The sequence below is a fragment of the Saccostrea echinata genome, unplaced genomic scaffold (assembly GCF_033153115.1).
Source record: "Saccostrea echinata isolate AGI-Se365-2 ecotype Australia unplaced genomic scaffold, CSIRO_AGI_Sech_v1 ptg000008l, whole genome shotgun sequence".
Lineage (NCBI taxonomy): Eukaryota > Metazoa > Mollusca > Bivalvia > Ostreida > Ostreidae > Saccostrea > Saccostrea echinata.
In genome coordinates, this window is record NW_026889757.1 from 73,994 (window position 1) to 218,172 (window position 144,179).

General features: G+C 32.6%; 7 protein-coding genes and 2 non-coding genes across 10 annotated transcripts; 4 read left to right on the plus strand and 5 right to left on the minus strand.

The window, feature by feature from the left end:
* Window positions 1–5,075: 5,075 nt before the first annotated feature.
* Window positions 5,076–9,346, minus strand: LOC133181184 (exosome complex component CSL4-like). Its single transcript, XM_061315722.1, has 8 exons — window positions 9,318–9,346; window positions 6,524–6,645; window positions 6,166–6,237; window positions 5,935–6,023; window positions 5,794–5,827; window positions 5,635–5,685; window positions 5,449–5,530; window positions 5,076–5,212 (listed from the first exon to the last, which is right to left on the minus strand). The coding sequence occupies exons 1-8, from the start codon at window positions 9,343–9,345 to the stop codon at window positions 5,097–5,099; spliced, it is 594 nt and encodes a 197-aa protein (XP_061171706.1). The 5' UTR covers window position 9,346; the 3' UTR covers window positions 5,076–5,096.
* A 1,257-nt stretch (window positions 9,347–10,603) lies between these two features.
* On the plus strand, window positions 10,604–20,979 carry LOC133181117 (protein FRA10AC1 homolog). Its single transcript, XM_061315658.1, has 12 exons — window positions 10,604–10,623; window positions 10,730–10,816; window positions 10,896–10,941; window positions 11,684–11,760; window positions 12,001–12,078; window positions 12,461–12,545; window positions 16,300–16,345; window positions 17,112–17,225; window positions 17,598–17,640; window positions 17,795–17,892; window positions 20,416–20,524; window positions 20,905–20,979. The coding sequence occupies exons 1-12, from the start codon at window positions 10,604–10,606 to the stop codon at window positions 20,945–20,947; spliced, it is 846 nt and encodes a 281-aa protein (XP_061171642.1). The 3' UTR covers window positions 20,948–20,979.
* A 10,282-nt stretch (window positions 20,980–31,261) lies between these two features.
* Window positions 31,262–42,462, minus strand: LOC133180890 (T-complex protein 1 subunit eta-like). The gene is made up of 12 exons (XM_061315334.1): window positions 42,414–42,462; window positions 40,536–40,689; window positions 40,293–40,399; window positions 40,072–40,197; window positions 36,521–36,573; window positions 36,236–36,407; window positions 35,485–35,649; window positions 34,696–34,829; window positions 33,257–33,409; window positions 32,931–33,082; window positions 32,035–32,223; window positions 31,262–31,825 (listed from the first exon to the last, which is right to left on the minus strand). The coding sequence occupies exons 1-12, from the start codon at window positions 42,417–42,419 to the stop codon at window positions 31,599–31,601; spliced, it is 1,638 nt and encodes a 545-aa protein (XP_061171318.1). The 5' UTR covers window positions 42,420–42,462; the 3' UTR covers window positions 31,262–31,598.
* On the minus strand, window positions 33,758–33,837 carry LOC133181455 (small nucleolar RNA SNORD35). The gene has a single exon (XR_009720475.1). It is a non-coding gene; the product is annotated as a small nucleolar RNA SNORD35 (small nucleolar RNA).
* LOC133181456 (small nucleolar RNA SNORD35) lies at window positions 34,522–34,601 on the minus strand. The gene has a single exon (XR_009720476.1). It is a non-coding gene; the product is annotated as a small nucleolar RNA SNORD35 (small nucleolar RNA).
* Window positions 42,463–42,746: 284 nt separating the features above from the next.
* On the plus strand, window positions 42,747–70,526 carry LOC133180893 (protein RFT1 homolog). Of its 2 annotated transcripts, none has more exons than XM_061315337.1 (14): window positions 42,747–43,071; window positions 44,174–44,259; window positions 47,293–47,409; window positions 50,085–50,274; window positions 51,930–52,031; window positions 56,320–56,451; window positions 56,759–56,837; window positions 57,000–57,050; window positions 58,309–58,424; window positions 64,560–64,704; window positions 66,177–66,282; window positions 67,091–67,219; window positions 69,161–69,281; window positions 70,178–70,526. In XM_061315337.1, exons 1-14 carry the CDS (start codon window positions 43,009–43,011, stop codon window positions 70,343–70,345), a joined length of 1,605 nt encoding a protein of 534 aa, XP_061171321.1. In that variant the 5' UTR covers window positions 42,747–43,008; the 3' UTR covers window positions 70,346–70,526. The 2 variants fall into 2 exon arrangements, with proteins under 2 accessions (XP_061171321.1, XP_061171320.1); XM_061315336.1 differs by lacking the exon at window positions 58,309–58,424 and adding an exon at window positions 62,625–62,755 and having other exon boundaries at window positions 42,750–43,071.
* Window positions 70,527–75,055: 4,529 nt separating this feature from the next.
* On the minus strand, window positions 75,056–92,273 carry LOC133180892 (armadillo-like helical domain-containing protein 3). Its single transcript, XM_061315335.1, has 27 exons — window positions 92,192–92,273; window positions 90,940–91,066; window positions 89,589–89,645; window positions 89,137–89,202; window positions 88,949–89,029; window positions 88,113–88,220; window positions 87,866–87,958; window positions 87,448–87,522; window positions 87,087–87,173; window positions 86,904–86,960; window positions 86,574–86,617; window positions 86,312–86,372; window positions 85,620–85,666; window positions 85,272–85,347; window positions 83,533–83,614; window positions 83,270–83,374; window positions 82,117–82,175; window positions 81,944–82,009; window positions 79,843–79,912; window positions 79,003–79,063; window positions 78,810–78,898; window positions 78,018–78,103; window positions 77,730–77,856; window positions 77,543–77,618; window positions 77,295–77,373; window positions 77,086–77,202; window positions 75,056–76,874 (listed from the first exon to the last, which is right to left on the minus strand). Exons 2-27 carry the CDS (start codon window positions 91,063–91,065, stop codon window positions 76,785–76,787), a joined length of 2,085 nt encoding a protein of 694 aa, XP_061171319.1. The 5' UTR covers window position 91,066; window positions 92,192–92,273; the 3' UTR covers window positions 75,056–76,784.
* A 690-nt stretch (window positions 92,274–92,963) lies between these two features.
* Window positions 92,964–96,610, plus strand: LOC133180894 (swi5-dependent recombination DNA repair protein 1 homolog). Its single transcript, XM_061315339.1, has 4 exons — window positions 92,964–93,039; window positions 94,423–94,478; window positions 95,472–95,990; window positions 96,090–96,610. Exons 2-4 carry the CDS (start codon window positions 94,434–94,436, stop codon window positions 96,285–96,287), a joined length of 762 nt encoding a protein of 253 aa, XP_061171323.1. The 5' UTR covers window positions 92,964–93,039; window positions 94,423–94,433; the 3' UTR covers window positions 96,288–96,610.
* Window positions 96,611–117,509: 20,899 nt separating this feature from the next.
* Window positions 117,510–121,204, plus strand: LOC133181186 (homeobox protein bagpipe-like). The gene is made up of 3 exons (XM_061315724.1): window positions 117,510–117,981; window positions 118,782–118,945; window positions 121,031–121,204. Exons 1-3 carry the CDS (start codon window positions 117,555–117,557, stop codon window positions 121,202–121,204), a joined length of 765 nt encoding a protein of 254 aa, XP_061171708.1. The 5' UTR covers window positions 117,510–117,554.
* Window positions 121,205–144,179: the final 22,975 nt, after the last annotated feature.

Here is a 144,179-nt window from a genome sequence, read left to right on the forward strand (position 1 = left end):
ACCGAAGGAAAAACGTTGCACGTGCCGTAACATTCTGTACGTTTTTTTTTTATTTTACATTCTACTTGGATAATATATGCACATGTACATGTACATATATATTAAACAGAAACATAAATACCAAGCTCGTCGGCATTTAAAAAAAAGTTATAAAACATAATTTGATTTGATCTATTTTATTTCATTTAAACTCTATTAATTTGTTTTAAAAGTATGATTGATCTTTTTCCTTTTAACATACACTCAGGGTAAAAAAAAGTATATATTGACCCGCGTAACTTTCATGGTTATAGTTACATTTGAAAATGAAGAAATAATGAAATAATGAAACGTTGAAGGGACTGGTGTGTTGTATGGCTAGACAACGCCTTGCACATGCAGAGAAATTTACCACAGGTACTCTAGGACAGGTGTGGAACCCCTAGGGCATGCCGTTTCCTGCTCTTGCTCTGCTAATCCCTATACACAGGAAATGATCGCGACTAATACTTAATACACAAAGAAACAGAATATATTCAAGTAAACTTGGCATTGATTTTTTTTCTTGAGTATTATTGAGAATAATAAGTTTTAGTGATATACCCCCCCCCCCCCCCCCCCCCCCCCCCGTTTTAATTGTTTTGTGAAGTTCATCACCATGCACATTCCATCTTCTGTAATTGGAGAAATGTTTAAATTAAAAACCACTGTTTACAAAAGAAGTAAATATCGAGGGAAAAAATTGTTATATTTTATTGATATCTTTTATAACGTTCACGCGCCTACTCAATGCAAACGCTCAACATCGAATATTACAGCTTTCCGGTCATTCAACAATTTCAGGGAAATGCTTGCACATTAATACAGTAAAGTGAAATTATTTAAATGAATTATATTGTTCTAAATTTGGTAAAAAAAAAAACAACATGAACAGTATATAGATATATTTTCTTCCTCATAGGAATGCTGAAAACTGTTAATCGGAACTCGCACTGACTATTGTTTAGCACGTGTATGTAACATTGCAGTTCGCATATAATTTGAAAAGAGAAGTTATTAGAACTTATATTTCCGACATTAAAGTTTGTCACGTTAAACTCTCAAATGACTCAGCTTATAAATAGTTTTCTTGATACTATTTTAAAAAAGATGTCGCTTTAGTATTGATATATAACTTAACAAAATTAATAATAATAAATAAAATTTTAAAAAAAACGATTAAATATATTCTGCTTTACATTTTTTTTTTGTTCATTCATTATTTTCACCTTTTTCGAAATACAAGAAAATACTTTCATAAATATACATACACTGCGGGATTTTAATTTGTTTTTTTTTAAAGAGGGAATTATTCCTGTTCGGGGAGATAACTCCCGTTTGTTTACGATACTAGTTGATCGATGATTTAACCGCGGCGGGGACAGGTAAGTGATGAATTTCCCGCGGAGGGAACGCGGTTTACCAGTCTCACCTGGCCAAATCCAGCGTTGTGTTTATACCGCGACGGGGCGCGGGAAATACGGGATCCGCGTTGCATGTACTGTACATGTATAGTCAATCAGATTAGAAATACAGCGACTATCAGAATTTCGGGTCGTAAAAAAGATCTGATTTTGATTAGATTTCAGGTGTAGGCGAATGTGTGTGTACTGAGGGGTTAGTTAATTCATTCAAGATTTATGATATTGTTCGTTTGGACGAAGGCTTCATAAAAATATACACACTGCTTGTACAGGTACACATCAATGAATGTTCAGATTAATTCAAAAATCGGCGGACATTAATTTATTTTAGTTATCTAAAGGCAATGTTATTTCCAGAGACATATATATTTTCTGTTTTTTGTCTCGGATTTTTCTTTTTTGTGATTTACCGGTTTACAAAGGCCTGTGATTTAACAGCTGTTCATAAACGCTGTCAATTAATATATGATCAGAGAAAACGAGACATCTCCCGGTAATTCATTTCTTATGGAACATCTTAGTATTTACCTGTGTAATTACGATGTTACAAACCGTGACGATGACTGGCCAGAAGGACTACCCGTTATGAAAACAACTCATGATCAACTCAGCTGACCTATAATTGACTTTAATATATGCTGTAAATCAATAAAATCATTTCAGTTTAACTGATATTTTATTGCAAAGATAATGGGAAAAAAAGACTTGGGATTTAGAATTTTTCTGAATTTCAAACGCTCGATATGCATATATTTGGGGCGCTCTTGCATTATGCACTTATAAAACGTGCATGTTCTGTACTTGCATGCGTGTACATTGTATGTATCCGTAAAACCTTAAGAGAGCTGATAAATGTGTTCTGATTTTCAGAAAAAATAATGGGAACCTATAAATAATTACATGTTTTTCATTTTGTTCGCATACAATAACAAGTTTAGTAGAAAAAAATAATTTGTTCAAGGTTAGGTGTCTAATAAATTTGTAATATTCAAATACAGTTACACATGTATGTCTCATTCTACATATTTTGGAGGCGCGTGTGAATGTGGGATTTTGTATTTCCATACGCTCGATATGCATATATTTGGGGCGCTTTGTATATATACAGTTGTACATTTTAAGGGCGTCGACAAAAGAACGTATATTAGATTACATACATGTACATTTAAGTTTCAAAAGTTCCATTACTAGTAGGAATTAATTAAGGTTACATATTTTGAATTTTATTATGAATAAAACAGACAATTAACTCGATATCGAGAAATAAATTGTTTATAAAAATAACTATGCAACTTTCCTGTAATTCAGCGAAAAAATTATTAAATAAAATACATTAGCGATTTTATGAAAGATATTATGAAATAATCTGAAAAATTCAACATATTTATCCACTCATGACTTAGTTTACAAAATGAATTTGGAATGGCCATTCTATGATTTGTTTTTTGTATGACTAGGTCGCTGGATCACACACGCCGATCGATCCCCGGTGACCTCCTTTGCTACGCGCTATCGAGGGAGGTGTTACATAATTGCAAACACACAAGGTGAATGTAAAAGGCGCACACTTAATGGCTGTAAATAGTCTATGCTTCAAAGTTATGTTTTATTTTCTCAGTATATTGTTTGTTTTTATCTGATAAGAATAAAAGGTTATCTTTTTTCCCTTTTTTTTAGTAGACTGGTTTATTCGACTTTAAAAAAAATGAAATAAAACGAAAAGTTGTCAAAAAATAACTTGGAAATAAAGCACAAAACACTTCAAGAACCTTATTCTAAAGAATATTAGCATCTAATGTAGCCAGATTTATTATTTATAGTAAGTTTATTTTAGTTACACGCATGAAGAGCTCTCGTTTACTTGCTGAATGAAAACAGTTACCTGTAAATGGGTCAAGCTTCTGGCGCATTTAAAACACAAGACTCGAACAAAATAACATTTTCATGAAATCAATAAGATGTTAAAGAACAACTTTTTTAACGACAGCCATTTCGAAATATTTACCGTTTTTGAGTTATAAAGCAAAAACTTTAAAGGGCTCCAGATCCCTAATTTGAGGGGCCAGCCCCATTTTAGTGGTGTCAAATGAAAGGCCTTGAAATTGTGCACAACTTTTATTCTACATGTCTTATCAAAATATTTTTAGTTTTAAAGATACAAAGGAAAATATGTCTAAATTTTCGCTCTTTTAGGCGTTCTAAATTTTGACCCCTAATTAGCGCCATTTTGAATACAGAAATCGAAAAACAAAAACCGATGTGCACAACTTCAATCCTTCTATTATCTAAATTCGGTAGAATTTCTGCTCCAGCTTTTGTAGTCTCGGAGCCTTTGTCTGGAAATGAAGCCTAATAAATTTTCATTTAAAGGGCAATAACTCAAAAGCGGAAGTGACTTTTTGAACTGTTTGACAGCATTCTGATAGAGTTTTGTAACGTCTATAAACTCTGCAAATTTGAGCAAAATCCGTTGAGAAATGAGCGAGATATGAGGTCTCAAAGTTGGCGTCTAGGAAAAAGAAGAAAAAAAAAAAGAATAATAATCTTAACCATCAGAATCAGTAGAAGGTCTTCCGTTGGAAACGGAAGACCTTAATAATAATCTTAACCATCAGAATCAGTAGAAGGTCTTCCGTTGGAAACGGAAGACCTTAATAACGTTTAGAGAAAGACAGAATAGAGAAAGCAAAATTACATTAATGCAAATTAATGCCCCCGGTTATACTAAGTTACTTTTACCATGTATGCCACCAGTAAGTTTTCATAGATCATGCTGTTCAAAAAAGCTTAGGCATTAGTAGGATGTCGGCTTTCGTTTGTTTGTGTGTCTGTTAACTTTTTTTTTAAGTACTACCAATTCATCAGTTTTTGTCATATTTAAATAAAACTTTTTATATAACAGGCAACATCAATTCTGTATATCAGTTTTTGAAAACTGTTGCCATGGTTACTCTATCAAAACATTATTTTGAAATTCCTTCAAAATGTTCCTACAGTTTTGGACCAATTTTGGTACATTTGTAGAGTAATTAAGATACATAATCCTTTTTAATTTTTTAGCTTAAAAAATTATTGGTTATTTCAACTTTTTGTGCTGCAGTGGTTAAGTTTTGGGAATTAACCAATTGATTAATGAAGGTTAGGAAGTCTAACATGCATTCGTGTTTTTGGTCGCATTGCGCCTTCGCGCAGCTTCCTCCATGGTTAAATTTTCAAATGTGGAGAACCCTGCATGTACATGTTATACCTATCCCATATCATCAGTCCTTGTCAAAATAATTGCAAAATAGATCACATGTAGATTAGAGCCCCTGCTACACTCATTTTAACATCTAAAGTTGGATTCACATGTATATTATAATGCGCCATCCAAACGTATCTATTGTAAATGGTGGGACTGAATTAGATGGTGGCAGGAAAAAAAGTCTTCAATTTTGTCCTCAAGATGAATATGTTAATTCACCATTAAACTATTAACTGATCAAACAGGATTCATTCATTTTGTCCATTCAACAATGCAATTGTTAAGAAAAATTGATTTGATCAAAGAATTCCCACAATAAATTTATACAGCATCTATATCATTCTACTTTGACTTCTTTTATACATGCTGGATAAACTGAGATAGACAACTTCATGTTTTGTTTGTTTTTATTAAGTTCCAGCATACTGTACATATTTAGGTTGAACTTTGGCGACCTTCCTGAACTCCTCTGCCAATGTTTTTGGACATTTCATCTTGCACCAACTGATTGGTTCCAAGGTGGCCCCTGTTTGTAATTACAAAAAATATAAAAATTACTTCAACTGAACAAATTACTTCAAAACTTAAATTACGTACAACACTATTGATAACAATTTTGCAGATATACAATCAATCTAATTAAAATCAGACTTTTTAGATCTGCACCTTATACACTCTGCGTAATGTCAGATCTTCTTATGCAGAGTGTATACGGCACGGATCTAAGAAGTCTGATTTTAATTAGATTGATATACAACGTACCTGCTTCGCTTGTTGCCATAACAACCCCTAATTCATTTTCTGCTGTGCTGAGTAGGTAAGAATGGGCATCTCCTAATGAAAGCTACTACACATTAAGAAATTATTTCTTAGAAAGTAACAGATATCCTTACTTTATACATGTAAAATGTTTATTGATAAAATTCAAATTGTGATTCAAAGGGATACAACTCTTGCAACAACTATATCTCCAGGTCTGAAACATTTGTACATTTCCACCTACAATGTAAATATTCTGCATTATTGACATATCATATAATAATTTTTAGAATATCATGACTTAAAATATATAAAAAGTTGAATGTCATCAAAATGATACACATATACCTTATCTTTTCCTGTTGCACGAACATCCTCTTTCCTTAATACATGCAACAAAAAAGAAGTTTGATTATATTTACTGTGTACAGAGATTCTTCTGACTCAAAGTTTGATATTTTAGGTCATTTAAAATTCCCTTCTTCCTACCTAATTTGTCCCCTGAATGGCTCCTTTAATGGAATTTTTCCCACACTGAGAATCATACACTTACAGAATCTAGGGTTGACATTTGTTATCTGAAATAGTCAAAAGAAGCTACATACATCTATATGTGTGCTACACTAGACGGATAAAAGCAGTATCCTGCAACAGACACAGTTTGATGCATAATGCTGCACACTTTGTTTTATTTGAAATATAAAGATTTAAAATGCATACCCTTGTTGTAACAATGGCATCTAATGAGGGAACAATATTCTGTTCTTCTTGTGTTTTCACTTGAATAAGTGACTGAAATTCATGACAAGAATTAACACATACTGTCCTTGCCAATATTTATATAAAAATACTGGAAATTCCCATCTCATTTCTTTTATTTGTTAGATAATAATTTGTTTTACTTAAAATACTACATTTCAAAAAATGCTGCAGCATATAATACACGTGACTGTGAATGAAAAGTGAACGTAAGTTAGTGATTTCCTTAGGAATGCCAATAGAGGAGTGGATTTCTAAGGCCATTAACCATGCAGTTTGTGCGTACAACCCTATTATATCATTTCAAAGTAGAATATACCTTTCCATCCTCATTTTGAGAAGTCTGTAGATAGCCAGCTAGACTAGAGTAGATATAGCCATTCCTGGAGTAAGTACCACTGCCTCCCTCACAAGTCTCCTCTAAACGACAAATCCTCTGACCTTGAAAATCATCAATGGAAAATACTCATTACAATAATCTAATAAGGTCAATGTAGTAAGACACCTTAATCAGATTATCCAAATTTGAGAGATTGCTAACATAGCATAACTGTATTTTGCATAATAGGACATTATATTAAATTATCAAAAGTCTTGAAATAGTTTATATTTTTTAATATACATCACATACATTTTAACTACTGTAAACATACTTTATTCCACGGGGTCATAATTCCACAGAATCACAATTTCAGATATATCCGCGAGTAGAAAATTAGGTGGATTTTTTGGATTGTTGTCGTATGTCCTTAATTGATTAATAAATCATAAGCAGGGTTATCCCTAAGAATTGAAATTGAATGGGACATTTAAAAAGTAGAAGGGGATCTGGGGTTCCTCCCCTGATGGGGAGTTAAGGAGGAATACCAAAATAAGTGGGGAATTACATCATTATAGGTGGGGAAATTCCCTGGCCCCAGGGTCTTAGGGACAACCCTACTTAAGTATGCTGTGACAAACTGAATTGAAAAATGTGAAGCATACTTAGCAGAAATTAATCCCAAGAGGAAAAAAGTATGTCTACAGTATTCTAATGAATTTCAGTGGCCAAGTTTACCAGTGAATGAAGACAAAAATTTCACAAATGATTTTTTATGCCCCCGTAATCGAAGATTCGGGGGCATATAGTTTTTGCCCTGAACGTCCGTCTGTCTGTCTGTTTGTCCGCAAACGCTTTAACCTTGCCCATAACTTTTGATTGGTTGGAGCTATGGCTTTTATATTTCACATGTGTATTCCTTGTGACAAGAACTTTCTTTGGGAACCATAAAAATTGACCTTTTGACCTTGACCTTGGAGTTTGACCCACTTTTGCATTTTTTTTTCAGACTTTAACCTTGGCCATAACTTTTGAATAGTGGGTGCTAGGGCTTTCAATCTTCACATGTGTATACCTTGTGACAAGACCTTCCTTCAGATACCAACAACTTTGACCCTTTGACCTTGACCTTGGAGTTTGACCTACTTTTTAAAAAACGCTAACCTTGGCCATAACTTTTGAGCCGTTGGTGGTAGGGCTTTCATACTTCAGGTGTGTATACCTTGTGATGAGACTTTCCTTTGGATACCATAAAACTTTGACTCTTTGACCTTGACCTTGGAGTGTGATCCTGTTTTGAAAAACTTTAACCTTGGCCATAACTTTTGAACACTTAGTGCTAGGGCTTTCATCCTTCAAACATGTAATCCTTGTGACAAGGTCTTTCGTTGGATACCAACAACTTTGATCATTTGACCTTGACCTTGGAGTTTGACCTACCTTTGCAAAACTTAAACCTTGGCCATAACTTTTAAATGGTTGGTGCTAGGGCTTTGATACCTCACATATGTAATCTTTGTAACAAGACCTTTCTTTGGATACCAACAACTTTGACCCTTTCACCTTGGAGTTTGGTCATAACTTTTGAATGGTTGGTGCCAGGGCTGTCATATTTTACATGTATATTTCTTGTTAGAACACCTTTCATTGGGCACCACTAATTTTGACCATTTGAACTTGACCTTGATGTTTGACTTACTTTTGAAAAACTTTAACCTTTTTCCATATCTATTCAATGGTTTCTGCTAGGGTTTTCATATTTCAAAGGTATACTCCTCGAGACAAGACCTTACTTTCGGTACCAACATATTTGATTTGCATTTGAGAAAGTTTAACCTTTGATATGAGTTGCCATACGGGGGCATCAGTGTTTCACAGACACATCTTGTTTATAATTGCAAATACATGACTCTCTCATCCTCATGCTTCATTTTTTGGGTTCTAGCATTAGCGACCTGCAATAGATTGTTGTGTCAAATTAAGAATTGGGCAAAATTTTGCCTCACTTCATTTTAATATCTTCAAAAGAATGTTTCAGCTAGACAACCTGTTCAGTGAGTGGTCTGATTTACATGCGTTCACAAGATCTTAAATGGGGTAGTCTAAACATTTTTGATATTGCATGAAACTTTTCAAGCAAGCAGATACATATAGAGATCTACCCGTCTATACTACAGTATAGGGGTGGACTTATATAAATACAGTAAAATTTGTTTAGTATGAACACTGATATTGTGAATTCATGGATATAGCGAAGTTTTCTTGGATCCCCAGCTAAATAAATTTTACGAATTCCTTATACAGATATAGCAAATTACAGATATAGCAAAGTAATTTCACATATCCCAGTAACTTCGTTATAATTGAGTTTTACTGTACTTATCTTGTCATTTACAGAAATTTACTAATAATACATAGGGAGTGCCTTTGGAGGTGACAACATAAAGATCATCAATTGGCAAATATTTTAACTGTGACAAGCCTCTTTGCCAGTAGCAGACAAATGAGAAGTGAGATATTTTAAAAATAGTATGAAAGAAGTGATAATATATTCATTTAGACAAAAGTACTGAGATGACATACCTGTCAATTTTAATCGGGCACGAAAAACAATAAACACGACAGTCTTGAACAGAACCGTGAGAATGTCAATATACATGTAAAAAATAACCTCTTTCATACTTATGGGATTAAAAATCGGTGAGTAAACCTTTGTGAAATGATTTGTACTTCCTGAATTTTTCGTGTTTATGAAAGACTTCTAAAATCAACGAGATCAAAAAATTGTCAGTACCTGGAACACAGATTGTGGGCGCAGCCATCTTTTTTGTTATAAATGAACTCGTCCGCTCAAAGGGGGTCGTTTACATAACACCAAATTCATTTATGGAATGATGCTTCGAACTTTTCAGAGGAAATGATGAATTTAATGCAAGCATATTGCTAAATTAAAAAATATTAAAGAAGTTCAATTCTATATGGGGTTTTCCCCTAATTATTGAATTTTTTTAAGTGTATAGAAATTCTACCCCTTTTTCTTTAATGGGTAAATCCATTTCACTTCCGTTTAATTTGTAAACAACATGTCAGAGGAGAGCATAGACTTCTCTCGGGTAGGCATCAGACATGTTTCATGAATAGACTTTAAATAGACTGAACTGGCGTCTTTTATAATATACTTTTTTCACCCCACAGATTCATACTGGAGGTGGTTACACCTCAGATTTCGATTCTGATGCAGAGAAGGAAAGAAGGCAAGTATATTTTGGCATAAACAGGCCTGGTACAATCACTAGATTTAGCTACATGTACGTAGCTTGAATTACCTACATAGCTTTATTTACCTACCTGAAGTAGCTTTATTTAGCTACTAAATCAAACTTATTTCTTAAATTAGCATTTTTCCCAGAAAGTGCAGAAAATTGCACTTTGATGCAGTGATAATTTTCAACTTTGAACTCATCTGAAAACAATTAATGAAAAAAATCACTCTTGGAGATGTGTCTTTTTCATCGCAATTGCAATCAAAGTTCTAAAGGTTTTGGGGCTATAAACACAATTAATTTGTGATCTAACAGTTTCTTCTTGAGTGAAATAACAAAGAAGACCAGTTGGTTAACATGAGCACAGTGTGAAGTAATCATACTTATCCACACCTCATCACACACAAGGTGGTGTACAGTTACTCAACAATGGAAATACATATTTTCCTTAAAAGTGTTCAAACACAGCAATGTTAAAACTATCTCTGCTTTACATTGCTTTTTAAATAATATAAGTAGACATTTACTTGCGACTTTTTGTCTTTTTAAAATAAGAAGCAAAATTGTGAAAAATTGCCTTGAAATAGCTAAATAAAGCTATCTGAGGTAGGTAAATAAAGCTACGGTAGGTAATTTTAGCTATGTAGCTAAATGTACTGATTGTACTGGACCTGATAAACCGTAATCCAACTTAACTTTCATTTAGGCCTAGGATGTTTTTTATTCTTTTTTTCAGCTTAATAGCTTTGGTCATGAGTCAGATATATTTTATATACCTATTTGATTTCACTAAAGTGAAGAGATTTTGCTATATATTATGCACACATTCATTCAATTGCAATCAGAGAATATTAAATATGATAATCAAAGTGATATGTGATTCAGTAGAGGTATACTATGAATATTTGCTCTGATTTCTGTTGTACCTTTCACATTAACAAAGGTCCAGAAGACATGATCTTGTACCTGAGCGTCAGAAGACAACAGAAAAGGTCGCCAACAAACGAGAACTGGAAGACGAGTATGGGAGGTATGATGGCTATAGTTTCTTTGTGAATGAATAATGCTCACCCTAAGACATGAATTACCTTTTTCAAGTTCTTTTTCAGGGAGGAAGGCAAGATTCACAGAATGCAAATCCTCAGTATGGATGCAGTATCCTTATTATTACTATGACTAATGTAAAATCTGAAACATTTATAATTCATAATCTGTGAAAAATTTACTTTAGTGCAAGGCAAATTTCTTTAACTAAGATACATAAATTCTTTTCCCTTTCCTTTTAACTTGTAAACTCTGGTAATTTATTGGTGTTTTACAACTGTCTCAACAATTGACCAAATGAACATTTATTTTTATGCTTTTATTGGGCACAATTGTCAATTTTTTTATTAGACCATTTCTACGAGTTCAAAGAATCTTGAGTCATATTGAGATACATGAAGTGAAAATTATTGCACTAAAAGATTTCAGTTTAAAGCTTCATTTTGAGATTTTTTAAATAAATAATAAATTTAAGAGTTAGAATTCATGTCTGAGGAGCAGATATCCTTAGGGTTACTCCAACAAGTAAGAGCCTTGATTAACATCCCTATGCTCCTTATATACTGCGGTGTCGAGCCAAAAGTATCTTGCCGTGAACCTCTAGCATGCTGGAGTATCCTTTATGTCAGCTCACAGAAAAAAAACAAAGAAAATCTTTTTGCCTTTGATTTGTTTTCTCCAGGAAATTGACTATTCAAATAAAATTTAGTTGCAAAACTTTTAAATTATTTTTAAAAACTGCCCCTCAAAAATTTCAGATGATTCTTAAAATGACCCATTTGTGACTCTAGCCTTTCAAGTCAAGTCATTAAAAGTGTATGCTGGATATAGTTTATAGTCTTAACAAATCTAGTACACCAGACATAAGAAGTATGTGAATGATTACATTCAGTATTATGGAGGATCAGAAAAATTCTTCAAAAGAGACAAGTAAGTAAAAAATGCTTTAAACAAATTGGGAAAAAAGGAGACTTTTAAGACAAATTAAGAATTTGAGATCAATGTTCAAGATGACAAAGTTCAACTGTGCATATAACTGAATACAAAGTAGAAGTTTAATTTTTACTTTTTTTTAAAAAAAATGTATGTGAAATTGTTTTAGAAGAATATACTCTTATTGATTTAAATACATTCCTATATACATGTAATATGGGCATTCTATTTGTATAGTTCCAAAGACAAGACAGACATGGATGTGATTAAAGAACATCACAAATTTCTGTGGAATGAGGATGAAGCTGATACATGGTGAGTCACTGAAGGAGGTCCTCTCGTGTATTTCTTCTCTCATCATGAGAAGAAAAATGTTGGAAAAAAGATATTGGATCTCCTTCTGAGAGACCTATCATATTTGAAAGCAGAGATAAAAAATCTTACTGTAACAAAGATGGAGATACTGTACCATGAGTAATAGTCATTGGCTGCATTGGGAGTGACATGCTTTTTATTTGAGGGATATATAGAAATGTGGATATTAACAAATTCATCTTGTTTAATGAAACATACATGTCCCAGACACTTAAGTCTGAGGTCCAGTGAAAATTGATTGTAAACACATGTACTGAAAATTCAAAATCTTGTGGAATATATGCATGTAAGTATTTAATGAAAGCTAGATGTACTTTGACAGGGAGAAGAGGCTAGCCAAGAAATACTACGACAAATTGTTCAAAGAATACTGCATAACAGACCTAAGTCGGTACAAGGAAAATAAGGTAGTAAAAAGTTATTTATAGACTCTCTAAAATTAAGATTCAGGAAAATTAGGTAGAAAAGAATTATTTATAGACTATTTGAAATTAAGATTCCGGAAAATATGGTAGAAAAGAATTATTTATAAACTCTCTAAAATTAAGATTCAGGAAAATAAGGTAGAAAGAATTATTTATAGACTCTCTAAAATTAAGATTCAGGAAAATAAGGTAGAAAAGAATTATTTATAGACTATTTGAAATTAAGATTCAGGAAAATAAGGTAGAAAAGAATTATTTATAGACTATTTGAAATTAAGATTCATTAAAATAAGATAGAAAAGAATTATTTATAGACTATTTGAAATTAAGATTCAGGAAAATAAGGTAGAAAAGAATTATTTATAAACTCTCTAAAATTAAGATTCATTAAAATAAGATAGAAAAGAATTATTTATAGACTATTTGAAATTAAGATTCAGGAAAATAAGGTAGAAAAGAATTATTTATTAACTCTCTAAAATTTAGATTCAGAAAAATAAGGTAGAAAAAGTTATTTATAAACTCTCTAAAATTAAGATTCAGGAAAATAAGGTAGAAAAAGTTATTTATAAACTCTCTAAAATTAAGATTCAGGAAAATAAGGTAGAAAGAATGATTTATAGACTATTTGAAATTAAGATTCAGGCAAAATAACGTAGAACAAGAGGCCCAAGGGCCTTAACGGTCACCTGAGTATGATACAACAATTTAAAGGATGCATAGAGTATAATATGAACTGAAAGGTGAAACTTTGTTGCCAAAAAGTAAGAAAAATAGGGTGATCATGATCAACAAAATAATTGGTCTTAATATTCATTAACAGTTTATAAATTATGTTCTATAAATCTGATCCCCATTTATCACTATCACCATACAGTATATTAACAAATTATCAATGCTTCTCTACTATTTTAATCCTTTGTTGAAATTTCTTACATTGGCCTCTCTTGGTCCTTGATGAACATTTAATAAGACAAGTTATTTTTGTCTCATTTTTATTTATCTACTACTTACAAGTCTATCTGATCATTAAAACTATGAAAGTACTTTTTGTATTATACAATAAAAGTTTTTGCATAATTATCTTATTCTATTTACCTTTCAAGTACATTATTTACAGTGATAAATTATCAAAAGTAAATGGCAAAGGGGAATAACTCCTCTCAGTAGAATACAAAATAATAGAGCCCTGGCCAGGACCAGAACGCTTGACCAAATGGTCCAGATGTTCAAAAATTTGGTAAAAATAATCTTCCTTATTAAAACTTTTACTCTTTTTGCCTCTGATATGCCCAGGTGCGGAGAAGATTTTTAAAATAATAATGCATTTTTACTACAGATTCACTATATTATCAATAGAGCCCCCCCCCCCCCCCCACCCCACAACACCAGAGCTTCTGACCCTGGGACCATAAGTTTGCTCATCATAACTAATCACTTTGTTTATCTGCTTAACACCAAGGAGCAAACAGGATTATTTAATAGAATTAATGCATTTTTACTATATTATCAAGAGCCCCACCCTCACACCAGCACATCTGACCCAGGGGTCATGAAATTCACTACTCTGGAAGAAGCACTCTTGCTCATCATAACTATACACTTAGCTTCATTGCTTTTTTAACCAGAAGCAGAAAGGAATATTTTCAAATAAATTTTGCTTTTTCACTTTATAATCAATAGAAGAGAAGATTTTCAAAGAAATAATTCACCTTCACTACAGGATCTATATAGCCCCGCCCTAGCACCAGAACTCCTGTCCCTGGGGCCATGAATTTCACAATTTTGGAAGAGGCATCATTGCTTATCATAACAATGTACTTAGTTTGTTTGAATAATACCCAGGGGCAGAGAAAAAGATTTTTAAAGAATTAAAACATTTTCACATTAAATCAATAGAGCCCCGCTCTAACACCAGAACCCCTGATCCAGGAGCCACGAATTTCACAATTTTGGAAGAGGCATCCTTGCTTATCAAAACTATGTATTTAATTTGTTTCAATAATACCCAGGAGCAGAGAACTAGATTTTCAAAGAATTAAGGCATTTTCACTTAATAGTCAATAGAGCCCTGCCCTAACACCAGAACCCCTGCCCCTGGGGCCATGAAATTCATAATTTTGAAAGAGGCACTCTTGCTCATCATAACTATGTACTTAGTTACTTTATTTGATACCCAGGAGCAGAGAAGAAGATTTTCAAAGAATTAATGCATTTTCACTATATAATCAATAGAGCCCCGCCCTAACACCAGAACCCCTGACCCTGGGGCCATGAAATTTACAATTTTGGAAGAGGCACTCTTGCTCATCCTAACTATGTACTTAGTTACTTTATCTAATACCCAGGAGCAGAGAAGAAGACTTTCAATGAATTAATGCATTTTCACTATATAATCAATAGAGCCCCTCCCTAACACCAGAACCCCTGACCCTGGGGCCATGAAATTCACAATTTTGGAAGAGGCACTTTTGCTTATCATAACTATGTACTTAGTTACTGTAGTTAATACCCAGGAGCAGAGAAGAAGATTTTCAAAGAAGTAATGCATTTTCACTATATAATCAATAGAGCCCCGCCCTTACACCAGAACCCCTGCCCCTGGGGCCATGAAATTCACAATTTTGAAAGAGGCACTCTTGCTCATCATAACTATGTACTTAGGAACTGTATTTAATACCCAGGAGCAGAGAAGAAGATTTTCAAAGAATTTATGCATTTTCATTATATAATCAATAGAGCCCCTCCCTAACACCAGAACCCCTGACCTTGGGGCCATGAATTTCACAATTTTGGAAGAGGCACTCTTACTCATCATAACTATATACTTAGTTAGTTTATTTAATACCCAGGAGCAGAGAAGAAGATTTTCAAAGAAATAATGCACTTTCACTATATTATCTATATAGCCCCTCCCTAGCACCAGAACCCCTGACCCTGGGGCCATGAATTTCACAATTTTGGTAGAGGGGTCTATGCTTATTACAATCATGCCAACAGTTTGACTGCTTGATGTCCAGGAGTAAAGAAGAAGATTTTTAAAGATTGCATTAATTTTGGTGGTTTAAGCCCCACCCCTCGGGCCCCAGGGGGGCAGGGATCATGAAATTCACAATTTTTGTTCCCCTTCACCCATAGATGCTATATGCCAAATTTGGTTGAAATTGGTTGAGCGGTTTCAGAGAAGAAGCTAAAAATGTTCAAATGTTAATGCACATCGCACGTCGCAAGACGCACGACGCACGCCGACGGACAAAAACGGATAGCAATAGGTCACCTGAGTGACTCAGGTGACCTAAAAAGTAATTCATAAACTCTCTAAAGTTAAGATTCAGGAAAATAAGGTAGAAAAGAATTATTTATAGACTCTATAAAATTAAGATTCAGGAAAATAAGGTAGAAAAAGTTATTTATAAACTCTCTACAATTAAGATTCAGGAAAATAAGGTAGAAAAGAATTATTTATAAACTCTCTAAAATTAAGATTCAGGAAAATAAGGAAGAAAGAATGATTTACAGACTATTTGAAATTAAGATTCAGGCAAAATAACGTAGAAAAAGTAATTCATAAACTCTCTAAAGTTAAGATTCAAGAAAATACTTTTGAATACATTTAGAAGTCTTTGTATACAAAGACTGGTTTGTACACAAGATGTAAGGGGAATTTTTAAAAAGAGGCCTGATGTAAGAAGCATTTCAAATGTAGATCTCTTTGAAAAAGAAAGGAATTTTTCAGGTTGCCATGAGATGGAGGACAGAGAAAGAGGTTGTAGAAGGAAAAGGTATCTAAGATATAAGAAATTTTACTCAAATATTCAGTAAGGTAGTCATATCATTATCCTTATTTGTTAATCAGAATAAAAAGATTAATATATCAGGCTTGATTAGATGTTTATTTAAGGAATCACTGTCTAGTTAGTAGAGTATGCCAGCTAGGGCATCAACGATAGTTGGACACGTGAAATAATTTGCATAACGGGCAAAGCCCTTTATGCATAAATTATCCCACGTTTCCAACTATCGTTGATGTCCCTGGCATACTCTACTAACTAGACAGTGATTCTTTATATTTCCATTTCATTGTGAAATAAAATTGTAAATTTAGATTTTTAAAAAAATGTAGACTAATAGATTTAAAATACAAGAGGCCTCACATGTCAATTTCAATAGTCCTCACCCACTGACGTCAAACACAAAGACAGCTGCACGAGATTTACATGCATATTAGGCCTCCTTAGTGTCAGACACAAAGACAACCGCACGAGAGTTACATGCATATTAGGCCTTCTTAGGTCCTGACCTTTTGCTTGGTGAAATTTACATTCCGGTAGAATGATCAAGAAATCAACTCTCCTAACTTTCAAAGAGTTATCACAGAGAAAACAAATAGAAATGGAAATATATATCAGTAATTGACGATTCTTGTATACACATAAACATTTAAGACTTTAGAGATGATGTTTCCTTTCACTTAATGACATTTTGGATACAGCATGCAAAATGTTTATGGGCAAAATAAATACTACATGTATATAATTTTAAATTTAGGTCATTTTAGCTGTGGTAATAGAAAATGCAATGAAAAAAATGGATTGAGAAGCTGGGAAGTTAACTTTGCATATGTTGAGGATCAAGAAAAGAAAAATGCTCTTGTTAAACTAAGTAAGTAAACTAAGTAACTATAATAATAAAATACAGTTCAGTAATAATGTGTTGTACATTATCACAATGCACAGGATAGGGGATCGAGTGAAAAGCTGATGTTCATCTAACAACTTACCTAGATTGATAAAGGTTAAAATGAATATGACTTGAGATTGTGCTGTACTACAATTGAAACATAGATAATAATTTAAAATTTGGCTTTTAATGGAATCAGAGTTGTGTTAAGTTAAACACAAAATTCTGTAAATCCTTCAAGCATGAAAAAAACTTTTTGATTTTGGGATGTGGAAAGTTTCTGAGTAAAGGAAAACTCAAAAGATAGTGAAAGGAAATGGGGCATACATTTGACATTATTTGTATCTATTTTAGGACTCTGCCCAGATTGCTCATACAAATTAAATTACCATCATAAGTAAGTATAGACAAAAATGAATAATTAAAATTTTGTGAATGTTTAAAAACATTTAAATTTGGTTTATTATAAATGTTTTGTTATTGTTATACAAAGAATGTAATTGTATCCAAAATTTGATTATTTTCTTTTAACATCTTTCAAACCTTTTCAGAAAGAAAGAAATACTTCCTAAGAAGAAAAGGAAGGACAAACAAGTTGAATCAAGTTACAAAAAACACAAATCTCATCACAGGAGTTCATCAGAAACAGGTAGAGTATAGTCAACATTATGCACACTACACTTTATTGAGGTACAAGTTACAGTATTAAAACAGAGATATTGGACTGTAATATTGTAATGGACCTTTATAAATGTACAGTATTGTCAACAGAGAAATATTGGACAGTAACCATTAATACATTTGCTGAAACAGAGAATACTGGACAGCAATATCATAATGTTCTGTACAGGAAATAATATTGTCAATATAGAAAATATTGGACAGAAATCTTTAATCAGGCTGTAAAAGTTCCTAAAACAATGACTATTGGACTGAGTAATGAACCTGTGAAAAGGTATAGTATTGTCAACACAGAAAATATTGGACAGTATGCTGTGAACCTTCACATAGGTATAAGCAACAGTTATTAAAGCAGAGAGAATACTGGACCTTATGTTTTGAACTTTTAAATGGGTAATTTAAAAGTATTGTTAGCACATAGAATATTGCGCTGTGATTAAGAAACCTGTTAAGAAGTGATAATAATATTAAGCAGAGTGTAATGATTGTGGATACAGATACAGAATAGCCAAAAACTGGTACAGAATAGTCATAAACATATACAGAATAGCCAGAAACAGGTACAAAATAGTCATAAACATTTACAGAAAGCCAAAAACTGGTACAGAATAGTCATGAACATTAACAGAATAGCCAAAAACAGGTACAAGAAGTGTTTGTAATGAACATGTTCATGAAACCAGGTCTAGCTATGTCAGGACATAGAATATTGCAAATTTGGACAGTTGTAATGCACATTTAATATATAGAGGATATTCAATGTTTTGTAGATGAATATGGAATTTATTTCACGAGTGGGACAGGATTTTTTTATATTTTCATGAGTGCGAAGCACGAGTGAAAATATCAAAAAATCCTGTCTCACGAGTGAAATAAATTCCATATTCATCTACAAAACATTGAATTTTCTGTTTATTACATTTTCTTTGATTTTCCCTTTGCCTCTGTCTTTTCATAACACAGTGTCATAGGCCTGACGTCATAGTTGAGCGGTTGAGACGTCATAGCTTAGAAGTTGTGTGTCAGATTGAAAACAGAATGAATTACATAGCATGGATTTTAGCAACATATTTAGGAAGAAATTTGCAGTTTTAGCTCTATCAAGATGCTTAGTTACTATCTCTATCTTATGACAGGCCAGATATTATTTTTTACTTACTTTGATATCCTTTCACACTGTGAGAGAATATCATTTTTGGTATCCTTTCACACTGTGAGAGAATATCACTTTTATTCAATGAATAAATCACAGTATTTCACTGTTGAAAATGTAATAAAAATAGGTAAAGTATTATCAGCACATAGAATATTGGACAATTTGTAATGTATTATGAATAGTTATAGTATTATCAGCAGAGAAAATATTGGAAAATTTGTAATGCAATCGAATGAGCGAAGTGGCCCATATGCCTTTAGTTTATCTCTCGACCAATCACATTAAGGCTTTCGGTGACAAACAACCTGTAATGTTCATTGAGGTGTCAACTGCTTACTTTCTGTTTATATTTTATGTCAACTTATGAAAGCTTCAATTTGAATGGTGCTTCTCAATGAGAGATTAATAAAATAAATAAAGTCTGTTAGGTGTCCCACAGCAAAGAGTGTACTCAGGATTTCTGATATTTTGAGGATGTTTAGAGACTTCCTTCTGAGACTGCATATTGGAAAACTGGCTTCATGAAATTACAATGTTCTTAAATTTATTGAAAAATGGTGTACTTAGGTAGAAAGAAGAATTAAAATATGAGCATATTCCGTGATCAAAAAATAAAGCCTATAATATGATATAAACATCAGTGAAAGTTTTGTCGTTATGTACTAGCTTGTGCGCTTTGGATCAGAGGTTATTTTAGGAATGACTCAAATTCTTGGCCAAATTATTCGAGTATAACCTGGTTTGGGTCAGTTTACGCTTTATAATCTGCAAAGCGGATTATAAAACAGCGTAAACTGGCTCAAACCAGGTTATATTCGAATAATTTGGCCAAGAATTAGAGTCATTCCTTATAATTTAATTTTAAAATCATTAAATAACTATGGGGGTAAAATTTTGTTGCTTTTTATTAGTTCAAATTTGCCGCTCAATAATACAACCATAGTAAGGGAAGTAACAGAAGTGATGGGAAGCGAGGGGAGGTAAAAAATGATACATAGGCCTAGCAGCCTTGTTGTTTGTTTACATGTGGTAAGATCAAATTATTGTTTGAAGGTACATTTATTAAATCTGGAATTTTCCATGAATCCCGATGACTAGAAATGAGAGGATTGTATGGATATGATTCAGCTGGTTGTCGGGGGGGGGGGGGGGGGGTCCCATACCAAACCAGGTTATACAGAAATAATTTGTGTTCCTTTTTGGATATTAACCAATCAGAGGCTAGAATGCAAACAAAATTAAATTATAAACAGGTACATGTATAATAAGCAGAGAGAATATTGAAAGTTTGTTACGTGTATGTTGTGTAATGAAATGTTACTTGGCATTTTCTAGAAGACACAGAACACCCTGGAGGTTCATCAAATAGGGAGAAGGAAAAGTCTAGTGAAGAAGAGAAATCATTATGGAGTGGTCCAGCAAAAATATCAGAGGAAAAATCTAGGTATTAAATCAGAGAATTCACAACTCCAAAACACAACAAAGCAATGGCTAATTTAAGACTCCACATTTATGTTTTAATAAAAGTATTTTTTCGAATGTTTATGACCCATGATTGTTCATTCTGGCACAGAATTATCTTAAATCTAGGAATAATTCTTTCTATCTAATATTAAGGATGATCATAATATGAAACATAATTAAAACATAAATAAAATCTAAATTTGCAGCAAAATAAAAACTAGCTCCTATTTCATGGATCCTTTGTGAATTTATTTGGGATAGCATGCAAAAAAATTGTCTGATTCCATTCTCTTCAAAATAAAATTTCCGTGATTGCTTAAATCTCAAAACTCTTCATGCGTGTTTGTTTTCTTATTTCAGAGAAGAAGAATTTGAAGATTACTTTGAAGATATGTTTTTATAATAAACTATATAAATAAAAAAGAAAACGTTTGTGTATTTCCAGTCAACCCAAGTATTATTCCTATTTTTTTCTCTCTTGAGCCAAAGGCTCAAAGAGCTAATGCTATAGCCATTTGTGCGGTGTGCGTAAACTTTTTAGAATATGGGCCATAACTCAAGAACCCCATGCCCAATTATTGTCAAATTTGTCACGGGGTATCCTTGGCCCAAGGGCTCCCGTTTTTACTAAAACTAGGGTTGTGACCCTTAAACAAGGGGAGATAATAAGTTAATTAAAACCAAAAGTACTGGTTGCTAAAAAATCTTCTTCTCAAGAACCACTTGGCAGATTATCACCAAACTTATACAAAAGGTTGAGGATATGTTGTAGATTAAAATTTGCACGGGGATTTACCCTGGGGCAAAGGGTGTGGTCTCAAGGTCACTTCAAAATTGACCAAAAATTATATTTCATTAAAATGTTGATATTTTGCTTACTATAAGAACTAGGATCATCAAATCTTGTCAGTTGTGCATCTAAGGACCTCGTATCGTTGACTCAAAAGTAGGTCACAGTGCCCTACTTTTTAAATTTGAAAATTCATGGCTTTAATTAAATATTTTGGGTACTAATTGGCTTAGAATCATCAAACTTTGTCAGTTGATGCATCTTGGGTCCTCAGAGTAGGTTGACTGAAAAGTAGGTCACCATGACCTACTTTTGAAAATTTATGGCTTTAGTTAAATATTTTGTGTACTAATTGGCTTAGAATCATCAAACTTTGTCAGTTGACGCATCATGGGTCCTTGGAGTAGGTCGACTGAAAATTAGGTCACTGTGACCTACTTTGAAATTTTATGGCTGTATTTAATATTTTTGGGTACTATTTGGCTTAGAATCATCAAAATTTGTCAGTTGATACATCTTGGGTCCTCGGAGTAACTGAAAAGTAGGTCACCATGACCTACTTTTCAATTTATATGACTATAATTAATTATTTCGGTTACTAATTGGCTTAGAATCATCAAACTTTGTCAGTTGATGCATCTTGGGTCTTCGGAGTAAGTCGACTGAAAAGTAGGTCACCATGACCTACTTTTGAAAATTTATGGCTTTAATTAAATATTTTGTGTACTAATTGGCTTAGAATCATCAAACTTTGTCAGTTGATGCATCTTGGGTTCTTGGGGTACAACAACTTAAAAGTAGGTCACCATGACCTACCTTTGAAATTTTACAGCTGTATTTAATATTTTCAGGTACTATTTGGCTTAGAATCATCAAACTTTTTCAGTCCATGCATCTTGGGTGCTCGAAGTAGGTCGACTGAAAAGTAGGTCACCATGACCTACCTTTGAAATTTATATGACTATAATTAAATATTTCTGGTACTAATTGGCTTAGAATCATCAAAATTTGTCAGTTGATGCATCTTGGGTCCTCAAAGTATGTCATCTGAAAAGTAGGTCACTGTGACCTACTTTTGAAATTTTATGGATATAATTTTAAAATTATTTTGGGTATTAATTGGCTTAGAATCATCAAACTTAGTTGATGCATCTTGAGTCCTCAGAGATTGACAAGTGATAAGTAGGTCACCATGACCTACTCTCAGGTACTAACTGGCGTAAAATGATCGTGGGTTCTCAGAGTGTTTCATCTAAAATGTAGGTCATGATGACCTACCTTTGGAATTTCAAGGCTTTATCTAAATATACAGGATACTTAGAGGCTTCGAATAGAAGTGATAGGTTGTACAGTTTATCAGAAGAGCGATTCAAGGCCCTTGGGCCTCTTGTTTAATCTTGTCATTATCTGACTTTGACAACCCCATGACAAAATTGATTCTCTTCTCTCTCGAGAGAGGTACATGCCCTAGGGGAAGATGTATCTTTTGAAGTTCAAACATATTATCGTAAAAGTGGATTTTTTAGCGGGACGCAAATTGAGCGATTTGTCCTTAAAAATAAGCATGAGGTTTTTAGCGAGATATAGTTTTAGCGATTTAATGATGCTTAGAAAGACAACGGTACCTTCTAATCAGGTCTTTGTTGCGCTCCGAAATTCTGACAGTCGCTGATCAGATCTCTGTACAGAGACTCGGGATTTCGGAGTGTAGCTTGATTATGAATCGAATGATTACATATTACATATATTGAAACTGTGTATTAACATATTGAGGATGAATACCAACTTATATACCCTACGCATGAGGACTTACAAAAAATTATTATAAGAAGTTATATTGGAGCAACCCTTCGTGTCTAAATTTATACAGCTGAGTTCGATCTAACAGGATCAAAAAGTGTGTATGAGGGGAGGGGGGGGGGGCAAGCAGCCTCTAGAAAATGAATGAATTTTCACTTATCAAAACTTAAGCAAAAAGACTATTCTCAGAAAACAAGTGGAGAAAGTGGGAAAAAATTGGAGGCCCCCCTCCTGACATGTTCCCCCTCGTATAACAGACCTGTTTATTGTCTAACCAATCGGTCGATCAGTATTAGGAAATCTTTGATGAATCGAAGTTGTAAGCTATTAAATTAAAGCAAAATACTAAAATACTTGGTAAAATTACTAATTAAACAACTTCGGTTGATTTTTTTTAATAATGTCATACGTATTTCTGCATGTCAAAAATAAAGGTACCAGTATTATGAGGATTAATCCCCCTGTTCATTTTAAATTTCATATATAATTCTGCATTTTTTCGGCAAGTAACAATAAATATTATACAATGATAGAAAATTATATGTATTTTAATCTTTACCTCGTCATAAACCCTTCAAAGTTCATTCTATGCTGTTTCGGGAAAAAAATTTAAACAAACTATCTTCTAGCTATTTAAAAATAACCCGGTTTTGTTTTATTTAATAGTATATGTAACTTAAAACACATAAAGCATTTTGTTGTTCGTGTTGTTGCATATTTAATAGTTCTTTTTTAATCAGAATATACCTCTAAGCTATTGATTTAAAGGGAAAACGTCAAGATTTTGGCAGAAATTTTAATTATTTATGTCACAAAAAGTTAGTTATAGGACCCCCCCCCCTTTTCGATCCACTTCCCCTCCCCAATGTGAAATACTTGCCGACGCCCCTGCAGCTCCTCGGTGTTGATAATGTCAAAGAACTGAGTAATCTAAGAAAATATGTATCTTAAAGGCATTTGAAATAAGAAACTGTTAAAGCAGTCTACTATGTTAACTTGATACGCATATTGTATTATCTATGTAATAAGATACATGTAGGTACATCATTGTTGTATAATCTCTAGCATACACTATTTTCATCACTTTAAAATATATGCATGATCGTCCATTTCCTATGTATATATAATTGTACAATAAATAAATTAAATTGAAAATAGCTACATAAACGTTTTGTTATATCTTAATCACATAGGTTAATGGGACCAGTACACAATATGATTTATCACTAAAAAAAATCATATAAATTTTTAAATATTAAAATTGAAGTTTGTCATACACTGGACAGTAAAGTACAAAAATGGTTTTCGTTTTAAATAAATACGAATTTACAAACATAGCACATATGTTTTTCTTTAGGGATTATTGGTAAATTTACAATATCTAACTGTTTAGTTTAAACTTCATTTTTTGAATGTCAACACATACATATACAATATATATATATATATATATATATATATATATATATATATATATATATATATATATATATATATATATATATATATATATATATAGTTATAGTAAATAGAGAATGTGCACTATAATTCTTAATTTTTTATTAGCTGTGACCGTTCACACTTTTTAAAGGAAGCTTTAAGTAATCTTATAATTTATATGTAGCATAATTTAAGTTTTACTACAGAAATAGTTTTCCCGAGTTAGATAGTGAGATTTTGCTCAATTGTTCATAGGTCATATCAACAAGTTTTATTTGACTTAAACCTAAACTCCTCATGGGAAATATTTTTCAAGTCAAGTTTTTGTTGAAGATTGAAAATCTTGCTTTGCCATAAGTCATAGCTTTTTTAAAGCTAACTCTTTGTCCTCTGAGAAAATCGTATCATATTATGTAGTACTTGACTCCAGATCTTTTAATCTGATATAGTATTTGAACATTAAGCAATAATTGCAAACTCAAAATGCTGAGTTCAATTTGAAATTGAGTGATAATAATTAGCAATATCCTATTCTGAAAACCCAATAATTGAATAGCACTGCACTTGATACCATGTCTGGGTACTTGATAAAAAGCAATGTTTTAATTGGATTATTATCTGGTTTTACCATGTAAAAATTTCCGGGTGCTTACAGAGTATATAAATGATACAAGCATATCTATTTTGTTTTACCTAATAAATCATTCTTTTTTCTTTATTGACGTGATCTTAAGAATACTTACAAAACATATACATGTATAAAGAGTTGTAAGTATATAATTATTTATAAATTTAAAATATATTAAGAATCTGTTCTGTGATTTTAATCGACCGAAAGATTTTTTTTCTTCTTTTGCACAAATCGTCAAACCAGACGCAGAATTTACTATAATTGTGCGTAACAGAAAGGCCTGGGTTCGATTATAATTTTCGAATTTGGGACGTAAAAACAATATAAATGTACAATCATAATTTAAAAAGAATTACATTTTTCAGCTTTCATTATGATGTGGACTAACAACTTCCTCCTTTTGGCAGTTTTCATGTCTTTCATCGCACTAGGTGAAGGTAATTGCCAAGTCAGCAATTCCTCTCTTCCAAAACACAGGAAAAAATTTCAAAAGTCTGTCTCAGCAGGGAATAAATTAATTTATGTTTATATCAACTCAAGCTTCTTAGAACGAAATAAAATTGACGAATTTCATCGAAACCGAATCATGGAATGGATTTGGGTTACTCAGAACTACAAACATTTTCTTGGTTATCCTCTCGACTTGGATGTACTCACTTTGAATGTAATGAGAAGAAACGTCGGTGTGTTGAAGCTAAGTATCGATTTGGTCAATGAATCCAACTGTGTCAACGTGTCCGATTCTGATTTTATACGCAGCTATTTAACATACGTGATTAATGATTCTCAAAGTGTGTCATCATTGGGTTCTGACGTTAAACGTTGGATTTGTCATCGATTCTTCGAAAATCAAGAGTTCAAACGTGTTCTTTTTAACTTGTCACACATTTCTATTGGATACGACTTTCAGTGTTACTCCACAAATACGAATGATATGAGACATGAGCCAAAGTCCCGGGTTGTGTACCTTGTTGTTGCCCTTACCCTCATTGCCTTCTTATTCGTCCCAACTTTTCTTTCTGTCGCAGTGCCAGACGAGACCAAGTCTCTATTCGAACATTACCGGAAGTCGGACTACCCTTACACACCTCGGCGTTTGGTTCATTACGTTCTTTTTTATAAAAATTGTTGCAAATTTGACAGTCTCATCCGATTCACTTTGATAATTCTTCTGTGCTGTATATTGTTCTTCGTCATAAAAGAAAGTCTGTTTTCGAATTTACCAACTCTGTTGTCTCAGTACCCAGGGGTTTATGATACGACGATTGAACGAAGTTCATGGGAAGTTTATGTCATTAAAACTGTTTTGTTTACCTTATGGTTTTTGATAATGATAATTGGTCTGTTCTATCTCTCCAAAGACCAGGAGGATACTTTCTTACTCTTTGATATTTTGGGTTGTTTTGACAGAAAAGTTACATTGCCTAATACAAAGACGAGGTGTGGTCCTCTTAAAACGGTTTCTGTTCACTCTGTCTTTGCAGTCCTACATTCAGAGGAACGCAGATCCATCTGCAGACAAATGATTAACAAGTTCTATTTACTTATTTCTGTTAGGTTTTGGACAGTTATTTTCCTTGAAAGTTTTCGATTTGCGCAAAATAGAAATTTAAGATGGATTTGTGTTTCTTTTGCAATAATACAATTCCCTATAAATGTTTGCATGACTTTTTTACTTATTTCATGTCCATTACTTAACTACACATTTCAAAGATTATTGTGTTTATTGCACAAGTTCTCAGGAATAAACAGCAATAATTTTTACATTAAAACCTTACAAAAGATAACTGACTGCTTATCGACAGTACTATCTATTGGTTACATGCTTGCTATATATTATTACTTCACAGACAATGTAATAATCATAGGCTTTACATATTTCTTCCAAGGCACAATTTACCTCTTGCTGGTTGCTATTCCTCATCTGTATGCGACAGATTTTCGAAATTTTTTGTTTTGGGGCTCGTCTATTCTTTATTTATTGTTATATGTCTTTGAAAGTTTTGATTTGTATAAAGTGCTTCTGAATAAAATTTTGAAAATCCAAGGTACGTCCGAAATTGACATTAGGATTTTTGAGAAAATATCCGGGCGTTTCTTTCCATTGCGAATGGAACTGTTTTTTGTAATTGGGAAAATATGCGTAACATCGATGATTCTTTTGATCATTTATGATACTCTTAAATTCGTTCATTATTTAGATGAGAAGAGTTCTTTTGATCTGCATCAAATCTTCTCTCTTCTCTTTACTCTAACACCAGGACTTCTTGAAAAGTACTTCATAGAAAGCAACAAAGATAAAGTCAACAGACTTGGAGATGAAATTCGAGATTATTTAATAGAACTAAATGAAAATCCACCCGTCAACGAGCACACTGTGCCATGTTGCTGTAACTGCTGTATTGTGATTGGCCAAATTGTCATGGAAAGGCGGGAAATATACACATGTGACATTTCCTGTTCGACATGTTTAGTTGAAACTCGGAAAAACCCTAACAACTACGATGAAATGCAATAAACCCTTGAATTAAACAACTTGGCTACAAAGTATTTTGACAAATAATACTTAAAAGAAATGATGGAAGGAAAGGGGGATCCGAAGACTGTAGTTTGTGGACTGATGAATGTATATATATAAACGGACCAAACAAACAAATTAAGATAACTTTTATGTACCTAATAATATGCAGTTAAAGTACATAATTATACATGTATCATTGAGGAAGTTATCAAGATTCCAGTTCCCAAATACCAGGACTATATCCCGCGGCGATAACGATATACTTTTTAACTCTTTTACTCTACCGAAGCAGGGATTAGCTCATTTGACTAACGCACGGCAAAACGGGAATTAGTCTATTCACAGTTTCTAAGGAATTATTATTATACCTCTACTGATTTTTTCCCTATATAACATTAGATCGTTAGATATGACTAATTCCCTAGAAATCGTTATGAATGGACTAATCCCCGTGCGTTAGTCAAGTGAGTAAATCCCTTCATCAAAAGCTAATTCCCGGTTATCCGTAATCCTCTAGATTTTACTTTTACATTGGTATGATATGTGAATGGACTAATCCCCGTGTGTTAGTTGAGTTATTCCCTGCTATGAATTCACGTTATCTGAATCCTCTAAGTTTTACGTTTGTATCAGTATAATAAAACAGTTAAAAGTATATCATTGCAGCAGTTAGTAAGATTCCAGTTCCCCTCGACCATGACTATTTCCCTCGGCTTCGCCTCGGGAAATAGACCTGGTCTTGGGGAACTGGAATCTTGCTAACTCCCTCAATGATATACTTTAACTGTATATTATATCACATACAACGATCTAATTTTATGTAGACAAAAAAAGTAGAGGTATAATAACATATTATGTATATAATAAAATATAGTCTCGGATGAGCACTTCTGTTCGCCTTGTAAAGGAAATAAATAGAGCAGTTTATAAATTAAACAAAAATCGAAATTGCTAACATACTATTCAATATTCCAATACGTAATCAGAATATTTGTCTTATTGGCATAAATAAATCTAATATGTCATCTTACCCAATGCAGCTGAATTTTCCGCATGGCCAAAACAAGGCTCTCAAATGGCCTTTTGCCTGCAAGCTAGGGCTGAATAAATATATCGAAATGTACGTATCGATAAGTGTGTATCGTATTGAAACATCAACTTCCCGTACTTATTGGTTAGAGAGTTTGTTTCTTCTAATTTTTTTGTAAAAGATGAGAAATTTCAATCGAAAACGATTTTTTTTGGGGTGTTTTGAAATAAAACTGCCCAATAATGAAATACACATTAAGCAGACTGCATATCTAAAATCAAATTATTACATTACACATTAGACCACTAGCTGTCCTTCAACACATTGCTTTTACAACGGTTACATGTAAGAGTTTGAATTTGAAGTGTATTTTCACTATTTTGTAATGACAGTAATACAAGAACTACAAAATGATTATCAGTTAAAACATTCACTTTTATAAATTTATGCAATTTAAATGATTCATAATTAGACTTTTTGTAATTTATTAAAAAAAACAAAACAAAACAAAAAAAAAAAAAAAAAAAAAAAACTCCAATTTATCGTGGATTGCTTTATTAAATATCGTACCGTATCGATTTTTTTTTGTTTTGTTTAATAGTTTAATACACATCTCTACCGCAAACCAGTTATTCGGAGCTGTTTGCGATCTTTTTATGGCACTGATCTGAAAGTGAAAGTTTCCGATAGTAGTCAGCTAGTGATGCTGTGGCACCCAGGGGGTGGTAACTGTTTCTCAAATGATGAAAAGTGACATATGTCTATCATATCACCTCGAAGTCATATGCACTAACGGTTGCTTCAGACTGAAATGGTCTTATGGTGTATGCCGTGAAAGGCATTTTCATAATTGTCTCACTAGAAGAAACATGAGACCCATGGGCCACAATGCTCACCCGAGTCACACTGGCCCTGCTGTTCTTAAGAAAAAGATCTTTAATAACCCCTTGATCCCCTCTATTCAAATGAAAATCTTTTACCCCAACCTATCTCAAGTGGGTCATGTTATACATGTAATTTGAATGCACAAAACATTGAGATGCTTCTATTTTAATATCACTAACATGGCCTTCTGTTCTGGAGAAACTATTTATAAGCATTCCTTTAAAAGAGGGTCGTGCAAGCAGCTAGACTTAAGTTTTGCCATGCACCATGGAAGGGATGTGCACAGGTATATGGGCCGATTTTAAAAGTTTTCGATTTCTATCAACTTATGACACTGTGTTACGAAAAGACAAAGGCAAAATCTAAGAAAATGTAATAAACAGAAAATTCAATGTTTTGTAAATGAATATGGAATTTATTTCACTTGTGAGACAGGAATTCTCGATATTTTCACTCGTGAAAATATAAAAAAATCCTGTCCCACAGCGCACTCTTGAAAATATAAAAAAATCTTGTCCCACTCGTGAGATCAATTCCATATCCATCTACAAAACATTGAATATCCTCTATATACATAATGAATTTTGATAAAAACATCTTCACAGCAGTGAAATGGGAAATATACTTATTTTCAATTTGACAGTCAGATACGATATTTATATGGATAGTTACGTAGGAACTGAGTTAGACACAAAATAGGGAATAGTGAGGCAAGATCACAGGAAAGGTCCAGTAAGTATGCCACAGCCTAATAGCTTTCATCCATATATGTGTATGAATTTTGGCTAAAATGTCTATGACAGTTTCTTTGAAACCGAGGTAAATGCAAAGTGTGACACATGGATGGAGACGGACGATGGACATGACAAACACTATATATGCTTCATCCACTTTCATGGTGGGGCATAAAAAAATAACACATTATCATCTACCACTGAAGTTTTAATTTGTTTGTTTGCTTGTTTAACCACCCTTCAAAATTAAGACCCACCACTTGCTAGTGTAGGGCTGCACCTACAGCCTTTGAACAGTGAGGGATCATACTACTGTGACACAAGACCTCAGTGTATACGGTCTCATTTATAGGACCAGTCTCCACTTCACACAGTGGATTTGAACCCGTGACTTAAGGATCAACTCTAAGCTTACTCTGCGACTCTATAGCAAACACTGTAACCACTGTGCCATGCGGGTGACACCACACAAGTTTAAACAACCATAAATGGCTGAAATACATGCTTATAAAATTTGGGCAATGTGACAAAATTTACTACTGTCAGACAGGGAATTCACAAAATAGAGTACATGTACATACATGTAAATATTCCGACCTGGACTTTAAAATTGTTCCAAGTTATTACAATCCTTGTAAACAAAGGACCTATATATTGGTGATTCATGAATATTGGGCCATGCAAAAGGATAGAGATGCATCAAACAAGGAATCTACACCATTGTCTGTTTTAACATAGTGTCTCAATCCAAATACTCTGAATTGTAAGGCATAATTAATAATCTGTCAATCAGAAAATGTAGAATGAAGCTCCAAAAAGAAGTCAGTTGGACAGGTGGAAAATAGTTGACTACAAATTGTAGTTCAACCATTAAGAACAAAGAGAATTTAGAGACTTATTTATTCATATGAAATAAATATACAATCAAAGCACAGTCTAAAAATCATACATTTTATAATACAATGTACATCATCACAGCTCTTAGAGAAATGGTCAGTCTCTCACAATGTATAAAAGGATTTCACACTAGGTTAAGTATAACAGCCTCAGAAGCTGTAGTATATAGATGAACACTTGACTTGTTATCTGCTGCTGAATGTTTGAAGATTTTGAAAGGGCACCTCTGATTCAGATTGCCATATTTCCAAATCTGTTGAACTTTTTCAGGTGACAAGACTTAGATCCATTTGTTCATAATTTGTTCCTATTTCTGGTGATACACTTCACATGGGTCTTCCTCGACCACGCCCCATGCCAGGGGGGCCACCCCCAGGGGCATCTCCTCCTGATTTAGGATTTTTTATTGTTTCGTCGACAGAGAGGATCAGACAAGTGGCTTCAGATGCAGCAGTGATGGCATTAATTTTGACAATAGCAGGCTCCCAAACACAGTTCTCAAAATTATCAGAAATATCCTCCTTCATTATATTAACACCATACCATAAACCTCCTGAAACAAGAAACAACATGCATAATTATGTTATTTTATGTTTTCTTGTCTTGTGCATAAAAATATTCTGCATCAAAAGTGAAAGAATGAATTTCTTGTCTGGTACAGATGATAGAATTCTACAATTTCAATCACAGCTTTCTATCAGATAGCTGAAACTTGAATATTTCCCATACACATAAAGGGCATGCAAAATCAGAATCAGTTACCTTCTGCATGGCTCTGTCGGAGTTTGTTGAGAATATTCGTAGCATCAAACCCTGCATTATCACACAGTTGTCTTGGAATGACTTCTAGAGCTTTTGCCATTGCACTGATCATAAGTTGTTCCTTTCCTGCTATTGACCTGGAGTAATCTCTCAGGTATTTACTCAATTCCATTTCAATGGCTCCTCCACCTATAAAATACCACAGCATTATCTAAGCATTTATCAATGATGAATTTTATTGTTAATCATTTTCTTTCTCATTTCTAGTAAGGCAAGAACTCTAATTAATGACCTATACATGTATATTGCAAAATTACATCCAGTGATGATTCTGTAAATTGGCCAAAATATCTGAAAAAGTTCGGGTTGAAGGGCTGACGAAATATGGGCTTTAGCATCCCAAAGTAAGTTTAAATGAGTGACGAAAATTAAAGTGTGACAGTTTATTCAACAACTTTTACACCCTGACCAGCTGAATGGACAGCCGCGCCATTGAAAGGAAGTCTGAATCATTCCTATTAAAGTTTGTGTTTACCTTACTTGCAGATAAAAGCAAATGTCTGTATGATGCAGACTAGATGAAACATGGACGAAACAATTTGAATTTTTTACGTGGACTAAAATGGAAGCGGGTTGCTGCAAAAATAGAAAGTGCTGAAATATCGGAAAACACTTGTTAATATCGGATTCTTGGATTCAAATTAGTGGAACTACGCTAAATATTGGAACAGAATCGTCACTGTACATCATCACTGTACATCCAATCAATTTAACAGACCGATTCATAGTAAACGGAGAACAGCTTACTAAGAATGGAAGCTGACCCCTTCAATACTTAAAGCAAAGTTTGATATCAGTTCAGCAACATACATATAATTCTGGAATATCTCTCTTACCTGCTACAACAGCATCATTCTTCATGGCTCTCCTGACGATCATAATGGCATCATGAAGAGACCTCTCCGTTTCCTCAATGAACTGCTCTGCTCCTCCTCTTAATACAAGTGTGCATGTTTTTGCCTCTGGACATCCAGTAAATAGATTGTACCTAAACAAAGCCAATGTCAGAGTGTAAATTCTGATTAAAATAGGTTACATACTTTTCTTTTTCATAACAAAATGTCATGTACACTTTAATTTCTGAAGTCAAACTGAAACTCAATTATGCATGTATAGAAATGTATGGAATTTAATAATTATTCTTTCCCACATAAATTCCCACCTTTCTCCCCCTATCTGAATTTCCTCGAATTTCTCACAGGATCCAAGAACACTGCCCTGTAGGTTCTGACATGTGGTCTGTATAGATCCCCCGCATGCCTTCATTGTTCTCTTCAGATCCTCCTCAGGGACTCGGCCTGCACAGAACATGTCCCTGAAATTTAATGATAACATGAAATTACGCTTCTTTCTAAAATTATCTGCCAAGTTTAATAATACTGTAAATGTACTTTTTTCCACAGATTCATAATCTGTGGAATCACAATGTCTGTTCAATCTGTGGGTATAAAATTGCCACTATATGCCTTAATGTACTCCATGTATGCTGAGAAAATTTCTGTGGAATATTTTTGATTGCTTACATAATGTAAATTATAATACCACAAGGAAAAAGTACATTGTGGTACTTGTAGTTTTTAAGATATATTGAAGATTTTTCCATTTCAACAATATGACAACTGCCTTCCACAAATCAGATGTACTTAGAAGAATATCAGGATGTGACAGGTGCTCAGCAAAGCCATCTGGCATTGACTTCAGTTTTCATTTTCAGAAGACCATCGTGAGTAAACATCATAGCACCTGTCTTTTTTTTGTTTTTAAATATATATTTTAATGCAATGTTTGCTTTTGGACCTACATTCTCCTTTAAATTAATATGTTCTCTTATTTCCATAGGTCAAAATTTCAATACTATTGAGTTAAGTTTTAACTTAAAATTGTACATATTGAAACCCAATTAGCATGATTAGTATATATATTATTTTAAAACTCTATCAAATTAACCTCTAAATTTAATTCTCTATCATAGTTTACATAATTTGTAGAAAATTGTTGCTTTAATTCGGAATTTCTTAATTTATGTTTGCTCATATTTAGTCGGCTGGAAGTCAGATGTGAAGAGGTTTATAAGGTCCTTAAATACTTAATATTGCTTAATGTGTTCCATAAACCCTTAATGACATCTGATTATCACAATCACAGTCTGTGTGACTTTCCCTACCACCTGCAATAAAGTTAACTTTTTACAAGCCCAACAAACAATTTGTCTGCCTGTGGCATTGAAATGGTGTCTTTTGGCACAGGTTTACACCACGGTTATTTTTTATCTCAAGAATAGTCTCATTAAAATCTCATTTTATATTAAATTTTTCAATGAAATGTACATTTACTTTCAAAACCCTGAGATCTAAGTCAGATGATGCTTATGAAAAACAGTCTTTCATCTCTACTTCTACTTTTCTGCAAGCATAGTGCAATGTTTGACAGATGTGCTCAGCAAAGCCTATTGGCATTGTCTTCAGATAATTATTTCAGAAGACCATCGTGAGAAAACATCATAGCATTTGTCATGTTGCTTCATTGCAAAAACTTTCCATCTTTTTTATCTGAACCCATCATAATTTAATTTTTATCTATTAAAATTTAATGTTCCATTACCTATCTGCAAAATACTGAGTGGCAACATCTCCAATGGGGAGTTTTGACAACACAACCTTGGCTCCACTCTTGTGAATCCAGTCTAATTTTTCATACAGGATTTTCCATTCTGCATCAACAATGGACTGATACTCCTAAAATAACACAAGCAAATCCATGTCAAATCAGAAACTTATTTTATTGGTTTTACAAGCCTCGACATTAACGCTTGTCCGGTACCAGTGAAAAAAAAATACGGACAAGTGAATATTGCTGGGCACTTGTCTGATTGGACAAGTGCATTTTTATGTAAAGAAGTCTCTAAATATTTAAAAGAACGACTGTTGAAAGTTTGCCAGTACTTTAAGATGGAAACAGTACATAAAAACCGAACTTTGATCCCAATATAGATCACTATGTAATTGAGTACACTCGATCGGGATCGAAGTTCACTAATTGCATACTACTGCAAAGGCATGGAACTGACGAAGTTTGGATTCTGTTTTATGTTGACAGCATTTATGTTGTCAGGACAGAAAGTCTAGATAAAATTTTGTTTTATGTGTTTGTTGTATTTGTAAATAACATCATGCACATGTAATGGACTTTATTTTTAGTTTTTCATTAACAGTATTAGATCTTTATTGAAAATTTTTCAGACAAGTGAAGTTAAGTTCGGACAAGTAAATGTCTTGGTCACTTATACGAATGGACAAGTAGGAAAAAAAGTTAATGTCGAGCCCTGTTTATAGAAATGTTCCTGTGGTCTCTTGATGTATAAATTACCACAAAGTGATTATGATAACTCACCTGGACATTATCTACTCTGACTTCAGCATTCTCTTTCTCAGCTTTAAGTTCCAGTTCAACATTAAGTAGTGCAATCTTTGGTTTCTCATATTTCTTAGGTTGCATTTCAAAGCCTGCATAACTAAATGTTTTCTTGAATGCAACTCCCGCCACCAACCTGGAGTCCTACAATCCAAAACATGATAAAGTTAGAAAACTTGAAAGGCACAGAAATTAACTTAAGGTGCCACATTAACCATCATAATCATGAAACTGGATCAAAATCACAAGAGTAACACAACTTTGCTATTTACTGTACCTGTACATAAATTAACGTATTCAAAATTTAGCACAATAGCTTGGTATAGAGTGGTTGGCATTATCATGAATTAGTGCTAGTTATCCCCGCTGTTCATTGTATTCATTTATGATTTATTAATGGGTGTTTTTAAATTAGCTCGTTGTGTGCACCAAAGCCGCTAAAATATGAAGCCCACTTTTACAAGTGCACATTTAGTATATGTACCTTCACAAGCTATGGTCATACTCAAAGAAAAGCACAAAACCAACTCTCAGGAAGAAAGCCACACCCCTACCATGTCTACCCTGACTAAAACAGTCAGTGGCCAACACATGGGGTTGTGGCTCTTTATATACCACTGATGTAACACCAAAAACCTGAGATAGGTCCACAGTTGACTTATCAGTGGAAGTTTGTTACAGTGTACAACTGTATTTTAACTAATCTGCACCAATGAGTATCTTTTCTCACCTCTAGGGCTCCACCTGTAACTTTCTTTACACCAATCATGTTCAATGGAAGTAATTCATCTAGTAGCATGACAGCATCTACCACCATTTTAGCAAAAAAGTCTTTCTGATGAGCCACAAGTTTCGAACTCAGTGTTGTGGCTGCACACTTCTCCAGCAATTGTCTGTGCTCCCTGAAAGTAACAATAACAATATACACTGCTTCTTCTTTTTTTTGACATATACCTCTGACAATTATGTGTATTTCAGTGGCAATTTTTTGAGTGTAAATAAAATAGTCTCTTACTTTTTGTCATCCTTCTTTACTTTTACAGAAATTTCCCTGATTTTTTGAACACTCTGTTGAAAAGAAAATACAGTACATAAAATCATAAAATGAAAATTTCTCATCTTCACAGACAGATTACAATGAAGCAGCATTAAAATTTCATCATTTATACTCAGTAAGTACTGTTCTTCCATAACAAAGTAATATTCCATCATCATAACTTAAAAAAAATACATAATTAAGATATGGCTAGGAAGAACTCTAAGAGGCTGACCTGTATCTTCTGGGAAACAAGAGGCCCATGGGCCACATCGCTCAACTGAGTAACTTTGGCCATGCTGTTCATTACCAGACTTCCCCCTTGTAATACCTATTGTGGCCCCGCCCTACCCCCGGGGTCATGATTTGAACAATTTAGAATCTACATTACCCCAGGATGCTTCCACGTAAGTTTCAGTTTTTCTGGTCCAGTGGTTCTTGAGAAGATTTTTAAAGATTTTTCCTATATATTTCAATGTTTCCCTATTGTGGCCCCGCCCTACCCCCGGGGTCATGATTTGAACAATTTAGAATCTACACTATCCCAGGATGCTTCCACATAAGATTCAGCTTTTCTGGCTCAGTGGTTCTTGAGAAGAAAATTTTTAAAGATTTTTCCTATATATTTCAATGTAAAACTTGGATTCCCTATTGTGGCCCCCGCCCCATTCCCGGGAGTCATGATTTTAACAATTTAGAATCTACACTACCCCAGGATGATTCCACATAAGTTTCAGCTTTTCTGGCTCAGTGGTTCTTGAGAAGAAGATTTTTAAAGATTTTTCCTATATATTTCAATGCAAAACTTGGATTCTCTATTGTGGCCCCGCCCTACCCCCGGGGTCATGATTTGAAAAATTTAGAATCTACATTACCCCAGGATGATTCCACATAAGTTTCAGCTTTTCTGGCCAAGTGGTTCTTGAGAAGAAGAATTTTAAAAGATTTTTCTTATTAATTTCAATGTACAAGTTGGACTCCCTCTTGTGGCCCCGCCCTACCCCCGGGGGTCATGATTTGAACAATTTAAAATCTACACTACCCCAGGATGCTTCCACATAAGTTTCAGCTTTTCTGGCCCAGTGGTTCTTGAGAAGAAGATTTTTAAAGATTTTTCCTATATATTTCTATGTAAAACATTGATTCCACATTGTGGCCCCGCCCTACCCCCGGGGGTCATGATTTGAACAATTTAGAATCTACACTACCCCAGGATGCTTCCACATAAGTTTCAGCTTTACTGGCCCTGTGGTTCTTGAGAAGGAGATTTTTTAATGACCCCACCCTATTTTTGTCTTCTCTTGATTATCTCCCCTTGTGAGGCGACTTGGCCCTTCATTTTAACAATTTAAATTCCCCTTCACCCAAGGATGCTTTGTACCAAGTTTGGTCAAAATTGGCCCAGTTGTTCTTGAGAAGAAGTCAAAAATGTGAAAAGTTTACAGACGGACGGACAGACAGACAGACGGACGACGGACAAAATGTGATCAGAAAAGCTCACTTGAGCCTTCGGCTCAGGTGAGCTAAACAAGAGGCCCATGGGCCACATCACTCACCTGAGCACATTGGCTAGGCAAAAGCACAAATCAGTTCTGTATTGAAAAGACTGGGGGGGGGGGGGGGGGGGGCTTGGATTTTAAACTACCTGATGATGCTTCCATGTCAATGTAACAAATGGCTTTGTTGTACTTGAGAAGATTTTAAAAAATTTCCCATATATTCCTTTGCAAAAATTTGATCCCCCATTGTGGCTCCTCCCTATCCCAGGGGTCATCATTTGAACAAACTTGAATCTACACTACCTGAGGATGCTTCAATATCAATATGACTGAACATAGCTTTACTGTTCTTGAGAAGAAATATTTCTTCTATATGTTCTTATGTAAAACTTTCCATCCCTCATTGGGCCCCACCCTACCCCTGCAGGTCATCATTTGAACAAAATAGAATCTACACTACCTGAGGATGCTTCCATATCAAAATGACTAATAATGGTTTGCAGTTCTTCAGAAGAAGATATTTTCCTTTATATTTCTATGTAAAACTTTGATCCTCCATTGCGGCCCCGCCCTACCCCCGGGGGTCATGGTTTGAACAAACTTGAATCTACACTACCTGAGGATGCTTCCATATAAATATGACTCATCATGGCTTTGCTGTTCTTGAGAAGAAGATTTTTAAAGATTTTTCCGATATATTTCTATGTAAAACTTTGATCCTCCATTGTGGCCCCGCCCTACCCCTGGGGGTCATGGTTTTAACAAACTTGAATCTACACTACCTGAGGATACTTCCATATAAATATGACTCATCATGGCTTTGCTGTTCTTGAGAAGAAGATTTTTCCTATATATTTCTATGTAAAACTTTGATCCTCCATTGTGGCCCCACCCTACCCCCAGGGGTCATGGTTTGAACAAATTTGAATCTACACTACCTGAGGATGCTTCCATATAAATATGACTCATCATGGCTTTGCTGTTCTTGAGAAGAAGATTTTTAAAGATTTTTCCGATATATTTCTATGTAAAACTTTGATCCTCCATTGTGGCCCCGCCCTTCCCCCGGGGGTCATGGATTTAACAAACTTGAATCTACACTACCTGAGGATGCTTCCCTATAAATATGACTCATCATGGCTTTGCTGTTCTTGAGAAGATTTTTCCTATATATTTCTATGAAAAACTTTGATTCTCCATTGTGGCCCCGCCCTACCCCCGGGGGTCATGGTTTTAACAAACTTGAATCTACACTACCTGAGGATGCTTCCACATGAGTTTCATCTTTCCTGGCCCTATGGTTCTTGAGAAGAAGATTTTTAAATGATTCCATTATTTTTTCAGTAATTCCTAATTATCTCCCCTTGAAAGAGGGTGTGGCCCTTCATTTGAACAAACTTGAATCCCCTTTACCCAAGGATACTTTGTGGCAAGTTTGGTTGAAATTGGCCCAGTGGTTCTTGAGAAGAAGTCAAAAATGTGAAAAGTTTACAGACAGACAGACAGACGGACAGACAGACGGACGCCGGACAAAATGTGATCAGAAAAGCTCACTTGAGCTTTCAGCTCAGGTGAGCTAAAAAGGACTCGTATTAACAAACTAAAGATATTTGTTAGAAATTGTGTGGCCAAGATTAGACATCTAAAAAAAAATCACATAATATAATATAAACAGTAAAATCACTATGCCTTCCAGGAAGACAGAACACCTTAAATACATATACTCTGGAAATGGATTTCCTGAAAGTTCTTTCTAACCATGCACTACTGAACATTTACAATGATTAAGTGTTGGAAGGAGTTCGAACTGAGAAAACGATGTTTGTCAACACAGTCTCACGACTTCCATTTCTCTACCCTCTCTGCATCAGGCTCTGAATCAACAATGTGTTTACCTTTAACTGCTGAACCCAACCAAGAAAAACTTGGAGGAATCAACAATTAAAGGAACACTGGACTCCATAAACTGTGATGCAGAACAGGAATGTAAAATTCATGTTTCTTACTTTACACATTTCAGTATTAACTCACTAGGTTTGTAGCTTTTCTGAATGCCCTAATGATGACTTGTGGGTGTACATTTTCTTCCACAAAAGGCTTGGCTTGTTTCAAAAATTCACCAGCTAATAAAACTACTGATGTTGTGCCATCACCCACCTGTAAACATATGGACAAAATTAAATTATCTTTAGTGGAAATTTCAAACATTTGATTTGACAACAATAAGCTTGAACTGATTTCACTTTATTTACCTCCGCATCTTGAGATCTAGCTATATCAACTAATGTTTTAGCTGCAGGGTGCACTATGTCCAAATTCTTCAAAATTGTGGCTCCATCATTCGATATAATAGACTTTCCTGAAAAAGTAGCCCAACAAATCAAATTCAACATTTACTGTAATGATGAATACCGAGATAACAAATAATTTATTATAATGCAAGGTTTTTGAATTCTGAATACATTCAATATCAGCTTGTACAAAATAAGAGTCACCTTGTTCACTTATGATAAGCTTGTCCATGCCCCTTGGACCCAGTGTAGTTCTGACAGCATCAGCTATAGACTGACAGGCATTGATATTGCTAACAATCTGGGGGATTCCCTGTGAGGAATCAGTTCCTTCTTTCAGCAAGATAATCTGTGGTTGCTGAAATGATAGACAAATGATTCCTTTAACATTGTTAAAACACAGAGAAAAAAAACTATGATAGAGAAATTTAGATGCTTGCATCAGATGTTTGGCTTTTAAATAACAGCGTTGTTTCAACATTTATCGATATGTTGGGGAAAGTATCATCACTGCAAGCATTTCAGAAACTGCATAAAATAAAACTATTTTAAATTACAGACATGTTCAAACATCTGTTAAGACAATACACTATTTCTTCAGGTTCTTGGGAATCAGTCTCACAAATTGTAGTCCTTCATTTAAAAGTTGTTGCACTAAACATATGTAATTACATGTATGCAGATTAAAAAAATCATATATGAATGAATTTATATCTTTTCCCCCATCAATTTATTTGTTACTATACAGGTCCGGCACAATCTCTTGATTTAGCTATAAAGCTTTATTAAGCTATTCAGAATAGCTTGATTTAGCTATTTTATCACACTTTTTTCTTAAATGTGTTATTTTCTCAGCATGTACAAAAAGTCGCACCTTGGTGCAGTGATAATATTCAACCTTGAACTCTTCTGAAAATAATGCATGTAAAAATCACTCATCAAATTGCGTCTCCTTAAGAGACTTTGTACTCAAGGTTCTACAGTTTTTGGGCTATGGCTATATAAAGCAATTGATACAGTTACTTCTGCAATGAAATTATAAAGGAGGCTAATTATGGTCAACAAGATAATTGATTGGTAATAATTCAGTACAATGAGAAGCAATCATACTTATTCATGCCTCAACGCACACAAGGTAGTGTACAGTTACTCAAACAATGGAAATACATCTTTTATTCAAATGCTGCAATGTCAAAACTTTCTTCGATTTTGGTTGTTGTTTTGATAGCCCATAGTACATATAAGAATAGTCAAGTACTTGCGCGACTTTTTGTCTATTTCTTACAAAAAACATTTTTCTGAAAAACTGCACATAAATAGCTTTATCAAGCTATTTTGAATAGCTTAATAATGCTATATAGCTATTTCAAGCTATATAGCTAATTCAAGAGATTGTGCTGGACCTGCTATAATCTATTTGGCAATTGAATTTGTCATAACCTGACCAGTGGAAGGACCCTTCATGATTACATAAATTTACTTGTCTTTTGAAAATATTACATTGGGAGAATGGTCTGCAAAACTATACTGCTGTAGGGAGAGATGGCAGAATTTTTCTGTGATTAGCAACAATTTACACAATTTCTCTCATGCCATGGCTGTATCATAAATCTAGGAAGTTTCATGTTATCCCTTTTTCACTTTCAGTGATTGAAGTCTATTGCAATAACTTTTCATAGAAGAAAAGCTATTTCAATCCTTGGTTACGCGAGGTAAAACGTTGACATTATTCGAAGAGTCTACCAATTTCTCATTTTTCCATACACTCTATTTCACCCCCACAACAATCTGTCTCATTAAAAAAAAATACTTGATAAAATACGCATTGATAAAGGGCATAATGACAAGATTCACAATTCGGAATTTGCATTTTTCGAACATTCCAGGGTAACATGTGATTACTTGCAATTTCCAAACAAAACGGTGCAAAAATACAAGCCTACGTGAAATTAGGTTTCGTCATAAATATACATTTCAAATCTATACTGAATCTGTTCTTTATATCTTTTCCAAAATTCACGACAAACTATAAATTTTCTAACGATTGGATTGGATTGTAAATTATAAGCATGATTCACCTACCATCATTTTCGGCTAGTTACCATATTATACAGGAGAGTTCCAATACAAAGAGGAATAACTCTTAAATCCTTTATTATTTGTCAAAAGAGAAAATTTTCGTACTGTGAATTCTGTCTTTGGATAATTTATAATTATTTAGTTAATGAAATAAGCCAAATAAAAAAAATATATAGCGATGTTTCATGTCTAGAAATTATTTTTAAATTATTACTTTGTTTCAAATCGGGTTCACATGTTTAGTTTCACTTTCACTTTTCTTCTCACCAGTCCAATGTGATGTAGACAGACTATAAATCATGACGAGTAATAAGTTAATTGTAGGTTGATAGTGTTGAATGAATTTTTCACGGTAGTGCCGTATTAGCAATAACACTTGGATAATACGTCCTCTAGATCAACATTCAAGGATTGGTGGTGAGCTGTGATAAACTTTGGGACCATGCAGCATGCAGCAAAATTATCTGGACTGATTGGAATGCAAGTTTGTGTGCTGTCACTCGACTGTGGAATTGTGAAACATAAAATGTAATCGATATAATAGATTTTTCAGGTTTTCTTTTGTATCTGAATTTTTGTAACATTTGTAAGTGAGAGCATGGAAGGACGAGATCTTTTAGCTGGAGCAGCAAGAGCTGCAACTTATAACATGGCTCTTCAGGTGAGAATTACACTTGAGATGTTATGATTTAGTCTTTCTTCTGAGTTTTATTTTTTTTTTTGGGGGGGGGGGGGGGTTATATATTATATCTCTATTTTGAATACATATGGTCTTTGTGGTAGAATCACTTTGATAACTGGTGGGGGTAAATTTTCATGTGAAATTAAAATTGTACTGGTACAAAGTTTTATGTGGCTGACCCAGTGAATTTACCAGTATCAGTAATTGCATGGTCATGATGATACCACAGTACATGTATTTCAAAGTATACTTAGATTTATTACCTTTTGCATACCCCCCAGTTAAAATATAAACAAGTTGTCAAAAACCTAGTTTCAGAACTGTAATTCTCTTTGAAATATGGAGAAAAAAAATCTGTTTTACTATTGGATACCATCCCATGGGATACATGTACTTGATTAAGGTGGAGAAATGCATGTACAGTAAAACTTGTCTAATCTGGACACTGGTTCCGAAAAAGTTTGCCGGATTAGACAACATTCCAGATTAGACAACATTGTATACAAAGGCATTTACTGAAAAGGACTTAAAATTTACATCGTATTAGACAAGATTATGGATTATACAACATCCGGATTAGACAAGTTTCACTGTATATATAATGCAAGATATAATATCCAAAGTTTGCGACAAAAAAAATGTTGCTGAAACTGAAGTTTTTTCAATGATGTATGTTTAGCTGACTCTCAGACTGGTAAGTCTGTCCAAATTTTTTTTCCAAGAGAGCTATAGATCTGCAGCTATCAAGAACCTAACTAACTTCAGAAAAAAGACACAATTGCAGGGTTGTACTTGTTTTATTTTTTTGCTCTTACCTTAAGGTTCATTGATACTCTGATAAGAGAGATAACTCTTAATGACATAAATGTCTATTATTCCTTTATAAATTTGTCAAGTTGAATTTCTTTATTGTCCATATTTGCCCCGCAAGCCATGATACGATTGTTTGTATTTTTCTCATAAAGTACATTTCTTTTGGAAAATCATAAGAGTTAAAGCAACATTTTATATGAGTGAGCAGAGGGTTTATGAACCTTAACAATGATCAGTACTTGTATTTGATTTTCTTTTTTCATTTCAGTTATGCATTAGGATTATGACTTTTGTACTAAATGGAGTGGTTCTTAGATACATCTCTAAGGAAATGCTAGGAGTGGTCAATGTCAGGTAAATAGATAACACACACACACTGAAAATAAGTGCTGAGAGAGAGAGAGAGAGAGAGAGAGAGAGAGAGAGGAACATATGTATCAAATCATTATCACACAGAAACAAAAAGAATTCCGTTTCTAAATCATGCTGAGAAAACCTAATCAGAGGAGCCTAAGTTCAGCACTGTGATATACACTGACCACACATCGATGATCTGTTGTGGTATTTTGACCTCCCAGACTTGATGTCTTCATGCAATCAACACAAGTCAGAGGCTGGCTTCAAATCGCTGAGGTGCCATTGATCAAAATGTTGACGGATTGTCTATATTATTAAATTATAAATTTTGCCAAAGATGACCCATAGGCGTAGTGATAAAGTAATAAATCATTGTCTGTCATTAGATTCATATTTCATAGAATTTTGTCTCTTGAACACTGTTATAGAAAAAAATTTTAAAGATGCAGATATTAAGAGCTAGGATTGAAAAATCCTGAACTCTTTATTTGTGAGATAATATCATGTGAAAAAAATGTGCTAGTAAATTATCTATGCAGACAACTTTTACCAGAAAACTTAGAATTATAGGAAATTACATCCAGACAAGAAATTTTAGAGTTCCAAATTGATATTTAAATTTCTAAATGATAAATTGTTGAGATAGAGTTTGAATAGAACAAAGGAATAGACAATGGGATCAGATGTTTCTGTGATGAGAGACATTATGTTCCTTTAAAAAAGCTGCAAACTTGAAACTTGTATGTTTTTAAACTTCATTAGTTTTCCTTCATTTCTTGTACAGATGCAGCATGCTTTCAATAAAAGTAGAGTAATTTTGCAATACACACTCTTATGTTAAACTTATAATTTAAAGCTTTGCTTTTCTTTTCAAACTGCAACCTGATAAAAATCTGATGATTTTTTTTATGAAGTAATCTTATTTACTTGTAAACCTAATATTACATGAGTCTGATCATGATAAGATTTTAAGTGTAGCTTACTTTTCATCAGTTTTTAAACAGCAATGAGTGTTGGAATAATTTGATCAGAGACAGATAAAATTATCTCATGTCAAATTTGAGAAAAAAGCTTGAATTAGGGGAAAAAAAATCCCCAAATGTTGCAGGGATGAGGGATTCAGTGCAGGGGTCTTCCCTCTTCATTCACCATTACTAGAGGAACCCTAGTTAAGTTTGAAATTCCAGTTGGAACTAACAGACAGCAGCTGTTATCAGTAATTGAATTACACTGTTTAGTTTCTGTGTGAATTTGTATTTATTATAAAACTTTCATTATATGTTCATAAATATAAACATTACATTATATGTTTTTTTGTGAATTAAGCAAATTTTGACTAATAGCGTATTTGAGCAACTGAGTCAAATCAGTAAACTTATGAGAAACAGTCAAATCTTATTTCCATATACAGTCAAACCTCTTTATTTCGAACTCAATGGGACCAAGAAAAAAACTTTGAGATATCCAAGGATTCGAGATATCCAGGGTAAAGTACTTAATGACAAAGGGCTAGGGACTTCCAAATCACTTTGACATATCCATGGTATTTGAGATATCAGTGTTCAAGATACCAAAGTTCAACTGAACAGTGTATTTTTTCCTATCAAACTCTTTGTATCCCTGGGAGCTATTACTACATTAGTTTTTTTGTCTAGAGTGCTCATACTTGATTTCATGGTTTTGATTTAAGGGAACTAAGCTGCATTCAAGCATGATTTTTTCAATTGCTACTATTTTTTTTATACCCCTGCCGGCTTGTCTTTTGACAGATTGTATAATGGTATGGGCTTTCCTGTCGGTCAATCTATCTATTGGTCTGTTAGAATTTTCATGCCCTGGTTATATCTTACTGTACAGTGTTATACTCAGTGTAAAGCTGTATAGCCTAGGACCATTATACTTAAACAATATATATGTTACCAGTGTTGATGCAATTAAATACTATATGTCACAGCCTGTGACTATATAAGGAATATACAGTTGAACTTCGGTATCTCAAACACTGATATCTCGAATACTATGGATATGTGCTTATTTCTTAACAATTTTACCGTGGATATCTCGAATCCTCGGATATCTCGAAGAATTTTTTTGTCTCATTGAGTTCGAGATAATAAGGTTTGACTGTATATGCATAAATAGAATATGCATTGTTTTAAAATTATAACATTCAACAAAACATTTTAAATTTAGACATTTTTCTTTGAATTTGATAATACATTGTATATCTGAAGCTACATTGTATTTCTCTCTGGCAAAACCACCCAGTTAAAAAAAAAATCATTAAGTATTTGCACCATATTGCATTTAATTTAAAATTTTATGATGCTAGTTATCTCCCATCATTGCATTTTAGGGCCATGTACACGGTATATGTTCATAAAAATAATTATTTATACAATCTATTCTGGCCTTCAGTTTGTGTATCTTTTGAGAATGACAGATGTGCGTCTGTCTTATATCAAGATTTTGACCTACAGGAAAAAGCAGAGAGATGCTGTAGCTGTCTAGTTTATGGTAAACAACCAGTAATTAGACATCTTAGCTACAGGTCAGGTTCATTTCACTTTTAAACAAGATAAAGTGATTAACAGCGACTTCTTCAATGAATTTTTGTAAATATATTATGAATTCAACAGTAAAAATAACTAGAGCAATCATTTAGTTTGATTATATAACAGATCTGTGTTTCATATATATTAATCTACATGACTATGGAAAATGAAATATGAAAAATTATAACTTCCTTTGCATTTTCAAATAAAAAAAAAAAAGAAAAGGGAGGGGTGTGTGTGCAGTTTTTATGACTAGATTTACAGCTTTTTACTATTTACTGTTAATATTAAATATATGAAAATTAATTTATCCTAATTCAATTCATAATAAGAAGATGAAAACCTATACTGTTCTTCTTTGTTTCGTAACTCCTTGTTGTTATAATTTGGATGGTTGTTTATTACAGACTGACACTGCTATATACCACTACACTCTTCCTATACTTTTCTTCATTGTTATGGTTGTTTATTACAGACTGACACTGCTATATACCACTACACTCTTCCTAGCAACCGAGTCGTTTGACCAAGCCTGTCTCAGCAAAATAGAAGATAAAGACTGGCGACAGGTTGTCAACCAGATGTGGCTAACGTGAGTAAATATATACTGTAAATTTATTACATTTGGCTGTGTATTATTTCCAGCACCTTTGGCAGAAAGCAACTCCCTCTGATTCAAGTACAATTTATCTGATATATCTCTGTTTTGTATTCATCTTTGTTCCCACCTCAGACCTCATTCCTGTCATCTCCAACATGGATACCTTTTTATACCCCGCCATGAATATGGCTGGGGCATATAGAGTTTGTCATGTCCTTCCATCCTTCTTTCTTTCTGTCTGTCCTTCCGTCGCGCTTTGCTTTTAGCTCAGTTCAAATCTCAGTTTCAAAGAAACTATTCAAGATATTTTTATCGAACTTCATATGCTGATAGATATTGATGAGAGCTATTCAACTGCATCAACATTTTTTTACCCTGACCATTTTAAAGAAACCATTCAAGAATGTGTAATCAAATTTCATATGCTGATACATACTGATGTTAGCTTTTCAACTGCATCAACATTTCTTTGACCTTGACCTCACTTTTATTCGATGTCCTCTTTCATCTTTATTTTACCAGACATCCTTTATCATCTTATGCCACCTCAGAGCCCAAGGTCCCTTGTACCCTGTTATAACATCCCAGACCTCCTTTTCTTAAATGTCATATAAGACCTCTCTGTTTTATTTTCTGTTATAAGGAGTTGCTAAAACATATTTTTAAAATGTCTTGTGATCAAACACCAAACCACATACCATATTAAACAAGAGGCCCAAGGGCCTTAACAGTCATCTGAGTATAATATAACCCTGTCCAGGATCCATAGAACAAAATTTTGATAATTACCGGTATGCAATAACTAGCATAAAATAAACTGATAGATGGAAGTTTCTATTCTGAAAACTGTTGGAGATAACAACCCAACAATATCAATGTACCCTATGAACATATCTTGCATTAAAATGATTAAGTTCAACAGCTGGTATTTTTCTCATAAATTATCAAAAATCGAAATCCAAGTACTATGCACAACTCTGGTATATGTACAATTGATCTGTAAAATAAAAAGTTCCTATCTTGAAAACTGTAGGAGGAGTTATCTGGACAAATGATGTACCCTATATGCAATATTTTGCAAAAAAAAAAAAAAAAAAAAAAAAAATGATAACGTCAACAGCTGGTATTTGGTATTTTTCTCATAAATTATAAAAAATCGAAATCCAAGCACTATGCACATCTCTATGATATGTACAATTGATATATAAAATAAAAAGTTTCTATCTTGAAAACTGTAGGAGGAATTATCTGGACAAATGAACCCTTTTGGCAGCTGCTCACCTGCCATTTTCACCATTTGAATAACCAGACTTTTCCTATGGAAAACCTGGTTAACTAAAAAGAACTATAATTCAAAAAGACTTTTTAGCTCACCTGAGCTGAAAGCTCAAGTGAGTTTTTCTTATCACACTTTGTCTGTAGTCCGTCTGTGTAGCCGTCTGTCAACTTTTCACATTTTTGACTTCTCCAGAGCCACTGGGCTAAATTTGATCAAACTTGCCACAAAACAGTCCTTGGTGAAGGGGATTCAAATTTGTTCAAATGAAAGGCCACATCCTCTTTCAAGGGGAGATAATTAAGAATTAGTGAAAATTTGTTGGAATCTTTAAAAATCTTCTTTTCAACAACGACTGGGCCAAAAAAGTTAAAACTTATGTAAAACCTTCATTACGTAGTGTAGATTGAATTTTTTTCAAGTCATGACCCCCCTTGGGTTAAGTGGTGCTACAATGGGGGGATCAAAGTTTTACACAAGAATAAATAGGAAAAATCTTCTTCTCAAGAAAAGCAAACCATCATTAATTGTCATACTGATATGAAAGTATCCTCAGGTAGTGTAGAATCAAGTTTGTATAAATCATCACCACTGGGGGAAAGGTGGGGCCACAATGGGTGATCAAATTTTTACATAGGAATATATAGGAAAAAATCTTTTAACATCTTCTCAAGAACAGCAAAGCCATGATTAGTCACATTGATATGGAGTCATCCTCAGGTAGTGTATATTCAAGTTTGTTGAAATGATGACCCCCCAGGGGAAGGGTTGGGCCACAATTTGGCATCAAAGTTTTACATAGAAAAATATAGAAAAAAATCTTTAAAAATCTTATTCTCAAGAACAGCAAAGCCATGATCAGTAAATCCCTGTGCAGCACCAGAATCCCTGACCCAGTGATGAAAAATTTTACAAATCTGGTGAAAACTTCTTTGCTCATTTACAATTTAAAACCCCATGTTTACCTCCTAAATGCCCAAGAACAGAGGAGATTTTCAAAGAATTAATGCATTTTCACTATATGATCAATACAGCCCTGCCCTAGCACCAGAACCAGTGACCTAGAGGATATGAATTTTACAATTTCGGTAAAATGCTCAATGTCTATTATAATCATGCCCACAGTTTAACTGCTTGATATCCAGGAGTAAAGAGGAAGAATTTTGAAGATTGCATTAATTTTGAGGCATTTAGTCCCATTCCCAGGCCCCAGGGGAACAGAGACTATGGGTGACTCAGGTGACCTAAAATAGGTCTTTTATTTTTCAAGCAGAGAATGAGACACTTGCTAGAACCAGTGAAAGTTATTGAATTCCAGGTGCCTATTGCCATATTTATCATACAATGTATTTCTAGCTAAACACAGATCAAATAACGCATCTCTTTTCAGCTTTCCCATGAGTATTTTGGTGTGCCTTGTTTTTGGATGTGTTTGGATGTTTGTCTTGGAGAGCCCAGATTCAGAAAGCATTCCCTACTATGGTACTGGTGTAGTGTGTTTTTGTTTGACAACCATCATCACTACTCTGGCCAGGCCACACTTTATAATAGGACAGTGTCATCTATTCAACAGACTCAGGGTATTTAAACAAAATTTAATGAAACTTCCAGTATCCCTTAATTTGCAGTGAGGTCTATAAAACATGTACATTGAGCATGCTGATGGGTCAGAGATTTTCTGTTAATTTTATGAATTTTAAAAATGCATTGTAAGGAGGAGTGATGAAGTGATTATAAAATAGTTTCATATCTCATTCAATACTGTAAACCATATTTAATTGGGGTGTGAGAAGTATCCGTATATACATTCTTTCACTTGCGAGTTGCGAATATTACTGTAGCTATGAATCAATTATTTAATTTGTGTAGAATGTTTTCACAGTTGTGAAATTAACAGGCGCAAATGAACTTCACTACTGACAATTTGCAAATAAACTTGTTGCAAATAATGGCATTTTTATTATTTATTTTTTTAATAAAAGGTTATTCTTTTAGTTACAAAAATTATAACCTCACATCTAATGTGAAAAAGAAAACAAAGTCAATTAAAACAAAGATTGTCAATTTTGACAACTCTATATTGATAAGAATTTTTGCATATACAAGTATTCTTGTGTTGTGTAGATTATAAAGTAACATAGATTTGTGGGTCTTAGCTAAGAGTCAGATTTGAATGCTGATGAGATATATAAAACAGGTGAGTATTGTGGCCCATAGGCCTCTTGTTTTCCAACTGTGACTAAACTATATGTGATTTTTCAAACACTTAATGGGAATCTTGAGGTTGTATTTAAATTATTCGTTATCATAGTAATAATATGTTGCATTATGATAGAATTGTACAAACTTGACAGAGGTTATTAAAATTGCTGGCAGAGAATGTTAAATCAAGCTGTATTAAAGATACAAAATATAGGTCATAGGATCCTCAAAACGACTTTCTATAGCTATTTTTTTCAATACCTCCTTAATTCTTTAGGTCAAGTATCTATTTTCTCTTTGATAATATCCTAGATTATTTATTTTTATGGTGTAAAAAAAAAAAGATTTCAGTATCAATGAACAGATAAGCATTTTTTATGTTTTACGTAAATGCTATTAAATTATTCTTAGCTCCATCCCAAAGATTAATATGCAGATAATATTAACTACATAAATAAAGAGGATATGAGGTCATGTCTTTTTTAAAATTGAAAGCCTTCCATGAATTGGCTCAAGTATCAGGACTATCAGTAACAAACTCTCACGGAAAATAAAGTATTTAAGGATAAATAACACAAACAATCTTTTTTTTTCAGAAATCTGCAATATTTCTCATAGATTTATATTCAAATACTTAACCTGAATAATGTTTGCTAGGTAAAGTGGGAGAATTTTGTAATATTTTGTCACAATGTTAAAGATTTGCAGAAAATTTTGCATAGAATAACATAGAAAACGACAAAAAGTCGCAAATTTAAGCACCAAAGAAAACTTACGATTTCTTTGTATTTTAGGGCTTTATTATTTATGACATTTCTATTCAAAAGCAGTCAAAAAATATTTACTATCCATGCATCAAATTTTTGTTTGTGTTATGTATCCTAAATGGTTTAAAGAATGTATCACAACTAGTTCATAGGGAATGAAATACTTGTAAATTAATTATAATATTATTATGATACTTTAATTGAAAGCTTATAACCCAGCAGTAACACTTAGATTGTCTTTATAAGAAATCCTGGTTTTTTTACAGGTGATCTCTGTGGCCCTGTCCGAGTTAGTGAGATGTATTATTGCTGCATTCCTAGTCATTTATTTTCCACATTGGGGTCTTATCAACTTCTCTATAGCTCAGGTAAGTGAAACATACTATAACCGAGGGGGATAGGGGGAGGGGGCAAAAACGGTATAAAGAAAATCACTGTAATAGCAACCAGCTTTATAATTAAGTAATTTTCTGATTGCATTTGATATTTAAAGGTTAAATATATCGTATTTATGATGGGATTTTCAACCACCTGTGAGATAAATAAATTCTGTAATTTTATCAGCTGTACAGGAGCTTCCATTCATGTTCTCAGCACTTAAGAATGGGGGTATAATGATAAAAACAAAAAACAAAAAAAAAAAAACAACAACAACAACAACATGTGAATTTCAGTTTTCTGTTAATTTCAGTTTTGCTTCAGCAAGAGAAATCAATTTGGTGGGTTATAAATCTTAGGTGACTAAAATGAATACAAACTACAGTGCATTAAATTATATTATCAAACTTAATGTTTAAAGAAATTTGAAGTATTTTTTTTTTTTTATTACTTATGTAAAGTTGCGAATGCTCCAATAAAAACACGTGCTCAGTGAATGGGGTGAAATACTAGAGAAATCAAAACATGTTTTCAGCTCTAAGTGATTAAGTTACACTTTGTAAAACATGTTCTAGAGGATACAAAAAAAATAAGTCTCACTCTATCAGGTTGTTATCAGTTCTCAGAAGCCAGGCATCCTCCCTTACAATTAAATGAGTGTAATATTATGTAACACAAATCAATCATCAGATTCTAAAAATATTGAGTTCCTCAAGTGCACCAGCAGCTGCAAGCATTCATTTTTTCACACTTGTATATTAATTTAATTAACTTTTCTTTGTGTATGAATAACCATCATGCACAATTCCATGATGACAGAGAAATCATGGAAGTTTTGTAGGTGTCTTGAAAGACAAGCCAACTTTGATGTCAAAGAAAATCATTGGTATATGTTTGAATTAGGGATGTCAATTTTATTCGGACAGCTTAGTCGAATATTCGGGGGCTTTAGTCGAACGATAGTCAAATATTCGTTGAAATTTAATTAATTAAATTAATTTAATTTTTCATGTCATTTTCACTATTTGTCTTTTATAGACTAGTTGTACAATATTTAACATACGCTATCACCATTTTACAGCGAATTTCTGAATCATAAACATTTATGTAGTACAATAAATACTGTACATCTACATTTATCCAATGCATTTGATTCAAAATTAATGTAATATTTACTGTACATTTTATCTAAATGCAGGATATCAAACGCTCGCATTTGTCCTTTCTTTTCATAATGATAGTACATGTACCCGTTAATTGAAGCCATTTCTACCTGTCGTGTCAGTGACCTTTGACAAGTAAACAATTAAAGCATACCTCTTATAAAAACAGAGAGAGAGAGAGAGTTGCGATAAATTTTAATTATGAGATTTTGTGCAAATAATCAATACAATATTAAAATGACTGCATGATATTAATATCAGAAAGAAACACCATTTAATTACGCTCATAACTATCCCCCAATTTACAATTCTGTAACAACTTTTTAATTACTCTTTATGAATTGTTGCATTACGTCAGATCAAATAATTCTTGAACGTCCTCTCCATTTACAACAACAAGAGGTAGACAATCCTTGATAATCATGTTTGTGATAACAATATTTTTCTCTCTGACTCTGCTTTTTTTTTTTTGGCATTTTTTCGGAGAACTTACTTAAGAAAAGTTTCACTTGAAGAATGTGTTTACTTAATGTATGTTTGACGGATTCGGCATATGATACATCATATTTGATTTTCCACTGCAGAATACAAGTTCAGTTTCATATAAACTTGATAACGTACTTTTAACTGTTTTTCCATCCTGACATCTTTTAAAGTATGACAAAACCGTAGATTTTGGAGGCATATTTGCCGAACATAAACCGACATACAGATAATTTCATTTGAACAGTTAAACCATACCCTGAGTTTTACTTACGAGAATATTGATATGTATATAAATGAAATGGGCGAATCCAAGTTTATTACCTTGAATTTAAAATTACTTTTAGGTAACACATTTTTTACGAATAACCGACTAAAGAAATTTTAGTCGATAATCGATATGATCGAATGATAGTCGAGTACTCGAATATTCGTTGACATCCCTAGTTTGAATGACAAATTGCAAAAAAGGTAGTTAATGTACAGAATAAGATGTGATAACTAAGGTTGCCAACTTGGATTTGGTACCATTACCAAAATTTTTAGCACACCTAAACCTCCAGATGAGCATCTAGGATACACATTACCAGACTTTCTTTGGATGCTGGATCTGACCTACACTCTGGATAAGTAACCAGAATTAATATTTTAGGAGCAGGCCCATTCCCAAGTAACTACATGTATAAGTCCTTTTGTGACCAAACCTGTATGGATGATGAATCCAGGGATGCATAGTACTAGACATGCTTTGGATGCTGGATTTGAAATACATTTTGCAAATGAGTGACTAGATGAAAGTTTTAAGGCAAGTACATTCCCCAAGTAATTATAAGCTCTTTCTGGACCAAACTTGCATTGTAATGCATCTAGGATACACATTACAAGGCTTGCTTTGGATGTTGGATCTGACCTACGTTTTCTGGATGAGTGACAAAATTAAGGTTTTAAGAGCAGGTCCATTCCCAAATAACTAATAAGTCCTTTAGTGACCGATCTTGTATGATGATGCATCTCGGGATGCATAATACTAGACATGCTTCAGTAGCTGGATCTGACCTACATTTTTCAGATGAGTGACCAGGTTAAAGTTTTTGAGGTATGTCCATTTCCAAGTAACTTAATAAGCATTAACTGGAACAAATTTGCATAGATGATGCAAAGAGGTATGAACATTACCACAAGCTTTAGATGCTGGATATGACGCATATTTTCTAGTTGAATGACCGAGTTCAAGTTTTTGTAGTACGTCCCTTCCCGAGTAACTATTAGCCCTATGGTGACCAAAGTTGCATGGATTGCATGGTTGCATTACCAGGGTTGCTTTAGATGCTGGATCTGACTTACATTTTGTAGCAGGTCCATTCCCAAGTAACTATTATAAGCCCTACCTGGACCAAAGTTGCATGGATACATACCACCAGAATTTCTTCAGATGCTGGATCTGACTGCTTTTTGAAGCATGTCCATTCCATAAAAAGTACTGGCTTATCTGGATGATCTGACCAATATTTTCAAGATGACTAAAACAGTTTTTGGAACATTCTCAAGAAACTGTAAATCCTACCAAGGCCAAACTTACTTTGTTATTGCATCTAGATATGCAAACTAGCAGAACATTCATTTGACAAGAGACATTGCCTTAATTTATACATTCATTGAGGAGATAATCTTTATGCTAGTTATAGTTGTCTGTATATAAGGGTAGGCTTAAGTGTATTATTCAAGATAGTTATATATAGAGGCTGCAAAGCCCCTATGACCTTGAAAGAATTAACCAGGCAAACTAAGTGTCAAAGTTAGATCATAAATGTTTTCCTTAATTTTCCACACAAAACCTGATTACCTTATGTATGTTTAAAATTATTGAAGATTGAACTCTAATGCATATACAGTAAACCTTGTTTAGTGAAAACACAGACATAGCGAATTTACGGATATAGCGAAGTTTTTGGAATCCCCAGCAAAATGTTTAACAATTCCGTGTAAAATTTTACGGTTATGACAAAACTCTGATTACAGATATAGCAAACTGATTTTGTGTTCCATAGAGGTTAAAAATAACCATACATGTATTTAATCTTTTATAAGGAATTTTCAAAATGTCTAGTAATCTAAAATATTGAACAGACATTATTTTTCATTTAAGTATTTAAATTTGAAATTCAATTCATCAAAAAACTTTAGTAAAAGTAGTTAATTTTTATATTCAATACTTTGGAGAATATACTCATTAGTCAGACTTGAAGGAAAACAAGTATACTGTTACAGGGTTATTTTCGCCCTTTTACACTTGCAAACCATTTTGCCCCATTTTGAATTTCCCCTGGACACAGCTATGTTTAAGAGTTCATGCTGCTTTCTTTGAATTTGTCCCGTTTTAAATTCACCCAATTGCAACGAGAGCAAAAGAGTCGAAAATAAAACAGGGGCGAATATTTCCCTGTATACAGTATTACAAATTTGCAATATATATACTTTTAACGAATTCATTATAGGAATACAACAAATTACGGATATAGCAAACTAAATTCACACATCCCAAGGACTTCGCAATAACCGAGTTTTAGTGTAATAATATAGGATTAATAAGTATATTTTATTGAAATTTTTTGATACTAAATGTCCATTTTAGGTGGTGTGTGCCATTACCTATTCAGCCATATATTACGTTATATTTTACCTGATGATTAAGACTGAGGACACTGGAGAATCCTTTGTGTTCCAGTCCGTTAGGGACTTCTTCCCTAAAATTTTGCCCAATAAAGTGAGTAATGACCACAGGTAAACAATATATTCAGAAAAAAAAATTATTATAGCAGCAATATAAGCAATTTCAATTAGGAATATAGATTAAAGTAGCAATACTTCAATCACAGATTCTTGGGAAAAATTATATATTGATGAGAAAAGTGTCCTTTGACCTTAAATCAAATACAGTTGAGCAGTCTGTAGTCAAATATGCAAAATTACAAACTATATCACATTTTGGGGGAAAAAAGTTTTTAAATTATAATTTTAAAGTTGAATTTTTCAAGAACTGCATAATTTTATAGAGCTTTCTCCTGTTTCAGTCTTTTGTTGATTGGCGGTTAGTTTCATTAACAAGAAGTTTCTTTAAGCAGTCCATCTTCAAACAGCTACTGACGGAAGGTATCTAAATCATTGTGGTGAAAGGTCATATGAAAATAAACATAACAAATCAAAGGAAACCATACCAACCACTGATACATAAAATTAATTTGACGACATCACTAAGTTTAAGTGTCTTCATTTGTACGATATTAATTAATTTTTTTTTTGGATGTATTGTAGGTGAAAAGTACATTATGACTGTGTTTGGGGTCCTAAGCTTTGGAGACCAAGGTAATGGAGTGTTCATAAGATTTCAGATATCTAAGCCATGAATTTAGACTTATCTGTGTCTGTCTTATAGGCTCTGTTCATTAAAAAAGGTGATTTCCTAGAAATTAAAATGTGAAGTAATACATTTCAAAATGTTACCATCTCCATGTAGCAAAGTTGCAAGTTAAAGTAACCAATATGTTCATTGTGTGTTAGCGTGTGTGTGTGTGTGTGTGTTTATCTCGTATGTCACTTGTGTTGGATATGAGTTGTTGAATTTCAATATGTTAGGCTTTATTCAATTTTTCCAGTTGGAACTACTTCTGACACTGTCAATGACCTGTAGCTAGTTTTCAAGATTTCTGATTTTTTTAAAATGTTAATTCTCCCATTACTGCTTAAGGATCTACTTTGCCCAGATAACTTGGCAATGCATTAAACTTTTCAGTTTCTGCACTTTAATTTGTTGTATACATTATTTGAAATCGTCTGAGATTCTAGGAAATAGAACTTCCCTCTATGTATGATTTTTATTTTCTTTTTTCACCTTCTTGGTTGAAATGGTATATACTGGTAAGTTGGTTTGGGAATCCTGGATAAAGCAAATAAAAAATCACACATTATTATTGCATATTTAATGATGCCCAGAAATTTCATGACCTCCCAGACACTAGCTACTTTATACAAAGATGTCAGTGATGTTTTACTTAATAATATCAGGGTCAGAGATCAAAGGTCAAATGATGAATCTATTTTTCCCAAAAGTCCTACAGAGGCAGGAAGATCAATTTTCAAGATTAGGGTTGGAAATGCATATGACCATGCATACTTTAAATCCTTCTACATATGCAGACAAAAAGGACGAAAGAGGATGTCAAGGTCAAAGTCTTGTAGTAAATTTATAAATAATGCTTATGTAGTAGTACGTGTAATAGGAAAGGACTAGCTGAAAAGGAATATAACCTGGGACCCCTGTATCACATTGCAGGTGTGCTAACTACTGAGCTACCCAGGACAATATCTAAGGTCTATATAGCCCAAACTACAACACTTATAATGTTCCATTTCTTGGGGGCTTTTTTTTTATGAACTTCAAATTGTACTTTAAAGTTATTTAGGTAAGTGGATAGAATAAACAAAATTATATATTAAGTACATATTCATCATAATATGTAGTAGATTGTATATTAAATAAATTATTAGACGATGCACACATTTACCAGTATATAAAGTGTTGATACCTGTATGTTTATACCTGTATTGTTGTGTAACCTTGCAGGTTATTATGATATCATAGATAACACTGGTGTGGTGTTTAGGGAACTTGACGATTCCCTCCAGTATTTCTTCTACCCAGCCCTCCTGCGAGGCTTCCCCCTACACTTACAACCACCTGTAGGTTCATCAGCCTGCTATGCTTTGTTGTATGTTGTGTTTGGAAATCTTGAAGAATGATTGTGCATAAGGATTGTGCATAAAATCAGATATTTTAAAATATGACAGTTATTTTAAAGGGCAGAGCATGGGATAATTGGAGTAAGAATTGGACCAAGTTGAGACTGTCTGTCTGTCTAGAGCAATGAAGTGCAATTAATGAAAGATCTGAAAATATACAAATAACTGATATATTTCCCCCCCCCCCCCCAAGAGGAAATGACATACTGGTATGTTTGTTTGTCTGTCTGTCTAAGCCATCCTTCTGTCTAGCTGCTCATCTGTAGCAAAATTATGTCCAGGCCTTAACTCTTGAACCATTGCTTAGAGTTTATTCAAACTTTAATAATTTTGCTGCCTATGGCAAACAATTGGATCTTTTCTTAAGATTCTGTATAAAATGTTGAGGTTAAAGTTGTTGCTGATGACTTAATTTACTCCAATAAATAAAGTATATGTGGAGATTTGAGAAACATTGCTTACATGTATAAATGAAGTACTATAGATATCCATATATTGATATAATATTTATAATATATATGTGCCACTGTATGTCCCAAATTTTGTTGTGTTGTTTTAGCAAATATATTCTTATATTGCACGAGATTCTTTTGTTATTTTTTAGAACCGTGAGCACCATTATTACTTTTCTAAAACTTGACATTCAATTTACGACAGTGGTTTGAAGAGAAGGGGACATTCTGAAAAAAAATGGGGATGTAGGTGCCTGTGGACAAATTTTTCTAACATTTTTATCTTCCATAAACTATTTGTTCTATGATAACTTAATATTATTTTTTAATTTTTTCCCTTAGGCACGATCTGGCTCATACTTCTCTCAAAGAGTACCCATGCCAGGGTTAAAAGTTCTTTCTTCTATATGCATCATGCTTCAAACATAGAATGCTCAATTCTGCAATGACCTTCAAATAAGTTTCTCAGTCAAAAGTTAAGGTCAAGCAGACTTCTGTGTAATAAACTTTGCTGTTAGCACATTTTCTTTCCTATGTGTCAAATCTGGATCATACTTCAACCAAAGTGTGTGTGTGGGTAAAATGTGTGCTGTGACTTTGAACCAAATTTCTAAGTCAAGGTTAAGGTTAAAGCAGACCTCTATGTAAAAAGGTCAGAATTCAGGATCAACGTAGACCTTCATATAAAATTCTTGTTGAGTGTATACATTTCCTGATCTTGGACCAGTGTGGCTCCTACATGTACATTGTACTTCACCCAAAGAGTGCCCTTTGGTAAAGGGTATGCATTATTTGAACCATATGAGAGGTCAATATTGTTGTATAAACAATCCTTGTAGGGGGTATATTTTAAATTCTCTCTCCTTTGTCAAATTTAGCCCCCACAATTCACCCATATTGTGTCTTCGAAAAAAAATCATAGGTAATGTAAATGTATATTTGATAAAACATTAATTGATTTCATTTTATTAGGTCACCTGAGTCACTCAGGTGACCTATTGCTATCTGTTTTCGTCCGTCGTTGTGCGTCGTCCGTCGGTCATAAACTTTTGAACATTTTCAGCTTCTTCTCTTGAACCACTGAACCAATTTCAACCAATTTTGGCATATAACATCAATGGGTGAAGGGGTACAAAAATTGTGAATTTCATGGTCCCTGCCCCCCTGGGGCCTGAGGGGTGGGGCTAAAACCATCAAAATTAGTGCTATCTTTAAAAATCTTCTTCTTTACTCCTGGACATCAAGCAGTCAAACTGTTGGCATGATTGTAATAAGCATTGAGCCCTCTACCAAAATTGTGAAATTCATAGCCCCAGGGTCAGGGGTTCTGGTGCTAGGGTGGGGCTATATAGATCATATAGTGAAAGTGCATTATTTCTTTGAAAATCTTCTTCTCTACTCCTGGGTATTATTTAAATAAATTAAATACATAGTTATGATAAGCAAGGGTGACTCTACCAAAATTGTGAAATTCATAGCCCCAGGGTCAAGGGTTCTGGTGCTAGGGTGGGGCTATATAGATCATATAGTGAAAGTGCATTATTTCTTTGAAAATCTTCTTCTCTACTCCTGGGTATTATTTAAACAAATTAAATACATAGTTATGGTAAGCAAGGATGGCTCTTCCAAAATTGTGAAATTCATGGCCCAAGGATCAGGGGTTCTGGTGTTGGGTGGGGCTTATATAGATCTTATAGTGAAGGTGAATTATTTCTTTGAAAATCTTCTTCTCTGCCCCTGGGTATTATTTAAACAAATTAAGTACATTGTTATGATACAAGGATGCTTCTTCCAAAATTGTGAATTTCATGGCCCCAGGGTCAAGGGTTCTGGTGAAAAGAGGGGGGGGGGGGGGGCTCTATTGATTATATAGTGAAAAAGCAAAATTTCTCTGAAAATATTCTTTTCTGCTCCTGGTTAAAAAGCAAAGAAGCTAAGTGTATAGTTATGATGAGCAAGAGTGCTTCTTCCAGAGTAGTGAATTGCATGACCCCTGGGTCAGATGTGCTGGTGTAAGGGTGGGGCTCTTGATAATATAGTGAAAATGCATTAATTCTATTAAATAATCCTGTCTACTCTTAGTGTTAAGCAGATAAACAAAGTGATTACTTATGATGAGCAAACTTCTGGTCCCAGGGTGAGAGGATCTGGTGTTTCTCACTGGGGAGGGGGGGGGGGGCTCTATTGATAATATAGTGAATCTGTAATAAAAATGCATCATTTCTTTAAAAATCTTCTCTGCACCTGGGCATATCAGAGGCATAAAGAGTAAAAGTTTTAATAAGGAAGAGTATTTTTACCAGATTTTTGAACATCTGGACCATTTGGTCAAGTGTTCTGGTCCTGGCCAGGGCTCTATTAATTTGTATTCTACTGAGAGGAGTTATTCCCCTTTGCCATTTACTTTTGATAATTAATCACTGTAAATAATGTACTTGAAAGGTTAATAGAATAAGAGAATTATGCAAGAATTTTTATTGTATAATACAAAAAGTACTTTCATAGTTTTAATGATCAGGTGTACTTGTAAGTAATAGATAAATAAAAACGAGACAAAAATAACTTGTCTTTTTAAATGTTCATCAAAGACCAAGAGAAGCCAATGTAAGAGATTTCAACAAGGAATTAAAATAGTACAGAAGCACTGACAGTTTGCTAATATACTGTATGATGATAGTGATAAATGGGGAACAGATTAGAATCTAATTTATGAACTGTTAATGAATACTAGACTAATTATTTTGTTGATCCTGATCACCCTATTTTTCTTGCTTTTGGGCAACAAAGCTTCACCTTTCAGTTCATTTTATACTCTATTGATCCTCTAAATTGTTGTATTATACTCAGGTGACCGTTAAGGCCCTTGGGCCTCTTGTTTATTATATATTAGGTAGATCCTACCATTTCTTTTCTAAAGTTTATTTAGATTTATGATAATTTTTCCACTTACATAATCTTAATGGTCATTAACTCAATAAAATGATGTTTAAAATTCATTTTTCAAAAACTTTTTCCCTTTTACCCCAGTTTTTTTTTTTTATTTTTTTTTTATTTTTTATTTTTTTAAATAAATAAATAATAAATAAATTAATAGATAAATAAATAAATAAAAATAAAAGTAAAGACCAAAAAAAAAAAAAATTCAAGTAGCAATTTTTTCTCCTTGACACCAATTGAGATAAAAACTGAGTTCTGAATGGCCTTCAATCTCCAAATGCAGTTCTTTAAAAGTCCCTTTTGTCCCAATTTGCTTTCCTTTACTAAAAGTGGGACCCTGTCAGAGATGGATATAAGCATCTCAGTAATATCTTAGTTCTGTATTTATTGTGAAATGCTGTGTAAAATGTCTAGAATATGAGATTACCCTGTATGTAATAATCCTCTTTTATAAGTACATAACCACACATTAAACTGCAGGAAAATTGGCATTTTCAAAATCATATTTAGTCAATTACAAACATGTAGAACTGGTCTTAGTGACCATAAATATATAGTTACCTTGAGAGCGGTGAAAATATCCTTGCGTGCATTCCAGCAAATAATTGCTGGTGTCAAAGAATATTCTATTTATAAACAGAACCTTTTCAACTAAGCAAAAGAAGGCATCATTGACTCTCAGCAGTTGCTCCTACTAAATACTAGTTTAATGTAGAGATTGCATGTTGACTACTCATACCTTTGCTTGCAGGAGTGTATGACATCATTAACAATTTGGGTTCCATGGCTCCACGATTTATTTTTCTTCCAATAGAAGAGAGCAGTCGTCTCTTTTTTTCCTGTTCATTTTCCCGTGGCCAAAGCCTTCGACAACAAAGCAAAGTAGGTTCTGACATTGTACAACATTAGGTCAAAGTTCATGTCTCATGTCTTCGTATGTAATACATGTATTGTGCAAGATTTTATTGAAGTACATGTATGTAACAATCCTATATATTAGCCTTACTCTTAGTGTAGAAGCATGCAGATATACATACTATAGTTAAATCAATATGAGCTGCATTTTTGAAAATTTTATTTTGCTGTAAAAATATGCTGTTATGATAAATCTGTCAGTAAATTAAACCTTTATGATCAATTAGACTAAACTAAAGTATCAATTTGATTCAAAAGAATAATTTCTGTACAAGGGAATGTATAAATATATAAGAAATCAATATTGTACAGGACAACAATAATGTATTTTTTTGCTTCAATCAATTTGAAAGCTTAACATTAAACATTGTAGTTTTTCCATCAAAAATATTAACAATAGAAGTTTATAAATGTTCTTTTTTCTGTCATTGAAATAGTTAAAGAGACAAAAAGGGGAAAATTGACAATAGTAGAATTTTTGCATGACACAGGCAAATTTTGTTCAATTCTTGAAGTTATTTGCTTTCAGAAAATTACAAGTTTCTGAACCTAAAAATCTACTTTTATGGAGAAAAATAAATTAAAGTTAAAAATAATTTTTGTTTGCCCCAACACAAAAATATTGCTTCACTTCTTCCTCTTTATTGTACGCATGCGCAGAAAAGTTGAAGAATTTACCATGATGTCAATTCCATAGATATAAATGTCGGATGACAGAGGACTTTGATACAATCTGCAATAAAGATGATCAGAACTTATTTCTCACTTTTGCTTGCCCCAATTCAATGTTGTTTACAAGATTCATGCGAAGAATAAAAGTCGCGTGACCTTGACATTGTTGACATTGACGATAACAACGAAGCGATAGATACAACCTTTGCTTTTCTGGCATTCGTAACATTTTGCAGTTCTTGCTTTACAGTGCAATTGAGTAGTCAAAACTCCTGTTTATTCATACTTCACATAAATCTTTTGTTAATGATACAATTCTCTTAAAAGAAACACATGATTTTGACTCATTATGTAACTTTAATTACAATATTGCTACAAAAATTTCTGACATCAAAGTTGCAGCTTATATTGCTTTAATATTCTAGACTAATTATAACCTTTGACTAAAAAGGAATATCAACATAAAAATCAATCAAATGCAATTGAATCTAATATTTTAATAAAATTTACTTAATTTTACACAATTCGTGTTACATGTAGACACCGTATAGTGGGATTTTTTAGTGGGGTGATAACTTTGGCTTAATTTAGTGGTTTGGTACGTAGTAGCCCACTAAAATTTTAATTGCTAAATTTGTTTTTGTCTATATAAGTACTGAAAACAAGAACTATAAAACTTTCATCAGTCCATTGTTAAACATGAAAACTCATCTGAGAATTACTTACTCTGGTTTTTGATTCTGATCACCAATAACCATGGTAATTCATGACGTGACTTATTTTGATACTAAGTTATATTGTTTCTTGTTTATCTTTTCATACCTATGGTACCTTAATCACTCCTCTGTTAATTGGTACAGAATTAAGCTACTGGTTTGCAATATGTCAAGGAAATCAAGGTCCGCAGACCTTGACTGTTAGCAGACATATGAGCAAGCAAAATGCCAAATTTTACACATGCAATGTTAAAAAAAACCTGCTACAGATTTTCATCATTGAAATACGTGCATATTCAGATATGTTTTTTAATATGCGTGTTTTATATATACTGAAGAACTCAACAACAGCGAAGTAAAATACATGTAAATTCCTGTTTCAGGACTCCGTTGATTTAGTGACCAGTGTCCTAGAGCACCTGCTGAAGACAGTGACTCTCATTGGCTCCATCATCCTAGTATTTGGCCAGTCTTATGCTTTCTTGGCCTTAGATCTGTATGGAGGCTCATTGCTCTCTGCAGGGTCTGGTAAGTTTTCTGTAGACACAAAACATGGTTAAAGAAATGTGGGGCTATCATTTATATATATACTTGACTAGAAGGCTTATTTAGTAGAGCACCTGTCTAGAAAGGGTCTGTCTATAGCAGGGCTTCATTAAATCATATTGAAATGCAAGCATGCCAAAGTCATGCTGGTTCAATTTTTTTTATGCCCCGGGATCGAAAGATCCGGGAGTATATTGTTTTTGTCCTGTCTGTCTGTTTGTCAGTTTATCTGTTTGTCTGTTTGTCTGTCTGTCTGTTGTCAACTTTAACCTTGCCCATAACTTTTGATTGGTTGGAGCTATGACTTTCATATTTCACATGTGTATTCTTTTTGACAAGACCTTTCTTTGGGTACCATCATATTTGACCTTTTAACCTTGGAGTTTGACCCACTTTTGCAAAATTTTATGAGACTTTAACCTTCACCATAACTTCTGAACAGTTGGAGCTTGGGGTTTCAAACTTCACATGTGTATTCCTAGTGACAAGACCTTCCTCTGTATATCAACTTCTTTGACCCTTTGACCTTGACCTTGGAGTTTGTCCTACTTTTGAAAAACTTTAACTTTGGCCGTAACTTTTGGACAGTTAGAGCCAGGGCTTTCATACTTCACATATGTAATCCTTGTGACAAGACCTTTCTTTGGATACCAACCATTTTGACCCTTTTGACCTTGACATAGGAGTTTGACCTATTTTTGAAAAACTTTAACCTTGGCCATAATTTTTGAATGGTTGGTGCTAGGGCTTTCATACTTTACATATGTAATCCTTGTGACAAGACCTTCCTTTGGATACCAACAACTTTGACCTTGACCTTTATGTTTTACTTACTTTTAAAAAACTTTAACCTTCGCCATAACTTTTGAACAGTTGCAGCTAGGGCTTTCAAATTAAACATTTTTTATTTTTGGCCTGGATTTTGACTTGCATTTGAGAAATTTTAACCTTCGCCATAAGCTGCCATACGGGGGCATCAGTGTTTCACAAACACATCTTGTTTATTTCAAAATGATGAACCCTGGAGTACGATGGAAACTGGAAGTCAAATTTTATAAAATACACAATTTATTGTATGTACAGTTGAGCTTTTTTAATCTAGATGTTTGTTTCCCAAGTATTAAGTTGTCAGAATTAAAAATTTTCCAGGTTCCCTGCATCGTCGGATACCCACGGGTGATCTCATCTTTTACTTATCATTGTCGGATAGCCACTGGTGATCTTGTCTTTTACTTATTAGTGATAAGTAAAAGACGATATCACCCATGAGTATCGGACGATGGGTTCCCTGATAATGAGTTGACACTCTCTCTATGTCTTTGTGCTAGCTGTAAATGGTAAAATAGAATACTATATAATTTTTCTAGTCACCTGATATTGTCAGAGGTGATACTACATGTATTTTTATGTTTTGATGCTAGCAGTTTTAAGCAACTAGTGGTTTTATTTTGCAGGTCCCCTGTTATTAAGATGGTACTGCCTCTATGTTTTGGTGCTAGCAGTAAATGGTATAACAGAATGCTTCTATTTTGCAGTTATGAGTAAGAAGGAGATTGACAGGTTTAGTAAATTCTTTTAATATGTTTGAGTGGATAAGATTTCTTTATAAAAAATCTTGTAACGTTAAAGTTTTGTAATATCATCATTTATGCTATTTTTAATCAAACATTGAAAAATGACTTCAGCTCTTCCATCATCAGCTTCCCTTATTTATATAGTAATATTCCAGCTTCACCTACATACAGTGTTTATGTTTTCCAGCTGATTTGGTATGCAAGTGCATGCTCCGAGTACAATTTTTAAACTAACGCAAGCTACTGACAAATAAGTTGTTTCAAGGATTTCAACAACCTCATTTAAAGTCTTTTTGCAAATTCCTACTGTTGTTGAATTGACCTTGTTATTAAATACAGCCTTTCATTGGGTTGTATTTTGTCTGACATGTTTCATAAAATTTGTTAGGTCACTGCTTTTATACAAAATTTGATTATGGAGTACCTTGTCAACCTGATCCTTACATGGGGCTCCTCGCTGGTGTGACTTGTCAACAGGGGATGCTTACTCCTCTTAGGCACCTGATCCCACTTTTGGTGTTTCCAGGTGTCTATGTTTTTGATCTGTTCAACATTCATTTTGTTTACTGGATTTATGAGATTAATCCCTGTATGTTGTTTTTACCTTTTACATTTTGACAGTGAGACTGATGTCACTCTAATTTTGCTTTTTTGGTGTGCCTGGTATTTTGTAATTAATAATTTTAATACTTACAAAATTGTTGGTTATTTATATGATACAGGTAATATAAATGCACTTATTAATAGTGCATGACTCTGTCTTTTGTGTAATACATGGTGATGGTATTTTACAGTTATAATCACAAGATGTTACTGTTCTCGGTTATTCTGCTGGTGTCCTCTCTGTTCCTGACACGCCTGGTAGGAAGTGTGGGATTTGTTCTGGCAAACTGCATCAACATGGCATGTCGGATAATGCAAAGGTATAAATAAAGACTTGAAAAGGATATAAAGTGTAATAGGGGGTTGTGTATAAATAAGTAACCACGCCTCTGTCAGGGTTCAGGTCTAATTTTATTGACACAGTGAGCAGTATGTAAAGATATTAACATAGCCCTAAAATATAATAAAACAACAATATTATATCACATCAAATCAATCCTATTAATGCATCATTTATACATATTGCTTTCATAGGTAACATATCAATAATGATATATTATAAATAAGATGCATATATGTACATTTACTCTCAATTAAGGGAGGTAACTCTTACAACTTATATATAGTAGGTATGTCAACGAAAAGTCGACTATTCGACTATCAGTCGAATGGACCGACGATCGAATAATGAAACGGCATTCGAATAAATAAATTCAATAAAAAAATGATGAAGAGATGGAATTCTCATCTTAAAATTGAAAACCGTCTTTCTCAGACACAGTCGATAAGATAATTTTCCTCATTAAAAACTGTTGACTTTACATGTAGAAAGTACAGTAATTAGAAATGCTTCACTTCCGTGAGAATTATTTGTCAATTAAAGTGTTGTTTTTGTAATAAAATTATCTCTCTATACTGGGCTTTGTTTGTTAAATTATTAATTGGACTTGATCTCATACCATATACCCATTATAGCCCCGTATGTTTGGACACTACGATAATTATTTATAAAATTAATATTCTTTTACAAATTTTAAGACATTTTGATAGCCGGGACAAAAAGTATATTCAATTGTTTAACATTATCAGACACCTGGCGTGTGGATATTGTGTGTTCCCCCCCCCCCCCATTATTTTAATAAGCTTTAAAAAATATATAGTGCTGTCATTTTTTATGCTTACTAAAAAACAGTCTTTACAGACTGATTTATGGACATGATTGACGGGGAAACCATACATTATGGAGAAATTAGCGATCTATATTTAGTTAATTTAAACGCGCTATCTACATTTTAGGTGCATGTGAACATCTATGTGTAACATTTGTTGTTACATTTTAATTTGAGAAAAGGGCTTTTTGGGTTAAATATGTCATGTACCAATGAAGTTTGAAATAAAATTTTTTTTTCCAAAAAAGTCGAATATATTCGACTATCGTTCGAATAATGCAATCGAATATTTGACTAAAGAAAATAAATATTTTGACATCCCTAATATATAGACATTACATATTTTTCTCCTTTATAGAGCATAAAAAATATTACTAATTAAAACAAATAGTTCCTCACCATTCTGTTGGAAAAGGCTATACCACATGAATGTGTGATGCTTACATCTGATCATAAATATATGTATATGGGCTCAGAAAATGGAAAAAATAAGTCTCCATGTCAAGGTCATGAGAGAGTCCATAAAATACGGTCTTTGCCAAAACTCAACAAGACAAAGAATGAACATTTTGGCAGTAAAAACCAATGACCATAAGAATAAAACCAATGAGATTCAACTTCATGAACAAACTACCAATGAAAACCAATAAAACACCAAAACCTTTGACCTGCCATAGGGTAACTAATTATCTATATACATGTACAAGTTTACAGGTAGGGCTATGGATATAAAGGGGTGGATCCAACTTTTTATAAGTTTAACTATTAAGGTTGTTTAATTTATTTACATTTAATTTAAAACATTTATTTATTAATTATAATCCACACTACTAATGTGATTAATTTACCAGCTAGAATTATCCGATCACCAGATCACTTTTGTAACTCCTTTCACATTTCAAAATATGATATTGAGTAAAGTTAACATTTCTTTTCCAGCATTTATTTCATTCATAACTACTACAAGGACAGTGATGATTAATTTACCAGCTAGAATTATCCAATCACCAGATCACTTCAGATCTTTATCACATGTAACTCCTTTCACATTTCAAAATATGATATTGAGTAAAGTTAACATTTCTTTTCCAGCATTTATTTCATTCATAACTACTACAAGGACAGTGGCTTTAAACCTCTGAAGGGTTTTATCCCCTCATATCCAGTCATAGGATCACTGGCTGCTGCATATTGTACAACAGCATTGTCAGAGGTGAGTAATACTGTTAAACCTCATTATCTCTCTCAGTGGGGCAGAGGTAAGTAATACAGTCAAACCTCATTATCTCACTCAGTGGGGCAGAGGTAAGTAATACAGTCAAACCTGGTTATCTCACTCAGTGGGGCAGAGGTAAGTAATACAGTCAAACCTGGTTATCTCACTCAGTGGGGCAGAGGTAAGTAATACAGTCAAACCTGGTTATCTCACTCAGTGGGGCAGAGGTAAGTAATACAGTCAAACTTCGTTATCTCACTCAGTGGGGCAGAGGTAAGTAATACAGTCAAACTTCGTTATCTCACTCAGTGGGGCAGAGGTAAGTAATACAGTCAAACCTCATTATCTCACTCAGTGGGGCAGAGGTAAGTAATACAGTCAAACCTTGTTATCTCACTCAGCGGGGCCAAGAAAAAATATACTTATGTATAGAAAAAGTGGTTTGGACATCCAACTCACTTTCCCATGTCCTTGGTATTCAAGATATCCATGTTGGAGATACCAAAGTTTAACTGTATATCAGAAATTTCTTTATTCAACATTAATAAAGTATATCATAATTTGTCAACCCAAACAAAGTCAGGGACATATTGTTATTGCTAGATAGTGTTGCAAAATTGAACCAGTTACTATCAATCCAACTTCAAAACATGCTTAGTTGGAAAGTTCTTCCCCCATTTGCAAGAGAAATATGTCTTTAGATAACATTAAAAAATAAACCACTTTGGTTAAAAAAGTATATTTTCAGAATATTTAGTGACTCTTGATGTTATTTAGTATGGATTGATGCTGATGCAGAAATTTTGTTATAGCAACAATCATAATAACATTGTTGCTAGATCTATAATTTTGTCCGTGAATGTTCTGTAAGACATTACTTTTCTTTCTTTCAGAGCTACTTTTGTTGTGGCTACGGCAACCTGTACCGACTCCTTCATATTGTCCTTGGAGGACTCTGTTTATTGGGTGTAATGATTACTATAGCTATCAGGGAGAGAGAACTAGTGCAATTTGTGACAACTCAACTCTGGGGACGCAAAATTGGAAAGACTAACTTCTAATGTACTGTACAGCCTGCTACATTCTTGAAAAATACAGACAAATATATCGACTTCCCCAGGATATTTCTTTTTATTTATTTTATATGAATGGGGATTGTCAATCAACAATCAACAAAGATATGTGTCTTATGTATGAAAACATAATACATGTATATTATAATAAAGAAAATGTCAAAGAATAGGTAGAAATGACATTTTTTGGGATCATTGATGAAAATCATACAATGCACATTAAAATCATTTATGTAATTTTGATTTCCTTTCCACAGACTGAAATATGGAGATAATGAACAGTATTCAAGCTCATAAGTCCATTCAAACAATACAAATCAGAAGCAGAGCAAACACGGACCTCTTAAACATCAGAGGTGGATCAGGTGCCATGGAGGAGTGGGCATCTCTGCTGACCGTTCACACCTGCCGTGTACTCCGTGTCATGATCGGGGGAAGAAAATGGAAAAATCTGTAGACAATTCAGTTTGTAAATAATGGCCTAACAATTAGTATGAAAAACATCAGTCAGCATTTGACTTAATGATAAATTATATTTGCTTACAAGGTCATTGTATCGACCATAAAACTTGCAAAATGACGACTTTAAAGAAGACTGTTGATATTTTTGTTTCATCAACTTGTTTGTCAATAGCTTTCCTTGTTTTAGAAATTGATCGTACACAGAGCATGATCAACTGAAAGACATAAACCCCATATGCAGGTGTTAAGGGTACATTGCTACATAAGTAAGGGAGGTTGAAGTCATCACGTTTATCATAAAGCTTCAATTATTGTTAGGTTACCATTAATGTCTTTTTCTAGTAAAATATCCAAATATGACACAGATGTGTCAGACTCTGTGGTATCTTTTATTTCAAGCTCACTGGGATATATCAGTCAACATGTGAATGGAAGTAATTATTATTAATTGATAATAAGTTGTGAATATATCTAAATGTCGAGTTGAAAGCTACAGCAAGTGTTTTGTTCTTCTCATGTATCAGATTTTGAATAAAATCTGCTTCATATGAATACAAAAATAGGTCTGCAAATAATGGGGCGCAATTGGTACCTATGGGAATTCCGATAGATTGTTTGAAAACCTGATCTCCAAAAACTACATAGATATTTTCAATCAGAAACTCAAGCATCTTTTTAATATCAACTTCAGAGTACTTGTTTGTACAATCATAGTGTTTTTAACAAAATATTAAATTCTGCAAATGACCAATCACAGGGTAAGTAAATTTATGAGTTCCATTTTTAACTCTTCTGAGCCAAAGGCTCAAAGAGCTAATGCTATGGCCGTTTGTGCCGTGTGCATAAACTTTTTAGAATATGGGCCATAACTGGAGAACCCCTTGGCCAATTATTGTCAAATTTGTCATGGGGTATCCTTGGCTCAAGGGCTCCTGTTTATACTACATGTAAAACTAGGGTTGTGACCCTTAAACAAGGGGAGATAATTAGGAAAAAAGAAACAAAAGTACTGGTTGCTAAAAAATCTTCTCAAGAACCACTGTGCAGATTATCACCAAACTTACACAAAAGGATGAGGATATGTTGTAGATTAAAATTTGCACGGGGATTTACCCTGGGGCAAAGGGCGTGGTCTCAAGGTCACTCCAAAGTTGACCAAAAATTACATTTTATTAAAATGTTGATATTTTGCTTACTTTATGGACTAGGATCATCAAATCTTGTCAATTGATACATCTAAGGACCTCATATCATGTTGACTCAAAAGTAGGTCATGGTGACCTACTTTTTAAATTTTGCAGCCATTCTTTTTCAAAATGATTTAGAGGCATATTTTGAACAATTTTAGGCCTATGATCATCAAACTTTGTCAGTTGATGTATCTTGGGTCCTCGGACTATGTTGACTAAAAAGTAGGTCAACTTGACCTACTTTTTGAATTTATGGTTAATCTTTTTCAAAACAATTAAGGTCATTAATTCAAATACTGGGAGGTTTAGAATCATTAAATCTTGTAAGATGATGCATCTTGGGGCCATAAAACATAGGTCACAGTGACCTACTTTATGAACTCTGCAGGCATTCGATTTCAAAGCATTTTAGAGGCATAATTTGGACATTTTAAGGCCTATGATCATAAAACTTTGTAAGTTGATGCATCTTGGGTCCTCAAAAAAGGTCAACTGAAAAGAAGGTCACCCGTGACCTACTTTTCAATTTATATGACTATAAATAAATATTTCAGGTACTAATTGGCTTAGAATCATCAAACTTTGTCAGTTGATGCATCTTGGGTCCTTGGAGTATGACAACTGAAAAGTAGGTCACCCTGACCTACTTTTGAAATTTTATGGCTGTATTTAATATTTTTCAGGTACTATTTGGCTTAGAATCATTAAAATTTGTCAGTTGATGCATCTTGGGTCCTTGGAGTAGGTCACCCTGAACTCCTTTTAAAATTTTAAGGCTGTATTTAATATTTTTCGGGTACTATTTGGCTTAGAATCATCAAAATTTTTCAGTTGATCTATCTTGGGTCCTCCCAGTAGGTCAACTGAAAAGTAGGTCACCATGACCTACTTTTGAAAATTTATGGCTTTAATTAAATATTTCAGGTACTAATTGGCTTAGAATCTTCAAACTTTGTCAGTATATGCATCTTGGGTCCGCAAAGTTAGTCGACTGAAAAGGAGGTCACTGTGACCTATTTTTGAAATTTTATGGCTTTATTTAAATATATCAGGTACCTCTTGGCTTAGAAACATCTTATTTTGTCAGTTGATGCATCTTTGGTCCTCAAAGTATGTCATCTGAAAAGTAAGTCACTGTGACCTACTTTTGAAATTTTTCGGTTATAATTTTAAAAATATTTTAGGTATTAATTGGCTTAGAATCATCAAACTTAGTTGATGCATCTTGGGTCCTCAGAGAATGACAAGTGATTAGTAGGTCACCATGACCAACTCTCAGGTACTAATTGGCTTAGAATCATCTTGGATTCTCAGAGTGTTTCATCTAAAATGTAGGTCATGATGACCTACCTTTGGAATTTCAAGGGTTTTTCTAAATATACAGGATACTTAGAGGCTTCAAATAGAAGTGATAGGTTGTACAGTTCATCAGAAGAGCGATTCAAAGTCCTTGGGCCTCTTGTTATTGAAAAAGCAGCTGTCAATGATGGCAAAAAGCCTGGACTTTAATTTATTGTGGGGAATGGTTGTATAAATTGTTGAAAAGTCTTTTTTTTTGGTGATAATAATTTTGGTAAAATTTTGTGATTTCAAAGAAGATGGGCGAACAACAAGGTGAGTGAAATGCCTATAGCATGACAAACATAAAGGTGAAAAATTAAATCTCAATTATGACAAAATTTTCTTTGACATTTCATCTAACATTAAAGTAAACTTTACGAAAAATATGCACAATTTGCAAAAACCTCACAAAGATTGAAATTATTTCCCTATGAAATGGCATACACACACTAAAGAGGGCAAAAAAGATCATTTTCTCATACTTTAACACAATTTTTCGATATGAGTGGGTCTTTGCTCCATTTTTTTGAAAGTTGTCCTGAGAGTTTTTGTAAAAATGTACATATTTTGGTTAACAAAACATGGAGCAAAGACCAACTATACCTTAAAAATACACTTTTTGACACAACATTTGCATATTTCTGAGAAATACTTGAAGTCCATTTGGTCAAGGGTCATATCACAAACATGATTTAAGATCTAACAACACATTCCTCAAATATCTGATTTTGTATCTCTCTAATATACAAAAACCTTTTTGTTTATTATTATCTTCCGATTTCTAAACCGTTTTTAAAATATTTGGAAAAATATAGGAACCAAAAATGGTGATACAAGCAGTTCAATTAATTTTATGTAAAATTATATAGGAAATACCATCCTCTTCAATCTTGCACAAATGCCTGGTAATGTACCCTAATTTTTTGTGAGGAAGTTTCTTAAGGAAAGAGAACTTCAATATCAAATTCTTGGGAAAAATTATCTATTTTTGAGGAACGTGTTGTCTGACCTTAAATGCCACTATCCATCAAGAGTTCTGTAGCGTAGTGTTAAGCGTGTTGGTCTCAAAGGAAAATAATACTCAGGATTTTTATTGCTAGGGTTCAAACCCTGCAAGTATCACATCATTTTTTAATAACAGAATTCTTTTTCTCAGAAAAGTGTTGGTTTTCATACTTTCATAAATTTCAATAAGAAGAACTTTACCCTAAACACTTAATTCACAAATTGAATATTATTTTTACATATCTGAAGCTATGCCTTGTTCATCCATCTCCTTTTCTAAAAGTGGAATTTTTGAGTGTCCACATCTGTTTTACACCACTTCTCAAATAAAAGAAATTGCTGTTTGGTTTACAACTTTTAAATACATATAAATTGTGGGTAGAGTTAAATTTGTAAATTAATGTAACAGACCAAGAGATGCTGCTGGTATGGGGACTATGCTACTCTATGTTATGTGAATACAGCACTTTAAGTTACACTATAATATTGTTAAGTTTGGTGATAATGATAGTGTGTGGTTAGCACTGGCACACACAGGCAAGTAAATACATGTAGATCTACATTCTGAGTTGTTGCTTATTACCAGATTAATTATTTTAATGATCTCTGATCATCCTATTTCTCTTTTTCTGAGAAACATATCTGCATCCATTGCCATTCAATTGATCCTTTTTGAAATAACATAAATTGTGCACTGCACTGAGTTTAACATTATCAGTTTATTGCATAAGTTTATTTTACAACATAAATAAATGTACATGTTGTCAAATACATGCAACTTCTTCTTCTTATTGTCTACACCACAATGGCATACATAGCAATGCGATCCTACATGCATTAAAGTAAGTTGTACACATTTTAAAATATAGTTCATGGACCCCACAGAAAAAAGCATTGGAAACATAGATTTCATCTGTATGTACAAAGATTAAGAGAGAAGCATGCCACTACCTTCTGAAGATCTGTAACAACTTAAAGTTTAGAGTTTTTATTAAAAAAAAAAAAAAAAACCAACAAAAAACAAGTTGCTACCATACCCTTAAAACATAGGTAATCTGAGATTACAGAGCTCACCTCAATGAATGTTAAGTAAGGCAAAGTCCCATAATAAACTAATTATCTACTAGTGTGCATCCCTAGATGTAACATTTATGCAATTTTGATCTGATAGGGCTTGCAATTACTTGGGAATGGACTTATCTAAAAACTTTAAACTACTCACTCATCCAGAAAATGTGTCAAATCCAGCATCCGAAGCAAGTTTGAAAGTGATCATCCCTTGATGCATCATCCATGCATGTTTGGTTCAGATAGGCCTTATAGTTTCTTGGCAATGGACCTGCTTCAAAAACTTTAACCTGTCACTCAACTGGAAAATATAGTCAGATCCAGCATCTGAAGCAAGTCCAGTAGTGTACATCCTTAGATGTATCATTCATGCAAGTTTGGTCAATATGAGTCTTATAGTTACTTGGAAATGAGATCTGCTCCAAAAACTTTAACCTGCTCCAAAAATGTTAACCTGGTCATTTTTAACTGAAATTGCAGTATCTGAAACCTTGACTAGTACAATGAAACATACTAGAAGCATCTGATTGACATAGGGCATAGAAGTACTTGAAAAGAAATCTGCTCCAAAAACTTTAACCTGGGATGCTGACGCCGAGGGTATTACATAAGCTCCCCCTACTTCGTTGAGGTGAGCTAAAAATTATACAGTAAAATAAATGTTTTTTACCCATATAATGTACACATAGCTATCATACAATAGACAGAAAACACCCAGTGCTGAAAGCCCTTTGGTACATGTAATATACAAAACAAATCCTTTACCAAACACCTGTCTAAATGTGAGTACCAAACCTGTACTTTACACATTTTGCCTTATTCGGATTTTTCATGCAATTGCAGAATACAATTCTGTACTTGGTGTAGTCATTAATAATCACAAAAGGTGTTCATAAAATAATGTATATCTCTCCTTTCTATATATATAGTGTGCTGGCATTAAGCTGACAAATGCATCAATGACTGAAGACAGGTAACAAGTTGTGAATACTATTGAATAAATGTACATACATGTACATGTGTATGTATATTAATCCTCTCACTATTTCAAAAGAAGCACTCAATTTTCTTGGATTTCTGACAGTGCCCCTCCAACCTGCCTTTTTTATCACAAGTTTATAAAATAATGAATATACATACATGTGCATTGTACATGTTTAGATACTTTTTCAGATGAAAATTCTAAAGCTGAAAATAAAGGTAAAAACTTGTGAAAAAGTAGAAATTTGCCTCACACCTGTAGGATTTTTCACAAGTTCTATAAAATAAATAATCTGTACACTCTTGGTTTCAAATTGTATCAATCGGTTGATATTTAAATACACAGCTCTATTATATAGAAGTCTAACAAATCAACCTGTTTACATCTCAGCTACACTTTGTAACACCTGGTGATGATACTGAGCCAGATTACTGACACTTTTCCGCACATCTGACACGACGGAACGTACCTGTAAAGTTCAGTTGAAAACTATATATCTATATATTGTCAATACATTACATATGTATATGCACATGTATATGATTTTGTTAACAAAGAATTCTTTGAAATGATTGAAACCAAAATATATAACAGTGAAGTGTATATGACTTTTTTTGGTTCTTGTGGGATGTATTTTCATTATTTGAATACTGAGGCAGTAAAAATTCTTTGAAACATACCAGAGTGGTGAAGAAAGCACTTTCCCTTGGTTTTTCTGAATATCTCTCATACTGATCCAAACTATCCTGTAACTTTAATGTCAGACTGTCGTAGTTTGCTCTCACTACATCCAGAACCTACAGGAAATAAGAGATTGGGAATAAGAGATAGGGTTAAAGGTCATTCAATCATGTGGTCTGTGAGTTTCATTTTTGTTTTATACAGATACCTGTTCCTCTGTAAGGGAGGAGAGCTGATTGGCAGCTGCCCAGGAGTCCACTTTAGGAGAAAAATGATTGATGATGGCCCTGTCAAAGTGAAATGTAGAAACATTCAGAATAAACATGATCTGTAACTTTATTACTCTTTATCACACTGTAAAATCAAAAGTTTCATAAAGAAATAAAATTATTCCAATGAAAGCCATATCATTTATTTAGCATTACATATACAGAATGCTTAGTCCTCCTAACTAACTTGATATTGACAAGATGATTGGTTAATCTGGCCGCTGACTCTTTGCTCTCTCCATCACTTGTAGTGTACCTCAGAGCTATACAAAAAGTAAATTTTAATATCTGTGTTAACTGGAACAATATTGTAAAAAAAAAAAATCAGCAATTCACTTTCATAAAACACTAAACTTTTGATAGAAATTTCTTACCCATTGAGTAGAGGTTGTCAAAAACTTGGTGCATTCTGATAATCTCGTAATACAGTTCATCATAGCTGTTAGGATTTGGCAGGAAGGTGTCACCATAGGTGATGAATAAGTTGAAAATATTCACAATCTAAATGTGCATGCTTACAAATCAAATTAATGCTTCCTAAATACTAACTTCTTTCATAAAGAGCATTACACATGGATATACAGTTTCAAAAAAGCAAACCTTAAGAAATAAAAATTCTAATAACAAATCAAAGTCCAACAATTTACTTTTAATTCACATACCTTTGAGGACAAATGGAAAATATTATTATGCTTCTTGAGGAGATTGGACTCATTGGACAACAGGTACTTCAGAAGATTGATCAGAGCTGCAACAGGAAAAGGCAGTCAGCTTCCTTATAAAACTTTACCATGGCATCATTGTAAAACACATTTGAAACTAGAAGTACTGTGAACACTGAGCTCAAAAAATGAGTCCCCCCCATCCTCTTATGAGTATAATGGCACAGTCCATATTTTGCTACAGGAAACCTCAAATATCTGTCAGATCAGAACATAAAAAATGGCACTATGTAATAAAGATTCTGTGAAAGTCCCATTAAATTTTATCCAGTGGTATAGGAGTTGAGGATAAGAGATGGGTATCCCCAAATGTTACAGATGTACGGAAAGATGTACAGATGGATGGACACCCCCACCATTATATACCTCCCGCTTTTCAAGCAGGGAGTATAATAACAACACTGACAAAAGTCATACAGGGCCCTTTCAAAGTGCTTATACAATGTATCAATGAACATTACATTTTGACCATGAGCTTTGAAGCAAATGATCTCCAAATATCTTATACTGTCTCTTTTAACTGTAGAGTAAATATGAAGTCTGCATGCTGAAAACAGTCAAATTCTTGTGATCATCTGTAATCATATGTAAAGGGGGCAGGGGAAGGGATTAAACATTTAAATTACTTTATCACCTTACAACCTCTACAGATTCCTATTATATACTTAAATAAACTTAAAAGTATGCAATGCAGTACATAAATGAGAAATAATGGAGCTCTTGGAGACTTACCGGTCCAAAGTTCTTTCCATGGATACTGGAGCCGAACTCGACACTTCTTCTGGTAACACAGGACCCGCTGTGTGATTCCCAAACATCGACTTCAACAAATAAAAATTTACACAGGGTACAAAACAAGAAAACTTTTGGTGAGCTATAGATGACTTCATGCAAATATCAGAAAATTCTCCAATGGAACACTTACTTATACAACTCCAAAGGGAAGGATTTCATCATATGGCTCATTATAAATTCAACCATTAAATCTGAAATAATCAGAATCATTTCTAAAATGTAGAGTTGATCTTTATCTTAAAACATCCACAGGTACTTGTGGACAGGAACCCCCCCCCCCCCCCCCCCCCCCCCCGAATATACCCCTGGGTCAAAAAATATTTTTATATCTTTTTTTCATAAACCTTTCTTCTAGTACACATTTACAATGTATTCCATATGCAAAATCCAAAAAATAACGCAGAATTAACATTTTACTAAAAAAATCATACCCGCGGAATTATAAAATAGAGAAGGTAAGTCACTTCCATTTGTTAACACTGGACCCCTCTTGGATATTGGGCCTAAAATATCATATACCTACTACATGTCACCAAAATATGTCATTATATCTTGTTTCGGTAGACATTTTTGTCTTTAATCGTGCTATTTAATTGCCCAGGCATTCCACAATAATCCGAGTATTCATCGTCAAATGTGAAAAACGTTAAAAGATTTGAAAATGTCAAAGTAGAAATTATGGAAGTGATGCAAAAATGACACCTAGTGTGTAACTCTTGAGTTCCGAGTGTTAAAGAATTGAGGGAAAAGCCAGAGGTCTATGAAAAAGTTCGGGAAAATTTTGATAAAGAGGTCGAAATTGATTCATTAGAATTTAAATCTGCTTAAGATTTTCGAGATGAGTGAGGGTAGTTGTCAATATTCCCTTTAAAGGATGTTATCACTGATACCAAATAGTGTTTTAAATATGTGATTTGACAATACTTTACAATTGTACAAGAACCTTAGCATTAGTTTTAATTGTTATTACCTAAAAGAGCACAAACAAGGGGGCGAGAAGGGGTATCTTTTTCTACTTTCACTTTCCGATGTCTCATTGGCTGCAAATAAAGAACAAACATTATAAATTTTCAATCACAACAGTCACTTCCCAATGGTTTATTGGCTGCATATACTATCAACTCTTAATCCAAACATTCACTTTTGATGTCTCATTGGTTGCAAAAAATATCATATATTATTAGCTGCAGAACTGTAGGGTTATGGTTTTATATTTTAGTCTTTGACCATAATGCTACAGATCCTGTAATGCAAATATGGTGCAATTTACGGCACAAGATTTTCTGTGAACTTCGGGGATGTATTTCGCCCCTTTCCATCATTGGTCAATCAACTACCTTTCACTCCCTAATTCTAGACATATTCTATAACCAATCTGTATATTTTATCCATCCCCTTACCCTTTCTACAAATAAACTTGCTTGTGAATTTTATGCCAACCAACAACAAATTCACAACAAGCGAGTTTATTGGTCTGCAGAGACAATTAGAAAGGGTTAAAGAAAATGAACGGAAACTGAAAATAATTGGAATTTTTCTAGGTCCAAAGTGCATAACTCTGTCAAAAATTGCTTGATCGTATCCAAAACAGAACCTGACCTAGATATTCTTATGATAAATCTGTATACCAAATTTCATTTCAGTATGTGCAATCTCTGCAAATAAAATGAATGGAAACTGTTGGTGAACCAACAGACCGACAAACAGCAGCAAAGCAATATGCCCTCCCTTCTTTGAATAGGGGCATAATAATTCATTTTTATGCCCCCGGATCGAAAGATCCCGGGGGTATATTGTTTTTGTCCTGTCTGTCTGTTTGTCTGTTTATCTGTTTGTCTGTTTGTTTGTCTGTTTGTCTGTCTGTCTGTTGTCAACTTTAACCTTGCCCATAACTTTTGATTGGTTGGAGCTATGACTTTCATATTTCACATGTGTATTCCTTGTGACAAGACCTTTCTTTGGGTACCATCATATTTGACCTTTTGACCTTGACCTTGGAGTTTGACCCACTTTTGCAAAATTTTATGAGACTTTAACCTTGGCCATAACTTCTGAACAGTTGGAGCTTGGGGTTTCAAACTTCACATGTGTATTCTTTGTGACAAGGCCTTCTTTTTGATACCAACAACTTTGACCTTTTGACCTTGGACTTTGACCTACTTTTGAAAAACTTTAACCTTGGCCATAACTTTTGAACAGTTGGTGCTTAGGGTTTCAAACTTCACATGTGTATTCTTTGTGACAAGACCTTCCTCTGGATATCAACCACTTTGACCCTTTTGACCTTGACCTAGGAGTTTGACCTACTTTTGAAAAACTTTAACCTTGGCCATAACTTTTGAATGGTTGGAGCTAGGGCTTTCATACTTCACATATGTAATCCTTGTGACAAGACCTTCCTTTGAATACCAACGACTTTGACCTTTTGACCTTGACATAGGAGTTTGACCTACTTTTGAAAAACTTTAACCTTGGCCATAACTTTTGAATGGTTGGTGCTAGGGCTTTCATACTTCACATATGTAATCCTTGTGACAAGACCTTCCTTTGGATACCAACCACTTTGACCCTTTGACCTTGACCTAGGAGTTTGACCTACTTTTGAAAAAACTTTAACCTTGGCCATAACTTTTGAATGGTTGGTGCTAGGGCTTTCATACTTCACATATGTAATCCTTGTGACAAGATCTTCCTTTGGATACCAACCACTTTGACCTTGACCTTGACGTTTGACTTTTATTCAAAAAACTTTAACCTTCGCCATAATTTTTGAACAGTTGTATCTAGGTCTTTCAAATTTCACAGGTGTTTTCCTCGAGACAAGATCTTTCTTTGGGTATCAACATTTTTTATCTTTTGGCCTGGATTTTGACTTGCATTTGAGAAACTTTAACCTTCGACATAAGCTGCCATACGGGGGCATCAGTGTTTCACAAACACATCTTGTTTTTTTTATCTTCTCACTCTTGATCTACAATACAATATTTCTTTCCTAGGCATTCCCAGGTGACTACTGAGAGCGTATTAATCCCACAGATTTATCATTAAATATTTCAAAACAAAATACAAACCATTCTGTGTAGTTTGACTCGGAAGTTTATGTTGACATCATGCATAAGGGAGTTGGCATACTGATCCTAAAATTTAAGAAAAAATTTAAATGATTAGAGTACACGTCACTGGAATAATTACTGGAACAATAACTTTACAGAAAATTACAGGAATTTCACTTTGTCTCCCTCACCTCTGCAATGCATGTTAATATGACTAGACAAAGTTTGGCATTACTATGCCTTGTTTCATCTGAAAAAAAGAGTTTCAATTAATTTGTATGGCAATTTGTATTTTTCTTTAATTCATGTATTCAAGACATTTTCCCCTCTTATTCATATATTCAACTGATTTACAAATAGCCATGATATAAAACTAGAATAGTTAATCAAAAGCCTGAAAGGCTTCAATGACGTCGAAGAAGAAAAACAATTTCAAAAGATCATTTTGAATTTGAAGATAGCAATAAGTCAAGTGAGTGACTCAGGAGAAGTAATAAAAAAAAATAGTTTTAAACAAAATATCACAATTACAGTCTGGGGCCTTATGTCATGGTCCGAATGGAGCAGGGTTCGAATTGACCAGACACCGTCGAACATGTGTTTCATGCTAAATTCTTTTCAGTCAGTTGAAGAACTATGAAGGATTTCATAAATTTATATAATATTTTTTCTAATTGCCAATGTCAAAGCGTTGTATTAGTGATTGCATCTAAACTACAACCAAGACTGTTCTGTTACAATTACGATCGAGTTACGATCGGGCGTGGTATACGGTATACTGGGAAATGGAGGAAATAGAGAAATACAGTAATACTGGTCAACATCATCGGTTTTTAGGATAAAGTTGGTCAGAAGATTGTAAAAGTAAAGCTAAGATTAACAAATTCAATCTTTTCAGTCTTATAGTATTCGTGTTTATGTAATTTTGTAAATTATTTTACCGCCTGTTGGGTTGTTTGTGTTCCACGGTTATCGTTCCAAAATGTTATTCATGTCATTCGACGCACCTTTCTGTAGAAATTCATCCGCAACAACCATCACGTTTTTATTGTGTGAAAATAAAACATAATATCGTTGTTTTGTAAAAGAATTAATTGTAGATACAATTGATGCAATTTCATTTTCAAGCTATAATTATTCATTGTGAGCGTTTTAAAAGAAATTGGTTTATAGCTATTGCTATTTTCTATTGCGGATGCATCCACTGACACATTTGGTCGCGTACATCCCTTGGCGATTTCACTTGGCCGATCGCTAGATGACATTCGAGCTCCAAGAGCTCGACGTCATAAAAATGTAAGATGTGAGAATTTTATTAACAACCATTTTCTGAAACTTGCCTACCTTTTGTATCCTGCATTACTATAGAACTGTACTCTAAAAATGTCACCAGCAGATTTGTAGGATGACTTGACTGCTCCAAAAGGGCTTTGTCTAAATTTTGCAGGGCTACATAGGTATTAGAAAAAAGAAGAAAAGAAAGAAATATTTTCAATCTTCATATTTTTCCCTTGAGTACTAAAGCAGATAATTGCTTTATACACTACAGTGTATATTTCATATACATTTAATAGTGAATCACAGTGAATCTTGCATCAACAACTTACCAGGAGCCGGGTCATTGAGAGGATTGGACATAGGCACTGTCGGGGAAGAGGGGGGAGTGGTAGGTGTTGATGGCGTATGGGTCTGGTTAAACAAAAATTAAATCCATCTTACATATAGCAAAATATATATAATAGTTTTTCTCTGTTTTATTTGCAATATTAAAGATATTTTGAAATACACTTCAAACAGTAAAAGGCCAAATACTTTATCAAGAATAATCTGTATCTGAAATGAAAAAAAGTTGATCTTAGATATCTCAAGTGTTGATATCTTGAATAACATAGATATGTCAAAGTGAATTCGAGGTTTCAACCAAGTTTTCTTTTTATGTATCTTAACCTCGATGTCTCGAATCCTCATACGAGGGTTGTCCCAGAAAAACGCGAACTTTTTAAATATTTCATAAACTACCTTACCAAAATTATTCATTTTTGGCACAATGTTGGGAAATGATATTTTCGCCATTTTGACCAAATACCATAAGGTTGGAATGTTATATACATTTAGAAACAGCATTTAAAGTGTGTTAATTATCGGTGGTTTGCTCAAGGCAATTTCTTGACTCAAAATTAGCATTGCCATCAATGTTTTCTTTATTACCAGGCTATACGGAAATATAATGTGACAAAAATTGCATTCATAGAAACTGTACGATCTAGAATACTCGTGTGTAAAAAAATGAATACTTTGACATCATAAATAACAAAAATATGACGTTATATTTCCAAACAATATTAGTTAGATATTGTCAAAAACGGCGACGTCGGGTGATAACACGGAACACCAAATTATCACTCAGTACTGTGTGGAGCAGGGTATGACACCTGTTAATAGGGAAAAGGAACGAAGGAACAACAAAAATACATATATGGAACACTGGTTTATACATAGTAAAAGAGGTTCAAAGATGGATGGACTGGTTATCCGATGGAAGAAGTGTTTGGTAGACCAACAAAAATGACGACAAACTGGAAAGTCTAGAGCTGGACGTCATTCGTGGAGACCGCTGTTAACAATTATAAGTCTATGATCGGGGTTCAGAAATTGTCTATTAAAAGAATTAATTCCTTGATTTATTCTTAACTGTAGTATGCGTGTGAAATGGAGAACTCTGTGACTAAAAAAAATCCAATGCAGTATCGAATATTTGCTTCGAACGAAATTTTAAAGACGCACGATTTCTAACAAATTCAAAAACTCCATGAGCTACGTTTTGACGTCGTCGATGTTGCACCAGGAGCTATTTGAATGATTTGCTTATCAGAAATGAAAATGTTTTTTATAGAGATATTTTATTGAAATTTCTGTGAATTATGTAAAAAATGTTGGTTATGGTGTATGCCATTTTTATCTTTAAAATATTAGTGAAACGAAAAATATTGAAAAAGTTCGCGTTTTTCTGGGACAACCCTCGTATATATCAAAGTTTTTTCTTGGTTCCATTAAGTTCAAGATAACCAGGTTTGACTGTACAAATACATTGTACAATGAATTTTAACAGTAAAAATTGTGAAAAACATCTTTACTTTATGAAATGATTCAAAATATTTAATTTGCAACAAGGGACCGACATGTAGTACCAAAATTTTTGCTGACTTCATTTCTCCCTCACAACAAATCATGACGATAGTTGCAAATTCTGGGTCACCTTACATTTGCTTTATTAATTACATTAATTATTAAAGTACTTTTGATCTTTTTAATGAGTATAAATTGTATAATAATTTTCCAAACTTACATGTGTTAAGGCGGTGATAAAATTTCTGTTTAAATGGATGGCCTCGTATAAAGCCAATAGCACCAAATCATTTGCTCTGCAAAGAATAAATAAATAAATTTATTTGATATTGCAATAAAGATATAATCCATTTCTTTTTAGAATTAATTATGCTGATTACTAAATCATATAGAGTTTGGGGTTTCAATGATATACCTGTCAACAGACATATGTCAAAATTTAACACTTGATCTGAACTCACAGAAAATGCCCCATACATGAATTCAAACAACAGCTGTAACTTCAGGTGTGTTAATCAAAGTATAAATCATAGCTAATGAAAAAAATGATGCTTGCTTATTAATTTACCTCACTGCTGATACATGTTTCTCGTCAGGTACAAACATATTGCCAACCTAAAATGTTCAAGAAATATATATTTTAGAGTTATTTCCCTTCATATTACATAAATCACTTTAAAGTATAACAATCTTCTAAATTTTTCATCAGAAACAGATTTTGATATCTGTATAGAAACTCAGATTTTCCAAACAAGAAGTACTAATGGTAAGATTACGTTGAGCTGCCAAATTGAGATAAAAAAAATTGTGTCCAAAGATTATTTGATGAAATACTTGATTCATGAAGTAAAAAAAATCCGTTCTAAACTCAAAATTTTTTCTTCTTGATTCTAAATAATTTCAGTAATTGATACAATAATTTTAATGGTCAATGTATCAGTATAATGTTAGCATGAACTTGTGTCAAAATATAATATTTATGATAAAAATACTATCTTATGGCATTTATATTTAAATTTTCCAAGATTATTAAAACACACAAAATAAAACCTTTATAACAAAGACGGAACCACTAAATGATTTAATGATACCTTCTGGTTCTACTGTATGATGACTGGAGAAGACATGCACTCAATGCGTGACACATGCCTCCGACTTGTTACGCAAAGGCATGTAGACCCTCTGACTCAAAGTAGAGCAAGGTATCTTGGATTCATTGCTTATAGACTAGAGATTAAACTACAAACTAAGACAACTTACCATACTGGCAAAAGCAGAGAACCATCCCGCCTGTGCCTCAGTGCTGCGGCACTGATACTCCCTGAAAAATAGTATCAAGTCTTGTAGGTATGGTATCAGTAGGAGATTATAAAGGCCGGAACTTGGTATGATATTTGCCATGTATGGTAATTAAGATTATACCTTTGCATACATATCACATGCATTAATCAAGAGAAACATGAATTTGTATGATACAAAATAAACTGTTGGTTAGAAAATAAGTACTATGAGTGTTCGTTACCTGTTAAAGTCTGACAAAGCCCCTAGAACAACCTGGGCATATCCCTACAAAATTTAAAAGTGATGAGATAAAAAAAAATCATTTCATAGGTATAAAAGAAAACTGCATAAAATTTTTTAATCTCCAGCTTAACTTTTTCCCACCTATTTTTGGTTTTCAAATTACATCTGGCCTGATTTTTGAAGATTAATGAAAAGATAAAAAAAGCTTTTATACCCCCCCCCCCCCCCCCTCCAATTTTCCTTCTTAGGAACAATTAATAAGTAAAACTCAGGTTAGCACATTTAGTTGCATAAAAAGTATTTTTTTAACACTGTAATTTGAACTCACTGTTAAAGCCAACTCATCATCCAATATAGACAATTTCACAATATATGGATTCGCAGACTGAAAGTAATGAAATTTAAAAGGGTTAAAAAATATATCTGCTTATATTGTAACACACATTCAATCCTTTGCACACAATATATTCCAGTTTTAAGTAGCAGTTCAGAGTATAAGATTAATATTTACCTCGTATTTTCTGTACTGCACTAAGAGAGTGAGAACCTGGACAGCATCAGCCCCTAGTACCAGTCTCAGGTCAACATTACCTAGAATCTACACAAACTAACTCACATCACCCAGTCATATGTATAACAACAGATACACAGTTGAAATCAGATTCATATTTTTCTAAACAATGTCTACATACATGTATTACTTTGGTTATTACTAGTCTTTAAAAAAATGTAATCTTTGCCAGACATAGTCTCAAAAACAAATATACAAATGAACCCTTGGATGTTCTATGCCTGGATGATAAAAAATAAAATCCCTGGTCATTCTATACATGGATTATATATTGTAAATAAAATCCTTGGTCATTCTGTACCTGGATGATAGATTCAAACACACTGTTGATCATAAGGTACTCCAGGAGGGTATTCTGACTGATGTTGTCACAAGCCTGCAAAATAAAGTAATGGAATTTAATATCAGCAAATATTGCATGGACACTCAGAAAATACAATTAAAGGAACAAACACCTGCATGTTTACTTTCTGATATGTACCATTTACATCATCAAAACCAGAGAATTTTGCAAAATGTTAATAAAAAATATGAACAGAGCCATACATTCCGAATATTCCCAAATTCCTAGTATTCATTTCTATTGCTATGACAAACGTGTATCCCTATGTATCACTACGTCCATACAAATGGTCAAAGAAGGGGTATCTATTTCATAAATAATGTATACATCTTTATGATGTCTTGACATGGTTAAATTACATAAACTGAGGTCTTACTGTGGCTAAAACCATGATGAATTTGAGAACTTGCTGTTTTATTGCAGTTGGGTACTCTCCATTCAGAATGTGATTCAAATTTTCGACCATTTCCTGTTAATAACAAAGTAAAAACTAACATTTCTAATATCAAAAAGATTGTCTTAATAGATTATTACATACCCTAAATTCACCCAAGTATATAAAAAAATGGATTTTTTTTTTTACAGTTTCTTTAATAAAAATGAAGCTAAAAAGTGTAAATAACCTGCATGACTGTTTCTGCGGCATCAAAGCCAATCAAGATATTTATAACATCAAAGCCAAAACCTCCGAAATTCTTCCTGTATATTCCACGAACTAATGCTGACATTGTCTGAAATTCAAAAAAAAAAAAAGAATGCTTTGAAATAGTCAAAATTTTGTAAACAAAACCAAAGAACTATATACAGTAAAAGCATATTTTTGCCCCCATAAAAGCCAAATTTTGAAAATCTCTAAAAATATACACAATTGTATATATTGTATCAAAAATCATAATTGACAAAAATAATCATACTTGTAGTTTTTGAATAGTTTATTTTTCTGTGATGTCACAAACTATTTGGATTTTCTGTTATTTTCAAGAAAGAGGACAAAATGGACAAAATTTGTTCAATTTTGAGTATAGAATTTACCAAGCCCAAGCATGCCCCAGAACAATATACACATATTTCATTGATATCATAATTCTACACATTATATCAAAAAATTGAGCTGGGGCAGACCTGTATTTGACTTTTAATCAAAATATCAATGTAAAATATACTTTTTTCCCTCAAAACCACTGAAATTTGAATTTATGTCATCTTCTTGATGTCATATCTAGCAAATGATATAATGGCTGATGTAAATGGGTACTGCTTTCAAGTCTGTGGACATTCCCGCTTTAGAACATGATTGTAGATTTCTCCACCAAAGTTTGACTTTTGGGGCAAATATTGGTCATAACAGAATATAGTCCTTTAAATTGATGATTGTACTTACATAAATGGCATTGACAACTCTGATGGCAAATGTTGGTCATAACAGAATATAGTCCTTTAAATTGATGATTGTACTTACATAAATGGCATTGACAACTCTGATGACATTATCTTCCTTCAAAGATTCTACTGCTTTGTAAAACAGGGTGTTTAAATTGTCCTAAAAGTAAATAACACAATTATAACATTTAATTAGAATACTTCTCACAGGTGAAATTGACCTTTTAGAACTTTTACAACATAGAATGTATTTCAGAGGTTCCATACCTTCAACATCATAAGGCCCTCGCCACTGACTTTATCAAATTCCCCCTCGATGAATGGAATATTTGGCTATGAATTGAGAATAGAAGCATAAGTTCAAAACATGTCTACAAAAGCATTGCAAAAAATGAATTCAATTTTTTTTTAAAATTATATAGTCATGAGTGTTCTTAAAGATAATGCAAAAACAAACTGAACAGGAAGTTATCTGTATGAATATATCAATTTCAATTTGAAATAATTCTTATTAATGTACAAATACTAGAATGAATTTGAACTAATTTGTGTGTATATATATATATATATATATATATATATATATATATATATATATATATATATATATATATATATATATATATTTAATAGACTGAGAAGTTTTTTAAGACTACAAATCATATAACTGAGCAGTTTTTTAAGGTTACAAATCATAATCATGTAATTGATAACCTTACCCTGAGCAAGAAAAACTCGTCCCAAAAGTTAGGATTTCCCACTGAAGGGTCTTCACCCTGATAAACACAAAGTTTATATTTTCTATTAGATCAAATCTATGTCTTTAATTGTCTTTCAAACATTTAAAATATATAAGTACAGTACAATTCGTTTATTATCATAGTTTATTTGTCAGGCCAAAACTTTATAATAAGCGACTTTTATAATAACCATAGTCGGCTGAAATTCATGTCGGACGGCTGATGATACAACGTTTGTGTAAATTATTGGATGTATTGTACATCTTACGTTACATATATTTTCGATTTTTTTAGGTTTATTTGAAATACAAGTTAACTGACATATTATTTCACAATATTTACTCACTGTTTCAACTTTTTAGTATAAATAAATTCACTTAAATAAAGCTTAATACTCTTCAAACTCAATCTTCTAGATCCCTTGGCATCCATCTTGTTTATTTTGATCTACTTTCATTTTCAATTTATGGTCAATTCAAATTACCAATGTTTCGTCTCGTTTCTTTTTTTTTTTTTTGGTCACATATTAAATAAATGAACACAGCAACAAAGCATGCATTCAAATTGTTTCTTTTATTCATCCAAAGTAGACATAAAAAAATTACCTATTTACACTTAATGTCGCCGTATAAGTAAAATTAATTGATACACTGATGAGCATATGCATTCAAAGCCGCTTGGACAGACTGGTGAAAGAGTTAATTTCACTTAATTATTTCTTAATTAATCGGGTAGTTTTGTAAATGTAATTAACTATGAACATTGATCCAGACACCAAGCGTAAGAAAGCTTGGGTTAATATTGACACTAAATTTAGTTTCAACACATTTGTTAAAACGTATTTATTACGAACGTACAATTCAGGATTAACTTAAGAAGAAAATAAGTTATGAAAAAAAAAGTCCGTGTTATCCTGTCATGTACTTCATGAAATAAACAGACTCCCTGCCAATCGCTCAGGTAAGTGCACTGAAGTGTGACTAATCTCCCCAGTCTTTCACTATCGGCAAATTTCAAAGTGAAAATCAAGCCATTGTGTATAGACAAGCGACAGTGCATGAACCACAGGTGTAGATAGGTGTCATTTTTTGTTTTGTTGATTGTCCCAAGAGTGAAAAGGTGTGAAAAAATATTACGGACGGAAATTTTCTATTATAGTAAGCGAAGTGTATACTTTTACCTATGATAATAACAGACGAAATTTATAATGAATTATTAAGAAATGGTTTTGTGTTTCAGATATCTATGATAAAAAAAGAAGTATGATATAAAACCGGTATGATAAAAAACGAATTGTACTGTAAAGAAAGAATTTAAAATATAAATGAACCTGGAAGAAAGATTCATATATTTGGACAACTTTTTCCTTAAGAGCCATTTTACTTGATGAGCTTTTTCGTAACAATACTGCATGTCCATGTGTGCGTTTCAGATCTGTGCCTGCTTCTTGATTCATACTAAATTAGAAAAGAAAAAAAAAATCAATTAAAAAAAGAACTAAAACTTCACACACAGTGAATAAATTATCACTATTTCCTGGTTATCTTTCAATTTTTGTGAAAGCTATTAAGTCTACTGAAATTTTTTTCCCCTATGTGGTACATTTTCAATGCACAAGATGCTGTCACAAAATATCTATGGACTTTGGTACCAGGGTACTTAAAAAGTTCCTCTTTTTTCTCAGAAAAAAAAATTGCCAAAATGTTTGACAGTTTCCGAAAAAATTAAAAACAGTTCTGAGATAATTCATGTTATATTTAATTTTCCCAGAATGCCCCTAAAATTTAGAACTGTCTGAATGGCCGGAATTCGTCATTTTGAATCGGGTTTTAGTATTTGCACTTTGTTCATGTAGTTCTGCGCAAATTAAAGAAAAGTTTAAAAGTGTTAAAAAATCATGTGTTAGGAATTATTTGCAAGATGTGAAGGGTTTTGATAATGAGTAATCAATGTTACGAGACATCCGGTGCATAAAGATCAGTAGGTGCAACATTATTTTCAAAGAACAAGCCATGTAAACAACTTACAAGTGAGTTCAATTGAGCAGACACCATTACAGAGCCTGCATACCTTTATTATTATTTTTTTTTCACATATCAATAAGGTACATAGATATTTATAAACCAAGACCCAAGTACCTGTGCCAAACTGCAAAAAAATTAAAACATGCAACATTACAATTGCACAATCTTTTAAGCACTCATTGCAAAATTATTTTCTTCTACAGCATGTACAGGGGCTTGCTCCAACAGTATAAAAATATTTATCAAAAAAAATTATACACTACAAGTGTTGTTTTGGTTGTTGGTATATGATATATATATATATATATATATATATATATATATATATATATATATATATATATATATATATATATATATATATATATTTCTTTACATCCGTAAGCAAGGCTGCAAGTCCCTGTGGTCTGGGGAAGATTCTTACATTAAGTTCAAACAATCTTGAAAATTATGATGGGCCTGGATCATTTATCCAAAGAAAAATATCAAGAACATGCTCAGTAAAGCCTTAGCTTTCTAAATACTAAATCGTTTTAACAATTCAATAAATTTACATACGTAATTTTATTGGTACGTTGAAATAGAGTTAACAGACTAATCCTGCATCATCTGCAACTTCCGGTACTGTTAAAATATAACGAACAAAATCATCTGGAAGGAATCTGCAATACACTGATACAATGTCTTCTAAAAAAAATAATTGTAAAAAATAACTTGATCAAGAGGATATTATTTTTGATTATAAACTAAATAACAGCGCAATCAAAATTTCATTAAAGTTTTTTTAAAGCATCATAAAGATTTCCGGATAAAAGCTATCCAAATGTGGAGTGTGTCCATTTACCCAAAAAGACTCAAAGGGAGCCGAGATTGAAACACTTTTTAAACTCATATTATACAATGATTTTTCGGGATATTCGTGTTTCCTCTAAAAATAAAGTAGTTTTCTTTACATATAATCATATAGAATTTAGATGTTGTTTGCACGTATAGATGTTCATAAATTGTATCTTAATTTTGACCTGGACTTTTTTTTTCAACGGTCACTTCATTTAAATTAAAAAATAATAATAAATTAATTTCCTAGGAAATATTAAAATGAACTTTCTATTAATATTTTATTCCCTTGGAAATGAAATAAAGAAAAATGATTATTTTACCATGTTTTTGTCAATTAGGGTCCCTTTGGGTTAATAGACGCATTTAAATAGGGGTGAATGAAATGTTTTGATAGCAAGATTTTTTGCAATATTTTAAAAACGTTTATAATAAACAGCGATTTATGCGCCAAAGTCAAACTTCATTAGTGGTAGATTGAGCATTTTTTGTCCCTGGAATCTGATTTGAGTACTTTAAAGATCATTTCTGTATACATTGATATTTTATTGGTTAAAGAAATATATATGGTAAATTCTACCCTCATGATAAAAGTCTCTTGAAATGTGAATAATTGCACCAAGTATCCTCGAGTACCCAAACTCTGCTCTGTCCAGGTGTCGGGTGGTTACGTTCCGTGTTCGACCCGCGTGGTTACGACCCAAGTGGTTTCGACCTACTCTAATATATATCCCTACATGTGAATACCTGAGTACAGGGGTATACACTGTGCGGTAAACAAATGGATATTCGGAAACTGTATATTGTATGGCTTCAGAGGTGTGCATGTCAATAGGTAGTTGTTTCCGTATGTGTAGTCAACGTGCAGTGAGAAGGTTTCCTAACATTTTTTTTCTACTATCGCGGATGTTGATGAATTTGATTTAGTAATGAATTATATTTGAACAGTTTTTCATAAAAAATAATCAAATACTTCTTCAAATGTACCGTGATCACATATGCACTATCTAAACATTAATGTAGGTTTCTCCAAATTAAATTACATACGATAATTAACACAAATATACGTGGTCAATATAAAAAAAAATGTAGACGAAAAAATAAAATGTAAAACTGGTGAAAGTGTTAATTAATTTTGTTCCGAAGCAATTAATTGTTAATTAATTGCTTCGTTCCGAAGCCATTCGGGTCGAACATGGATTCTTGTCGAAACCACGCGGGTCGAACAAGTAATGGGAATGTAACCACCCGCATTCCTCTGTCCATAAGCGGAAAACAGCCTGCCTTACTCTCTGAATTAATTTTTTGATTTGTTTCTTGTTTGCTACATATAGTAAAGAACTTAAACATTAGTTTTAGTAATATTATCGCCAAACCCCCTAACTCCGTCACTTTCGGGAAACTCCGAGCTGTTTGTAAACGAATGCGATTGTGACGTCTTTTTTTTTTTTTTACATGCTGAAAATCTACAATCGGATGCTGATTTTTTTTCAATGGGGGAAAGAAGTAATAAAAATTCTACATTTGGTACTTTATACATTAAAGCATTTTTAAAATGGTCAATAAAAAGATAGAACTTATTCAATTTGTGAGGATTTTAAAACTGGATTTAAATGTTTTTATCAAATATAATAAAACAATTTGAAAAGTATAGGCAAAGGAAATAGAAGATAATGTTTCTGTATTATGTCAGGTTTGATTGAATTGACTACTCAGATGTCTCAATTATTAAACTCTGATAAGATAAAACTATGAGTATCATTAGGATTTTTACTTGGAAAGTTATCTCTTATCAGAGGGTCGGTCCCCATTGAGGTTTATTATTCAGTAAACACTGTAAAGTATGATAATTTAAGATCATTGAATTCTAATTTTATCATTATTGAAATATTCAGGTTAATTAGTGAAATCAGAAAAAGAAAAGTAAAATCTAAAACTGAGCTTAATTTTAGGTGATGATACTATGACAGAAGAACAGCAGTCTACACCTCAATGTCCCTCATTGCAGGTATTTATACAAGACTTATTTCTTGCTTTGTATATGAAAGATTTTGATCTATATTAATCATTACACATTCATAAAGGTTAAAAAAAATAATCATATTAAAAAAAAAGCATTTTAATACATGTAAGGATCTGTATGAGTTTGCAGATTGTGTATATAAATCATTGTTTAGCTGTGCATTCATTTGTATGTTAACAAATTTCCTATAACTATTTCCTGATTACTTTTTCCATTGATTTAAATATTGTTTAGTTTTAATATCTGGTACCAGAACAGTTGAACTTTGTTATTTTGAACACCGATATTGGGATGTAGAAGTGAGTTGTCAGTCCCAACCACCTTTCTTATGTTTTTAAACTTCATTATAAATGTAAAATCCTCATTTATCTCAAGTTAATCTTGGTCCCATTAAGTTCTTGATAACGAGGTTTGACTATACAGTAAAACATGCTTACAGAGAAGTGTCAGGAAGGAACAATTTTGCTTCATTATAAAATTAAAATGTAATTTGCTATATCTGTAGATATTTAGAATACATTGTCAAACCTCTGGGAATGAAAATCACCTAGATCTAAGCGTGAACTCATTATAAGTGGTATTCACTATTAGCATGTTTTACTGTATATTTTTTTCTGAGTGGAACTGAACTCCTATATTTAGATTTCATCTTACCTTTGAAAATTTTTTGGTGTAGACTTGCAGCATGATAATCATGAAAACTAGCCCTTTACTAAAATTATGATTGAGTCCAGGGGATCAGGAGCCAGGGCCATAAAACTTAGATGAGCTAACTTTTGATCTCAGTCTCACTTTTACAAAAGGAATATATAGTGGAAAAGTGAGACTGAGATCAAAAGTGAGCTTGTCTAAGTTTTATGGCCCTGGGGCCAGGCCTCAGGTTGAAGCAAAGTTGGTCATATAATGTTTCTGGCATCTTGTTTCATAATTGAGTTGTCAAAATCACATTCCTCACCTATCCTCATCATCTTGTTGCAGATGAGCTCTGGATTGAAGGAGCGATTAAAGCGATGTGGACGATACCACTCCTCTCCCTTGGCTGGACAGAACCCCCACAGCCGAACACACTTCAATCCACCATCACTGGTGTCATCTAATAAATCAGGAATCCGAGAAATTCAAGAAAAAGAAAGCTGTGAATTACAAAAAGACATGCTTGTCAGTCCTCATGTTGATCAAAGTTATCCTGTGAATTCATGTAGGATGTCAGAGGTGCATTTTACAAAGAGTGCTAGTTTTACTGACAATGAGAACATGAGAATTCTTGGTGGCCATGATTCTGAAAGTGGGGATAATAGTGCTGTGTTAAACATCATTAAACCACAGAAATTAGACTTCTCAAAGGATCAGAACTGTGACGGTAACATCTCCGATGATACAAGTAATGAAAGGGACTCAAAAAATAAAATTATAGAGAAAAGTAAACTTCAGTCAATGATAAAAGAAAGAGAAGATGTCCTACGAAAACTCAAGCTTGTTCAATTTTACCAACACAAGGTAAGTGACATGTATATACATATTATATACAAACATGCACACAGATTAAGAGTTTACTTGGAATAATGAACTAGAATGACAATTTGCTGTTCTCTGCAGCATGACCTTGAGAAGATGGAAGAGTTGATCAGGAAATGGCGCTGCGTGTGTCAAGAGGGGTTGGTTGACCTCCTGAATTTGATGCCAGAACCTCGACCTGAGCTCACAGAACTGATTGATCATCTTGGTATTGATCACAAGATGATTGGATATGATAAGGAGGAGCAATCATTTGAGTGTACAGATTTAAATGGTTAATTGAATCATTTGAGTCACAGACTGGTTACTAAGACACTTTAACAGTTTTTAACATATGTCTCACAAATTATACTTTCACATTGTTTGCAAATCACTTCACTATGATACATGTGCTGATGATAAAATTTCAACCCCGAATATTTTTTTAGGATAACAAAATATATATGTAATGTCTGAAATTGTAAGACATGTGTACACTTGTACTCAAAAGCCAAGTTGATGTTTCATGGATATATTTGTTAATTACTTTTTGTTAAATAACTTAAATTTATTTTTGTTACTCTGTTATGATCTGTTTTTATATATAAAGTATGAATTAGGGAGTCATGTTAAAAATTGATTTTATGTTGAGTGTGATCTTTTTTATTTTAATGGTAAAGTAGAGATATTATGAGTGAGCTCACAAAATGATAACCCCATTGACTTACATTAAGGCCATATACAGTCTTTGTGTCTGTCAGTTTTGAACTTCAATTTTTCCTCCCACACAAAGTTATAGATCAGACAATATGACAGTCAAAATGATTCATATATATACCCCCACCCCAAACTTTGTTGAGGATGAATATAATAAAGAAAATATAAACTAGATGCATAAGAAAAAGTCAACACTAGAGGTACTGTGAGTGAGCTCACAAAATTACCACCCTCTCCTGCAATTTTTTTAAAGTGCCTATTTGCAATTTTGTAAATTTACTTTAAACATGCTAAAATAACCTTGGTTTAAAAAAATCACATATCCTCTGGTCTTAAGTGATCTTTGAGTGAAATATGGACATCCAATGTTTCTCCATTAGAAAATTAAAGACATGTCATGAAATTTTACACTTTTTCTGCCATTGACCTTGAAACTGTGAGTATGGCCTTGGGTCAAAGTCATGACACACTTTATCATATAAACAATGTGTGTACCAAATATTAGCTTCCAGTAAGGTATATACTGGACAAAAATTATATACTTTTCAGTGACCTTCCACTTGCAGAAAAACATTGAGTCAAGGTCATAGCACAGCTTATGGTTATAAACAATCTTTGTACCAAGTATGAGCTTCTATTGACTCTCCATTACAAAGTTATGGCCCGACCAAGAATTCTTTACTTTTTCTGTCAATGAACTTAAACTTGCCTGAATGACCTTGTTTCAAGGTCTTGCACACCCTCAGGTCATAAACAATCCTTGTACCAAGTATGAGCTTTGAATAATTTTTCATGTAACCATGAAAACAATGTACCAGTGGTTTAAAGTGATAATTTTTTGCTGTTTTAGAAATTTACAGGTTGTTACCTTTTAATCAGGAAACATATTATTTGACTCATCTTGATTTGTACGTATCTGATAGAACTAAAGTTAAATATCATATATTGATAAAGTTTGATAAGATTACACAGTTGCTATGGTTACGAAGAATAAAAGATGTTCAATTTTGTTATCTTGACAGCAATATTGATCCCTATGTGGTAGCTTCTTGCATCCAGTTAGAGATTGTGTGGTGGTTAAAAATGAAAGTTGTTCATAATTTATATCAATAATAAAAGTTTTGGAATCTACATAGAAGAGTATGTATCCAAGGAAACAAAATATTTTTCAGCTTTTGATAAATATTTTTTCCTATAATTTTCATAGCAATGCTCTATTTTAAGAATTAAATTTGAAATTTTTTAAATGTGAAAATTAGGAACACAAAATTGCCTTTAAAAATTGATCTCCAGTTATATAGAAATATGTGCTCTTTAAAAGGATAAGATCAGATAAAACATATACAAGGTAAATTTGAAGGCCCTTTTTGGTATTAAAACAATAGCAAACATTACCAACCAAAACGAAATATTTTCAGCTCACCTCAGCGAAGTTAGGAGGAGCTTATATAATACCCTTGGCGTCGGTGTCTGTCGTTGGCGTCCCAGGTTCAAATTTTTGAGCAGATTTCTTTTTAAGTACTTCTATGCCCTATATCAATCAGAGATGCATGGAAGATACTTTTAGTATGTTTCATTGTACTAGTCAAGGTTTCAGATGCAGCAATTTAAGCTAAAGAATGACCAGGTTAATGTTTTGGAGCAGGTGGTCAGATCAGACTCTTTAATTTATTCAGATCTTTAGCCTGCATTCTTGAAGGAGTTTGAAAAATGGCAGTTTTGAACATGTTCCGAGTCCCATGGTTAACTTTGCAGCAATGTAAAAAAAAAAGTGACGTAGAGTGTTTCCAAAAGTTGAAGGCTTGATGTCTGAAAAGCATGATAAAGACATTTGTAAAACCAACTATTACATACAAAAATAAAATACGGAAATAAAAGTATTCAAAAGATATAAATTTATTCATTAGTTCGTTATTATAAAGTCATACACTCAAAAATAAAAGCAATTAAAAGGTTGAAATGCAACCTAATAATAGATAAAGATCCTTGTTAGTTTTTAAATATTGTTTCACGTCCCGTTCGAGAATTTTTCACTCATATAGAGACGTCACCATATACTAGTGAAGTGCTTCAAATTTAGACCTTTACTTAGCACTCAGGGCCATTGAGCAGTGAGGGTTCTTCATCGTGCCAACGCCTACCGTGACACGGGGCCTCGGTTTTTAAGGTCTCATCCGAAGGACCCGCAACTTTCTCTTCAAAGTGCCGAGCGTTTGGCGAAGGAACAGATGCTACCTATTATTTACCGACTTACGTCAGTCGTGGCCGTTATTCGAACACACGACCTTCCGATCACGGAGCGAGCGCTCTACCGACTGAGCTACCGCGACGGCTTTTTCTTAAGAAATACAGGTAATCAGAGATTACAGAGCTCACCTCCACGTATATTGTCTTTAAGTAAGGCAAAGTTTGGATCAGATAGGCCTTATACCCCGGTAGTTTCTTGGTAATGGATCTGCTCCAAAAACTTTAACCTGGTCACTCATCAGGAAAATGTAGGTCAAGTCCGGCATCTGAATCAACTCTGGTAGTGTGCATCCCTTGATGTGTCATCATGCAAGATTGTTTCAGGTAGGCCTTATAGTTTCTTGGTCATGGACCTGCTCCAAAAATTTGTTCACTCATCTGAAAAATGTAGGTCAAATCCCACATCCAAAGCAACTCTGGTAGTATGCAGCAATAAATTTATCTCAGTGCAAAGTTGGTTTGCATAGGGCTTATAGTCACATTAGAAAGAAACTGCTCAAAAAACATTAACCTGATCATTCATCTGGAAATATAGGTCAAATTCAGCGTCCGAAACAAGTCTAGTAGTGTGCATCTTTAGATGTATAATTAATTCATACAAATTTGGTCCAGGTAGGGCAAATATTTACGTAAGAATGAACATGTTCCAAAACCTTCAACCTGGTCACTCATCTGGAAAATGTAGGTCAGATCCAGCATCCGAAGCAAGCACAGTAGTGTGCATCCTTAGATGTATCATCCGTGCAAGTTTGGTCAACATAGGGTTTATAATTACTTTAGAATGAACCTGCTCCAAAAACTTTAACCTTGTCATTCATCTGAAAAATGTTGGTCAGATCTAGCATCCGAAGCAAGTCCAATAGAGTGCACCCCTAGATGTTTCATCCATGCAAGTTTGCTCAACATAGGGTTTATAGTTACTTGGAAATGAGACCCGTTCCAAAAACTTTATACAGGCATATGTACAGTGTCCATTGTCCATCTGGCCGTCTTCATAGCTACTCCTACATTATTGGTCAAGCTCAAGTAAAACGATGCACAGGGACGACATGGCGATACTTACAGTTTAAGTTTTGATTTCGATAAAAAGTGTCGCCATGGTTTCTAAAAGTAAAGTAATTAATCCTTTCAAAATCTCACTCTTCCTAAGATTTACACCGGTTTCAATGAAGCTTAGTGATTAGTACACAATAAACTACAAGCAGTTAGTTTTTGATTTCGATTAAAGGCGTTGCATTGGTTACTAAAAATCATTGTAACATTATTTACTCTCGTTTCAATATACAAGTAACATCAAGATACAAATTCTGTGTATTAGTTTTTTTTTAAAGAATCTGGGGGGATAAGACGAGCCATGTGCCCATGCCCATTTTTCGGCTATGCAAGAACATTTATTGGAAAAAATCTCTCAATTGTTCGAATTTACTTAAGCATTTTAATGTTTACCGTAGTTTTCAAAATGATATTTATATTCTAAACAAGCTAAACAGTTGACTTTCATTTACTGTCACAAATGTCTAACATGGGTAAGGACTTCTATTAATTAATCTGCATATTGAGTGTTTACACTTACTGTGGAGATATTATAAAAATGTTAACATCGTATATAATGATAATGGTGATCTAGAAGCGCTTTTATTTAAAATAAATAAAACGGGAATAAAAGTATTCAAATATCTATTATAATTTTTATCCGGCATTTTAAATAATTCACTGTAAATAAGTTCATTACTACATGTATATATTTTATTTCCAGTGAAAAATATGTTATTCCTATAGACATTTTTTATAAAGTAAAACAAAATTAAAACAAAAAACAAAAAAAAAAAAAAAACAAAAAAAAAAAAAAAAATCAGAGCATGACTCGAACACTTTCCTCAATAAACGTCCCTTTGAAGAGCTCCTCGCTAACCACTAGACCACGGAATCACACTAACATGTTCATTTAAATAGCATACAGTTCTCTATATTTAGCAAGCGTTTTTGGACTTAGAATTTTTTAAGACCACTGTGAAAATTTAAGTAAGTTAACTTAATTTTTTATGTAGAGTGGGTCTTCATACCAAATTTTTGCAAGTGTAAAAAGCAACATCTTTCCATTGCCTTTCATTAATCGTTCTCAAAAAAATGGTACGATGACCCACTCTATTTAAAAAAAGTAGTTATATCATCCAATTTATGTCAGTTTCTGTGAAAATTGAGCGTGATGCCATTTTGTTGTGTTAATCAGAATCATTTTCGCTGTTACAGTATTCAGGTTTTGTCAAATTTATATGCAAATGGTAATAAGCATTACATTAATTCAACAAAAAGTGAAATTTTTGTAAAATGAATTTATTGATTTTTTATCGATCGTTATGTAGGCAGATGGCTCGGCTTATCCCCCCAGTTTCTTTTAACTCTGTGGCTCGATCTAAAGTGGGAGAGTTAAATGTATGTCAATTCAAATAGCACGCCAAATTAAAAACTGTCTACAGTTTTACGGTAAATAGACTTTATTAGTTTTTCAATTGTAAATTAAGTAGTCTAGAAAGCGTATACTATAGAAGATGGTTTGCTAGCTATAGTTTTCATCTGTAAAACTACGTGTATTTAAAATCAAAGTCTATCTGCTTGTTAATAAACATTAATAATAAATATAGTTTTTTGTTGATAAATATTAATTCTTATCAATATATTTTTAATTATATATAATTAACTTTATTTCTTTGACCCTTCAGTTATGAATAATTATAGTTTCACAAATCGTGAAACTATATTTGTCAGATAAATTTACAGTAATTTATATTCATTAATTTTTTTTCATATATTATATACTTATGTACTATATACTTTTGAGGGATATTTGTCAATCATAGTTTATTTAAGCATGTGCCGACAAATTGAATATCACGCGATATCGACGACATCCAAAAATAAGAATTCAATGCTTATATTTACATTCTCAATTTTTCTCTTTTATTAATTGATAATTTCATTAATCTTAATTATGAATTTAGTGCTTTTCAGAACTGGTGTGCTTAATTAATAGACGTAAGAGCCGTGTGACATCGGAAGTTAATAATGCAAATGAATATTGCGAGGGAAAAAATGAAAATTAGATTTAAACGTATCATTTAACAATATACATTTTAGTATTTTACAGTGTAGAAAATGCATATAGTTCCTATTGTTTATCCTACCGCGCAGTGCCAAGGTTTCGCGTAGGTTATAGGGTATTGAATTTTTCATGAAGAAAATTACTCTGAATGTAAATATGAACTATAATTCATACTCATGAACCATAGCTAAGAGCTATTAAAGATAGTTAATTATAATGAATTTTTAAATTTGTTTGCAATGAAAATGATGTTGCAGATTCGAATTTAATCATACTGTAGCTAGGGTTCGATTTACGAATAAAACCTGTTTTGTACGTGAACCATAGTTTATGGTCGAGATATAATTTCATAGAAAAAATGTGCAATTTTGATACAAAACATTCTGATATGATCTCAGATATAGTATTTTATTTGTCATTTCTTTATTTAGCGCCTTACATAACTGTAAACTAGTCTAAAATCGTAAACTACTGAATGTATTGGTCATTAACTTTATTTAAGAATTGTTAACCATAGCTTACTAATTGTGAAACAGTATCCATCAGATATATCATATTGTGCATAATAAACATAAGATAAAATTTAGCCCCACACTATACCAGAGTTAATAATCTGAATATAAAAAAATCTCTTGAATCTATGCAACTAGAAAATATATGTGTGCATATACATGTACATGTATACGATTTAGGAGACCTTCTTCTCTAGAAACAAATTATTGAGATAACGAACAGTATTCAAGCTCAAAAGTCATTGAAACAAAACAAATTAGGAGCAGAGCAAATACGGACCTCTAAAAACATCAGAGGTGAGATCAGGTGCCTTGGAGGAGTAAGCATCCCCTGTCGACCTGTCACACCCGCTGTGTACTCCTTGTTATGATCGGGCAAACGAAGAAATCAGTAGCCAATACAGTGTGTAAATAATGGCCTAACAATTAGTATGAAAAACGTCAGTCAACATATGACTTAATGATAGATTGAAGCTGCTGACAAGGTCATTGTATCGACAAAGGAACTTGGAAAACGCCGAGTTTAAACGAGACTGTTAATATCCTTATTTCATAAACGTGTTTGTCAATAGTCTGCCTCGTTTTAGAAATTGTTCATTTGTGGAGGATGCTCTTGTGTATCGAATCAACTGGGAGATATAAACTCCATATGCAGGTGATAAAGGTATATTGCTACATAAATAAGGGAAATTGACGATAGAAAAGTTGAAGACATCACGTTTGTCATAAAGTTTTGTTGTTAGGTTACCATTAGCGTCTTTTTCTAGTAAAATATCTTAATATGAAACAGATGTGCAGACCTTGTTGCATCTTTTATTTCAAGTTCACTTGGATATATTCAGTTGACAAATTAATGGAAGTAGCTATTGTGAATTGATAATACGTCATCGAAATATCTAAAAGTCGAGTTGAAGGGCCACAGCAAGTATATTCTTCTTCTCATGTATAAGTTTTTGAATAAATTCTGCTTCGTATAAATACAAAATAGGTCTGCTAATAACGGGGGACAATTGATACCCCTGGGAATTCCGACAGATTGTCGGAAGACCTGATCTCCAAAAGCTACATAGATATTCTCGATCAGAAACTCAAGCATGTTTTTAATATCAACTTCATAGTATTTGTGTGTACAATAAGAGTGTTTTTAAAACAAAATAATTTGCAAATGACCAATGACAAGGTAGGTAAATTTGCGAGTTCCTTTTTATTGAAAAATCTGTCTATGACGCCAAAAAAGCCTCGATTTGAATTTATCGTGAAGAATGGTTGTATAAAGTGTTGAAAAGTCGTACGCTTTGATGTTATTGATTTTGGTAAAATTTTGCGATTTCAATTTTTAAAAAAAAAATTCCTTGGAGTTTCTAAGTATCCACATCTTATTTACACCACTTTTCGAATATATTGTTGTACTTTTACAGTACTCCGGAGGTTTCTCCTTCACTGCTGTTAATATTTTAGTTAAGAGTGAAGAAAGAATATTTACTGGAATGCTCTATGTATTTTTGTTTGTAAGGATTATAATGAAGTTTAGAAATCCAGATTGTTGGAAATATTAAAATATTTGAAAGTGACCGATGGCTTTGCAGAATTTCCTTAAAACACTTATAATTATATTGCCATCAAATTATATTTTAAGCTAAAACAAACAGTTGCATAAACAAGTGCCCTAAAGTTGACCGGCGTATACAATCGTCTGCATTGGGTGAAATTCACGAGATAATGAAGCTACATTGTAGTTATGCACTTTTTCAAGTAAAATATCCAAATATGAAACAGATGTGTCAGACTCTGTGGTATCTTTTATTTCAAGCTCACTAGGATATATCGTATCGACATAAGAATGGAAATAGCCATTGTTAATTGACATTGTTAATTGACAATACGTCGTCGATATATCTTAATGTCGGGTTGAAGGCCACAGCAAGTGTTTTCTTCTTTTCACGTACAAGATTTTGGACAAATTCTGCTTCATATGATTATAAAAAAAGGTCTGCTAATAACGGGGCGCAATTGGTACCCATGGGAATTCCAACAGATTGTTGGAAGACCTGGTCTCCAAATACCACATAGATACTGTCAATCAGAAACTCAAGCATCTTTTTAATGTCAACTTCAGAGTACTTATGTGTACAATCAGAATGTTTTTTAAAAAAATAATTTTGCAAATGACCAATGATAAGGTAAGTAAATTTACGAGTTCCATTTTTATTGAAAAAGCAGCTGTCAATGATGCCAAAAAGCCTGGACTTTAATTTATCGTGGGGAATGGTTGTGTATAAAGTTGAAAAGTCGCAAGTTTTTAAGCTGTTGATTTTGGTAAAATCTTGTGATTTCAAATTTTCCAAAAGGTCCTTGGAATTTTTAAGTATCCACATCTGATTTACACCACTTCTCGAATATATTGTTGCACAGTACTCTTGAAGTTTTTCCTTTACCACTGTTAATATCTTAGTGAGGAGTAAAGAAAAAGGCTTGGTTGAACATTTACTGGAACCCGCTATATATCTTTGTTTGAAAGGATTTTTATGAAGTTTCGGAATCCAATATAAATACGGTAATTCAAATTTATTTTGGTTGTTTGGAATGTTAAAAATATTCAAAACTGACGTATGGTTTTGAAGAATGTCTTCCTTAGAAAGGTAAAATATCTGAACAAATATTGAAAAATATTTTGCGATTGTAATTTTTGCGGATTTGTCCTATCCGCAAAATTTCGCAAAAATTGAACAACCGCAGAAAGTACCCGTTATACGGTATATACGAGGAAGAAGAATATAAACACTTTGAAGGTTATGTTTCAGATGTTCGATATCTCTCTTTTGAAAGGTACTTTGGATTTTTTTTTTTTTTATTTTTTTTTTTCATTTTTTTTTTGTAATTTAAAAAGTTTGGAATAAACAGTTCAAATACCTTTTAGCCTAACGTGCTTTTGAGAATGTAAAGGTGAAGATAAGGAGCGGTGATCAATCTCACAAATGTAGTAAAAAATACAAACGAATCGTGAACAGGGCAAAAACAAGGACCCTGGACACAGGGAGGTTGGATCAGGTGCCTGGGAGGATTAACCTTCCCTGTCAACCGGTAACACTCGCCATGAGCCCTATGTATTGATCAGGTATACGGAGTACTCCGTAGTCAAATTTAGTAAAAAGCGACGACCTAACAAATGACATCAAACATTTCAAACAAAACACGACCCTACCATAGGTTTTATTTACCAATAAGGTCATTATAACGACCGTAGAATTTACTAAAAAAGGTTACTTTGAATGGGGTTGTTACATCTTCTTATTTGTCAGTAGTTGGACTCGGTTTTAAATAAACCGAGTCAGAAGTTTGACTCAGTTTAAAATTGATCGTATTCAGAGCATGTTCTTGCGTATTGAATCAGTTGGGAGACATAAACACCATATGCAGGTGATGATGGAATATCACTGCATAAATAAAGGAAGTTGACAATAGAAAAACTAAAGTCATTTTGTTTGTCAGTTCAGTTAAGTTTAGTTGGCCATTATCGTACGTCTATAGTCAGAAAACAAGCAAATATGAAACAGATGTAGCAGATCCTGTAGTGTCTTTTACTGGGATATATTGAATCGTTTCTTCTTTTCATGAAGACGTTTTTGAATAAGTTCTGCTCCAAGAGGTTGTTGGAAGACCTGGACTCCAAAGACTACATAGATATTGTCAATGAAGAACGCCAACATCTTTTTAATATGAACATGATAGTACTAGTACAAGTATATAGAGTCACAATAACCAAGGAATGTTGTAAATGACCAATGTTTGAGATATTTGATTTTGCTGAAAAAAATCTGCAAGTATATGATCAAAAAGTCTAAAACTATTGGCGATCAGGTGCCTAGGAGGATTAACCATCCCCTATTGACCGGCCACACCTGTAACATCCATTTATTTGTCACTATATAATGACCTTGTCAGCAAATGCAACCTGTCATTAAGTCAAATGCTGGCTGACGTTTTTCATACTAATTGTTAGGCCATTATTTACACACTGAATTTTCTACGGATTTTTCCGTTTTTTTCTCGATCATGGCAAGGAGCACACGGCGGATGTGACCTGTCGGCAGAGGATGCTTACTCCTCAATGGCACCTGATCCCACCTGTGATGCTTTTGGAGGTCCGTGTTTGCTCTGCTCCAGATTTGTATTGTCTAATGGACTTTTGAGCTTGAATACTATACAATTATGGACTCTTTCGGTGGTGAATATGGTTTGTTATTCACCAGAAAAATATCAATATTGACCGAGGCGAAGCCGAGGTCAATATTGATATTTTTCTGGTGAATAACAAACCATATTCACCACCGAAAGAGTCCATAATTGTTTTATTATATAGTCCGGATTTGAATAAATAAGACATTGAAGGATGCATGATGATACCACTTTCATTTATGAACTTCTGTCGTAGAAAAATTTTTAAAAAATGTCCAGATTACAAATTATAACTTTCGTGTTTTCCTTTTGCTGTTTGTAAGACATCGTAATGTTTAGAAAATAACCCTGTGATAAGCTTGGCTAATGTTTTTCCTACTCATTAACACAGCTGGCTCCGACCGTTGCAACCATTGTTTACAACGTTGTTTGAGGTGTTGATTGTGACGTCACAATGCCGCTGCACGCGCACCGACCCTCCGGTGAATACGGCTTCAAAACCAGTGAATATGTAGTGTTATGAACTGTTTGCGTTTGTATAGATTATATAGGGACTATAAATAGACTATATAATAATGTTCGCTATTTCCATGTATTTCATCTATTTCATTTTTAGATGTTTTATTGACTAAATACGTTAATGGCAGCTATTTACTTGTATTAAACTTTGTTACAAAGTTAACAGGTTGACTTTTGAATTAGCTATTATCGACGATTTGAAATATTTATATTTAAAAATCTCCTCAACAACCCTTGGGATTAGGATGGGACCACAAAGGGGTATCTTTATGGGGGTAATCTTTAAAATGTTCATCTCAATAACAGAAAGACCATGGATAGTCCTATTGATATGTAAGCATCTTCAGGACGTGCAGTTGCAATTTTGTTCAGTGTGTGACCCTAGGGATAAGACAATAATAAAATTTTGCATAATTAAAAGTCTTTAAAGGTGCTTCGACACAGATTCGAAGTTAACATTTTCCCAAAATTTTCAGTATCATATCATATACATGTATATGTAAAAAGAGCATTTCACACCAAAATACTATAAAAGCGTGTTTAGAAACTTCTTTTACCTGGACATTATTAAATCAAAATTTTGAAAACTTTGAATTTCGGGACTTGCTTGAATGGCGCATATCCTTACACTTTCACCAAGCAAACTTTATCACTGAGGAACCAAACTGAATCATTGCATAAAATTGAAATACATCTATTCACTAAACACAATAAGTATGTACTGGTCTCAGCTGATAAAGCTGGTAACAAAATAGTCTTTGTTTGTAAGGCTCATTATTTGAATTGTATCTTAGAGGAACTAGGATTTCATTCTGCAGGTCCATTTAAGATATTTTTAATATTCCAAACAATCAAAATGAATTTGAAGTGCCATACCTTTACTAGATTCCTAAACTTCATAAACATCCTTACAAACAAAGATACATAGCGGGTTCCAGTAAATGTTTTTACAAGCCTTTTTCTTTGCTCCTCACTAAAATATTTACTGTAATGAAGGAGAAACTTCAGGAGTACTGTACAACAGTATATTCGAGAAGTGGTGTAAATCAGATTTTGATACTTAAAAACTCCAAGGAAGTTCTAGAAAATTTGAAATCATAAAATTTTACTAAAATCAGTAACATCAAAATGTACTACTTTTCAACACTTAATACAACCATTTCCCATTGAAGTCCAGGCTTTTTGACATCATAGACAGCTGTTTTTTCTCTAAAAATGAAACTCGTAAATATACTTACCTTGTCATTGTTCATTTGCAAAACTATTTTGTTAAAAAGCGTTCCACATTTACTCTAAAGTTGATATTAAAAAGATGGTTGAGTTTCTGATTAACAATATCAATGTAGTTTTTGGAGATCAGGTCTTCCAACAATTGGTTGGAATTCTAATGGGTACCAATGGGTACCCTGTTATTACCAGACCTATTTTTGTATTCATATGAAGCAGAATTTATTCAAAAACTTATACATGAGAAGAAGAAAACACTTGCTGTGGCCTTCAACTCGACATTTCGATATATCGACGACGTATTATCAATTAACAATAGTTACTTCCATGCATTTGTCGACTCGATATATCCCAGTAAACTTGAAATAAAAGATACCACAGAGTCTGACACATCTGTTTCATATTAAGATATTTTACTAGAAAAAGACGCTAATGGTAACCTAACAACAAAGCTCTATGATAAACGTGATGACTTCAACTTTTCAATCGTCAACTTCCCTTACTTATGTAGCAATACACCCTTATCACCTGCATATGGGGTTAATGTCTCTCAGTTGATTCGATACGCAAGAGCATGCTCTACGTATGAAGAATTTCTAAAACTAGGCAAGCTATTGACAAACAAGTTGATAAAACAAGGATATCAACAGTCTCTTTTAAAGTTCGCAAGTTTTATGGTCGATACCTTGTCAGCAGCTTCAATCTATCATTAAGTCATATGTTGACTAACGTTTTTCATACTAATTGTTAGGCCATTATTTATACACTGAACTGTCTACGGATTTTTCCGGGATTTTTTCCGATCATGACAAGGAGCACACGGCGGGTGTGACCGGTCGGCAGGGGATGCTCACTCCTCCGTGGCACCTGGTCCCACCTCTAAAGTTTGAGGTCCGTGTTTGCTGTGAATATTCGTTATCTTCATATTTCAGGCAAATTGTTTAACGCCCCTCCCCCGATTAGGATTTGTGATTTTTTTTCTTTGGAATGTTCTTTCATGGTACATTTTTCTTGTTTCAGACTGTGAAATGATTCAATGTTATTTACAGAAAGACAGTTTATTTTTTATCCATTCTTTGTATATCTTTCAGAACCACACACACACACACACACATCTCTTGCTCATTTAGTAAGGCAAATGATATGAGGAAAAAGATCTCTCTTCATAAAATATAATAATCATATCACTAATAACAATACTGAATATTTTTCAAGTTGCATATTTTTCTCGTTTAGTCATGAATCATTCGATTGTCTCTCTTCCCATACTTTGGCTATTTCTTCCTACTCAACAAAATGCGACCTGCCAAAAATTCCCCAAATCCTCAGTAAGAGTGTTTCTGAGTATTTTCTCAATTATTCAATTGCTCGTTTTCAATGCAATTAACAATTCTCCTTGTTTGGATGATGTAATCCCTGGGTCTTTAAACTGTTAATTGGCTATTAAACCATTTACTCGTCAGCTCTATAAACACAGAACTCACACGTGGACATCACACAACTCAATTTAAAGGTTTATTGACAGAGAGGATCATGCTCGTTTCTTTTGAATTACCCCATTATTATGCCATTATGATGCAATTAAAGTTTTGAACACTCATTTTAGTATTATTTACTACAATAAAAGCATTTATGATGTTTAGAACTTCATATCTTTTCGAGTTATCAAAAAAAAAAAAAAAAAAAAAAAAAATGTGCAAAGTACTGAGTCACCTTTGAAGTTTAATCATCAATTGGGAGTAAAGCGTTATGGGCCGAACCTAAGTAAAAAGACACACTGCACTACAAGTAATGTACATCTAAGCCTATATATATATATATATATATATATATATATATATATATATATATATATATATATATATATATATATATCACACATGAGGGTTGTCCAGTACAATTGAGGACGAGTTGTTTAGAATGAAAAATAATGAGGAATGCAATCTAAAATTTTGTCTACTATTTAGTTTATTTTTCATCAGTATACATAGCATATCTGACATATATATTTGCTCAATAAACAAAATACGATAATGTTTGTTTTGTTTGGTATCGTCTTACGGCGGATAGATGATAATAACGTCAGTTCCAAACCAACGTCATGTTTCATCTTTGGTTTGAAAAACCCAACTTGAATTCGGGAATTTTACTAATTCCCCTTTATTCCCACATAAATAGGCAAGGGACTAATCTCACGCACACGTGGGACCTTCTGGGGATTTATATTTGTACAGTAATATATGGACAGCACTCTCACTTCATTTATCTAAATAAGGCAATCTTTTTGACGGTCTGCAATGATAGTGTCTTTCGCTGTTGCCAGTAGTTGTTCGTTCGTATGTATTGTTCTTCCCGGTGACTTGTTAAAAAAGCTCCCACTTAAAAAATCGTTCATTCCACTTGTATGTGATATTATGATATACTTTTATTCTCTGCTATTAATTAAAGTCTGTAAAGGCGTCATTACTAAATCGGCTACATAAAACTGGACTACTGTTCGGTGCGCCATAACGTCATCAAACATCGTCATTTCTTGTTTGTATTGTATTATATATATATATATATATATATATATATATATATATATATATATATATATATATATATATATATATATATATATATATATATATATATATATATATATATATATATATATATTAGGGATGGCAATTTGTAACCGGTTAACCGATTACTCGGTCGGAACGATGGCAATCGGCTAGAAATTCTGTAATCGGTTAGTAAGAAAAAATAAAATATATAAAAATTTGAACCTAATTTTCTTAAAATTCTTCTTTTTTTTTTGAAAAAAAAAAACCTTTGCATAAACGTTGATAATTCAGCGTTTTCACATATCCAAGCTTACTTGGATGTAATTATGGTTCTCCGGATTGAGATTGTAGGGTAATTGGTCACTTTGTGTTTGAAGCGGAAATTATGTTGATAATATGACCCAACAGGTATTAAACGTATACGCTTTATTGTCTGAAGTCGCAATGGATATATAACATCTATTTGTTTGTCAATTTTAAAGAGCCATTCTCTGTAACGACTTGAACTTTTATATAGGAGCTGTGGCACGCATAGTCTCAGAATTTCTCCAAACTCTCTATGATAAAAGTCTTTGATACCGTAAACTCAAATCAGGCAGAAATTGGTTTCTACGTGTCATGGTTACCATGGCAACATGTCCTAAAGTTTGAAAAATGGCATTTTTCAACATGTTCAGAGTCCCACAGTTAACGTTTGCAGCAAAGCAAACAAGTAGCAATGATTGTTTCTGAAAGTTGAAGGCCTGATGTCTTAAATGCATGATAAAACATGTTTGGTAAATCAAATATTACATACGTTACTATGGAAACAAAGAATTCAAAAGTAATAATTTTGCTCATTTAATTTTACAAAATCATACACTTAAGAATAAAAAAAAATATAGGTTGAAATGCAAGCAAATAATAGACAAAAGATCCTTGTAACATATACCAAGGAAGAAATATGATATTTCTTATAGGTTAGCAATGGTTGCCATGGTTTTAATACCGCAAAGGGACTTAAATTTACTCTCTTAGTGTTTTAGTCTTATCCTATCTTTTTAAAAAGCATATTTCTATATAACTAATGATCAATTTTTAAAGACGTTCCTGTGACCCTAATTTTAACATTTCAAAAAATTCAAATTCAATTCTCTAAATAGAGCGTTGCTATGGAAATAAGTCGAAAAAATATGCATAAAAATCGGAAAAATATTCTGTTTCCTTGGATACGTACCCTTGGATATAGATTCCCAAAACTTTTATGATTGAAAATTATGAACAATAAACCTGACTTTAAATTTTGACTGCCACCCAATCTCTAACTGGATGCAAAAAGCTGGCACATAGGGTTTAATATTGATATAAAATTCACAAAATCGAACATTTTCCCTTCTTGATTACCATAGCAACAGTGTTGTATTTTTCAACAAACTTTATCAATATTTGATATTCAACTTTAGTTCTACCAGATAAGTACTATTCAAGGTGATTCAAATAATGTATTTCTTGAATAAAAGATAAGTAAATTCCAAAGGCAGCAAAAAAATATCACTTTAAACAACTGGTACATTGTTTCCATGGTTACACTCCAAAGTAACAATTAATCCCAATTTTTCTTATGTTTTCGGTGTTGCAAGGTCCTAGGGATGTATTTGTGCCAGTCATGAATTTTATTGTTTTTCCTGAAGATAGTAGCATTAACCCAATCTAAGCAACATATTTTGCATGGTTACACTGTGTTACCATGGCAACCATAAAAGTTATTTCTAGAATAATATTGCCAATACCTAATTACTTGAGGTCAAATATTTTTATTGTTTTTTCTTCGGTTGTTGATTGAGTTTGATCATTTAACACCTATCATTAGTGAATATTGAGCGTTTTTCTGCATTTTTCAGCATCTAAAATGTATTCCAAATGTACCCATGGTTACCACTTACTTAGAGATAAATTCTAAAAAGTTTCTTTATAGCATAAGTGGCAACAAGGTGTCAGGTTTTTGTGAGAATGGTTTGTTTGTTTTTCTTAGTCTTTATTAAGGCTAAATAGAGATTCAAAGTAGCTGAAAATCTCAATTTTTCTAACTTTTCTGGTTGTTACCATGGCAACCAAGACACATAGCAACGAAATTTTATTTGATATATGTTTCTGGTGACAAGTTGTAATAATGGGCAAAGTTTCATCAAAATCGATGACCATGCGTGGCAAAGAAGTTTAAGTGGTTACAGAGAATCGCTATTTAAAATTACTGTTAAAACACCATGGCGTGTATGTTTGTTTTTTGCAGTTATCTATCGAATAATTACTACACAAACTTTGTAAATTAATTATGTATTTCAGACTTAGTATGGTGTCAATGCTGAATGAACGTATTTGAAATCTGCTTTGGGAAAATATCAATGATTTCTCAGTCATGATTCGTGGTTTTCTTAATTTTTTTTTTCCAGTCTACATTGAAAGTAAATTTAAATATAGAAGCATGTGGGATTTTTTAAAATCAAGAATCAAGACAAATAAAATGATTTAACATCTAGACTTTATTAGTCTTCTTGAGCTACTTAGGAAAAAGTATGTACATTAAGAAACGTCTCTATATGAGTGAAAAATTCTCGAATGGGACGTAAAACAACATTCAATCAATCAATCAACGTACATCAAGAAAATGCGTATATTGATACGGTTAACCGGTTAATCGGTCGGAACGTCTTGCGGTTAATTCTGTATTCGATTGCCATCCCTAATATATATATATATATATATATATATATATATATATATATATATATATATATATATATATATATATATATATATATATATATATATATATATATATATATATACCTTTCAGATTGATTGATTGATTGATATTGTAGTTTTACGTCCGTTACAAGATTATTTCACTTAGAAAAGGAGTCACCGTATCTCAGCGAGGGGCTTCAAATTTAGAATTTTACTAGGCATTCAGCGACAGAGTCAGGACCATTGTGAACAGTGACGGATCTGTCTGCCATAGCAAGAGGGCCTCCGTCTCATCCACACCTTTCACATTAAAGCGCAGAGTGTTTAGCGAAGGAACAGTTGCTACCTATTTTTTTTTTTATCGACTGAGGTTTGTTGAGGCCTTTTACTTGAATCTACGACTTTCATGAAGCAAAATACATTGTTGTTGTCCTGATTTTAATTTAATGTTTCAACATTATAGAGATCTTAAATAAAATCTAAAGCTTAGTTTTTTAACTAATAGTCATAAAGTTTAAGCAACATGCAGAAATTTGAGAATTGCACATTTTGAAATCAAAATAAAATTCTGAAAACACTCTTTAATTGCTTTACGCATTAAAAGATAACTATTTTTAGTTAACTATAACTTGGACTATACTTTAACTTATTAGGAAAATCTCGAATACTTTTTTTTTTTTTTTATACAATTGAAGATTGATATTGTATCCTATCTTGGCAATAAGGTATTGGTATGCATGTTAATAACTTGGTCCTTAGTCTGTCTATATTCATTGACTTGTCTTTAACACCTCTATTCCCTGTAATAATCCTCAAATCAGAAGATCATTAGGGGTGGACAAAATCAGGAAGATGAATTGTCAGACCTGGGTTCCCTGTGTTGTTTTCACGGCCTGCACTTGACACTGTTTAGCCGAAACTATTTAGAAACATGACTAATGCGATATTAACCATCGGCCATCAAAGCTATCAATTTATCACCACTTGTAGTTGACTTTGTTCGTTCTTCTGTTCCCAATGTTGTTCTTACGGATCAAATTCCACGTCTTCACTGAAAATTAAGCCCCGGTAGACGGACAGATAATTAGTGTTTCTAATGTTCTTTTAAGGAAACATAATTGGTTTGATGTTAGCCATCTTTAGCCTTCTTCGACAAGACTTGCCCGGGCTAATGATTGGCTCGATCCCTGCAGTGATCCCCGTGTGTCAAGTGAACGGTTAGTACCGTGATCATTTTCAAATGAGAACTAATGACGATAAACAAAGCGGTCCCTATTTAAGATACTTAACGTAATTTAAAATCGATTGAGAAATCTTGACATCAGGACCGAAGTTGTACCTATTAAGAAATGGTTAGATTTGCACAGTCATTAATGTTTAAGGCACCTTGCATTATATGGGCACCACAGGCATATCCATATCAAAGTCAACGTGCTTATAATATTGCCAGGACTTCAGTGTTAGAGATAATAAAATGTTTAAACAACTTTTACAATTAAAGCACTCTACAAACATAATTCTAGGCCCTACACTCCCGTAAGACCACAAAATGTTTCTCCGATTCAACTTCAATTTTCTTTTTAGGCAAAATGTTAAATACTTTCTAGTTATACCACTAACAAACAATGTGTTTTCTTCTTTCATTAAGAAAGTATTAGTTAAGAAAAATAGACAAAGTCACATAGTTACATAAGAGAACAATGCAAAGTCATTATAATGTTAGATCTCATTTATTTCATTTTAACTCTTCTAAAAGTATATTTATAAACAGTTTAATGAAACCGCATGTTCTACATTTTTGGAAACATGAACAGCCGATAATATTAAAAAATACATTGTAATACACATTTTTACCTTATTATCCAAAGAATAAGGCCAAAAACAAAAGAATTTTTTTTCATATTTTCGGCGACTCCGGCAAGAAAATTGCAATGGTTTAATCACTTATCTGGTTTTGCATGCTTCAGAACCGATTTCAGAAACAAGAATACAATCTATCTGCTAAGTAAAAACACATTCTATCAGTTCTGCTTAAAATTCAGTCATAAACTAGCTCGCGTGCTGTGTCATCTAAAACAAAAAGCTTTTTAAATAATCAAATGAAAATTCATTGAAATATGAATGATATTAAAAAAAATGATTATTTTATTTTGATTTCTGCAAACTAAATAAATAAAAAATTATACTTGTTATTATGAATGAGTCATATTGTTCTTTTATATAGATTATAACAAATCTTGTCAAAAAATAATGTTAAAAGAAGTTCCATTACACCTTGACCTTTGATAAGGATGCTATTTTGATTAACGATAAGTGATCCTTAGGTCATTTGTGTTATCATATCATATAAAAATTATATAAAAACCTCTCTTTATAAAGTGTTGGTAAAAACACATATTTTGAACTTTGACATTCTTTTACCTGTCAAGTTGATAAGTAACTTCAACTTTAAGAGGATAGTGATATATCAAAATAATTGCTCTTTCTGTGAATTTTATTTGTTCGTCCCCATATCCTTTAAAATAAAATGTCAACTGTGGACTGTGACTTAAGTCTTCACGTTTTGATGGTAGGTGTTACTCCTTCCATGTTTATATAATTCTGTAGGGATCATTGCGTTTTTTTTTACAGGGGATTCCATCATATTCGTATCAACCAAAGAAAAAATATTTTCTGAAACTTTATATATTTGTTTGTTCCATCTTAATTCAACAAAAATTACCTATTATTATGAGAAATTTTCTAACAAATTTCCTTGGATTTTTCAGAAAAGATTAGACTTGACGTGTGTGTTTTCTTCTGTAAAAAATGAGACAACAAGTAACTATTTCTAGTTTTTTCCATGGAAAAGCAACAATTTCATTACATATTTGAAAATAATAATAATAAAAATATCATTAATTGATGAAAAAAGAAATTTTATTATTTTCACCTTCATTTTCATGTAATCTATTTATCGACCATTGAAGTCTATTCTAAAATTTTATCGTTAAAATCTACTTCACTGATGTGGTTTAAATGAGAACGTACAAATACTCTACATTAAAATTATCCTTTAATTGGTAGGAATTAGTTCGTGATATGTGTAGCATGGTGTTTATATTTCATTCATGCGAAATTTATCACCGGCTTCCTTTACAAGGTACTAGTCGGTGCATTCTGGGGTATAAAAATCGTAGGCAACATTAGGCATCCTAGCTGGATAAGATTACACATTAAGCTATAATATATGGTCTGTGAGATTACCCTCAAAAAGCTATTATGAACAAAATGAATGTATTGAGGTTATTTGTATTCTTTTTAATGTCAGGTATTTAAAAGCATAATTTTACCAATAAATTATCAAGCAATTAAAATTAAATGAAAATGTCAAAAGCATGCGTGTCTGTATACAATTAATATCATGGGACTTTAACAATGGTCGACTTTTAAAATTCTCCAAACTTTCATATTAACTGCAGAGGGAGGAGATATTTTGACTATTAATATCCTGCCGTTTAGTCAAATCATCTAAACCGCATGAGACGACAGGGTAAAGGGATTTTGTCATTCGTCAGTGACCCAAGGCAGAGGGCTTGACAAAGTGTAATAATTAATACCCGTCAATTTGTATTGGTATTTTCTACCAATAATTTCGATTTCCTGTTACTTTTGATGTATTAGAGTATTTTTATGAACTAACAAGGGATATGTGTCTTAAGAATGATGAAAACAATGTGATAGCATGTCATTCATTTCGCTGATATCACGGAGATTTTGGATATAGTTTTACCCTGTTTGCACAGAACAGAGAATGTTGACTTCTAAATCTACCGAGTTTTCTATAGATTCACTCCTTGGCATCGAAGACAAGAAACGTTATTCCGAAGAAAAAGGAAAGTTTGCAAACAATGATACTGAGAGGCAGATAAAAGGTGCAGACAAAACGTTGAATGAAAGGAATCAAGACTCATACAAAATCTACCATGAAAGTATTTTGTACCCTGTTTCTAAGCCTGCAATAGTGGACAATTTGTGTTTTTCGGATAAGAAAGCAGTTGAAAATGACATAAGTTCAGGTAATTTAATTTTTGATCGTCACAGGGATTTACTTTTGCAAAGACAGAGTGAATATTTAGGACAGATTGCTGTTAGACACTGGATGCCTCATCGCCTTCAGGGTCAAGTGTCCTCGTGGCCATATCCTCCTCCCCACCATGGAACATTCACACGGTGTATAGGTAAGGTTTTTTTCTTTCTGGGTTAAATCTAATAGAAATATGAATAATTGGAATTAAAAAAAAGAGAGGATAAATTGCACTTTTTTGGGCTAAATTTCAGTATTTCTTTTCCACTTACATTTTTCCATGTTGAATAATATATAAGCAAAGAGAAGTGGTTTTGAAAACAAACAAATCTAAGGTTTGCATATTTTAAAAAAATTATTTAATCAAATATTTATGAGAGATACTTTGTCATGTTTATCAATACAGAACAATTGTGAGGTTACTTTCTGCCACTCTATGCTTGGTAATTTATAATAATCTCAAAATCGCAGGTATTCCCCAATGTTATTTGCTCTAACAACACATTGAAATACCGGATATGACAACGTTTTCAGTCAGTAAACCGATCAATAAAAATCAGAAGGAATTATGGATAGCAATTGCTCTTGCAATTGCACATTAATATTCTTTTATATTGAATAAAAAAGGTGGCCCATAGAAATAGAGCTTCCATTAATATTTTACATTGAACAAAAATTCATAATTAAATCAAATATTTTTAGGAATTTTCTTTTAAATTAATAAACAGAATATATAGGAAATTTATAATTTATTTTCAAAAGAAAGATGCTCGCAAAAAAAATTCAAATATTAAAATTGAGGACAAATGATACGGAGTATAAAGAGATAATTAAGGGGAATCGAACATCAAAGAGTTTTAGATATATTCTAATATACACATTTTTTTTCTTTTTCATTGGAAATAGTATGGATTTCCAATTCTTATTTTCAAAATATGAATTCTTTTCAATTAGATCCGTCTTTTTTGATACCAAATTTGCGGAAATCTAAGCGGATTCGGACAGCTTTCTCTCCGACACAGCTTTTGCAGTTAGAACACGCCTTTGAGAAAAACCACTACGTTGTAGGACAAGAAAGAAAAGAACTTGCTCGTAATCTGAGACTCAGTGAAACACAGGTAAATTAAGAATTTGATGATGAAATAAAAATTTTGATTCAATATGGACTCTCTCTCTCTCATTATATATATATATATATATATATATATATATATATATATATATATATATATATATATATATATATATATATATATATATATATATATATATATATATATTTATAAAGTGTAAGTATATTTATTGAAAAATTATAGGTTTTTTGGACATTATTAATAAAGTAGAAGTTAACAAAGCTTTACGGTAATTACTTAAGCAAATCTCGATGATGAGAAATGCTAACATTTTTTTTTCATTGTATAAATGTTCAGAATAAAAAAAAGATAATTATGAAACATCGTCATTAATTAAGATATGTTTGTTTTTCTTTATTAAATAGTAGTATTTCTATAAATTCAAATAGTTTATGATGTAAAGAAAAAACACTTCTTTTCATTCATTACAGAAAGAACGTGAAGAAAAATTGTCAAAATTAGTCAAAGTTATTTTGCCAATACTAGTGACCGATATTAGAAAAAAATGAGACCATAAAACCTAAAATATTTTCAAAAGTACCCGAAAATTCTGATATATCATAAAATCAACGTAATGGAAAAAAAAATCAAGAAGATTTCTACGTTATTATTTTTTTTTATTATTATTTTATTTTTTTTTTTTGTTTTTTTTTTTTTGTTTTTGTTTTTTGTTCTGTTTTGATTTTTAAATGAAACATTGTCGATTTTAAGCATGAAACATATGAAGACGTAAAACACTAAATAAGTTAGCTCTTTTTCCCGGAAAACATATGAAATACATCTAATAATAATTTCCTTTAAAAGGGAAGGAATTAAAAAAAAAACCCATTCTTTTATTATACCCTCTGGTATCTTATAGATTAAAAAAAAAAAAAACAAAAATCCTTTTTTTGTTTGCATTGAATTATTTCTAGCATTTCAAAACATATTTGACTTCGTTAGATTTCCTAAAGAGCATAATGATTGAATAATGAAGGAGAAAATCATCCAAAACATATAATTTTGAAATTTTGCTGTAATGATTCTCATGCAGAATAAAACAAGTTTTGGTACTCTGATACTTTTGGTCGGATGTGTATCATCATCTTTTACAATATCTGATGTGAATACTGAAGTTTTTGAAATATAGATATAAGCCCCAAAAATATATTGTGGATGTTTGTTCTTGTGTAACCGACTGGAATACATAGCACATTTAAACAATGCAGTACTTGTCATTTCTGATCACTATCATACGGGTTCTGTCAATGTACACGGCACCGCAGTATATATCATCTCAGCATTTGATTGGAAGAAATGAGGCGTAAACTGACAATGCTAATGGATTGTATTAATATAATTCTACGACATCTTGTGTGGGGTGTTTCACGTTTAGTGTTTCGAAAACAATAAAAGTTTAACCAAGATAAGCCATAAGAGGCTAAAGGTCAAGTAGATTTGCCAAATTAGGGAGTTTTGTTTTTTTGCATTACTGACAAGTTTACCTCGTAATGACTGTCACTCAGGGCCAGGTTCAGTTCACATGAGAAGGACATTAACACCGATACCCTAAGATTAAAGTGAAGATAATTCTTGTTGCGTATTATTTTCATATTTTTGAATAAAAAACTATTTAAACATTAGACACATGTACTCTTGCATAAACCACAAGAGAGAGAGAGAGAGAGAGAGAGAGAGAGAGAGAGAGAGAGAGAGAGAGAGAGAGAGAGAATGTCATAAACCTCATGTTTTCTAACAGATTTTCAAATATTTCCTGAAGCAGAGACTCTATGTCTTGTTCTGAACAATGAATAATAATTAGTGATGGCAAGTAAAAGTGCATTTCGACTTTAGTATGACCAGCTTAATAAAGAGTCAGTATGAAAAAAATCATATGAAGAACACTTGATCAATTCTAACTTAGTTTTTTCATCAGTATCAAACAAAGTATCCTAAATATTCCGTTGCAAGAAATATAGTTCAATTTAAGATTTAAAGATAAAGAATTACATAGGCTTTTTGTCAATTACTGAAAACACGCTAGAAAGAGATATGAATTATATTGTTAAACTCTTTATTCTTATTTTTCAGGTAAAAGTATGGTTTCAGAATAGAAGAACAAAGTTTAAGCGAGTTAAGGCGGAAGAGGATATGACAAAGTCACACTCCAAAAAGTTAGGTCACTCAAAAAAGAATCCATCGACGGAAAAACACAACCAAGATAGTTTTGAATCCTCATCAGATGAAAGTGATATTGAAGTCTAGATACATATATACATAGCACTAGTGTTATGATCAGTATTTCTACTTTATTTTTGTTTCTATTTGTATAATTATTGGTGTAAATATGACCAATCACATGAAATGTGTTAAATGTAAAATATTTCTTTCGTCTTTTTTATGATTGTTGTAACCTTACAAATTAAACCTATCATTCTTTGTATATCATTTATACTTTTATTTGAATAGATTTTATTTTGATAAAAAGATGTCTTAAAAGTAGGCTACCGATAAAGGTAGTTTTTAATTTTTTTCTTTCTTTACCTTAAAAAACTTCAATGTAATTTTCTACGTTTAAATGTACGTTAGAAAACCATTTAAAACAAACAAATATGATTTTTTTTAACAGTAAAGATTGTTTTGAATCATGCCTGGTTCTATCAATTCATTTAAAGAGAAAGAATCAGACATACTGTTAAAGTAATAACTTTTGTTTTGAAATTGTGAGGCTATTGATTAGTTTGAAAAAAAAGAATATAATTATGAATATCTGTAATCCTGGTGCAATTTAAATACAATTTTCCAATAGCATCATATCACGAAAGAAGTATTTTAAAAATATGCATTGTCTTTCTCTCAGCTAAAAATGTTTAATCCAATGTTAATTTTTTGTTCGAAAGACAATTCTGACCTATGAATAAATCATCTAAAAGAGAATATCAGAATCCATTTCTTGCTTTTGAATTCTTTAATGATGCCAACTTTGTCTAGTAATATGGAAATTGAATTCATGGGTTTTACTATTCATGCCAGGGATGTTTTGTTCTTAGAGTAACATAAGAAGTTGTCTTGACACCATACTAGGTGATAAGAGAGGTGAAAATAATCTGACAAAAGGTTGCATGTCGATAGAAAAGTAATCTCAAACTGGTAATTTTCCTCCTTTAATTTAAATTGCTCTGTAATTTTTCCCAAAGGACCGTTATCATGCACGTTAATATAATTACTTGCATGTCGAGGGGAAAATTTTAGCCAACATATTTAGAAATGAAAACATTTTAAAATAAATACTAAACCATATCTCCAAAGATCTCTACACAGCGTGAGAAATCAAATGATTCACATGGATATTTCAATACTTAAACAATGCACCACCAATAAATGCGACATCATAGCCTTTTCTGATAATGTTCAAATTATTCAAATATTCAGTAGCTACGGAGAATGCAAGTAGTCATTAATTACCTTGCCTCATTGCACGCGAGTAGCTTCGAAATCCGTCTGTCAATAACCTCATACAAATGTTTCATTATATGGCCTAATAAGGCATAATTCGATGACAAATTAAATCATATTACGCTCCAATTTAATTGATATAAATATCGAAGTCGATCAGTTTTCCATCTCATGAATTTATTCTTTATTCCAAAGGCTTAGAGCACGGCAATGACATAAGTACGTATAATTAATCATTAAATTTATCGAGAAAAACAAAACGTGCTTTCTCATTGAAATCGATTCTCTAATGGGAAACGTTGATATCTTACAATTTGATTATATCAGTTCCATTCATTATCAGATCAAACATAAAGAAAATTTCTTTTTTATGGCGATAACTTCCCTATCAACTTTCATGGACTTTTGCTGCTTTGTATGAATTATACCACGCAGATTTAAATCAAGGATTAAATTCAAATGCAGCCTTTTATACCACCAAATAAACACCCAGTCCATTAGCTGATAAAAACCCCGAATTCATACTGTTAGAAATCATTTTATTGAAAGCAAATGTGCATGAATTGAGTGTAAACAGCTAAATATGCAAATACAAGTTAATAAAACAATTTGTCTTTCTAAAACATTAATTTTGGTGATTTTTTTTAATGCTGCTAATAAAAATACTATTGATATATTAAATATTTGTCAAATATTTATGGATTTAAGAGCATTTTGACCCTGAAAATAGGTAATAAAATCAGTTTTATCTCTTTATGTCATATTATTGACTCATGTTTGTTTAATATTAAAAAAAAAGATTGAAAGTACAAAACCAATTTTATCAGAAACATTTTTTTTTTTTGAAATCTTAATATCTTATTTTCCTCTGACTTATCTAATGTTGACTTTCCCCCCACTAGTATATATATATTATCCATTCATAAGAAGTTGAATGTCTAACTTTTAAGATACATTAATGAAAAAGTTTGTACAATAAATAAATATTTAACCTACTATTGATCTTTTTTCTCTACCATTTGTACATGTTTGACATGATGATACAATGTTCATCTTCTACTATATATTTCCTTTTTAAAAATAAATTGTAAATTATTTTTAATGGTTTACTTTGCTAATATTTTTTTTATATGTCGTCATCCTATGTTATTTACAATATAAGTCATACGTTACCGTACGTGTTGAATGACATTAATTAGATGTTGCTTACCCTTATCTATCTTCATTTAATACAAAGAGGATATCTATATTAAGTATATACTGTATTTTAAACAGAAATATTTACCAGATGTCACTTGTTGATGAGGACACTTATTCATAGGGTCTTTACAAAAAGGTTGAAGCTCATAATTAATCAGAAACATCTTTGATTCTCTTGTAAATAAGGTATTGTCTCTAACTGACTAAGGTACATTTTTGCCTTAATAGCAAGAGGACATTATGATGGGAATATGAGTTATGTCGAATCTCAAGGATCAGGAAAATATATGTTATAAACCAACTTAAATGAAATATTCGAGTGTCCTCTCCTCCTCAGGAAAGGAATTTCATTAAAGATATATACAGAAAAGTTCTAAGGAAAGACGAGAATGCAGTTATCACCCGATTAGGTTAATTAAAGCAAAACAAGATACACTCAGGTGGGACCACATTTGGAACAGATAGTCTATTAAATACCTGTCAAGTACTCTGTAGGAAAACTGAGCCGGTATAGCAGCATCTGATCCCGTTTCATGGCTTTCATGATCCTACAATGGACAGAAACATTTATGGCAAAGAGATTAGTTCTGAATTAATTTAGCAACAAAAACCTTTCTTTATTTTATGTGGCATTTAAAGCCTTCTCAAAAAAGATGATTATTTATTGAAGAAAATGTCTTTAATTAAAGGAAACGAGAGAATTAATTCGTCAAAAAGAGGGATAATGGGGTTTTAGTGACACGCTTTATATAAATATGTAAAGAATGAGGGAAGCTGCAGGGTCTAGCAAGCAATCATTTTTTATCCACAGGTCTTTATCTGACCTTAAATAGAGGCCAGTGATAGCGCCAAATGTGTTATAAATGATGCCTTCAGTCAGGAATTACCACATGCCATAAAATACTTATATATTTTCTTTTGAATTGCTTTGAATGCCACTTACAGATGGCTACATGATCAGATTACATTCAATTAGAAAATTTAGATCGTTATGAATTGAAACATTTACTGGGAGAAGAAATCTAACATAGAGTATTCAGATGTTCTTAAAAACCAACAAACATGAAGGCGTCTTAGACAGAGCAAATAATGAAAAAAGTATGTGTTCAAGGAAATGTGAGAAATAATATATTTTAAAAAAGAAATGTTTGTTGGAAAATCTATATCTTATATCAATGAAGGACATGTATTCAGACAATAGACGTTATAATCATCAGGCCACTACAGAAATTGACTATTTTGTCATAGAACCAATGTGTTTTTACAATATACCTTTAAAGCAGAAAATGTTTCTGCCCGAAGAAATATCCTAAAATCCCCAACAATATAAAGTTTTATAAGTTAATGAATGCAAAGAATGTAGAAAAATTAAATTCTTTGTCAAAAGCTCTTTAAAAAATAGTTCCATGCAGTCTGTTCTTTCCATCCTTCCTGAACCCTTTACAAGTAAGTGTGCATTTTTTTTAAAAATGTTTTTTATGCACTAGTTTAATTTTACTCTTACCTATTATATTTGTTTACCTATGTGTATACTTTAATATGTATCTAAAAAGTAATATAAAAAGGATAATGATGGAACAATATCTTTTTGTTTTCAGTGTATTATTGTACACAAAAATTGGATCAAGGTACAGAAAACACTTTTTGGGAAAATTGTCACAACAACAACAATAACAACAACAATAAAATAATCATCATCATCATCATCATTTATGATTAACACTTTTTTAAACATAAAATGTGGCAAATCAATTGAAATGAAAAAAATGACAAAATGATAATTGAATATACATCAAATGTTAAACTCTCAATTGCATTCTACACCCTTTGTATGAATCCTGGTGTAACATAAGTAAAAAATATATATATTCTTTGGAGAAATGATGGTAAGACATATGATCTTCAAACTATGAAAATATATCGTTTAAAAAATTGTCAGAAAAGAAAAAAGTAAACAATTCTTTCTATTAACTTTTTTTTTTATAATAAATACCATTACAATATTTAAAAAAAATCCTCTCGTAACTCTGTCTACTGATAAAAAGCAGGCGAATGTGGATTTAATTAGTTTACAATTTGTAAAATTGATCACAGTAAATATAAATATTTTTAAAACAATCTAGTGATTACATCCTCATATTTTTTATGAAGTATTTTATTTTGTCTACTCCAAATTACTCTAAAATATGCATGTTTAGAAATGTGGTTTGCCGAAGTCAAGATGTACGTAATCAAAATGAAATTTGATCTTTAGTTATTATGGAAGAGTTTTGGTAAATTATGCCCTAATTAAGAAATGAACAATCTGGGAAAAAATAAAAATCATTTGAAAAAGTTCGCATGAACATAATTATACATCGTGTCATGTATTACAAATGTTTCAGTGATTTTATTTATGAGGATATTTAATTAGTGGCTATTTCAAATGACACTCACTAGTGAATATTTCTGTCCAGAATATTAAGTAAAATATAGTAAATTGTTAAAATCTGAAAATGGCAGTAACCTTCCAGGGGAAATAAAAGATTTTTTTATGATCTTTCTACCACTTTTTAATACATCCATTTTTGTATAAAATCAATATAAAAATTATGTTTTAAACTTATCATTGAAAACTACTTTTATGTATGGTTTTCAAAGTTTTTCACTCACCATCAAAATAATCATTTCTCATTCTGTTTTAACAGTTCAAGTTTTACAACTATCTGCTCAATAACAATAAATTTAGTTGAGTACATGCTTGATTAATTAATATACACATTTTCATAATAACAATCGCCCTGGTTATTGACTATGTTATTGACTATTACTTGTACACAATAAACACATTGATGAAACTGAATATTGACGGGAGTTATAAATAGTGTGACTTACACTTAAAAAATATACAAATTTTGAGCAAGAGGAAAGACTCCAAACCAAATAGAAAAATGAAAGTTATCTCACTTCAGAATGCATCTTAGCTATGTATAAAGAAAGCGAATACGTTAAATGTATATAAAGTGTTCAGTGAAGTTTGGAAGACCGATTCTTGTATGAAATATGTAGAATGATTGCGTGCATTTTCAAACACACAAATGTCATTCTATCGTGATCTTGACCCATTTATAATGATATTTAAAAAGAGTTCCAGCAATTTAACACAGAGAATAAAATTAATACAATTAACATCATAATTCACCATAATAGGTTCAGTAAGGAAAAGACAGAGAGGAAATGGTGATATTTTCTTTTCTCTTTCTTTTTATATCCCATTAGACATCTCAATAAATCATTTATCAGAATGTTATATTTGTCATGTTTTAAATGGTAGATGAGGACAGGGACATTCTCAACCTGCGCCCGTCCACTGGGTAGGTACAATGTGAGATATTGAAGTATTCAGGATAATGATATAAGAGGATCTAGCAATTTTTGTTCGGAAGAAATTAAGCGTTCAAAATAGCTCCTTGTATGTTGAACTTAACTTCATGATTCAAAGGGTTGTTGCAAATTAAAAACACAATTACGCGTATTTCTTCCCTGACCTGCACGTTCTCTGCACATTAAGTCTAATTTTGAAATGGTTACATAAGATAAATGAGATTTTGAAATCAAAAGCCAAACGACATATGGCATGATATTTGATCATATTATCAAAAAGATTGATATGTTTTAAATAAACTTACAAAGCTTGATGAGCTTTACGAATAATAACTTATTTATTCTGTTTGATTTATTGAGACTATTTAATACCTATAGGTGATATAGGAAGTTAAAAATACAAAAATGGGAAATTTCTAAGGAAATTAAGTGTTCCCTAAATAAAGTTTTATTTTAAATTGCCTTCCAAGTTTGTTATCATTATTATAAAAAATTTCGTAATAAAACTGAAATTAAACAGTATTTTTCGCTTCACCATCATACTTTAGAACGCACATTAAAAAAATACAAGCGTCTTTCTCTATGAAGGGAAAAGGATTTCAGGAGCAGATGTGGTATATCAATACAAACACCCCTGGTCTAAAATTTAAGTGTCAGAGACAGGCCAGATTGAGATCAGGATGTCAGTTAAGTCCTCCGATCTCCAACAATCATTTTTCGAGCATTCAGAAGCCATTGTCAAATTATCCAGGGGACATTACCGCTTGCTTATAACGATGACAAATTTGTGCCTTGCGATCAATTTCCGCCATCTTGTCGTGAGGAACAAACCATCAGATCCCCATTAATTGCAATTAGACCTGTAATTTACAAATTTGTCGTCGTCTCAAATTTCTACTCAAGCTGCAGTCCAAGCATTCACCAAGCGGGAATAAGAAAGCGATGATTCTTCTTTGAATGTTGAAAGAAGAAATTAAAGAAGAGGTATGGCACAACATTTCACAAGGAATTGACATAAACATTTGTGTACAGTTTTTACGGAAATAAAGTTATATTTCGAGCACCACTCATTAATTTCAATTTTCTTTAAAATCAGTACAATCTTCTTTTGAAGATACTTTCCTAATTTCTAACCCAGAAAAAAAATAAAGAAAATGAAATGAATACATAAAAATAGCCGAGAGATATCAAGAAATTAAATCTGGGCGTTCATTCGTGTACTAGCTTCTCTAAAACTAATAAAATCAGTTTAGAATACTGTGGATATTTAACTCTATACTCTTACTGTTATAATCATCAATTGAAAGCTATAAGCTTTCAATGACGCTAATGATTCAATAATGGAAAAGGAAGGCATTTATTTTTCATATTTTAGGAATTCTTCACAGTATACACACTGGAATGATCTTAAGTAAACGCACATTCCAATAATTTGTGCACTTCATCATCTGCTGTAAATCACAAAAATTTAAGCTTGTTGGATTTTCCTATTATTATCGAATCATAATCGCTTCTCAAAGGAGACAAAAATCTAGTTTATGACTTTCTCTCGTAAATCTTTTGCACATTTAACATTCGACATCATTGTGAAAAAATGATAGCATCAGTCCATAAGACGTGTAATTAAGCTAATTATGCTTAATTGGAACACTTTATTTGCTATTAAGTAGGTGATGTGTCCCTAATTCTCCTCATTTCTACCCCTATTCAGATAGAATAAAACGTCTGATTATCACGGTAAATCTCGCTGGCGAATGTTTACTACCTGTCTTTGTCACAACCATAGGACCGGGCTGCTAATTTGTTTTCTATAAACATCTCCTTCCACAAAATGTAAAACAGATATTGATCCTGTCTGCAATTCTTTCAACCTGTCAAAAGACAAATAAAAGAGCATCGTGCTTCGTGAATTAAAAACTGCCTCTTTTGTTCGATGTGACCAGCAAATAATTTAGATGAGGTATTCAAAGACCTGCATATGTACGCCCTTTAATTAATGGGGCATTGAAGTCCATTGTTGGGATAATTATATTCTTTACCATTTCATTTTGAGTTACCAGGTGTTTGGGATTTGTGTAAGGCAAATAGAACTTTCAATCATTCTCTGCTTTTTTTTTTTATAGGGAACTTCCAAAATATTTCGTTACCTTTAATAAATAATGCAAGCTGTTAAAGCATTATACTTGATTTTTTTCCGGGTTAGAGAAACATTTTATATAGATGCTGTATGTGTAAATTACTAAGAAAATATTCAATAATTTTTCTTCACCTTTCAAAACAATGTGAGTATAGTATTGGTATCAAAGATGATGATAGTACACAAAGTTTTAGGAGGAGAAGTTTGACAAATAACAATAACTGTTTTTGAAGGCCCTAGATGTCTGTTTCATGTAGCATTGACTTAAAGGTCAGTAATCGGTCCAATTTCTTGATAATATATGTTTTTAAAACAATCACAGGTCTTTTTATCCATCGAGATCCTTTTTAAATTACTATGGGAAAAAATGGAGTCAGAGTTACGTATATATATTTTTTAATTATTATATATCATATATAAGAACTGTCATTTTATCGTAATTATGCAAAGAGCATAAATAGCTTAAAATGCGATTTTACCAAATAAGCACCATTAGTCATAAGCAGTTATAAAATTCTAACGTTGTGATTGTTAAAAAATAAAACGATAATGAATGATACACAAAACAAAAGACCCCTTGGCCACAAAGCTCATCTGAATTCTTTGAATTTTGAATTTGAATTTGTTAAAAAAAATTTACGTGAAAAGAAGAAAACACTTGCTGTGGCTTTCAACTCGACATTTAGATATATTGATGAGTTAACAATAGTTATTTCCATTCTTATGTCGACAGATATATCTCTGTGAGCTTGAGATAAAAGATACCACAGAGTCTGACACTTCTGTCTCATATTTGGATATTTTATTATAAAAAGACATTAATGGTAACCTAACAACAAAGCTTTATGATCAACGTGGCGACTTTAACTTTTCAATCGTCAACTTCCCTTACTTATGCAGCAATATACCTTTATCACCTGCATACGGGGTTTATATCTCTGAATTGATTCGATACGCCAGAGCATGCACTACGTATGAACAATTTCTAAACCGAGGTAAGTTATTAACAAACACGTTGATGAAATAAGAATTTCAGCAGTCTCGTTTAAAGTCGTCATTTCATAAGTTCTATGGTCGATACAATGACCTTGTCAGCAAATACAATCTATCATTTAGTCAAATGCTGACTGACTTTTTTCATACTGATTGTTAGGCCATTATTTACACACTGAATTGTCGACGGATTTTTCCGTTATTTCCTAATCATGACAAGAAGCACACGGCGGGTGTGACCGGTCGGCAGGGGATGCTCACTCCTCCATAACACCTGATCCCACCTCTGATGTCTTAGAGGTCCGTGTCTGCTCTGCTCTACATGGGGATATATATATATATATATATATATATATATATATATATATATATATATATATATATATATATATATATATATATATATATATATATATATATATATATAATCCCGACTCAAAGCTTTGACCACCATATTATATAAAACACATATGTATAAAATCCCGATTCAACATTGGAACACTAACTTTTCTATCGATGACCATTTTTGGCCCTGCATTTTTCGTCAAATTTTCTTCTCTTATAAATTTAATTGTCAAGCCTATGCCCTCCTAACAACAGCAATGGTCATGATTTGAACAAATCTTAATCTTACATGGTGATGTTTATATGTTAGTATGACTAGTCATGGTCACACTGTTTCTCATTAGATTAGAAAACCTTATTCTGCAATGTAAACCACTGCTCGCCTATTTTGGACCCATTTTTGGCCCGGGGCCATGATATGAACAAACCTGAATCTTCACATGGTGATATTAATATGTTAGTATATCTACTTGTGCTCATATTGTTCTTCATCTAATTAAAAAACAAAACAAAACTTTATACTGCCATTGGCCCCTATTTTGGTCCCACCCTTGGTTGCTATGATTTGAATCTTCACTATATGGGGATTTTAATTTACTAGTATGGCTCATTGAATGAGAGAAAGAGTTTGTTTTTAATCATTTAATTCAATCAAAAACTTTAATATCCTCCTGTTGCCCCACACTAGCCCTGGAGCCATGATTTGAACAAATTTGAATCTACGCTTTATTAGCAACCTTTTAAGTACATTTTGTTTTTCTGGCTTAGTGGTTCTTGACGAGAGGGTTTTTAACGATTTTTTCCCTAAATTTACCCAAGTAAAAATTTGACCCCTTTCGCTATATTTCCTACCCCAATGGGCCATATTTTGAAGAAACTTAAATTTACACTCATTACTGTGTAAAAAGTAAAGATAACAAACAGTGATCAATCTCATAATTCCACTAAATAAAATGAATTATAAACAGGGCAAAAACACAGACCCCTAAAAACACCAGAGCTGGGATCAGGTGCCTAGGAGGAGTTAGCATCCCCTGTTGTCACGTCCGTCGTGAGACTTTGTATTGATCAAGTATATAGATTACACCGTAGTCAAAATTAGTATAAAAGCAATAACCCAACGGAGTACGAGACGTGCAATCTTTGATCAGAAAAAAACTTCTTGAGCTTTCAACTCAAATGAGCTCAAACCTAAATAAAGTGTTTCTTAATTTTTAAGACACGAGGAAATTTACTACAAATATACATGGACCTGGGATTGTTAAATAATTAGTCTAAAATCTCACAAGCAGTCAAATAATTTGTTTTTTTTTAAAATAACAATTTGCAGAAAATTAAATACTAGTATGAACTAGAACTAGTGTTGAATTCTCGTACAGATCACTTTGCTGCCCGTACTATTCTGATGGGTTTTCATACTCAAGCATTTTGTGATTCAGTTGCATTGGTTTATGAAAATTTCAACTATTTTAGTTGCGCCTTATCAATGTTGTTTTTGAATATTATATTTAATGTAAACAGGAGCGCATCTAGTGTATCAAAATTGGTAGCGTAGAAGATTTAAATGTAAATAATGATTGTTTCCAAAACAAAAATGAACACATATGTATGAAAATATTGAGTACATATTTGAGGCAATTCTAAATGCCCTATCTCTTAAATACTAATTTGTGGCTAATTTAGATAAGGCTGCGACTCGTAGTCAGTGCGGATAACATTATGAAGAAATATTACAGTATTTTTGGGCTAATTTTCAAGTATTTTCCCTTAATTGAGTCAGAGGTCTCCACATGGCCTATAACTTATCCTCATAATTTGATAATATACGAACTTGGCTGACTTTCTCAGTTAACAGGTACAAATGCATTATAAATTAAATTCTTTTAGGATAATACAGATGAAGATGATGGTATTTTCCCTGATAAAAAAATATATCATTCATTAGTCTGATACATATTTGTCGCCTACCGAATATAAAGAACTTTTCTTGTTAGCTAGGGAAATTTTACCTTTTCATTTCATTTTTTGCGGCAATCTTTATGCAACGGTGTTGGAAATGTACTACACATACTCTACAATAAACATTGTTTAAGAAAAACGGAAATTAATTATGGAATAAGTAGGGTTGATTGGACTCATTCTATGTTTTGTCAATTGTTCTCAGTAATAAACGGTAGCATTATTTTTTAGATATCAACAAAGCTTGATGTTCGTTTAAGAGAAGCATATTCATTAAGCAAATAATGTTCTTTTGTTAGTTAAGAGCCATTTAGACCCGCTGTGTTTGCTCTAGTGTTTTTGAATCTGATGGTTTGGATTTATGCTCAATTAACAGTAAATAAAGATTGGGAATTTCAGATGAGGGAAGGTTCTCCTTTTGTCCTTACTGGTAAAAGGTATTGATATTATCGATTGTCACACGATAGCATCATGATTTATTTTATACTCGACGGAAGTATCAGCTAAAAGCATTTTTATCTCACCATTTGAACTGTATTCTAAATTTGCGTAATTATTTTGAATATTTCCAATTCTTGTCAATGTTTTTTTTTTATTGAAGAAAATTTAAATACTTAGATACACGTAATTCACTCGAATCATATTCATTTATCAAAATGTGACAATCCTAAATAGATAAATATTAAAATTCATTTATAAAACAATCTGGGACAATATCATAAGTTAGCTGTAAAGTAAACTGTCGAGGAAAATATGAACATATTGTAAGTTTTAACTAACGTACAAAAGATTTTGAAGAAAAATAGTCAATATCTATTTACATGAATTTTTCTGAGTAATGATTTAGCTTTCATTAAAACATTTTAGTTAAAATGCATAAACATAATCTTTAAGGATTCAGTTTGAAAACGTTTATGTTTAAATAAATTTGCTTACTGATGATTAAAGGTCGATTCAAATCAAGACAGGTTTTGTAAACTGCTTAAAAAGTGATAATATTACATGTACAAACATTAGCATTTCGCAGACTTCTCAAACCGATACAAGTCATTTAATTACTTATCACTGTCATGTTATTTACCGATTCTTTGGCAAACTCAAAAGAGTTGGAAACATACTGCATGTATGTATTCTTTAGTCAAAATCAATTGTTTCTATTTTGTTTCTTTGTTGTTTAACGTCCCTCTCGAGAATTTTTCACTCATGTGGAGACGCCACCACTTGCCGATGGAGGGCTGCAAATTTAGACCTTTACTCGGCACTCAGGGCCTTTGAGCAGTGAGGGATCTTTTTTCGTGCCAGCACCTACTGCGACATGGGACTTCAGTTTATACGGTATCCTCTGAAGGACCGGTATATGAAATAAATCAGCGTCGAAATTGGGAACATGCTGGTACATCAAACCTTAAGAAAATTAAAAATTAAAAAGAAAAATTGAAAGAATAAGAATTCTTTAAAACTTTCATATGTTAGATGTTGACGTAGTTTTGATGTTTTGTTATAACAATAATCGTTTAAATAATGTTATCTTTTGAAATATGAAACACTTTGAAAATATAAAAATGCACTAATAATGCTTAAATACCATTGTTATTATTTGAACGAAGGCTCTAAAAATACTGCAAAATATTGACTACACAAATTCTTGTCAACTTTGTTCAGCAAACGCTTCCATCATGTGCAATTTTTGCAAGACAAACAGTTCTAGAATTACAAGTGAAAGGATGTCGAATTAGCCTTAAAAGAAATGTATGATTTACAATGATACCAAACTTCAAAGTTGACATAGTGATAGATAAGGATTCCAAATTAGGATTAAAACATTCACTTAACGTGTCAGTGTTAGAATTTTTTTTTATAATTCTACTTAAAAGCATATCGAATTGCCACGTTCTATAGCCGTTCTCTCTAATGTGTTATAATTATCTTTTAGTTCTGCACAACCCTGCATAGAAAACGTTTTCAAGTTAGCTGTGTAAGCATGCATTGACAGATGACATTTTGTCATTCGAGACAAGAAGAGTTGGTGGAAAAGTTCCCCATATCGGCACTCTAATTAACAGAATCGTATCCTACTGTATCAAATTAAAATCGTTAATTTGTCTTCATTTTACACAATAAAAATCGGCAGCACTTGATCCCTCTATTCATTTATTACAGCAAAGTGCAATCAATCACGGTTGCATTAACTGCTTTGCATTGTTGTTGGAAACACAAAATATCTTTACAAAACTGCGCAGTGCATAATGAAATATCAGATACAAATTTGTGACTAAGTGAACAGCCTTAAATTGGTGTAACTGTTGCAATTTTTCATACATAAGTATCATTTGAGACCGAAATGGTCAACTTGTGCAGGGCTTTTTTTTTTTTCAAAACAATGCATTCATAGAATGAAGACAAATAAAAATAAATAAACCACAATGGTATATAACATTGATTTATAACCTGTTTTTAACTTAATTTGTTTTAACAGCGTGATTCAAGATTCATTAGTTTAATTAACTTCATTAGATTTTTTTTCATCCCTCGACACGCAAATTTACAACTATCAAATAATACTATATAGTCTCCATGATCCATTATAATGAAAGATAAGGTTTATGCATCTGTTTGGTACAGTAGATTTTATTCAGTAAGACGTAAATTAATAAATGATAATGGACTTAAGATAGGGCTTACGATGAATAAATTTTTAGAACAAAAAAGAATCATTTAATGAAATGAAGAAATTAAAATCTTTATTTTTTGTGGGAGGAAATGAAATATTGTTAAATAACAAAACGAATAAATTTGCATCAATTCATAAAGTGGACACATTTCAAAAAGCATCAAGCACATTTAAAAAAAGAAATAGAAAAGTTCAAGTGTAAGCTTTATTAATAATTTAAAATGTAATAGAATCCTTTCTCAATATTAATATTTTTATAATAGGAAATATATTTGCATTATAAGCTATATTTAAAATTATCTTGAGATATCACTATGAAAATAGGTACTGAACTTTAAAAACAAATTTCCCACAACGCGCTCCATAGATTCATCATCTAAATTTAAAGTGTACTTACAGTCTAATCATAAGAAATATTGTTATTACCAGAAAATTGAAATTTTTTTTTATCCCCCTCAATAATATTTAGAATTGATTATCAAAAGTTATGAGCCCGCGTGGCGCAGTGGTTAGAGAGTCTGCTCTAGAGTCGCGAAGTAAGGAGTTGATCCTCACGTCGCGGGTTCGAATCCCACTGTGGAACGTGGAGACCGGTCCTTCAGATGAGACCGTATAAACCGAGGTCCCGTGTCGCAGTAGGTGCTGGCACGAAAAACATCCCTCACTGCTCAATGGCCGTAAGTGCCGAGTATACGACAAAATTTGCAGCTCTCCACCGGCAAGTGGTGGCGTCTCCATATGAGTGAAAAATTCTCGAGAGGGACGTTAAACAACATACAAACAAAACAAACAAACAAACAAATAAAAGTTATGATCTATCAATTTAGTATGGCTATCTTAAAAGAAAATTTTTGTAGTACACTCTAAAGATGTTAGGATGTTTATAAGAAATATAACTCTTTAATATCCCTAAAATCAACCATTTTGAAAATGGAAGTCACACAATCTGATTACATATCTGACGATTTTTTTCAGAAAATGTTTGTAGAAGTTCTCCGGGCTGTAAATTTAAACAAAATTAAACATTTTTTATCACTTAATGAGTTAAAATATATTAATGAAATTATAAAAGTTGTCATCGATTCTTTAGCATATGAAGTTGTGTTTTTGCGTGCATGTGTGTGTGTGTCAACTGGTAGACCTTAAGGTTAATTGCTAGATGAATTTCTGAGAAACACGTTGTTCTAGAATATGAAAATACGAATTTTCTCAAATTGTCATAAATTAACAAGGGTGTTGGTGTTGTTTAAGAGTACCCTATCACAGTTTTTATAACGAAATTTGGATGCAAATATAATTTGTAGATAAGCATAACTGCGCAGCAGTGAAGGAAAAATTTCATTAGTACTGTGCATCAACATATCCGAGAAGTGGTCTTAATCAATTGTGGAAACTAAATAACTCTAAAGAACTTTTAGAAAATTTGAAATCAATTTTTTTTCCCAAAATCAATAAGATTTAAAATGTATGACTTTTTCAACACTGTATATAACCATCCCTCACGATAAATTAAAGAGTAGTCATTTGACATAATAGACAACTGCTTCTTCAATAAAAATGGAACTCGTAAATTGGCATAACATGTCACTGGTCCTGTGCAGACTTATTTTGGTAAAAAAAATCTGATTCTACACACTACTCCGAGGTTGATATTAAAAAGATGCTTGAGTTACTCAGTGACATCTATGCAGTTTTTGGAGACCAGGTCTTCCATCAATCTGTTTGAATTTTCAAGAGTACTAACTGTGCCGCCCTGTTATGAACAAACTCCAAGGAACTTTTAGATAAATTTAAAATCACATTCTTTTTCTTCAAAAGTTAGAAACATCAGAGCGTGTGACTTCTCTACACTTTATACAACAATTCCTCGCGATAAAAAAATTGGCTTTTTGATATCGTATACAACTGATTCTTCAATTAAAAAAAATCATATCTTGTGATCGGTCATCTACATTAAGTGTACTGTATGGGTTTAATTTGTTTATGATGTACACGTTACTTACTTCCTTTTTTTTTTTTAATTTTCAGTGCTAGTCAACTTCGATTACTGTTAAATGCAACACCATTTTTCAATTAGTACTACAGGAATTCCAACAGATTGAGGTCTTCAAACAATCTGTTGGAATTCCTGTAGTACTAACCGTGCTTCTAATCAACCTTCATTTCGAATTCTTAACAATAATTTAAATGTTTTTTCCTGCAATATGAATGAGCTTTGAAAAATAGTGTTGCATTTAATAGTAATCGAAGTTGATTAGCACTGAAAATTAAAAAAATGAAGTCAGTTACATGTACATCATAAAGAAATTAAACCCATACAGTACACTTAATACATGTCACAGGCAAAGAGAATAAGTAAATTCGTCTTTTTGTGATTTTTTCCTCATTTTTCCTCATTTGTTCTCTCCAAATGCTGCTCTTCATACATTTTTTAAATAATTTGAACATTGTCCAGCTCGAAAAATCCAAAAATTGAGTTTGATGATTTGGACACCTGTCAAAACCTTATCAAGTGATTTACTCTCAGACTTGGAAGGGAATCTTAGAAACCATTATCTCTAAAAATGGTTGGTACCCTACCTATCCCCCTCGTGCCTGGTGGCACAGAAACATTGCTCAGAAACATTGTTTAATGTTAATAGTTCTTCAGGGCATTATAACTACGTGAAAACTATACATTAAGAAATGTTATACTTTTGGGAAAGTAAGATAAAGTATATTTTATATTATTAAATAGTAAGACCTCATAATTTTAACGTATAATTATAGACAAAATAGAAAGTACTTTGAGTAGAGATTACAGTAAAAATGTAAAATGTTATCACTGATCTGCAGGCATGTTCACAAAACTATCTTAAGACTACGATGTCTCCTAAGAACGTCTTAGGAAATGTCTTAGTCTTAAGTCAGTTTCTCGAAGTTTTTCTAAATTTAGGACCTCGCCATACGTTCTTCCTAACTTTAGGACAACAAATCTTCTAAGATCATTCCAAGTTTGTTGTGATGCTTATATTTTCGAACATTGCAAGCATAAGCGACGGCAACTTCTTGTTCCTTAGCAGTCCGTATATGAGCTGAAGATTTACACAAATCATTTTTTTTCCACAAGCGTTACCTGAAGGCCTCTTCTTTGCAACATTATTACAATGTTCGATAATTTACAGAAGATGATATGTAATTTTCCACCTCATCAAGGAGCACCTGAATTTCGCACTTGAACATTTCGAGTTTCTTTTCTTATTCATAATGCAGGCGCGTAACACCCTTTTTCAAACTGGGGAAGGGGAAAACTAATTATTTTTAAGGGTAAGGGGACAGAAAATGTAATTGACTAGCCAGAAAATAAAACTTCCGGAAAAACTTTGACATAAAAATATAAAAGCGTCCACTTACAAAAACCTATAAAATGTGTGTATGGGGGGGGGGGGGGGTCTGTCCATACTTCAACAGAAAGTGAAGGTTAGGGTGGACCAGCCTTTCATTAAAGGGCCTTGGACACAGATTTTAAGTTAACATTTTCTAAAGTTTTCAGAATAAGATCATGACTATATGTTGCTAGAACACCGAAATATAATAAAAGCGTATTTAGAAACTTCTTTTATCTGGAAATTATTAAAACTACGAATTTCGGGAAGCGTTTGATTGATACAAAGACACATATCCTTGCACTTTCACGAAGTAAACTTTATCTATAATACTAAAGAAAGGTAGAAATTTTGTTGTGTATTCAGAAAAAATATTAAAACCATAATCCAGAAAATTCATAGTAGAAGTGTGAGAAAGCAAAACGCATTCACCAGTATTGTCAGTCCGAGCTCAGTGAAATTAAACACAATGTATTAAATGTAAACACTAACATTAACAGAGCTCATGCCCCGTTTACAAACACAAATGTCGACGTGGTGTTGACATAAGTAAATATGGACATATTCTTTTTATTTAAATCAAATAAATATTTAAATATTTAAACCATTGAGAATTCCAATACTCTGGGATAATATATTGCCTTTAAATAGTGATTTCTCTGTTTGAATAGATGGTTTCGAGTCCTGCAAAATTCAAATTTTTTATCAGCTTATTTTTCAAAAAATGATACAGACTTTTATAATACATCATATCGTAATCTTCATCAAGGTAGATCACTGAATTTAAGATTAAAAAAAATTAAATCTTTCACCTTGGTAGAAAAAATTCACTTGTTCCGATGCGATTTACATGCGGCATTAAATATTTTATAATTTAAAAGATGCAAACATTAAAATATACTGCACTCCCATATACATGTAAATGAATTTTTTTATGTTATTTAAAAGGTTTTTTGGCTACAAATGTCTCCAAAATTTTACATGTATAGATAAAAGTGTTCACTGTATGTTAGGATGTCTTAAGATGTTCCTAAGTTACCGTCGAGCTACATCTTATGATATATCCTAAGTTGTTCTTAGGATGTTCCTAACTTTATTCTTAAGTTATACCTTAGGAATAATCTTAGGACATTCTTAGGAAAGTTTCGTGAACATGCCTGCTGGCTTCCAAAAGCGAACAGTTTCATTAAAAGATAACTAAATTCTTTTCTTTTCTATTTAGAACCTTGAAATTTTACCAACATGCAGTCAACATGCATGGTAAAACATCGCATCAATTACAGTTACCAACAGTGACATTACACATAACAAATGCCTTGTCAGCAGTTGTGACAATGTGTCTCCAGCAGAAACCTCTTCCTTTTGTAATTACGGCTTCATGTTAAAAAAAAAGCTTCCAATATAGTTCAATTTGTTCATTTAAAATCAAAATATCTGTCCATGAAAGTTCATGTGTCAATGTTCAGTTTTCTGCTAAAAAGTCTACAGATAAGCCTGTAGTATCATCAAAGATAAATCGAAACAAGATTCTCACAGTGTTTTTAATGATAAACGTAAACTTTCATTCTGAAGACAGTGCTAGGCCTTGAAGTTGTCAGAAATGTAGGTTTCGTTGCAAGGAACCTCTCACAAAGTTACATGTAATTGTTTATAAAGCGATATGTACTTCTCAATTTTCTTCCACACGAAGTGTATGTATTTTTTGCCTGAATCCGTGTAACAGGGAAAGATGCTTTTTCTATTCGGATGATCGGTGTGCAAGAGGAACGTCTACAATGTCTTTAAGGACTACTTTTACACACTACGATAAAGATGTTCGATACTCAGCTTTAGAATGGATATTTCTCTGTACCTCTACTATGAAAATTCTGCAATATGTTTTATGTTATTATGGCAATTAAATAATATTCAATTACAACTCCAATATTAAAATCCATAAAATAGTGAATTGAGTGATCACTATATTTTGTGCAGGAAGGTTTTCTAGAAGGAAATGGTAAATTTTCCGTTTCAAAATATTTACAGTACTGTTAAGGTTTCAAGATAAAGTACACTTAAAAATAATTTTGTGCAGTGAGATATATTTTCTGTCGGTCCAAAATTACAAATTAGATCAACTATTTTTAAATTTTATTCTAATATTGTAACAAACATAGCAAATAATATTGTAAAACTCCAGAAATATACCCCCAACTTGAGCCTAAAATTAACAGTTTTTTATGTATAAAATTTGAATAACTTCGTCAGTCGGCTGTAATTTAGGTAAAATCCTATGACTTACAAAGAATTTCATCGCTTGAAAAATTTCTAGTGCCAGAAAAGTGGCATTTTATGAGTGCAGAAAGGTCACATGGTTGATTATGCAAAAAAGAGATTTTTATTGTCACAGTCATCAGTGTAATTTTTTTTTTTTTACATAAAATAAGACTGTATCTGGTGCCATGGTTTATTTAGGTAAAAATTAGAAGAGGAAAAAGTTTTTTAAAAAGTTATGTGTAAATACAGTGCAAGAAAGCCATATTAAATGCACTGTAGCGCCGAAAGATGCCTTTTTTCTTTTGATTTGTAATGAAGCTTTGTGTGTAGTCATTTTAAATTATATTTACGAAAAAATGTTTAAGACTTTTGATTGCAGGATCCAACCTCCTTGAAATAATTTAACTTTCACTATTCGAATCATGAACTTTGGGATTTTAAATCCATTGCATTATCCGCAGCGCAACAACGATACATATAGTATGACGAAAGATTCCACAATAGAGCAAGAGATCAGTTTCTTGATTGAAATGATAATTACCAGATGACCATAAGCAGATAATGTTATAATATACCAAGTCAAAGTTTATTGATATATATTTCTCACATTTGAGAAAATCAGTTTTTAAGATGATTAAAAACAACCCCCATATATTTATTGCAAATACATAGGGAAAATACAATAAAGCAAAGGGTCAAAAAAGTTCACACGTTTATTTTCCTCATCAGAGTAGCATCAGCTGTCTGATGGAGAGTTTTTTTCCCCACTGTACTTTGTGAATTGCGAGCTAATAAAGGTGTACAAATTGAGATAAATAGGCTAAATAAATATGGCTTGGATTTATTAACTTCCTTCTCATATAAGACGAATGCCCATGATGCAATGTTAGTGTGAGTTCGATTGGGAATATGACTCCTCAGAGTTAAGGAAGGATTCTTCCCATATTTCTAGTATTTAAATTTTTTGAAATTTTCATAGATTCAAGAAGACATTATCATTATGTGATGGTATGAATTAGAATAAATTTGACCGTTTTATTTTAAAAGCAAGGCCAGGTCAAGGTCATTAAGTTTTTCCTTGACCGTAAGAATAAAAAAAATTACTATTGCCAATCATGCGATGCCTACTTCTATTTCAAAAGATTAAATGTTTTTCTTTTTGCATGAAAAAATATTACCATATAGGTTCTATCAGATCATACTTACAAATTGACATAAATAATTTAACTAAAATAGATATTGGCTAATCCGAATTTCCGGATATATGAATTAATTTTATATGCTTTGTATATCTAAATTTTTCTTATTTTCACATATGGTAAAGTAGTCATATAAAGATACAAACTGATACAAAAACAAAAATTTTGGTCATTTACTAAGAGAGAAAAAACATTTTTTCACGGAATTTTTTGCTCAAATCTGTACTTAGATTGAAAGCTTTTAAAAGTTAACAAAATTGTAGTTTGTTTGGGAAATCATATCTATTTGATAGATTTTAAAACTTCGATCCATTATTATTAATTTTACTTACATTTGAAATTTTCTTTAAGTCTTGGATTGTTTAAAAAATTTATCTAAACTCATTGTTCTATAATAATTTTGAGAAGCAGAAAATGAGATATTTTCATACGCCGCCATTCCGCCAAAAATATAGTCCCTGCTAGATTTCAAACTCAGTTTACAGTTTTTATTTAAAGTTGTACAATTATATTTAGGAAATAAAAATATGATCTTTTAAATCCCTTACATCTAAATATATAAGACATATAAGCAAATCTACTTTGAATATTTCATCTATTCAGAAACAAGACAAGAATCCCTCCTTAAAGATTATTATAATTACTTAGGATGTTATTATACTACAAATGCACATACCTATATCGGTTTCCTTTTAAGGGAGATCCATTTGGAGAGTGCTTCATACATCTTATTGTAAATTAGAGTACAAAAATTGAAGGACAAAAATGGTGTACAGTACAGTCTTTTTATCCCTGAAATTTATTTATGTTAATCATATTAATATTTTCTCTTGTTTTAATCTTATGTATTTAAATACTTAATTTCAAGTTGATAAAATTTTAAAAGATATAATCGTAAATATTCGTATTGACTGCATAGTTTGTGTTTAATAGTTTAATCAAAATGAGAAGAAAAGACATCGATTCTAACCATTAAAATGCAAAAATGCATATCTCTTTGCGGAAACTTTTTTTCAATCAAAAGACAAAAAGTTAAGTTGCTAGTTATTTTCAGTTATTCTATTCACTTTGATATGAGCTGCAAATAGAAGTGAAGAGACCCAACTACTTACATGTATATCTCAAAAGTAGAAGTGGAAAGACTCAGAAATTCATATAGCAGACACAGAAATGAAAAACCTCAGATACTCACTTCTCAGATGTAGAAGTGAAAAACTCATATATTTATAGCTCAGAGGTAGAAATGAAAAACTCAAATAGCAATATTTCAGACGCAGAAATGAAAGGACTCAGATACTAACATCTCAGACGGTATATTTCATCGTCAGAGTGATATACTTTTTGGAAAAAATTGTAACAATGAACTAAATACTATCATTCGTAAAATAATTCGTAAAAAACAATTTCCGACATTTCTGATGATAAAATTATTTTTAAAAAAATAATTTGGTTTCTACTTTCTGCTAAATATATTTTTGACGACAATGAACACGAAAACAAATTAAAGTTGGCCTTTTTGTTTTAAAAGTTAAAAGTTTACACCATCAGATTTAAGCAGATAACTTAGGAGTTGCTTAAAATTTCCATAATTAAATGATACGTGAAATGTCATATTCTTCTACACTATTTATCATCGTTAACTAGGTGTATTTGTGTAAGAGCCCGTAGTTATGGAAACCTTTTCGATTGTTACAATAGTTGTTGACTTAATGAATTAATAAATTTTGTGCTGTATTTTTTTTTCACACTCTCTTCAAGAAAACTGAAATTATTATAGATAAGGGACCAAATTTATTAGAAATGGAGTACTTTAACATTGATACAAAGTATTTAATAACATGAACATATCCTGAACACAAAAATGTTTTGAAAAAATGATTTTCTGCATATAGATTTTGGATGCATAATTTTACCGCATACTAAATTAAATCTCGAAATAATATTGATAAATAGACGCCATAAGTCCTTTGTCTTTATCGGGTATTCGGAATAATATGTAGACAAATCCGAATGAAAATAATGACTTAACAGTCGGTATTAGAAACGTCAGTCAACATTTGACCTGAATGTATTTGCAAACATGATCATTGTTCTGAATTTTCAAAATGCTGACTTTAGAAGAGATTTTTTATAACTATGTAGCATTAACTTATTTGTCTGTAGTCTATCTCGGTTAGAAATTGGTCGTACACAGAACATGCTTGTGTGTAAAGAATCAGCTGGGATACAAACACCATTTACTTTTGAAAATGTTATATTGCTACACAAATAAGTGAAAATGGCAGGTAGAAAAGTT

Excerpts from the sequence above, each read along its gene's own strand:
- LOC133181184 (XM_061315722.1), bottom strand. The coding sequence starts at position 9,345 with ATGGCTGCGCCCACAATCTGTGTTCCAG. Across the intron at positions 6,238-6,523 it reads CTCAAAATGAGGATGGAAAG|TCACTTATTCAAGTGAAAAC; the intron begins GTATATTCTACT and ends CATGAATTTCAG. Across the intron at positions 5,686-5,793 it reads GTGCAACAGGAAAAGATAAG|GTGGAAATGTACAAATGTTT; the intron begins GTATATGTGTAT and ends TTTACATTGTAG.
- LOC133181117 (XM_061315658.1), top strand. The coding sequence starts at position 10,604 with ATGCACACATTCATTCAATT. Across the intron at positions 10,624-10,729 it reads ATGCACACATTCATTCAATT|GTCCAGAAGACATGATCTTG; the intron begins GCAATCAGAGAA and ends ACATTAACAAAG. Across the intron at positions 17,226-17,597 it reads AAATGCTCTTGTTAAACTAA|GACTCTGCCCAGATTGCTCA; the intron begins GTAAGTAAACTA and ends TATCTATTTTAG.
- LOC133180890 (XM_061315334.1), bottom strand. Across the intron at positions 36,408-36,520 it reads GTAAAGAAGGATGACAAAAA|GGAGCACAGACAATTGCTGG; the intron begins GTAAGAGACTAT and ends TGTTACTTTCAG. Across the intron at positions 31,826-32,034 it reads CCGACAGAGCCATGCAGAAG|GAGGTTTATGGTATGGTGTT; the intron begins GTAACTGATTCT and ends TTCTTGTTTCAG.
- LOC133180893 (XM_061315336.1), top strand. The coding sequence starts at position 43,009 with ATGGAAGGACGAGATCTTTTAGCTGGAGCAGCAAGAGCTGCAACTTAT. Across the intron at positions 50,275-51,929 it reads ATCTATTCAACAGACTCAGG|GTGATCTCTGTGGCCCTGTC; the intron begins GTATTTAAACAA and ends GTTTTTTTACAG. Across the intron at positions 69,282-70,177 it reads GTACAACAGCATTGTCAGAG|AGCTACTTTTGTTGTGGCTA; the intron begins GTGAGTAATACT and ends TCTTTCTTTCAG.
- LOC133180892 (XM_061315335.1), bottom strand. The coding sequence starts at position 91,065 with ATGAATCAAGAAGCAGGCACAGATCTGAAACGCACACATGGACATGCA. Across the intron at positions 87,959-88,112 it reads CCGCAGAAACAGTCATGCAG|GAAATGGTCGAAAATTTGAA; the intron begins GTTATTTACACT and ends TGTTATTAACAG. Across the intron at positions 79,064-79,842 it reads CCTTGTTTGTGCTCTTTTAG|ATTTAATGGTTGAATTTATA; the intron begins GTAATAACAATT and ends TGATTATTTCAG.
- LOC133180894 (XM_061315339.1), top strand. The coding sequence starts at position 94,434 with ATGACAGAAGAACAGCAGTCTACACCTCAATGTCCCTCATTGCAG. Across the intron at positions 94,479-95,471 it reads CTCAATGTCCCTCATTGCAG|ATGAGCTCTGGATTGAAGGA; the intron begins GTATTTATACAA and ends ATCTTGTTGCAG. Across the intron at positions 95,991-96,089 it reads TTCAATTTTACCAACACAAG|CATGACCTTGAGAAGATGGA; the intron begins GTAAGTGACATG and ends TGTTCTCTGCAG.
- LOC133181186 (XM_061315724.1), top strand. The coding sequence starts at position 117,555 with ATGTTGACTTCTAAATCTACCGAGTTTTCTATAGATTCACTCCTTGGC. Across the intron at positions 117,982-118,781 it reads AACATTCACACGGTGTATAG|ATCCGTCTTTTTTGATACCA; the intron begins GTAAGGTTTTTT and ends CTTTTCAATTAG. Across the intron at positions 118,946-121,030 it reads TGAGACTCAGTGAAACACAG|GTAAAAGTATGGTTTCAGAA; the intron begins GTAAATTAAGAA and ends CTTATTTTTCAG.